We start from the raw sequence: 144,179 nt of genomic DNA on the forward strand, positions 1-144,179 counted from the left end.
TTTGTTTAATTTCTAGACACTGCAGTATTCCATAGGGATAGTAGTGATGGAACTGCAAATGGCTTATTTACTGATCTCTTTTTAATTAAATTATTGAATGTAACTATATTTATTATTCTGGAAACCTGACAAATGCTTTTTTTTCCTTAGGGTATTATATCTCTATATATTCATGAGAAGGAATAGCTTATAATTTCCCTTTCTTTTATTGTACTAGTATCACAAAATAAATGGCAACGTATTATCAGCTTTGCTTAGATATGACTGCATAAGAGGGTAGTGTTTTTTTTTCCCAAATACGTACAGTTTTCTAATGAAGTCCGTGTGACTGGTAGTAGGACTATGGACTACCAAATCAAATCTATACTTAGTTATAGGAATCTTCAAGTTTTTAATTTCACCTTGAATTAATTTTGTAAGCTACAATTTTCTAAGAATTTCTTCATTTTATTGACATTTTCAAATGTATTATCATATTACAAAAAGTAGCCAGGCATGGGGGTGCATGTCTATAGTCCCAACTACACAGGAAGCCAAGGTAGGAGGATTGCTTGAACCAGGGCAGTAGAGACTGCAGTGAGCCATGATTATGCCACTGCACTCCAATCTGGGTAACAGAGGAAAACTCTGCCTCAAATATATATACATATCATATAGTTTATCTTATTATACTCTTACTTTCAGTGTAATATTTTAGAATATTTAATATCTTCCTCTTTTTCATGCCTGACATTGTCTAATTTCTCTTTTTTCCCTTCCTCTCTCTCTTTGAAATTTGACATCATCTGTATGTATTTAGCTGTATTTTTCTAACTTTAAGGCAAGCTCATTAATGTTCAATCTTAATTATTTTCTAATATATACAATGAAAATTCTAAATTTCTAAGAAATAAAGTTTTACAGCCTGCATAGGTATTTCTATGTAGTATTAATTACCAATTATTCCAAATGTTTTTTAATTTCTAAATTATTTTATTTAATCAATATGTATTGAGGTATATACTTTCTGGTTTATCATTTTTATTGTGGTTAAAGAAACCACATCACATAAGATCTACTCTCTTAACAAATTTTAAGTGTACATTACAGTATTAACTACACACAAAATGTTACACAGCAGATCTCTAGAAATGTTCACATCATGCATAACTAAAACCTCATACCCATTAAACAGTACCTTCTCTTTCCCCCTGACCCAGCCACTCACAAACATCCTTCTAGTTTTTGCTTCCGTAAGTTTGACTATTTTGGATACCTCACATAAGTGAAATCATGATATATTTTTTCTTCCATGACTGGTTTATTTCACTTAACATAATGTACTAAAAGTTCATTCATGTTGTCACAAATGGCAAGATTTCACTGTTTCTAAGGTGAAGTAATACTCTATGTATATACTACAATTTACTTACCCATTCATCTATCCATAGATGATTTAGATTGCTTCTGTATCTTGACTACTGTGAATAATGTTACAATGAACCTGGGAATGTAGATTTCTCTATAAGGTTTTGATTTTACTTCTTTTGGATATATACTGAGCATTAGGATTGCTGATGGTCTTTTTAAATTTGGTGGGGAAACTTCATAACATTTTCCATAGTAGTTACACCATTTTACCATTTTACAAACAATGTATAAAGGTTCCAAATCCTCCACATCCTCAACAACACTTGTTATCTTTTGCCTTTTTAAAACAACAGTCATTCTAGCAGGTGTGAGGTGATATCTCATTGTGGCTTTGATTTACAGTTCCCTGATGATTAGTGATGTTTAGTATCTTTTCATATACCTGTTGGCCATTTGTATGCCTTCTTTGGATAAATATCTATTCAAGTCCTTTACCCATAAAAATTGATTTTGTTATTTTTGCTATTGAGTTGTAGTAGTTCTTTACATATTTTAGATATTAGCCTCTTAACAGAAATATGGTTTGTCAATATTTTCTCCCATTCTGTAGGTTACTTCTCCATTCTGTTCATTGTTTCACTATTATAGATCACTTTAGATAGTATGGATATTTTAACAATATTAAGTCTTTGATATATGAACACAAGAGGTCTTTCTACTTACTTGTATCTTTCAAACTTATTTCTTTCATATTATGTAGATTTCACCTCCTTGGTTATGTTTATTTCTAAGAACATTATTATTGTTGATGCTATAATAAATGAATTATTTTCATAATTCATCTTGGAATGTTTGTTGTTAGTACATAAAATTACAACTGATTATTGTATGATGACTTTGTATCTGCAAATTTACTAAATTTGTTTATTAATATACTATAGTTTTCATGAAGTCTTTAGGATTTTCTGCACACAAAAGTATTTAATATGCAAAGAAAATTTTCCTTCTTCCTTTCCTAATTGGATGCATTTTATATCTTTTTCTTGCCTTGTTGCTCTGGCTAGGGTTTCTACCATGAGAATGAAAATAAGTAGTAAGAGTGGACATTCTTGTTTTGTTCTGGATCTTAAAGGAAACTCTTTTAGTTTTTCACCATTGAGTAAAATGCTAGCCGTAGACTTTCATGTACAAACTTTATTATGTGAAGGTAATTTTCTTCTATTCCTGGTTTCTTGTAAGTTTTTAAAATGAAAGATGGTTGAATTTTGTCAAATGCTTGTTCTGCATCTACTGCAATAAATATGTGATTCTTATTCTTTGATCTCTTAATGTGGTGTGTCACATTAATTCATCTATGTACATTGAGCCATCCTTTCAATCCAAGGATAAATTCCACTTGGTCATGGTGAATGATACTTTAATAATGCTGTTGAATATAATTTGCTAATATATTCTTCAGTATTTTTGAATTTGTTATCAGGGCTTGTAGTTGTTTGGTTTTTGGCTTTTTTTTTTTTTAATGTTTGAGTGAATTTATTAGAGAAGTCATCTAGACCTGACCTTTTCTTTGTTAGAAGTTTCTGATTTTTAAATAAAACTCCTTACTACTCATAGGTCTATTCATATTTCCTATTTCTTTATAATTCAGTCCTGGAAGTTTACATGTTTATAAGAATTTGTCAATTTCTTTTATTGAATTCATTGGTATATAATAGCTCATAATTATCTATTATCTTTTTATTTCTGTGACATCACTTGTAATGTCTACTCTTTCTTCTGATTTAATTTACTTTAATTTTCTCTCTTTTTTCCTTAATCTAACTAAAAGCTTAACAATTCTGTTGATCTTTTCAAAAAAACCAACTCTTCATTTCATTGATTTTTTTTTTCTATCGTTTTTCTGTTTTCTATTTTTTTTTCTGCCCTAATATTTGTTAACTGCTTTTGCTAACTTTAGGCTTGGCATATTTTTCTTTTTCTAATTTCTCCAGCTAGTTTGTTTATATAAGATCATTCTTCTTTTTTAATATAGGTGTTTGTCAGTATGAACTTCCTTTTTTATTACTGATTTTGCTACATTCCACAAGTTTGGTATCTTGTGTTGTTGTTTTGGCTTGTCTCAAGAGATTTTTTATTTACCCATTGATTATTCAAGAGTGTGTTTAATTTCCACATATTTGTGAATTTTCTAGGTTTTTTCCTCTTATTAATTTCTAGAGCCTGGCACTAATTCCTGGTTTTGAAATCCCCTACAATTATTGTATTGCTATCTACTTTTCCTCTCAGTCTTTCAGTGTTTGCTTTCTTTATTTGGATATCTGATATTGGGTGGATATGTATTTAAAATTATCCTATCTTCTTGGTGAAGTTATACTTTCAATATTAAGCAATGCTATTCTATATCCCTGTTAAAAGTTGTTGATTTAACATCATTATGTCTGATATAAGTATTGTCACCTTTGCTTTCTTTTAGTTACCGTTTACAAAGGATATCTTCTTCCTTCCTTTTACTCTTAGCCTATATATGTCTTTAAATCTAAACTAGTCTCTTAGAAACATAGTTGGCCCTGCTTTTTAATCCATTCAGCCTCCCTATATCTTTTGAATGGGCATTATAATCTATTTACATTTGAAGTAATTATTGATAGGGAAGAATTTGCCATTGCCACTTTGTTAATTGTTTTCTGTCTGTCCTGTGGCTTCATAGCCTCTCTTTTCTCTCTTGCTATCTTTTTTCGTGTTTCATTGATTATTTTTGCAGTTACATGTTTGGATTCCTTTCTATTTTTTCTTTTGTATGTCTTCTATTGATATTTTCTTTGTAGCAACTACAGGGCTTATATAAAATATCTTAAAGTTATAGCATTTTATCTTGAACTGATAACTTTAATTACATACAAAACCTCTACCCTTTTGCTTCCTTTATCCACACTTTACATTATTTATGTCACAAATTGCATTCTTTTATATTGTGTACCTATTAATATATTTTACATAGTTTTTTAATACTTTTGTAAGTTTTATACTGAAACTAATTGCGATTTATGCTTGACCATTATTGCATACTGTATTTCTCTATATGTTTACCTTTACCTGAAAGCTTCATACTTTTCTATGCTTTTGTGTTGCCATGTAGCATTCTTTTGAGTCAACTTGAAGAACTGCTTTTAGCTTTTCTTGTAAGGAAGGTCTAGTGGTAATGAACTCCTTCAGCTTTTGTTTACCTGGGAAAGTCCATTTCTCTTTCATTTTTTAAGGAAAATTTTATTGGTTGTAGCATTCGTGTTTCACAGTGGTTTTTATTTTACTTCTTGGAGTGTATCATTCTACTGCCTTCTGACTTGCAAGGATTTTTGCTAAGAAATCCATCTACAGTCTTTTAAAGATTCCTTTGTATGTGCCATGCCAACTTTCCATTCCCTGCTTTCAAAATTTTCCTTGTCTTTGACATTTGACAATTTAATTTTAATGTGGACTTCTGTGGGTTTATCTCATTTGGAATCTTTTGATCTTTTGAATATGGATGTCCATTTCCTTCCATAGATGTAGGAAGTTTTCAATCACTAATTCTTTAAATAAGTTTTCTGGTCTTTTCTCTCTCATCTGTTTCCGGGACTTCTATAATATGTATTTGGGTTCACTAATGGTGTCCCATAAATCCTTCCTGCTTTTCTCATTTTCATTCTATTTTCTTCTTTTTGCTCCTGTAACTAGATAATTTCCAACAACTCATTGCTGAGTTTACTAATTCTTTCTTTGGCTTGATCAAGTCTCACGTTGAACCCTTCCAGTGAATTTTTTAACTTAGTCATTGTTTTCTTCAGCTACAAAATTTATTTTGGCAGTTCTTTTATATTTTGTATTTTTTGGTTGAAATACTTATTTTAGTCACACATTATTTTCCTGAGCTCATTGAGCATTTCTATGATGATTATTTTTAATTATTTGTTCAGGCACTTCATGTACCTCCATATCTTTAGAATCTGTTCTTCAGATTTATTTTGTTCCTTTGTCAGGGCCATTTTGTCTGTTTTCCTGATCTTTGATACTTTGTGGTGATATCTATGCATCTGAAAGAATAACCACCTCTCCAAGTCTTTACTGACTGGCATCATCAAAACTTTTCTATGGATGTGTCTGGTTTTGACTTATACATGTGAATTCCTAAAATTAGAAGGATTTGCCTTTTTTGTTTTGTTTTGTTTTGTTTTTTCCTCTGTTAATAATCTCTCAATCCCTCTGTGATCTATCTGCTGTACTGTACCTCCTCTGGAGAGGCAGCACATTGTTGAACTATTTCTGTTGTTGCTGTTCTCTGTGCCCACCAGGCATCTAGCCGTAGCCAGCTCCAACCAGAATTTTGGGACAGGCAAGATTAAAAGCATCCACCTGAAAGACTAGACAGTAAATAGATGTTCGGTTTTCTCTTTCCCTCCCAGGTAGATACTGGGGGACTACGAGATTTCCTGATCAAGTCCCATAGAACCAGGACAGGGACTCTGACAGTGAATGCATACTATTCCAAACTGTTGACTTTGTTCAAAGTGGCCCCCAGACACATAGAATATTCCCAGCCCTGTGAGACGTGTTCCTAGACAAGTGATTCTGAAGCCAGTCTCCTGGGCATCCTTTCAAAAAGCCGGAATATTAGATGGAATTTCCAACTATTTTCTTCTCCAGAAAGAAGCCTGGATTTCAGAAATTTCACTCACTGATTCTGGGCTGAGTTGGGAATGGGGCTACGGTGTACTCGTCAAAACAATTACTTTTTTTTTTTTTTTTTTTTTTTTTACTATGCAGCACCTGGTTTGGGGCCATTTCCTGTCAAACTCTAAGACAAGACAGAAACCATTCTTCTTTTGGGCAGCCCTTTGAAAAGTCAGAATGTTAGAGGAATGGTTCAGTCCTCTCCTTCCTTCTCTAGGGAGAAGTTGTGATTTAGAGGTTTTCTCCCAATTGTGTAATGATGCGCCAGGGAAAAATACTAAATAGGAAGGATGCCATAGATTTTTCCAGTGGTTTCAATGAAGCTGGATTCATGTTCACGTGGGGTACAGAATCCTCTCTCTGTCTTTGGAATTTTCACTAAGGAAATTTGTCTACACATTGTTGAATCAGTGTACTCAAAGTGGGGAAGAAGGATTTGAGACTTCCTATTTTTCGATCTTCCTGATGTCCCTCAACTTCATTTTTCTACTCTTATATTCTTAATTATTTGAGAATATTCTAGTTATTTGTTTTGTACTTTATTTCTACTTTAATTTCATTGTATTCAGAGAAAAAACTGTGCATGATTTTAATTATTTCAAATTTGATTGCATTTGCTTAATGGCCAACCAACATCATACTATTTTAAAAACAGATTTTTTTTTTTTTAAAAAGGAAACAAATTAAAATTCTTGGGAAGAAAGTTTTATATATGTCTGTTATTTAATTTTGGTAATCATATAGTTCAGATATTTTACAAATTTTAAATATTTTTATATTTTAATTATTTTATTAACAACTAGGAGGATATTACAACTTGTACAATATGATTTAATTTTCTTACCTATTTGTAGGATTGTTATATTTTACTGTAAATATTTGAATGTTATGTTCAGGGGCACATAGAAGTTTAAAATTTTTATATCTCTCACAACTTTTTTTGGTTATTTCCAACTCTTCTATTCAGTGACTAGGCAGGCTTCTGCTTAGTCTTGTAAGGAAGGTGGGAGTGGTAGTGATTTAATTCTGGTTCATTCTTATCCTGAATTTGAAATGAATTGTGGATAAACATTAATATAACATTGAATTCTATTATCTTATTTTCAAGTCCGTAAAAATCTCATTTAAATTTCACAACTTGATTTTATCTAGGTAAAACCTTACTTTGAGGATATTGGTTACATCTCAAGATTTTTACTTTTTGTTCTGTTTTGTCCTGCTATTTGTCTTTCAGATCTTTGATTTTTTGAAACTATGTTTTCATATATTTTCCAGAATTTTGTTGTCTAACAGGAAGATACTTCTATGTAATCTAGTCAACATTTACGAAAAATAATAATTTATGTTTTCTATAACTTTTTTAAAGAATTTGATGCTGTTGTTTAAATGTTCTTACTATAAGGTCCTTTTGTCAATTAGCTCCAGTTATACTGTTTGTCTTGCTAATTTTTCATGTACCCCACACTTTCTTCACCATATGATTTGACACGTGTCTGGAAATTTTTTTCTCTCCTAGTTACATAACTAAATCCCATTATCCTGCAGCTTGAATTTTAACCTTAGGGAAACTTTCTCTGTTCTAAGGAAGGCTAAATCTCCCTTTTATGCACTTAAATTATTATCTCTCTTTTATGGTATTTATCACAGCTACACTTTTACATTAATATATTTGTCCGCAAGGAAAGTAATATGCAGGCAGGCCTGTGTCTGATTTTGCTCACTTCGTTATCATCAGATCTTATCACAATGCCAGTATCTATGCCCCCAAAAATACGTATGAAATAAATGACTGAAATAAATGAATCAATAAAAAATGGGAATGTATAAATATTTACTTCAGGTATGCAGTTTAAAGACTGGCCACTTAATATTTTTACATAATCCATGTTTCTTTTCATTTTTTTCTTTTCTATTACAAGAAATAATTCAAGAGAGTCAGTAAGTATCAAGCCTCTGTGATGATAGCATGCCTTTTATGATGACTTTTCTAAAATTGTCTATAAAGAGAACAAAACAGAAGGCTGTTTCTTTGAAACATAAAATACAAAACAAATTTTAAAAAACTTCTCCTTAGTATAATCTTGAAACATTGGAGAACTAACATATAAGCAACTTCAAGATTAAATAATGGGCCATAATTACAAATACAAATAAGATTTTTAAATATTGAAAATAAGATACATTAATTTAAGAACATATAAAATGTCAAATTGACTCATAATTATAAAGAAACGTACATAAACTCTAACAAAGGACATGCTAAAATGATATTGAAATCTCTACCTCCCAAAATACAACAGGTTAAACGTTTTGTAAAGCATTTTTTGCTACATCTTTGAGGAACAGAAAATCTCAACTTTCCCAGAACATACAAACTTTTTCAGGACACAGTAAATCCTGGGACGTAATCTAACTCATTTTGTATGTCTAGCGTAATCCTGATATGAAAACAAAATTGAACAAAAACAGTCCAAGTAAAGCACTGGCCATTCTCATTTTCTGAACCGAGATGTAAGAATCCATAATAAAATTATAGCAAATTAAATTTAGCAATGTCTAAAAAATATACTACATCAAAAACAAGGATAGTTTATCATATAATGCTAGGAGGGGTCAATATAAGAAAATGCATTGTTAAATATATAATCTAATATACCAATATATTCAAGTAGAAAAATATACATTTCTGTCAATATGTTAAAAAATTGATAAAATTCCACATAAATTTGAGAACTTCTAGGAGACTTGAAAGGATTTTTTCTTTTGAGTAAGAATTATCTGTTGAATCTAATAGCAAAACAAAATATTTCATGACAAAAATCAGTGGCATTTCAATTAAACTTAGGAAAAAATTAGGCTTACGTGCTTGACTGTTACTGCTCTACATTGTAGAGTCCTTTATAAACTAATAGGAAAAAGAAAATAAATAACAGGTATGAAGACTTCTAAGAGTAGGGTCTAAAAGGGTCAAAATAATTTTTTTGTAGTTACGGTAATTGGATCATTTAAATACTAAAAAAATCCAAAGTGTTAGGCATATGATTTAGTTCATAAATATTGTTAAAAAGCTAGATCAATATTCCACAAGCAATAGTTTTCCTAAACACTAACAAAAATAATGAGCAAAATCTCATGAAAGATAATAAATATGGTTGATTTATGCTGAATTGATTTAGATAAGCTGGATTTTGTTTCCAAATTTTCACTTATACTTATCCAGGTTAGTGTGGTGTTACAGACAGTTTCCATTTAGTTTGGAAAGCAGAAGTGTAACAGCTGCCATATTCTATTTACATAAACATAGCCTACAATTCAGCTATTCCCATCCCAGGTATCTAACTGATGGAAGCAGATATACATGCTTATCTAAAGGTATGTTCAAAAATATTCATAACACCGTTATTCATCCTTGCCCTCAACTAGAAACAATTCAAATGGAATCAACCATATATTGGGAACATAAATTGGGGTATATTTATACAATGCAATACTACGTAGCAAAAAGAGTGAATGAGCTGCAACTATGGTATGTAAAGTCAGAACACTGGTTACACTGGAAAGTTAATGACCAGAGGGGTCACAAAGACTTCAGGGGTTGTATCTGTTTTATAACTTAGATTATGGTTACATAAGTGTGTTCGCTTTGTGAAATTCATCAATTTGTACTCTTATATTCTGTGTTTTTTTACTCTTTTCTATGTAAATTACATTTCAATAAAAAGTTCACTTTAAAAAAAAAAAAACGCAGCTCTTTTGGATTTATCCATTATTCATCTCTTTTTCTCAAACTCCGTATCTAAAACGTAATCAAATCCTATTGACTCTGCCTTCAAATTATGTTCAGAATCCAGCCAATTCCCATCACCTCTGCAACTACCGCTTTAATCTAAGTTACCATCATTTGTCAGTTTTTTACATGGATTCTTGTAATGCCTTCTAACCGCAAATATTTTTCCTACTGCTTTACTTTGTTCCTTTTCAGTCTATTCTCAACATAAATGCCAGAATAATCATTTTGATAAACAAGTCAGATCTTGTTACTGTTGCTTAAAACCATCTGTGATGCTTAATTTTAGGTGTCCACTTGGTTGGGCCATGGTGCCGAGGTATTTGGTCAAACATTAGTCTGGACATTTCTGTGCGGGTGTTTTTTGGATGAGATTAACATTTAAATTGGTGGACACTGAGTAAGGCAGATTGCTCTACATAACGTGGGTGGACTTCATCCAATCTGTTGAAGGCCTTAATAGAATAAATATTGACAACCCCCAAACAAGAAGGAATTCTGCCAGCAAACTGTCTTTGAACTGCTACAACTCTCCCTGAGTCTCCAGCCTGCCTGCCAATCCCAGCAGATTTTGGACTTGCCAAGCCTCAATAATTGTATGAGCCAGTTTCTTAAAGTAAATGTCTTTATATACACAGGCATACCGCTTTTTATTGTGTTTCACTTTATTAGACTTTACAGATACTGCATTTTCTTGCAAATTGAAAGTTTATGGTGACCCTGCTTTGAGCAAGTCTATTGCATCATTTTTTCAATGGCATGTGCTCACTTCCTGTCATTGTGTCAGCACTCTTTAGCAATAAATTATTTTTTAATTAAGGTATGTACTTCTTTAGACATAATGCAATTGCACACTTAATAGACTACAATAGAGTGTATACATAGCTTTTATATGCACTGGGAAACTAAAACAGATCTGTGACTTGGTTTATTGCAATGGTCTGGAATCAAACACACAGTATTTCTGAGGTACACCTGTATAAACATCCGGTTAGTTCTGCATTTCTAGAGAACCCCGATTAACACACTGCCCAATGGCTCATCATCACATTTGCTGCAATATAGGCTTCTAATAACCCTTAAATTTTTACATAATCTGCTGACCATTAATTACCTCTCTGATTCCATCTCTAACCACTTTCTCTAACACTCTTCTCTCCAGTTACACTGACCACCTTGCTGTTTCTTGAACACATCTGAAAGTCCTTAACTCGGGGTTTTTACACTTTTATTTCTGGCTAGAGTACTTGTTCCAGGTTTCTGCGTGGCTTATGTTCCTTAAAAATCTTTGTTCAACCTAGTCACACCTAGACTACTCTTTTTGAGTTTATAATGACTCTTACCACTTGCTATCTGCACTCCCTGCTTTTCACACTTTCTCATATTCTTTATTTATTGGTGTGTTGTTTATTGTCTGTCTTCCTTTCTGGAAGGTAATAACTATGGGGGCAGGATTTTTTTTTACTAATTTTTTTTCCTACTATAGCTTTAGTTCCTGTGACAATGCCTGTTACATAGTAGTTGCTAAATAAATATGTGATGAATGGATGAATGAATGAACAAAAAAAATTAATACAGAGTTTTTAGCATAACAAGTCATTAGCTAAACTAGACTTCAGTTTATGATATGTTTTAAATTTGAGGATGAGATGAGTGAAGTTTCTTTATATTTGTCTATCTACTTTAATACTCCTCCCTACCACCCTCACCCCCAATAATTTAAAATAACTGTATTTAATTTAATTTTCTTGTTTAGTAATTTATTATTTATTTTTCTTAAAATCTTTAAATATGTACAATTTTACGTGTATGTACTCTCAGTTTTCTTAAGCATATTTTCTAATCCTTCTCTTATTTTCTATTCATTGCAAATTTTAAGCCTTCACATTGTTTCCTGAGAAATAGGAGACTATCTTACTCCCATACAGCCCCCAGGAAGTATAGTGATTTCTAAACTAATAAGGAGACTATTAGATCATATGTTGGTAACTGCTTGTGATCTCAAAATGTCTTTAATGTCAACAGCAAAGCTACTGATGGGTATCTCCTTAGTCAAAGATTTATCTGCATAGTAAAATTCAGCAAGCCATGTTCCAAAGTGGACATTATAATTATTTAAAATATGTATAAAAGATCAATTTGGGAAATACTTTAAGATGATTTGAAAATAAAATATTTTCATCATTTATCATTTACTGTACAAGTGTTCATTTTAAATTTGTAGATAAACTGAAACACTTGGAAAATTATTGTCAACCCTCACTGTTTAATTTTTTTTTTTGAGACGGAGTCTTGCTCTGTCGCCCAGGCTGGAGTGCAGTGGCCGGATCTCAACTCACTGCAAGCTCCGCCTCCCGGGTTTATGCCATTCTCCTGCCTTAGCCTCCCGGAGTAGCTGGGACTACAGGCGCCGCCACCTCGCCCGGCTAGTTTTTTGTAATTTTTAGTAGAGACGGGTTTCACCGTATTAGCCAGGATGGTCTCGATCTCCTGACCTCGTGATCCGCCCGTCTCGGCCTCCCAAAGTGCTGGGATTACAGGCTTGAGCCACCGCGCCTGGCCAACCCTCAGTGTTTAAACAGATGAGTCTTACCTGAATTAAAAATGGACACATTTTGCAACAGATAACAATGAATTTGTACCACATAATTTCTTAGGTTCCTGAGGCAGTCCTGAGAGGTAAATATACATGTTGCTGCACGAATAATGAAAATAGGCTGATATGAAAATTCTGCTCCGCCAGTTCCTCAGGGATACAAAATGTCTTGCATATTTCTACTCCACTAACTCTTGGCATTATATTTACCTTCATGAAAGATTGAGCTCCAAGGCTAGTATTTAGAGTCTAAAGAAAGGGAGTAGGGCGTAGATGGGAAGAGACAAGACACAGGGAATGCATTAGTTATGTGCTAAGGAATATTGAAAGAAACTGCTGGATGACAATTTGCTTAAAGATTTACCTCCAAAATACTAGACCCAAATCAAGTCTGATATCTTCATACGATGCATATTCCTCTCTATAGGTCCAGAGTTTAGATATTTAAATGGTACATACATTAACAATTTGACTTTCTCTAATCCCCCAAATATAGTGGTTGAGTAAAAACAGGAAGATATACAATAGAAATTCCCATTCAGAAGAAATCACATTAACAGCTCAGCAATTTTTGGTTCATGGCACTGACAAAAACTTAGCTAGGTAAGAACTGAGAAGACCTCGTTTATTACGTGGAGTGCATGCCATGATTATTTCAGCAGGCAGCCTTTGGTTCTGCTCTCAGGGAAATTTCCTTTTTCTTTGTTCTCACACTTCCGTGGCTCCAGGCTCTTCTCACAGTGGACTTCAGAGTTTTGTAGCTTGCCTCACATCAGATAATGTTGCTGACTCAGATAGCACTGACTTTATTCTGAATTCTCTAAGTGAGTATAAGCTGTATTATTTAACATAGTGGTATCTATGTCTGTCATTTCAGTCAACCCAATGTTACTATTGACACTTTGTTTTAATGGTTGTATAGTATGTTCTTATAAATAACATATAACTATTTGTACATTTGCAAATGATTGACCAGGTTGATTATTATATGGATTCTGCCCATTTTCCTCTGTGGTTGTATATCCGATTATCCAGAAAAACTTTACATGGAGTGGGAATATGGTTGGTGATGAGCATCCTAGGAACATTTATTAAGAGACTCAAGAGCCCAGAGATGTATTATGTGCCTGAGAAATATTCAGTTAGAACATCATTTTACACAATTATTAGGATAGTTTATTATATTTGAATTTTAGATAACTTTTGTTGAATTTACTCATATATATATGATATTTCATTTACTTTACCCAATCTCAGTTTTTTTGTATTTTTATCCTTCTTACATCAATAACAATGGGACAATTAGGCTAGATCTGAAATAAATAAAAAATAAAGACTTTTTTTAACCATTTAAAAGTTATATTGTGACCTGATCAGATAATGTGAAAAACAAAAAGACTGCACCAAAATAAGCTTGGAATGGAAAGGTGGTAAAACCTTCCTAATTTTTGTTTTGAGAGAATGTTCCACAACTTGAACCACTAATTGTTAAAATACAGTGTTTAGAAAATGTTGACGTCTGTTGTATTTATGGAAAATGTATATTGACTCATGATTAGTTATTCAAATAACATTCCATAGTTGTTCCAAAACATAAATTGTGAACAATAAAGCTTTCCTGCTTCACTAACTTTTTAAAAGGCTGAATTTATTCTCTTTATATAAACTTTCTTTAAGTCTCTGCAGTATTTATATGTAGCATTTTAACTGTATGAATCAAAATATGTTACCCATATATAGTCTATTCATCATAATAAATTAGTCTGTCCTTTCTTTACATTAACAACCTCACAACTGCAATTAAGATTCATAAGAATAAAAAAATTGTTAGATTTTTAAAACACTGGATACTGAGCCAGTGTAATGATCCAAGCATTTGAAAAAAATTATGGGTAAAATCATTTTGTTGCAATTTTAAGTGAATTTATATTTTAAATGAATTATTAGAAAGGAAAGGTGCATATGTCTTAAACAATATAATTGACTTTTAATGCAGAAATCTTTATAAGGCTATGGATGTGGTTAACACTAACTGCAACTTAAAATGGCCTCTAAAGTTAGAAGCTATAAAATGGAGGTGGAATAAAAATCCAACTATTAAGATGTTAGCAGATTAAAATTTTGCAAGATGTGATTGTAATTTTAAAGTTCTTAATAAGTTTTACTACACTGCAGTCTATGTGGCTTCTTAGATAGGCTTTTAATACAGACACATCATAATTTTTAATAATTAAATATAACGTGATTTTTGTAAGAGAAAAATAAAAATTATTTTAAGTTTATAGATTATTTCCATTGGACCAAAAAGTATGTTGCCTCATTCTGTGCTAACTTTTTGTACTGAAAGATTAGTGTGTTACTTGGATAAACAGACCATTAACTGGATTTTATGTTTACTTTGTTGAGATAAATTTTAGAAGATAGATATTACAATATTTACAAAGATTCTCCACTTCTTTATTGCAATATGTATACTTAAAATAGCATATTTAGTTTAAAAATTACATTTATATTATTTCATTTTTTATTACTGTTTTTATTTAAAGAGATAGGGCCTACAATATTGGTCAGGCGGCTCTTGAACCCCTGGCCTCAAGTGATGCTCTGGGCTCAGACTTTAAGTGCTGGGATTACAAGTGTGAGTCACTGCACCTGGCCCCATTTATATTATTTTGCTAGCCTTTTATTCTTCCTGTTTTGCTTATTAGATTGATCAGATTAATTTTTTGCCTATTGCAGATTATTTCTAAACCAAATGGCAATATTTATTCTAAAATAACTTTTCAATATGCTGTGATATATAATAGTTATAGCACAAATTTGATAAAACTAAATTTGCATATTATCCCATGTTTTGAGCATCAATAAAACATTTCAAAATTTCTTTTCATACCAGAGAGATCAATAAGCTTAAATTTTGTATTAAAGCAAGTTTCATTTCAGTTATCAAGTTTTGCTTAAATGAAGAGTGCTTTTCACTAACCTCTATGAGAATATGAAAACATTTGGCTGCAATTAAGAAACTAAAGTTTTAAAAACTATGTGTTGCTTAATATTGTTATTATATTGTCCTCAAGATTTAATTAACTAAAATATTGCATTTTTGTAACCTTAATATTGTTATTATATTGTCCTCAATATTTAACTAAAATATTGCATTTTTGTAACTTATTTTGAGCATCAGTAGTTATGTACTTTCTGTGACAAAAATATCAGAGGTCAATGTCTTAGCTCAGCCTAATTTAAGATAAAGTTAAAACAAAGACCCATTTATCTTTTTCTCTTTTTTTTTTTTTGAGACGGAGTCTTGTCTTGCTCTGTCACCCAGGCTAAATTGCAGTGGCATGATCTCGGTTCACTATAACCTCCGCTTCCCAGGTTCAAGCAATTCTCCTGCCCCAGCCTCTCCAGTAGTTGGGCCCACAACACATGCCACCATCCCCTGCTATTTCTTTCTTTTTTTTTTGTATTTTTAATAGAGACAAAGTTTCACCATGTTGGCCAGGCTGGTTTTGAACTTCCGACCTCAAGTGATCTGTCCACCTCACCTCTCAAAGTGCTGGGATTACAGGCGTGAGCCAAAGTCCCTGGCCAAAAGACCCATTTTTCTATAGTACCAAGTACATCAGTAGAGTTTGAATAAATGTGGTATTGTATAGACTTCAGTTGCAACTGTATAACACAAAATAAAATATAAGAAACCATATGCTGTGTTTCTATTTTATTTAATTATCAAGATGAATTCATTTATTCTTCAGACATGCTATTTTTATTACCCAGCACTGTGATGAATTCTGGTGTTTGGGAGAGTGTCAGTGTACAAAGAAGCATCACAAAACATACCATGGACGGTCCAGTTGCACTGCCCACATGCAAGTGCATGTATAAAGCACTCAATACTAACCTGAGTTACCTAAATGAAAAAACTAACAAACACTCATGAAAGATACCTTATGGCAGAGATACGTTCAATGCAGGATGTTTTACAAGCCATGTGTTCACATGAAGGAAAGAAATTAATATAAGAAAAATCATACATTTGTTTATTTAACATTTGGTATTTTTTGTTGCTCTATATTCTTGGTCACCAGACAGAGAATATACGTTCCTTTTATTTTTCTTCTGTTATCTGCTTTGTTTATTGCTATCCTACACTGCATGCACTCATCTTTCAGCCTTTCTTCTGTGTCTTTCCTCTACCTTAGTACATCAATGTTCTCTACACTAGGAACAACCACGAAACTTTGAGGAGACTGTTTAAAAAGGTTACACATGATGAGTTCTGGCTGGAAGTGTCCCAAAGAACCTCTAAGGAGTTTAGTTTTCATAGGCATGATGCAACAGGCTTGCTCAATCAAAGTAAGAGGAGATACAAAAGAAGAAAATAGTAAAATCTGCAAATAGATGAGAAATCAAGGCCCCACCACTCATTGAAAACTTTCCCATTGCTCAATTCCCACCTATGAGTGAGAACATGCGGTGTTTGGTTTTTGTCCTTGGGATAGTTTGCTGAGAATGATGGTTTCCAGCTGCATCCATGTCCCTACAAAGGACATGAACTCATCCTTTTTGATGGCTGTGTATTATTCCATGGTGTATATGTGCCACATTTTCTTAATCCAGTCTATCACTGATGGACATTGGGTTGGTTCCAAGTCTTTGCTGTTGTGAATAGTGCCACAATAAACATACGTGTGCATGTGTCTTTACAGCAGTATATATATGTAACAAACCTGCACGTTGTGCACATGTACCTTAGAACTTAAGGTATAATAAAAAAAAATTAAGAAAAAAACTTTCCACAGTGAATCATTGGTTTGCACTTGTTGGCTAGTGAATAAAGGATGATTTTATAAAATAGCAATTAAAATAAATAGATAATTAAAATAATATTATATTATTTTCATTAATATTGACTTATCGGTTAATATTAATATTGACTCGGTTAAAATTAATATTGACTTATGGCTGTCATTGTCTGGAGAGATATAATCTAGAGGAGGATCTACAAAGGAAGTTAAAATGGTTGAAAACGTGTGAATAAAGATATACTTGTAGAAAGGAAATGATAGGCATTGGTGTGAAACAAGAAAATAACATAAACCTATAGAGGATGTGGATGGAACAATGGCATTAGCAAGAATAAAACAAGAAAAAATAAGATAAATCTATGTATGTTAGAGCACTTCTTTGAGAACTAGCAAACAGGAAACCATTAAATTCATCCTTTTGTCCTCTGTGTGATGAATATTACTTTATTATTTGAGACTGCTGTTTCCATAGCCAAAAAATTAGTATGCAACATAATTATCTGGATATGACCTAATAATGTCAAAAGAAATTTTTCTCTTACATCAGGTTATAATTCTGGTTTCTACAATTGTATATTTCATCACATAAGAATTTAGCACAGGAAAAGTTGAAATTGGTGCATTTACATAGGGCAATACTGTAGTGTAGCTCTAATTTCCAAACTTGACATAATTATTGGAGTTCTCCTTTCCTAAAGATACTGAAATGTTTGCATTTCAAGAAAATCAAGAAGATAGCATGCTAAGTTATTTTAGTTACTTCACTAAACTACCAAGGCTTGGAAGTGACACCAGTGACACTGTGCTCAGCCAGGTTAAAAAAAAGGTACTTGTGAGCTGGGCACAATGGCTCATGCCAGTAATCCCAGCACTTTGGGAGGCCGAAGCGGGCAGATCCCGAGGTCAAGAGATTGAGACCATCCTGACCAACACGGTGAAACCCCGTCTCTACTAAAAATACAAAAATTGGGTGTGGTGGTGCACGCCTGTAGTCTCAGCTACTTGGGAGGCTGAGGCAGGAGAATCACTTGAACCAGGGAGGTGGAGGTTACAGTGGGCTGAGATCATGCCACTGTACTCCAGCTTGGCGACAGAGGGAGACTGCATCTGTAAGAAAAAAAATAAAAAGTACTTGTGTAAGTGAAATTCAGAATTTTAGCTATTACAGAAAGCGTCTTTTCATAAATTAACTTTCTATTATTCTCCTAGCCCCACGAGTGTTAGCATAATATTTTGTGGTACTTAATGTCAAAAAGAAGATGCTGATAAGAAATAGTTTCTTGTTAGCTTCCAAACGTCACCTAATAATAGCAATCAATCTCAAAACTAAAGGTACTAAACCTTTTTCCTGGACAGACAGTAGAATGAAAATGCCTCTGGTTAAAATAGTATGACTTTATATTTAGTTAATTAATGACCATGGAAATGGACTTGGTAAACCAATTTAAACAGAGCAGTTTATCATGAATCAAGGTGAAAAGATTAAGGAAGCTCTAGAAAGAAGCAGTGTGTTAAATATTCATAGGAAACCCAGCTTTTTAAAAAAATTAAAAATTTTAATAGTTAAATATAGTTCCAAGATAGGAGGCTTATTTTATTTTACAAATTTTAAGACATAAATTCATATTTAATATCCAAATTTAATTGTCATTTAATTTTATTTTTTGAAGTTCCAAATTGCATAGTCAATAGCAGTGTAGAATACATTATCAACTACTTTTTCTATTTTAAAGGTATTGGCTCAATCTAGCAAAATTTTCTCTATGTTATCATAATTCTGGATATCTGAAAAAGTTACTTTAAAAATATTAGTTGAAAAGTCTACATTTTAGTTTGTCTTTGTCCATTATATTAGTAATTTATCTCTCTAATAGGTAAAAAATTAATTCTGTAGAATTTTTCCATCTTTCATTTTTGAAAGAAAATTGTAATATGTCATAAGCAGCCTTAGCAATTCCCCATGTAAAGCTTCCTAACCACTAAACTTCTACATAACTGAAGAATATGATGAATAAATTATTTTAGGTAATTTTGGTAGTTTTTTTTGGAAAACTAATTCTGTACGTGTATTAAGAAATATCTTTCATTCTTAAGTTTAATAGTATTAAAGGCCTTGTGAAACAAGACATATTTTGTTTCTTATTCCTTGACATATGAGATATGTGAATTCTACGCCACAAAGTGAGTGAATAAACAATTGTCTTCAAACAACAAGGATGAGCCAAATGGAAGCAAATAAATATTAATAGTACAATTTCTATAATTCCCTTCATGTTAGCCCTTCTATTACTCAAATATATTACTTTGGATATACATAATTGAGAACCATTGGCTCAAAAAACTATTTATCCAGGAGGAAAAAGAAAATATCTTCTCTACCTCTTTCAAACTACTGAAGAACTGTGATTTAATTTTACTTTACCACAAGAGTTTTTCTTACATGTCCTATCCTAAAGCAAATACTGAAGAATGAAGCAAAATAGACTACTTAATTTCATTTATAAAGTTGTCAGGTACGTATTGTTTCTCCATATAAAAATATGTTTTGATTTCATTCTGAAAGGTTAAAATGAGAGAAAACCATATTTTGTAAGTCAGAGAACCAGTTGAACATCAAATCATCTACATTCTCCTACACTCACTGGATAAATCTTTTTTAAATAAATGATAAAACATTCAAATTTTGCCTTTCAAGTAATGACACCTAAGGAGGGCCATGTAAGTACAATTTTCCAAAAGTTTCTAGAAAAAGTTGAACAACTGCACAATATTCCATTCTCAAAACAATCATGAATATTCATGATAATATATTCATTTTAACTTTTTGGCACAGGGTGAATATTTCTGAATTAGTATGCCTGATAGAGTACAGCACATTACTGGAAGTTGAAATGAATGCTGGACTCCTTTAACCTTTATAAAATCTGTTTTTGAGTTTTTGCCTATTTCTTTTCCTCTCATCACAGCAGCCAAAGCCATAAACTCAATGAAAACAATGAGAAAATTAAGTCAGCAAATACAAAACGTCATGAGAAATGATTGCCAGGAAGAGTAATAAGAATTTTCCAAAACTCTATTGAACTATATTCCCAGGATACCAAGTGAAGACGAGCAACCATAATATATAATTGCTTTCATATACAATGAATGATCTGAAATTTATAAATTTTTCTTCAACTGGTATGAAGAAATTAAGTATTTGACCGGGCAGGTAAATTGTAGAACTTTTTATAAGAAGTATGAATGTAAGAATGAGGGAAATAAAGAATGAGGGAAAAGAGAAAGACAATTTGTTTTACTTTTTAAAAGATCTACATCCTTTCCGTTGAGGTTTATTGAAACAACCATTATCAAGTTCAAATTAGAAAAGCTTAATATGACTAATGAGTACACATAACAAATAACTATTGAGTACTTTCCTAAAAGATATCAACTTAGGAAGTAAAAGACTAACTATACTTTTTAAAGCTTCGTTATATTTGGAGTTTGCTAAAGTGGTTTTTAAACTATCTTGAAAATAAATAGAAACAATTTGTCATTCTTTCTTTGTCTTACAGGGTATGTGTTTACCTTTAAAAGACCAGGAAAACAAAGAGGGTTATCAACATAAAGGAAGATTTTTTCTCTATTAAAAACCAAAATCATCATGATTTATTTCAAGATTTGTCTTTTATTCTTTGCATATTTCTTATTTTTAAGGGCTGTATATACATAATCATTTTATGTTTAAGGAAATAAATGGTAAGAAGGATGGTCAATTTGAACAGCTTTATTTATGAACTAGGAAAAGCCAACATCCTAATGTGTCACCTTTATTTTCTCCCTTGAATGTAACAGACTTACAGTATTCCAGGTGCGCTGGGTCTCAGCACCACTTACCCTGTTAAAGTAGCACACTGGCAAAAAGCTGTGGTGTTCCACTTTTCAACGAGTTCCTGAAATCCTTGGTTTACTTCTATATTGGTCAGGTTCTCCACAGACACAGAACCAACAGGCTGTGTATATATATAGAAATAAATTTATCTTTATGGAATTGGGTCACATAGTTATGGTATCTGATAAGTCCCAAATCAGTAGTGTGAGCCATCAGCCTGGAGTCCCAAGGAAGAGCCAGTGTAGCAGTTTAAGTCTGCAGGTTGTCAGAATAGTATAATTTTTTTTTTGTTCAGGGGAAGTCAGTTCTTTTGTACATTAAGGCTTTCAACTGATTGGATGAGGCCTGTGTACAATATGTAGAACAATTTACTTTAATCACAGTCCACTGCTTTACGTGTCAATCTCACGAAAACATTCAGAATAATGCTTGAACAATTATCTGGGCACCATGGCCCAGCCGAGTTTGGATCTAAGATTAATCATCACACCTTCCCACAGAATTGCAAAATATAAAATGTTGCACAACCTAATCATTCTCTCTCTTAAACATATACACAGTTGCTAGAATTAAGGAGAATTGAAGAGGACTGATACAGTGGTGAAATGAGGATATCTGCAAACTTTTCCTATATAAAAGCAATGAAAATACTGGCAAAAATGATCAAAATTGACTTTTTTTTTTTTGGAGACAGAATTTTACTCTTGTTGCCCAGCTGGAGTGCAACGGCAATATCTTAGCTCACTGCAACCTCCACCTCTGGGGTTCAAGCAATTCTCCTGCCTCAGCCTCCCGAGTAGCTGGGATTACAGGTGCCCTCCTCTAAGCTCGGATAAATTTTGTATTTTTAGTAGAGAAGTCTATTTTTAGTAGACTCCGTGTTGGTCAGGCTGGTCTCAAACTCCTGACCTCAGGTGATCTACCCACCTCAGCCTCCCAAAGGACAGGGATTACAGGCATGAGCCACCATGCCCAGCCCAAAATTGACTTTTTTAGAATGATAATAAGAAAAAGATTTGCAAAAAAAATTTAAAAACAATAATATGAAGAAAACATTGCTGAACTTTGGTAAGAACACTGGGCTTTAGAATTTTAACTCAGCCTACTCCAACCGCCTTCTGTTTCCTCCAGCTCCAAGTAGCCTTGCAAAGCAGCCACTCCACATTATAGTACATGTGAAAACCAGCAGACTTGCAGCCATCAGAGAAGGCCGACTGTGGATGGAATTCCTCACTAAAGCCCCATCCCAGTTGTGCTGTCACCATCTGATGTACTTTGTAGCTTACTAGAAAAGCCTCATTCTCAGAGTGATGTTGTTTTTTGATTGACATGGAACTCATTTGATGGATAAAGGCTTATGCCCAGAGAGATTTTCAAAAATAATTAGCTACAAGTTTAATAAGGCTGCAATATCGGCTGGGACAAACAAAAGCTTGACCAAAAATATAAAACGAAAACTTGTATAATAGTTTCCTAGGAATGTTGTAACAAAGTATCACAAATTTTGTAGCTTGAAATAACAAAAATTTACTCTATTACGGCTTTGGAGGCAAGAAGTCTGAAATCAAATTGTTGCCTGGGCTATGTTCCCTCTGAAGAAATACAGAGGAATCTTTTCTTGCCTCTTTTAGCTTCTGGTCATTGCTAACATTCCCTAGCATTCCTTGGCTTGAGATTTCACTGCAGTTTCTGTCTCCATCTTCATCACATGATTGTTTTTCTTCTCTATGTGTCTGTGTCTCACATGGCCTTCTTATAAGCACAGCAAACATTAAATTTAGCATCCACCCTAATCCCATAAAGTCCACCCTAATTCTTTTTTTTTTTTTTTAACAGAGTCTCACTCTGTCCCCAAGGTTGGAGTGCGATGGCACAATCTCGGCTCCCTGCAACCTCTGCCTTCCAGGTTCTAGCGATTTTCCTGCCTCAGCCTCCTGAGCAGGTGGGCTTACAGGTGCCTGCCACCATGTCCAGCTAATTTTTGTTTTTTTAGTAGAGACAGAGTTTCACCATGTTGGTCAGGCTGGTCTGGAACTCCTGACCTCAGGTGATCCAACCGCCTAAGTCTCTCAAAGTGCTAGGATTACAGGCGTGAGCCACTGCACCCAGCCCCTTCATTTTAAATTAACTAATTACATCTACAAGTATTCTGTTTCTGTGGGGAAAAGAAAGAGAGATCAGCCTGTTACTGTGTCTATATAGAAAGAAGTAGACATAAGAGACTCCATTTTGTCCTGTATTTGAGATGCTGTTAATCTGTGACCCTACCCCAACCTTGTCCTTGCAAGAGACATGTGCTGCAGTGACCCAAGGTTTAATGGATTTTGGGCTGTGCAGGATGTGTCTTTGTTAAACAAGTGCCTGAAGGCAGCTTGCTGGTTAAAAGTCATCACCATTCTCTTAATTTCAACTACCCAGGGACACGTACACGGCCAAAGGTCACAGGGACCTCTGCCTAGGAAAGCTAGATATTGTAAAGCTAGATATTGTCCAAGGTTTCTCCCCATGTGAAAGGCTGAAGTAATGCTAAGAGGTTTATGGAGATGTTTGCATATGCATCTCAAGGCACAGCATTTTCCTTTAAACTTATTCATGTCACAGAGATTTTTGTTCATATGTCTTACTGCCGATTTCCTCCCTACAATGATCCTATTGTCCTGCCACTCCCTTATCCTTAAGATGGTAAAGATAATTATCAATAAATACTAAGGGAACTCAGAGACCGGTGCCGGCGTGGGTCCTCTGTAAGCTGAGCGCCGGTCCCCTGGGCCCCCGCTTTTCTTTCTCTATACTTTGTGTCTTATTTCTTTTCTCAAGTCTCTCGTTCCACCTAACGAGAAACACCCACAGGTGTGGAGGGGCAGGCCACCCCTTCATCTGGTGCCCAACGTGGAAGCTTTTCTCTAAGGTGAAGGTACGCTGGAGCGTGGTCATTGAGGACAAGTCGACGAGAGACTCCCGAGTACGTCTACAGTCAGCCTTGCGGTAAGCTTGTGCGCTCGGAAGAACCTAGGGTAACAATGGGGCAAACTAAAAGTAAATATGCCTCTTATCGCAGCTTTATTAAAATTCTCTTAAAAAGAAGGGGAGTTAAAGTCTCTACCAAAAATCTAATTACGCTATTTCAAACAATAGAGCAGTTTTGTCCATGGTTTCCGGAACAGGGTCAAAGGAGCCGGGCACATTCCTCAGCCCCGGGCTCAAAACAAACAAGCCCAGTACAAACACATCCCATCCTCCCATCCCACCACATATCGCCATATATCTCTCAAACTTCCTGAGCCCAGTACAAACACCACCTGGAAAGTCTCCGATAAGGAGACAGCCGTTCAAAGTTTTACTGAAAGCGCGGGAACCAAAAGAATTCCTTTGTTCCCCTGTAACTTTCGGGCTATAAAAAAGCAAGCACTCGCATTGTTCGGGGCCCTCTTGTATGCTGTGGAATGGAGGGACCAGGTTCGAACTTGTAGTAAAGATCCTTGCCGCTTGGCTTTGACTCTGGTCTCTGGTGGTCTTCTTTGGGGAACAAACGGTCTGGGTATAACAAGGGAACTTTAGATCTAAAAGACTGGGAAAAAATTGGCAAAGAATTAAAACAAGCAAGCAGGGAAGGTAAAATCATTCCACTCACAGTATGGAATGATTGGGTCATTATTAAAGTAGCTTTAGAACCATTGCAAACAGAAGAAGATAGCGTTCCAATTTCTGATGTCCCTAAAAGCTGTGCAGTAGATTGTGAAAAAGAGGCAGGGATAGAATCTCGGAAAGGAAAGGAAAGTTCACACTGTAAATGTATATCAGAGCCGGTAATGGCTCGGTCAACGCAAAATGTTGACAATAATCAATTACAGGAGGTAGTATATCCTGAAACGTTAAAATTAGAGGAAAAAGATCCAGAATTAGCAGAGCCATCAGAGTCTAAACCACGATGGCCAACTCCTCTTCCAGCAGCTCAGATGCCTGTAACTTTACAACCTCAAATGCAGGTTAAACAAGTACAAACTCCAAAAGAAGATCAAATAGAAAAAGATAGAGTCTTGTCATGGCAATGACAATCCAAATGCAGTGACCACAATATCAGCCGGTAGAAGATAAGACCCAGCCGCCAGTAGCCTATCAATACTGGCCGCCAGCCGAACTGCAGTATCGGCTGCCCCCAGAAAATCCGTGTGGACAGCCAGGAACATTTCCAGTGCCACAGGGCAGGGCGCCATATCCTCAGCCGCCCACCATGAGACTTAATCCTACAGCACCACCTAGCACAGAGGGTAGTGCGTTACATAAAATTATTGATGAGGCAAGAAAACAAGGAGATATTGAGGTGTGGCAATTCCCAGTAATATTAGAAGCAAGACCACCTGGAGAAGGGGCCCAAGAGGGAGAGCTTCCCGTAGCTGAAGCCAGATATAAGTCTTTTTCTATAAAAATGCTAAAAGAAATGAAAGAGGGAGTAAAACAGTATGGACCCAACTCTCCTTACATGAGAACATTATTAGATTCCATTGCTCATGGACATAGACTCATTCCTTATGATTGGGAGATTCTGGCAAAATCCTCACTCTCACCCTCTCAATTTTTACAATTTAAGACTTTGTGGATTGATGGGGCACAAGTACAGGTCCGAAAAAATAGGACTGCCAATCCTCCAATTAACATAGATGCAGATCAACTATTAGGAATAGGACAAAATGGAGTCTCTTATGTCTACTTCTTTCTATATAGACGCAGTAACAGGCTGATCTCTCTTTCTTTTCCCCACAGTTTCCAGATAAGGTCACATTCTAAGGTTCCAGATGACATAAATTTGGGGAAGATGATACTCACTCCAGTACAATTTGTAAACAAGAATCCCAAGGGGTTGTGAAAAAAATATGACATATTCTTGGGGATCAGGAAAGCTGCGTGCATATGTAGGACTGTGTGCAGTTCACAGAAGAACTAAACAGACAACAATATCTCACCTCTGGTTGGCCTTCAGGTCCAGTGCAAGCAGGCAGTAAAGGCTAAGGCAGATTTATAAAATGTCTAAGCGTTGAAGACATGCCCCAAACCACACATGGAGCTCCTCTGCCAAGTGTACAAGACTTAGTGGTTCAAGGCCTTCAAGGAAATATCTGTCCAATAATTAGATGGCCACTAGGTTAACTGAGCAGAGATTTCAATTGCTGCATACTACAGAAAATACATATTTTACAAGAGTAGCCCAAGAGAGCCACTATGCAGAAGAGAGAAACAGCAACAATATATTAAAACTAACAAAGTAAAAATAAAACAGCAACAACAACAAATGTCAGAGAGGAGAGAAAATTTTGATTTGCTGAGTCCAGTTTTTGGCTGGGTGCGGTGGCTCGTGCCTGTAATCCCAGCACTTTGGGAGGCCAAGGCAGGCAGATCACAAGGTCAGGAGATCAAGACCAGCCTAGCCAATATGGTGAAACCCTGTCTCTACTAAAAATACAAAAATTGGCTGGGTGTAGTGGCAGGTGCCTATAGTCCCATATTCTGGGGAGGCTGAGGCAGGAGAATCGCTTGAACTCGTGAGGTATAGGTTGCAGTGAGCCAAGATCGTACCACTGCACTCCAGCCTGGATGACAGAGCGAGACTCCATCTCAAAAAAACAAAACAAAACAAAACAAACAACTGTCCAGTTTTCAATAACAACAACAAATATAAAAATGAGGCATACAAACAAACAGGAAAATGTGACCTACACAAGGGAACAAAAGCAGTCAATAGAAACTGTTCTTTAGGAGGTTGGATACTTGACCTATTCTACGAAGATTTAGAATCAGCTGTTATATATTATAAATACGTTCAAAGAACTAAAAGAAAATCATGCATTCAAAATTAATGATATTATTAGAAAAGTGTCTTACCATATAGAGATATTAATAAAGTAATACAAATTATTTTTAAAAGAAGTAAATAAATACTTGTAGTTAAAAATTAAAATAACTGAAATAAAATATTTGCTTGTGGGGCTCAATTAAAAATTTGAAACAACAGAAGAAACAATCTGGGTACTTGCTTGATAGGAAAATTGGGATGGTCTACTCTGAGGAACAGAATGAAAATAGAACAAAGAAAAGATAGCAGAGCCTCAGCGACCTGTAGGACACCATCAAGTGGACCAACATACACATCATGATGTTCAAAAAAGAGATGAAAGAGAAAAAGGCAGAAAGAGTCTTTGAAGAAATAATGGCTGAAAATTGGTAAGATTTGGTTAAAAACTTAATCTACAGAATCCAGAAGCTCGATATAAATCAAGTAGGATGAACTCAAGTTGATCCACTCCTAGACACACCATAGTCCAACTGTCAAAAGAGAAAACACAAAGGCAACAAATATTCATACAAAAAGGGCCACAATATGATTAATATCTGACTTTATTTATTTATTTATTTATTTATTTATTTATTGAGACAATGTCTTTCTCTGCTGCCCATACTGGAGTGCAGTGACGTTATCTCGGCTCACTGCAACCTCCACCCAACCCACCTCTTCACCTCCCACATCCCCACACTGGGTCTAATCAATTCTTATGCCTCAGCCACCTAAGTAGCTTGGATTATAGGTGCACACCAACACACCTGACTAATTTTTGTATTTTTAGTAGAGATGGGGTTTTGCCATGTTGGCCAGGCAGGTCGCATACTGCCCTCATGTGATAGTCCCACTTCAGACTCCAAAAGTACTGGGATTACAGGCGTGAGCCACCGTGCCTGGCCCTGACTTTTCATCTACAGTAATAGAGGCCAGAAGGGAGAGGAGTAACATATTTAAAGTGGTGAAAGAAAAAGACTGTCAATGAAGATTTCTACATGTAGTAAAATTATCCTCAAACATAAAAAATAAATTTAAAAACAAAAGATATCCAGATTTTTTAAAAAAAGAAGCAAAACTCTTTATCTGCATGTTGCATGTTCGTGTATGTAGAAAATGCTACAGATTCCATGAACAACTATTAGAATAAAAAAATAAGTGCAGTAAGGTTTCATGAATACAAGATGAATATACAACAATGGATCGCATTTCTGTACACAAGCAAGGCACAATTCAAAAACGAAATTAAGAAAATAAGTCCCTTTAGAATAGCATGGAAAAGGATGAACTACTTAATAATTTAGCAAAACAGGTGCAAAATGTATGGTCGGAAGATTACAGAATATTGTTGAAAGAATTTAAGATCTAAATAAATGCAAAGGCATCTCATTTTTTTGGATGGAAGATTCAATATTGTTAAGATGGTAACATTTGCCAGATTGATTGATGTATTCAATGAAACTCCTATCAAAACCCCATGACCTTCGTGCGTTCATGCTGCTATAACAAAATACCTGTGACTGGGTAGCTTTTAAAGAACAGAAATGTATTTCCTCATAGTTCCAGGGACTGGGAAGTCTGAGATCAAGGCACTGACAGGGTTGTTGTCTAGTGAAGGTCCAGCCTCTCTGCTCCCAAATAGGGTATCTTGTTGCTGAGACTTCTAGATGGGAGGAAAGCTGTGTTATCACATGGTGGGAGTTGGAAGGGTATAAGCTAGTTTCCTCTGGCCCATTTATAAGGCACTAACTCACTGAGGAGGGTGGGACCCTCATGACTTAATTACTTCCCAAAATGTCCCACCTCTAATACCACCACAATAAAGACTGGGTTGCAACATAAATTTTGGAGGGGACACCTTCAAGCCATAAGATTCTAAGCTTGATGCTCCAAAAGTTATGTCATCTCACATACAAAATACATTAATTACATCCCACCAGTCCCAGAAGTCTTAAATTGTTCCAGCACCAACTCAAAAATCTAAAAAGTCCAGAGCCCAATCTAAATCAGATATGGGTGACACTCCAGGAAGGATTTATCCTGACGCAAATTTCTCTGCAGCCATAAGTCTGTGAAATAGAACAATTCATGTGCTCCCAAAATATAATGATGGAATTGACATAGGATATACATTTCTATTTCCAAAATAAGAAATAGAAAAGGAGAAAGGAATAATAGGTTCTGACCAAATCTAAAATCTAAGAGGAAAAACATTAAACTTGAGGTTTTAAGGTTTGAGAATTATCTTCTTCAATGCCCTGTCTCACATTTGAGGCACACACCGGGGTGGGAGTTGCACCCCAAAATGCTCTGGATGGCCCAGCCCCCATGGCTTGGTTGGGCGTAACCCATACTGCAACTCTCCCAGGTTGGATTCTGATGTCGGCAACTCTCCCAGTCTGGCATGGTATGCTGGTAGCTCTACACTTCTGAGATCTCAAGTGTAGACTTGTTCCCAAGGTCCCACTGGGCATTTCTCTTGTAGCGGGTGGCTACATCAACTCTATCCTTGTGGCAGTTTTCTAACTGAGAAGTCAATTTTTCTGAGGCATCCTTTGAAGTCTAGGTAGAGGTAGCCATATCTCAACAGCCTGTGTACCATGCATGCCTCCTGAGTTAGCATCAAGTGGGTTCCACCAAGACTTACACTCTTTGCCTTCCAGAGGGGCAGCCCAAACTGCAGCTAGGGATGTATGAAGCACAGATGGGGTGTTCGAGGAGTGCTGCACAAGAATGTGGAGAGAAGAGACTTGAAGAAGCACAAGGCAGTGAATGCTGAAGTTCCATGGACACCCTGGGTCCCTCTTTTGAAACTATTCTATACTCAAGGCCCTTGCACTGTGAGCCGGTGATGAGAGGAGAGGCACTGATAATCTCTGAAAACCTTTCAAGGTCATTCCTTCATTGCTTTGATGAATAGGATCTGGCTTCTTTTGTGTATACTGGTCTCCTTATCAAATGGTCACCTGGCCTCACCCTTGATATTCTCTCCCAAACATACCTTTTTATTCTTTACATGTCCAGGCTGAGAAATTTTCAAATACATTTTCAAATATGTACTTGAAATTTATAAATAATTTCCCTTTAATTATAAATTTTTGTCTTAAAATAATGTCTTATTTCTGAAATTTTACTATAAGCAATCAAGGAAGCCATGCCATCTCCTTCAACATTTTGACTAGGTATTGCTTCTGCCAGATATCCTAGTTATTGCTCTGGAATTCTACCTTCCACAAAGCCCTAAGGCATGAACAAGATTCAGGATAGTTCTTTGCCTCTTTGTGACGAGGATGGCCTTCCCTTTAGTTTCCAATAAAATATTTTTTCATTTCCATCTAAGGCCTCATAACAACCTTTACTATCCATATTACTGCCAGCATTCTGATCACAGCCACTAAGATAATTTCTAAGATTTCTGCACCAATTGCAGTTCTCTTCTTTTGAGCTCTCACCAAACTCACCCTTAATGCTCTATTTATGGCAATCTAAGCTTTTTTTTAGCATACACTTCCAAAAATTTCCAGCATTTATCCTTTACCCAGTTATAAAACTGCTTCGACAATTTTAGGTATTTTTTAAAGCTACATTTCCATTTCTTGGCACCATTTTTTTCTATGACTCTGCAAAAACTTGTACATGAACATCAACACCAACATTATTTATCGTAGCCAAAAAGTGAAAACAGCTCAAATGTCTATCAATTTATCAGCAGATAAAAATGTGCCATATTCATATAGTGGAATATTATTTGGCAATAAAAATACATGATGTATAAAACATTTGATTTCAATGAACCTCAAAGCAAACTAAGTTAAAGGAATCTGTCACAAAAACCACATATTACATAAGTCGATATATATGCAATGTGAAGGATAGGTGGCTCGATACATATAGAAAGTAGATTTGTGATTTTTTTGGGCTTGTGAGCAGGGTGAGAGGAAGTAAGAGTACATGCTAATATATACAAGACTTCTTTTTGAAATGATGTGATTAATTCTAAAGTTAGATTATAGTGACAATTATACAATTCCATATATCTACTAATTATTTAATTGTACACTTTAAAGGAATAAATATTATTTTATATAAATTATGTATCAATAGACTACTAAAAATTATTAATATGTTCTAGGTAGTACTCTCCCACTATACAAGAACCCTAGAAGCATTGTCTTTAATTGTTACAACCATCTTGCAAGTTTTATTGTCTCCAAGTAAGAGATGATCAAATGCAAACAAAAGAACAATAACAGCAACAGAAATACATAGATATTTAGTGTGTCCTTTAAAACCAGAGAGCTAGCACAGTAGAGGGAAAGATTGGAAGAAAATTCTCCCTGGCTCCAAAACAGTTTGAATTCTAAGGCATTGCCTCACCAGGGTAATAGTGGGTTTTGAGCTAATGCATGTAAAACAAAGACCTTTGTATAAGAGGACTTGAAAAAGTGTGTAGAAAATGAGATTAAAAAAATAAAATAAAAACTCTAAATTTTACTTTTCAACATAAGCTCCATCAAGTTCAGGAAACTTTGTGAGGAATAACACTTGCCATTTAGTCCATCCTTAAAGAGCTGAGGGGTCTGGGAATTTAACCATGCCAATGCAGTTGGGTTTATTGTTATTGTTTCCATTATTCATTAAAGAAAAATGAATGCCCTTTAAAGATTTTTAAAGATTTGGAAACAAAAAGAAGTCAGAAGGAATCAAATCAGGACTGGAAGGTGGAGGTCTAATGATTTTCCACTGAAACTCTCAAAAAATTGTTCTTATTTCAGAAATTAGCAGGAGCATTGTTGTGGTGGAGAGCAACTTGCTGGTGAAGTTTTTCTAAGCATTTTTCTGCAAAACTTTGGCTAACTTTCTCAAAGAACTCTCATAGTAATAAACAGATATTATTGTGCTTTGATCATCCAGAAAGTCAACAAGCAAAATGTCTTAAGTAACCCGAAACACTGTTGCCATGACCTTGGCTCTTGAACAGCCTGCTTTTGCTTTTACCAGACTATCCTTACTTCTTGGTAGCCATTGTTTTGATTAGGTTTTAACCCCAGGATTGTACTAGTAAAGCCGTGTTTTGTTTACTATTACAATTCTTTAAAGAAATGCTTCCGGATCTTGATCTCACTTGTTTAAAATTTTTATTGAAAAATCTTCTCTTATTTTCAGCTGACACGGAAGCAATGGTTTTGACACCCATTGATTAAAAAAAAAGCTCAACTTTAATTTTTCATTTAGACTTGTGCAAGCTAAACCAACTGAGATATGATGGTGGTTATTGTTTCTGCTGTTAATCATTGGTCCTTTTCAATTAGGGCATAGACAAGATTAATTTTTTCCTTGCAAATTGCTGTGAATTGTCTGTGGCTGAAGGCTTCATCTTTAACAACATCCCATCTCTTCTTAAAATAGTTATCCATTTGTAAACTGCTGATTTCTTTAGAAGCATTGTCTTCACAAACTTTGCAAACCATTAATGACTTTACTGCTCTTCCACTGAAGTTTCATTCTATATTTGGTGTTTGTTCTTGCTTCAATTTTAGCAGAATTCATATGGCTCTGATTGGAGCTCTTTTCAAACTGATGTCTTATTCTTAGTTCCTTAAACTAGATTCTGTTCAGACATGTTATAATGAGTTGGTATGAGTTTATTGTGGTGCAAAACTTTTTGAAATCTACGTGTACATAGGTTTTCCAAAATACGCATTGTCTACGACTTTTTGAATATCCCTTGTGTACCACAAACTCCCAAGCACATGAAGGTATTATTTCTAAGAAGCATCACTAAGAGAACAAATTTTTTATATCTTATAAAAGTTACCTTATATTATACAGTGCTATGCTAGAGAATATGGGATACAAAATTTTTCGCTTGAAGAGTCACATTTCCTTAAGTCAGTAAAAGTGATATGGTTACATAAAAACTATGTATGCCACCATTACACACACACACACACACACACACACACACACACACACACACACACGCACTACATAGAAGAGGCATATAACTAATAAAGCTGCAAAAGTATAGAAAAAGCAAGAAGTAAATCCCTCCTAAATTTTATATTTTACAGAATTTGTAATATATATTTTTTCTAAATAAATTATTAACTTTAGTAAAGTCTGTTAAAATACCCCAGAAACAATTATAGTCTCTCTCTGAGTAATTTTTATAACAATATGTTTTCTAACTGTAAAACCATTCACTTTTTGTCTTATTTAATTTCGTCAATGTTTTGTAGTTTTCAGTATACAAGTCTCACATCTCCTTGGTTAGATTTATTCAAAATTATTTTATTCATTTTGGTGCTATTGAAAGTTGGATTGCTTACTTGATTTTCATTCCAGGTTTCTTATTGTTAGTGTGCAGAAATAAAACCATTTTTTTATTTGTTATCTTTGAATCCTACTGCCTTGCTGAATTTATTAGTTGTAATGTATGCAGGCATGTGTGTGTTTGTAATCTTTGCTGTTTTCTCCATATAAGATCACATCATCTGCAAACAGAGATAATTTTATATTGTCCCTTCCAATTTGTATGTCTTTTATTTGTTTTTCTTCCCTAAATACTCTGGCCAAGATTTCCAGTACAGTACTATGTTGAACAGAGTTGGTGAAAGTGGATGTCTTAGTTTGTTTTCTGTTGCTCTAACAGAATACCATACGCTAGGTAATTTATCTTCTAAGTATGTGCGCTAACTGATTGGGCAACTGGTGCCACTCACTAGGTACTTTATAAAGAAAAGAAGTTTATTTGGCTGAGAAGTCCAAGATAAAAGGGCTGCATCTTGAGGGACCTTCATGCAGCATTTTCCCATGGTAAAAGTCAAAGGGCAAGCAAACATGTGAGACAGAGAAGGGAAATTGGGCCAAACTAATTTTTTTTTTTTTTAAATCAGAAGCCCATTCACCAATAAATAACTCCTTTTCATGATAAGGACATTAATCCACTCATAAGGGCAGACCCCTCACAACCTAATCACCTATTAAAAGTCCTGCCTCTTAACACTGCCACAATGTGAATTAAATTTCTACTTGAGTTTTGAAGGAGACATTCAAAACATAGCATTGGGCATCTATATCTTGTTCATGATCTCAGCAGAGAAATTGGAAGTTGGTTCCTCAAAATGGTTAACAAAACTGGCAAATCATTATCTAGATTGAGTAAGAAAGGAAAATAGAAGACTCAAATTACTAAAATCAGATGAACATAAGTGTACACATGTCTTTATGATGGAATAATTCATATTCCTTTGGATATATACCCAATAATGGGATTGCTGGATTGAATGGTAATTCTATTTAAGTTCTTTGAGAAATCACCAAACTGCTTTCCACAATGACTTAGCTAATTTACACTCCCACCAGCAGTGTATAAGTATTTTCTCTTCTCTGCAACCTTTCTAGCATCTGGTATTATTTGAATTTTTAATTGTAGTCATTCTGACTAGTGTAAGATGGTGTCTCATTGTTGATTTTGATTTGTATTTCTCCAATGATTAGTGATGTTGAACATTCCTTCATATGCTTATCAGCTGCATTTATGTCTTCTTTTGAAAAGTGTCTATTCATGTCATGTAACCACTTTTCAATGTTTTGTTTGTTTTGTTTTTTTGCTTGTGAATTTAAGTTTTTATAGATTCTGGATATTAGAACCTTGTTGGATGTATAGTTTGCAAATATTTTCTCCCATTTTGTAGGTTGTCTGTTTACTCTGCTGATAGTTTCTGTAACATGTATCTTTTAAATCTATTGAGACATAACTTGTGGCCTAACATATGGTCTATCCTGAGAAATGTCTCCTGCACTTGAAAAGAATGTATAATTCTGTTGTTGTTGGGTAGAGTGCTCTATGTACGTACATTAGATCTAGTTGGCTTATTGTGTTGTTCAAGTCCTCTATTTCTGTTCTGTTCTTTTTTTTTTGAGATGGAGTTTCATTCTTGTCACCCAGGCTGGAGTGCAATGTTCAGTCTCGGCTAACTGCAACCTCTATCTCCCAGGTTCAAGTGATTCTCCTGCCTCAGCCTCCTGAGTAGCCAGGATTACAGGTGCCCGCCACCGCGCCCAGTTAATTTTTGTATTTTTAGTAGAGACAGGGTTTTACCATGTTGGCCAGGCTGACCTTAGGTGATCTGCCCACCTCGGCCTCCCAAAAAGCTGGATTACAGGCATGAGCCACCTTGCCTGGCCAAGTGCTTTATTTCTTAACTTATCTTCTGTCTGACTGTTCAATTCATTACTGAAAATGAGATAGTCAAGTCTCCAGCTATTATTATAGAGCCATCTTTCCATTCAAATGTAAATTTTTACTTTGATATAATTTGGAAGTCTGTTATTAAGCGTGTGAATATTTATAATTGTTATATCTTCTTGTATTGAAGCTTGTTAAACATGTAATATCTCTTATTTGTCTCTTTTTTGATTTAAAATTTATTTTGCCTAAAATAAATGTAGTTACTGCTGCTCTATTTTAGTTACTATTTGCATAGAATAGTGAAATGGTTTGGCTATGTCCCCACCCAAATCTCATGTTGCATTGTAGTTCCCATAATACCCAGGTGTTGCGGGAGGAGCCCAGTGTGAAGTAGTTGAATCATGGGGGTGATTATCCCCATGCTGCTCTTCTCATGATAGTGAGTTCTCAAGAGATCCGATGGTTTTGTAAGAAGCTTTTCCCTTTTTGATCTGCACTTCTCTTTCCCACTGCCATGTGAAGCAGGACATTTTTGCTTCCCCTTATGCCACGGTTGTAAGGTTCCTGAGGACTCTCTAGCCATGCATAACTGTGAGTCAATTAAACCTCTTTCCTTTAAAAATTTCCCAGTCTCAGGTATGTTTTTATTAGCAGAATGAGAATGGACTAATACAAATAGTTTTTTCCATCCTTTCATTTTTGACCTATTTTGCATCTTTGGATCTCCAATTAGTCTTTTGTACAAAAAAAAAAAAAAAAAAAACAGTTGGATAATTTTTTTATTCCATTCTGTCAATCTTTGTCTTTTGGTCGGATGGTTTAATCCATTCACATTTAAAGTAATTACTGATGAGAAGAAGCTTAATTCTGTCATTTTATATATGTTTTCTATATGCCTTCTACCTTTTTATCCCTCATTTCCTGCATTACCCTTTTATGTTTGGTTGATTTTTTTGTAATGAAATATTTTAATTTCCATCTCATTTACTTCTGTGTATATTCTAAACCTATTTTCTTGTGCTTACTGTGAGAATTATATTCAGCATTCTGAAGTTATTACACTCCTATTTGACTTCATACTAACTTAACTTTTATAACATACAAAGACATTCCCTAACAAACAAAAGTTCAGGAAATTCCTTACCGCTAGAACTGCTCTGCAAACAATGCTAAAGGAAGACTTTCACGTTGAAGTAAAAGGACACTAGATAGTAACTCAAAGTTGTATAAGGAAATAACAATTTCAGTAAAGGTAAATATATGGGCACTTATAAAAGCTAGTATTATTGTAACAGCAGTTTGTAACTCTACTTTTACTTTACTTGATTTAAAAAACTGATGCCTTTAAAGAAAACAATTATTAGTTTATTTTTGGGAGGTACAATATATAAAGACATAGTTTTGTGACGTCAATAACTGAAAGAATATACCTGTAATAAGTTTTTGATACAGTTAAATTTGTTTAGTGTGCTCAGCATTCCATCTTGTGATCTTCACACATTCTGAGATTTAATTTTGTATATATTACATTTTACATATTGTCATCTACAATTTAATAGGATTGCAACATTTATAAACTCATGCATCAACCAACTTAATACTATGAAAAAGAGCTTCATCATTCTAAAAGGCTTATATGTGGACACTTTGAAGCCAACTCTTCCCTTCTTCCCAACCCTTGACGACACTGAACTGGTTTCTATCCCTATGGTGTTGCTTTTTCCAGCAGACTATATACATTAGATCACACAATATAAAGCTTTGGGGGTTTGGCTTTTTTCACAAAACAAGCTGAATTTTAAAATCATTCCATGTTGTGTTTGAATCCATATGTTATTATTTTGTTTGTTCAATAATAACATATAAATTGAATCATACAGTATGCAAACTTTAAAACTAGCTCCTTTCAATAAGCAAAATGTATTTGAGATCCACCTAAGTTAGTGTTTGTATCAATATTTATTTTTGGTGTTTAGTATTATTCCATTTCAGGGATGCAACATATACCAGTGTTGAAGTACTTTGTCATTGCTACCAATTAATATGCGAATGAAGTTCATACACAGAATTTTGCACTAACATGTTATCAATCCACATTACTAAATATCTAAGAGTGAGATTGCTGAGTTATTGAAAGTGCAAGTTTAATTTTATATGAAACTGCCAAGTTTTCTTGTTCCATTTTCCATTTGCATTAGCAATTAATGAACATTCCTCTTGACTTTTATCCACGCTAGCATTTAGTGTTATCAGTTTTGTGGATTTCAGCCATTCAAATAAATATGTAGTGATATCATATTATAAATTTAATTTAAATTTCCTAATAATAGATGATGTTGACACTCTTTGTATGAGCTTATTTTCCAACTGTATATCTTCTTTGGTGAAGTATCATTTCAAATATTTTGCTTACTTATTAAATGACTATCTGATTTCTCAATATTTGTTAGAATTTTTCTTTATATATTCTGAAAAAATTCTTTTTTTTTTTATATATATATATTTTTTAAATTTATTTATTATTATTATACTTTAAGTTGTAGGGTACATGTGCATAACGTGCAGGTTTGTTACATATGTATACTTGTGCCATGTTGCTGTGCTGCACCCATCAACTCGTCATTTACATCAGGTATAACTCCCAGTGCAATCCCTCCCCCCTCCCCCCTCCCCATGATAGGCCCCGGTGTGTGATGTTCCCCTTCCTGAGTCCGAGTGATCTCATTGTTCAGTTCCCACCTATGAGTGAGAACATGCGGTGTTTGGTTTTCTGTTCTTGTGATAGTTTGCTAAGAATGATGGATTCCAGCTGCATCCAAGTCCCTACAAAGGACTCAAACTCATCCTTTTTTATGGCTGCATAGTATTCCATGGTGTATATGTGCCACATTTTCTTAATCCAGTCTGTCACTGATGGACATTTGGGTTGATTCCAAGTCTTTGCTACTGTGAATAGTGCTGCAATAAACATACGTGTGCATGTGTCTTTATAGCAGCATAATTTATAATCCTTTGGGTATATACCCAGTAATGGGATGGCTGGGTCATATGGTACATCTAGTTCTAGATCCTTGAGGAATCGCCATACTGTTTTCCATAATGGTTGAACTAGTTTACAATCCCACCAACAGTGTAAAAGTGTTCCTATTTCTCCACATCCTCTCCAGCACCTGTTGTTTCCTGACTTTTTAATGATTGCCATTCTAACTGGTGTGAGATGGTATCTCATTGTGGTTTTGATTTGCATTTCTCTGATGGCCAGTGATGATGAGCATTTTTTCATGTGTCTGTTGGCTGTATGAATGTCTTCTTTTGAGAAATGTCTGTTCATATCCTTTGCCCACTTTTTGATGGGGTTGTTTGTTTTTTTCTTGTAAATTTGTTGGAGTTCTTTGTAGGTTCTGGATATTAGCCCTTTGTCAGATGAGTAGATTGCAAAAATGTTCTCCCATTCTGTAGGTTGCCTGTTCACTCTGATGGTAGTTTCTTTTGCTGTGCAGAAGCTCTTTAGTTTAATGAGATCCCATTTGTCAATTTTGGCTTTTGCTGCCGTTGCTTTTGGTGTTTTAGACATGAAGTCTTTGCCCATGCCTATGTCCTGAATGGTACTACCTAGGTTTTCCTCTAGGATTTTTATGGTATTAGGTCTAACATTTAAGTCTCTAATCCATCTTGAATTAATTTTCGTATAAGGAGTAAGGAAAGGATCCAGTTTCAGCTTTCTACTTATGGCTAGCCAATTTTCCCAGCACCATTTATTAAATAGGGAATCCTTTCCCCATTTCTTGTTTCTCTCAGGTTTGTCAAAGATCAGATGGCTGTAGATGTGTGGTATTATTTCTGAGGACTCGGTTCTGTTCCATTGGTCTATATCTCTGTTTTGGTACCAGTACCATGCTGTTTTGGTTACTGTAGCCTTGTAGTATAGTTTGAAGTCAGGTAGCGTGATGCCTCCAGCTTTGTTCTTTTGACTTAGGATTGTCTTGGAGATGCGGGCTCTTTTTTGGTTCCATATGAACTTTAAAGCAGTTTTTTCCAATTCTGTGAAGAAACTCATTGGTAGCTTGATGGGGATGGCATTGAATCTATAAATTACCTTGGGCAGTATGGCCATTTTCACGATATTGATTCTTCCTATCCATGAGCATGGTATGTTCTTCCATTTGTTTGTGTCCTCTTTGATTTCACTGAGCAGTGGTTTGTAGTTCTCCTTGAAGAGGTCCTTTACATCCCTTGTAAGTTGGATTCCTAGGTATTTGATCCTCTTTGAAGCAATTGTGAATGGAAGTTCATTCCTGATTTGGCTCTCTGTTTGTCTGTTACTGGTGTATAAGAATGCTTGTGATTTTTGCACATTAATTTTGTATCCTGAGACTTTGCTGAAGTTGCTTATCAGCTTAAGGAGATTTTGGGCTGAGACAATGGGGTTTTCTAAATATACAATCATGTCATCTGCAAACAGGGACAATTTGACTTCTTCTTTTCCTAACTGAATACCCTTGATTTCTTTCTCTTGCCTGATTGCCCTAGCCAGAACTTCCAACACTATGTTGAATAGGAGTGGTGAGAGAGGGCATCCCTGTCTTGTGCCAGTTTTCAAAGGGAATTTCTGAAAAAATTCTTTACCATAAATGTGATAGCAAATATATCAGGATCAATACTTCGCATCCTTTAATCCAGTCAAGTTGACACTCAGTATTAACCATCACAAGTCTACCCCTTGTTAACTTGAACCCATACACATCACCTGAGATCATACATAATTTTCAATTAAAGCCAATAATAAGGTCATAATTACAGCTAATGTAGTGTAACTGTCCTTTGTACAACTGGAAATGCACCAATCCCCAACCCAAATACTATTACGTAAATGTAACAACACTTAAATGCTGATATGAAGTCAATAAATTTTATGTCACATGATAAAGGCAAAGGAAATAAACTGAAGATATTTTCTTAGTACAAGTGTATACATGCGCAACAAAAGAAGGAGGACCTTTTGTAGTCCTGTCTGGATTGGGCTGTTGTAGTTCCCCATTGACCTTAATCACAGGGCATGGTAATACTAAGAGATGCCCTAATGGATCTCCTGTATTCCATGCATACTCCTCCTTACCTCCGTTATGGTGTAGCAGCCTGATTTCATCTTGATTGTCCAGGTCAATCACCCCAGCTAACACTGCAACTCTCTTCTTAGCCTGTAGGAGGAACCCAAAGTGTCCAAGTGGCAATCTTAACTTCCAGTTTAATGGAATTGTTGTGTCTCCTGGTGGCAGACTTCCTCCCTCTTGAACTAAGACTTCTAGGCCAGCAAAACATAATATCACAGGAAGAGGAAGCAAAAATTTTGCTAGTGGATCACTAGGGGTGATGATGAGTGGTGCCACTTCCACTTCTACCCCTTCATTTCTGGACCCGTGAATCCTGGCTATGGGAGAAACAGTACCATAAACTGGACGCTGATTCAGAGCATACACAGCCTTCTGGAGAACTTTGCTCCAGTCCTGCAAAGTATTGTCACCTAGGTGACATTGTAATTGTGGCTTCAAAAGGGCATACTACCATTCTATCAATCCAGCTCCTTCAGGATGATGGGAAACATGGTAAAACCAGTGAATTGTATGAGCATGAGCCCACTGCCACACTTCTTTAGCCATAAAGTGAGTGCCTTGGTTAGAGGCAATGTTGTGTAGAATGGCATGATGGTGCATGAGACATTCTATGAGTCTATTGATGGTGTTCTTGGCAGAAGCATTGTGTGCAGAGTAGGCAAACCCATATCCAGAGTAAGTGTCTATTCCAGTGAAGACAAACCTCTGCCATTTCTGTGATGGAAGAGGTCCAGTATAATCAACCTGCCACCAGGTAGCTGACTGATCACCCCAAGGAATGGTATCATATCAAGTGCTCAGTGTTGGTCTCTGCTGCTGGCAAATTGGGCACTCAGCAGTGGCTGTAGCCAGGTCAGCCTTGGTGAGTGGAAGTCCATGTTGCTGAGTCCATGCATAACCTCCATCCCTGCCACCATGGCCACTTTGTTCATGGGCTCATTGAGTGATGACGGGGTGACTAGGGAAAGAGGCTGAGTGGTGGCCGCAGAACTGGTCGCCCTATCCACTTCATTATTAAAATCCTCCTCTGCCGAGGTCACCCGTTGGTGAACACTCACATGGGATACAAATATATTCACAGTTTTTGACCACTCAGAGAGGCCCATCCACATATCTCTTCCCCAAATTTCATTGTCACCAATTTTCTAATCATGATTCTTCCAATTCCCTGACCATCCAGCCAAATCATCTGCTAGAGCCCATGAATCAGTATATAATCACATATCTGGCCATTTATCCCTCAAAAGTGCACCACCATGTTCACTACTTGAAGTTCTGCCCACTGGGAAGATTTCCCTTCACTATTGTCCTTCAGGGATATCCTAGAAAGGGGCAGTAGTGCTGCAGTTGTCCACTTATGGGTGGTGACTGCATATCGCGCAGAACCATCTGTGAACCAGGCCCTAGTCTTCTCTTCCTCTGTCAACTGATCATAGGGAACTCACCATGAGGCCATCGGTGCAAGCTGGGGGAGAGAAGGCAGGGTGGCAGGAGTGGAGACCATGGGCATTGAAGCCTCTTCCTCTTGTAACTTACTCGTGCCTTTAGGACTTACTTGAGCCCTATCACGTATATACCACATCCATTTGATGATGGAATGCTGCTGTGTATGAGCCACTTTATGGCTAATGGGGCAGAAAGCACCCAGTTCATGACGGGCAATTCAGGTCGTATGGTGACTTGATGACCCATGGTCAAACATTCAGTTTCCACCAAAGCCCAGTAACAGGCCAAGAGCTGTCTCTCAAAAGGAAGGTAGTTATCTGAAAAAGATGGCAGGGCCTTACTCCAACACTTTAGAGGCATCTGCTATGATTCACCTATGGGGGCTGTCAAAGGCTCCAAACAGCATACCCGTCTGCCACTGACACCTCGAGCACTATTGGATCTACTGGGTCATATGGTCCAAGTGGCAGAGCAGCTTGCACAGCAGCCTGGACCTGTTGCAGAGCCTTCTCCTCTTCTGGACCTCACTCAAATCTGGCAGCCTTCGGGTTACTTGATAAATGGGCCAATGTAACACACCCAAATGAGGAATGTGTTGCTTCCAAAATCCAAATAGACCCACTAGGCGTTCTGCCTCTTTCCTGGTTGTAGGAGGGGCCTAATGCAGCAACTTATCCTTCACCTTATAAGGAATATCTCAACAGGCCCCACGCCACTGGACCCCTAGAAATTTTACTTAGGTAGAAGTTCCCTGAATTTTAGTCAGATTTATTTCCCATCCTCTGGCACACAAATGTCTCACCAATAAGTCCAGTGTGTTTACTACTTCTTGCTCACTGAATCCAATCAGTATAATGTCATCAATGTAATGGACCAGTGTGAAATCTTGTGGAATCAAAAAGCGATCAAGGCCTCTCTGAATAAGATTATGACACAAAGCCAGAGAGTGATCCAATTTAATTGCCCTTAGCCAACATATGTATATGTGTATATATGTATATACGTACACACATATATATACATATACATACAAATATGTAGATATGTGTATACACATGTATGCATATATGCATGCATGCATGTATACATATGTATATACACATACATGCATATGCACATATGTATATACACATATACACATATACATATACATGCATGTGCACATATGTATATACACATATACATATATACATATCTACACACATACGCATGTATACATGTGTATATGTATGTATGTGTATATATGTGTATATATCTGTGTGCATGCATATTACACGTGTACATATGTATATCTATATATACATGCATATACAAAAATATGTACATATATACATATAATATGTATGTATGTATACTATACATACCTATTAATGATTTTTCATTTTCCTTTTACTATTTCCCCTAATGGTTAATTATTTAACATTTCTGTGGTTGCTAGTGGTATTAAACATTTTTTACATGTCCATTTGTCATCAGTATATTCTCCTTAGTAAAGAACATGTCTTGTGCCACATTAGAACATATGTTAATGTAAAATTTTGTTTATTTAAATCGTCCTTGCTTTCGTTCCTATAATTACAAGATCAATACAAATATGTCTACTTCAAACTGAAGATCACTGTTTATGTTAATAAATGATATTCAGTTGACAGATAATACTCTTTACAAACATAGATCTGATTTTTGATTCATGGACTAATTTGGGTATTGAGTGTTTCTACCATTTCCAGGAGAGGATATTCAGTATGGCAGGTATGTAAGCTACACATGTGAACAAACAGAAGGTAAGGCTGGGTCATAATTTTGATATTATGAAATTTTTCCATTATGTTCTATTGCTATATATATTAAAAGATATTAGATGTCATATATTGCTATATCAACCTAAAGTGCAATCATTATTATTGTTCATAACTCTCCATCTTTACCAAGGTATAATTTGACCTCTTAGCAGTGTTCAATTTATATGCCAGATCTAAGATCAAATTAAATATAGATCTTCCAGGGGCTTGATATATTGCTGGAAGATATCTAAAGCTCCTTATAGTCTCATTTGTATATAAAACATTATTATTTTTTTTAATAATCATGTGACATGTGACTTTTGTGGTATGTTCTTTAAAAATGTCTGCAAGCTTTTTATAAGTTAATTATTCCTTCTGAAAAACTCACCTTGTAATATGTTCAGTGCCATTGACTTTATTACTGGACGGTTAATTCCTTCTTAAATAACAGACATTCTCTTTTAACTTTTTCTTAAGATAACACATTAGCATGGAATACCTTTCATTATGTTTGGATAATGGTGTAAATTGGAGGTTTATTTTTGTTGTTCAAGTCATCAAATAGCATTTATTATGGCACCAATTTTACCCAGCTCTGTTCTAGGCAGCAAAATGAATGAGAGTGTTACTGCCATGAAAATTTTTTCACTTTCTCAAGGCTGAAGACATTATGAAAGCTTGGGATGTTGAATTACAAATTCTCAACTTTTATAAGATGAAAAGACTGCCTAAAGATGTGTCTTGTCAACCAAAAAGCTAAGGGCTTTTGTGGTGAATTTTTTTTTTTTTTTTTTTTTTGCGACTCGCTCAGTCGCCCAGGCTGGAGTGCAGTGGCGGGATCTCGGTTCACCGCAAGCTCTGCTTGCCGGGTTCACGCCATTCTCCTGTCTCAGCCTCCCGAGTAGCTGGGACTACAGGCGCCCAGAACCATGCCCGGCTAATATTTTTGTATTTTTAGTAGAGATGGGTTTTCACCGTGTTAGCCAGGATGGTCTCGATCTCCTGACCTCGCGATCTGCCTGTCTCAGACTCCCATAGTGCTGGGTTTACAGGCATGAGTCACCGCGCCCGGCCAAGAATTTTTTCAATAATCATCATTTACGAAATCAAGGCAGAAATAAGTAAGTTATTTGAAACCAATGAGAACAAAGACACAATGTACCAGAATCTCTGGGACACAGCTAACACAGTGTTTAGAGGGAAATTTTTAGCACTAAATGCCCACAGGAGAAAGTGGGAAAGATCTGACATCAACACCCTAACATCACAATTAAAAGAACTAAAGAAGCAAGAACAAACAAATTCAAAAGCTAGCAGAAGAAAACAAATAACTAAGATCAGAGAAGAACTGAAGGAGATAGAGACAGGAAAAACCCTTCAAAAAAATCAGTGAATCCATTTTGCTTTTTAATGTCTGTGCTCATAAATGTTAAAGTCTGTGAGTAATTAGTTCAATATACATACACCAAGAATAAAGACAGATGATAAACCTGACACATTGACACAGACTTATAGATTTTAGTGTTTCTAAATGTTTCCCATGAACCAGGAAAAAACTTAAACATGTGCAATTTTTTTGCTATATGTTAATTTTTATGGAGAAAAATTGCTATATGTGCAATTTTTTTGTTATATGTTAATTTTTACACCAGCTACCTTCTGATGTACTTACAAGTTTAATTTGCATAATTAAAAACAAGAAAACACACAAAGAAAAACTCTTCCACTCCCCCAAAATTGTTATGAGATTAAAATTTCTTAAATTTTATTTGTGGTCATGTATGTATATATACCATATTACCAAAACTGTAAGGAAGAACACTTTAAGTGTGTGTGTGTGTGTGTGTGTGTGTGTGTGTTTCAAGATAATCTAAAAAAAGACAATGCTAGGACTTTGGTAGCACTATGGGTAGCATTTCAGATTATCACTTAGTAGAGTAAGAATGCATCATCCTGCCTAAGAGCTTTGACAAGAGCTGTCTCAGTACTGGCAGAAAAGGACATTGGTAACCAAGATATATCATTTACAATGTGGCCTTCTTATGACTCCTGTCAAGTTACAGCATAATCTGAAGAAAATAAACAACACTTAAGGTTGCAATGACCTTCTAAGGGCTTGTTTTTAAGAGCAGAGGGTAGATGGCACAACACCATGAGTAACTGAATATGATTGTACTGAAGCAAATTTGATAGAACGTCATTTTCTTTAAACTCTGCTTGTGAGTTCAACGTCTAACATGAGATTATTTAATATTTCTGCAGACTAAAATATGTCTGCTACAATGTCTAAATTTTTTTCTGATTTAATTTTCTGCATAAACTTGATAAAAACATATGTGCATGATACCTATTAAAATGTCTGCCTCAATATGATAGAGATACAATGAATAACAATATAATAAACTTATTATATGTTATGTTTCTCATAAATTGAAACAAAGAACAATGCTCATCAATGTATGAAGAGAACTAATGTGGAAGATGTTTGATGTCAAACCAGAAGACAGTACAATGATTTGTAGTGACCTTAACAAACCGGGTGACTTTTAGAGGATTTAAAATGGCTAACTAGGAATAGCAGCACTCTAGAGAAAACTGACAGTTTATTTCAAACAGCAGTGAGAGCTTCTAGTCAAGACAGTGGAAACAAAATGGACAGAATATATTTTCTTGAAAATCTTGGAAATAAAAACAAGGGGTCTGAAAAGATAGCATATGAAATAAACAATAGTCTAGTAGACAATTCTGAAGAGAATATTGATTACTAGAATTTAGAAATGAGGATCCACCACAGAACACAACAGAGATAAACATATGACAAGTACTGAAAGTTGAAAGATCGGAAGAACAAACTGAGAAGTTTCCATTTTGTCTAAGAAGAGTTTCAGGAGAAACAACCATAGATAGCCGAGGAAAGAAAATATTCAGAGATAAAGCTTACAATTTTTCAAGAATTGAAGAAAATTTTAAATATCAATATTGAAAACATATTGACTGAACTTGATTTAAAACAAAACAAACAAAATTCGTATTTAGACAAATGTTAGTTAATGAAGACTCTGCAGTGTGTACATTAAAATCTAACAATCTAGCCCTTACTTCCTGTAACCTATGCCCTCTGTGTCATTTTATGTACACACCTTAATTATTCATGTCTCTATGCTTAATGTTATGTGCGTGATTTTTTTCTAATATACATGGATCTTTACTTTTACTTTTGGAAATCCTTTCTAACCTTCCACTGTATTTAAAATACCTTGTCATCTCAAAAAATACTGTTTTTCCTGCTGTAATAACCTCCAGCTTCTTCTCTGCATATATATTTTAAATTTCTTTTTATACTACTTGCTTATTATACAAAGAAACATGACTTATTTGTGCTTACATCCTCCATATTTTTCTCTAGTAGCCTGTCCTTAGTAGATCCTTAATAAGCATTCTGTGAATAAAGGCCTAAATAAATGAACACAGATTAAGATCTTCAATTATTTCCAGCTATCAATAGGCCCTTATTTAAAAGTTTGCTTTAGTAGAAGGCTTAATATTTTAGTGCTTTAGTATAAAACACAGTTGGATCTCATGAGTTGTAGTAAAATTTTCTTAGTTATAAGAAATGGAAGCATCTTCCACAAAGATGCTTTTATTTAGTGGATATGAGATAAATAAGGGTTAATGAATAAGTTTCTTTTACTCTAGGCAAGTTGTATACAGGAAAGATCATTCAATTATCTCTTACTATATGAGTAATGTGAAGAGATTTCCATTGAAATACAACAAAAAAGAGTGAAAGAATAATGAATTCAAGTGAGTTGTTTCAATAGCATATTTCCTGATACTAGAGATTGATTTAAAAATTAAAATTTAAACAAGATCTATCAATACAAATTTGGAAAATGTCTGAAAACCATGTGTCTCAAATCGTGCTAGTGGGACACTTTCAGATCTTGAGCAAGCTTCTTTCAAGCTATAAGTATAGTACTCTATGGTTTTATTTTGAAGTTCAGTCCCTTTCTCTTTTGTTCATTCCATCCAGTTGGATCAATTTCTCATTTCTCAATTAATATTTTAAATTGTTTTACTACTCCATTGTGAATCAGCTTTTACTTAGCTATTTTATTCTCTTTTCTGTATCTGTTTTAAAGAATAACCCCTAAAGGCAGTTTGAAAGATGTAATAGAGTAACAATTATAGAAGAAAACAAGTATGCAAATGGATGAGTGAATGAATGAATGGATGGATTCTGTCCAGAAAGGCTGATATGCAGAATATTGTGAAATGAATATTCTAAGTATCAGGATCTTCTATAAACACTACAGGACAGGCAAAGACTTGCTTTTCAGTTGATTATATTTTCATACATATATTTGAATTAATGGTGTACTGTGTTGCATATGCAGATTAGAAAAACAACAATACTTGGCTGATAAAAATTACATTGTAACTATCAACTTCAGTTAATTAAAAATGAGAATTTTTAATACATATTTTTAATAAACCCACATATAAATCCCAAAGAACTCTGCAGAAAGAGTAAGAAATATTAAGAAATATTTGAATCGAAAAGAAAGCAAATGCTTAAATTTTGACAAAGGTAATGGGTATAAGAAGTAGACCACTTTTAACTCAAAGCTATGCTAGAGAATACTATTATAGTATCCGACTGTCTGAGCCATCACATCCTAATTAGATCATGTCTCTGTAATATTGACAACTTTGAATCTCCCAGATAAATATCTTAAGAGAAAAAGATGACTAACAGAAACTTAATTTAAAATCTCAGTCTTTTCTAGTAACCCAGAAGATATTCTGATAACATTGCAATTATCTTCAATAATCTTAGGTAATGGCTGTATGATATGGGGAATGTCCTGTATATCCATTCCTTCTGAGAAACAATTGTGGTTACAGTTGGCATTTTTGAGTATAAGTGCTGCTTCTATAATAGCAACTCCCCTGAAAAGTTTGGCAATAAGTAAGATTAATGACTGAGAACCACAAAACTATGTTGGAATCACTGTTATTTATGAAACATCAGGAACATCCATCTCTGTCTTCTCATTCTGAGAATTACATAATGGAAAGAACACAGAATTGGAAGTCGGTTGGTCAAGGTCACAATTTAGACTCTGCCTCAAACTGGTTGTGTGACCTTGAGCATCTTTCATAAATCTAAGGTTTACCTATGTTACAGCAATATGAGTGGATTACATTAGATTGACACTGAAACCTCTTCTAGTCCAGTTGTAAAAGTTTGTAAATCTGAAACATTTGTCAGCATATAAGAAACATATGTACTGTGAATTGAGAGAAACTCCTGCTACCATTTTACAAATAATTAAACATTTGATTTTAATCTATGAATTTTGAACTTTCTGCATTTCTCCTCTCATTTATACCATTGCAGGCTTATTTCTAATGTCAACTTTATAATCTAAATTTTAATATCTGACAACTTAGAAACCAACTATTTGGCATGCAATTGTTTGCTTAAAAGATCTAAAGATAAATACTTTGCAGATAATATGAATAGCCAAGATTTCCAAATGTTCTGTGTTTTCTAATATGTTAAATCACTTTTAGATCTGATGTGCTATTTCATTATACAAAGAAAATTTAGTAGAAATAACCAACCAATTAAATGTTGCTTCATAAAATGGCCCATGGATACTAGAAATACTAAAATATACAAATTTCTATACAATACAATAGAATTACTTGTTAGAACATATTGAAAAATCTAAATGTGAGCTTAAACCAATGGCAATAAACATAACTGTGGGTATTAATGCATTTAGTGTTGCTAAATACATGAGGCTGGGAAATTTATAAAGAAAACAGGTTTATTTATCTCACAATTCTAGTGACTGGAAAGTCCAAGAACATGACACCAGTATCTGCTTGGCTTTTTATGAGGGCCATGTGCTGCTACAAGACATAGCAGGAAAATGGAAAGGTGAGGGGTGTGAGCAAAGAGAGGTCACAAAAAGGAGGAGGAAATATTTCTTTTATAACCCACTCTCCCAGTAACAAATCCATTCTGGCAAGAGGGAGAACACACTTATTTCCAATGAGATAGCATTACTTCATTCGTATGGGAATTGCCTACATGACACAAACAACTCCCACTAGGCTACCCATCCCAACATGGTTACAGTGGCAATTAAATCTCAATGTGAGTATTGGCAGGGACAAACCACATTCAAACTATAGCAACTGTGACAATCTCAAGCTGATTTAGTTCCCAGGAGAAATATTAGATTTCCTATAATCTCTGATTATAGAAGCCAGGAAAAGAGGAAGTGAATAGTAGAAAATAGAGGATGTCCAGGTACCATATATAGTTAATTTTGTGTTAGCTTGACTGGACCACAGGACCCACAGATTTGGTTAAACATTTTTTCTAGGTGTCTCTATGAGGGTATTTCTGGATGAGATTAACATATGAATTAATAGACTGAGGTAAAGCAGATTTCTATCCCCAGTGTGGGTGGGTCTCATTCAGTTCTTTTAAGGCCAGAGTAAAATTTAAAATGATGTCAGAAAGACTTTTCTCTCTCTCTGCCTTACTGTCCTGGACCTGAGATATTGATCACTTCCAACATGGACTAGGAATGGAACTATACCACTGACTACCCTGTATCTGGATTCTTCAGCTTCCATAATTATATGACCAATTCCTTATAATACACACACAGGCACATGCACACATTCTATAAGTTTTGTTCCTCTGGAGAATCTTTACTGAGGCACTCTATATCTGATGGGTTAGCCACCATTGGCCAAGGAACAGCCTATCTCTGGAACAGGAAAACTAAAAATGGACAATGTATTGTTTCTTGAGGAATCATTGTTGTCTTAAGCATAGGTATCTAAACCATTATGCAACTTGTAATAATACAATACACATATATCTATTTGCCCCTCACACACATAGTGCGGACTCACCAGGAATGAAATCATGTCTAGCAGTAAATGAAACAGAGTTATTCTATATGAATTATTATAATAGAAGTTAATATTTACTTGAATATTTACCATGCGTGAGGCTCTAAGCTAAACATTTTTACAATTATCATATTTGATTCTGCAAAATTCCTACAATTACTACTATCATAATCTGCATCTTGCAGATGAGGCAACTAAAATTTAGAGAGGATAAGTAATGTCCATTTCATATCTGAGAAATAATATTCTTGGTCTTAAATTAAGTCTTGATAACTTTAAAGCAATTCTTTTAATCTAATGTATATAGACAGAATGATACATAAATTTTGATTATTGGACTGAAACAGTGGCAGAGTGACCCAAGAGAACAAGACTTCTAGAATCACAGGATGTGCTGTTTACTACTTTTTATTCAACAAGCAACTCATATTAGTCTTCAGTTGAGTAACATCTTGAATGTTTTAATCTCTATAAAGCTCTTGTAGGGCATAAATCATGAGTCCTTCGCTTTATTCCCCATAGGGGCTACCACAGCTAGGAGGACAGAATGCTTTGGCTGTTCCATTGATAATTTTTTAAATTTACAATATTTGATATACAAGTATTCACATATTATACACTTTTAAGTTTAGTTATGTGAAAATCCAAATGAAGTATATGAACACATTGATTATACAAATAGCAATTTTCAAAATAACTTTTTTTAAGATTATGGTACAGGACAGATAGTAAAATATTTTTTCCTCCCATTTTTGTTCCTAAACAACCTTTATTTACAATTCAAATATTTCCTACCTCTTACTTGCTCTTCCCTACACTGCCTATAAACAGCAAAATAGAAAAATAAATAAATCACTTAGAGGAAAACAAGAGACAAAGGGGAAATGATGTTTACCATTTACCATTAAGAAAAAATTATAAAAATAAAACCTTCCCCAAAAAAGTGGTTTGAGAAGCCATTTCCTTTCCAATCTCAAAAATTATTCATAAATAATGTTCATTATCATCATGTGATTATCTAATAGTAAATACATTTAGGTGACTCTAATTTCCATTGATAAGGAATGATCTATATTCACATTTCTGTAACTTAGTTCATCTTCTCATCAATTCTAATAATTGAAGAGATATTTCCTCATTAAGTGATGCATATGACCAGCTTCATGAACTTTACTCTTCTTATAATTATTATGTTTCTCTCCACAAAAATAAAAAGTAGAATATATTCCATTGTCTGTAAGAGTAAAGTTGTAAAAGAATTTAAGGAAATAACTTTGGTAGTAATACATAAGCCTCTTGCTTCCAAATGGCAAGGGAGCTATGGGAGAATTGGAGAGGTGTTGTCATTTGAACAGTAAACACTGTAATTGTTTTTCCTGTGGGAATGGAAAGTATAATATATATGATGTGCATTTGCTAGCAATTTTCCCTTGGAAATTTAAACTTATCTTATTTGGATAAATATATTGTCCAGAATTTTAGCAGTGACATTACTTGGATTACTCTGTTCATAAAAACTATTAGCTAACAGATAACCTCAAAAACTGAGAAACATGACTTTACATAAAGTGTTAGTTATGAGGAAATGTATCACTTTTCAACAATTTTTTAAAAACTGCATAGATATTTCCCCATAAAATAAATGTTTAAGTAACTAAAGTAATTTTGATATATTTCTAATTATTCATCCCTAATGATTAAATTGTCCTCTTTGGGGAGAGGTGGAATCCATCTTTTTAAATTCATTATAAAAACTATGTGCTTTATAATTTATATAAACCTAAAATTTTAAAATTATACAAGCCCCTATTACTTAGGACCAGTAATATAAGATTTTTTTTAACTTTTATATTAAGTTCAGGAGGTACGTGTGTAGGTTTGTTATATAGGTAAACCCATGTCATTGAGGTTTGTTGTACAGATTATTTTGTCACCTCTGTAGTAAGCCTAGTACCAATTAGTTATCTTTCTTGATCCTCTCCCTCTTTCCACCTTCCACCTTCCACCCTCTGATAGATCCCAGTGTCTGTTGTTCCCCTTTATATGTCTACGTGTCCTGAACATTTTGCTTCCACTTAATAGTGAGAACAGGCTGTGTTTGGTTTTGCATTAGTTTGCTAAGGATAATAACCCCAGTGCCATCCATGTCCCTGCAAAGGACATGATTTCATTTTTTATGGCTGCATAATATTCCATGGTGTATATATATCACATTTTCTTTATCCACTACACCATTGATGGGCATTTAGGTTGATTCCATGTCTTTGCTATTGTAAGTAGTGCTGAGATGAACATACACATTGCATGTGTCTTTATAATAGAATGATTTATATTCCTTTGGGTATATACTCAGTAATGAGATTACTGGGTAGTTTTATTTTTAGGTCTTCAAGGAATTGCCAAACTATTTTCTACAATAATTGAACTAATTTACACTCCTATCAACAGTTTTTAAGTGTTCCTTTTTCTCTGCAACCTCACTAGCACCTGTTATTTTTGACTTTTTAATAGTAGCCATTTTTACTGGTGTGAGATGGTTTCTCATTGTGGTTTTGATTTGTATTTCTCTAAAGATCAGTGTTGGTCAGCTTTTTAAAATATGCTTATTGTATGACTTCTTTTGAAAACTATCTGTTAATGTCCTCTGCCCACCTTTTAATGGGGTTGTTTGGTTTTCTTGTGAATTTATTTAAGTTTCTTGTAGATGTTGGATATTAGATCTTTGTCAGATGCATAGTTTGCAAAAATTTTCTCCCATTCTGTAGGCTTTCTGTTTAATAGTTTCTTTTGCTATGTAGAAGCTCTTTAGTTTAATTAGATCTATTTGTCAATTTTTGTTTTAGTTGCAATTCCTTTTGGTGTTTTTATCATGAAATATTTGCCTGCTCCTGTGCCAAGAATGGTTTTGTCTAGGTAGTCTTTCAGAGATTACATAATTATGATTTACATTTAAGTCTTTAATCAATCTTGAGTTGATTTTTGTATATGGTGTAAGGAAAGGGGTTAAGTATATGGTGTAAGGAAAGGGGTCAATCTTCTGCATATAGCTAGCCAGTTATCTCAGCACCATTTATAGAGTAGAGAGTCCTTTCCCCATTGCTTGTTTTTGTCAGCTTTGTCAAAGGTCAGATGGTTGTAGTTGTGGGGTCTTATTTCTGGGCTTTCTATTCTTTTCCATTTGTCTGTGTGTCTGTTTTTGTACCAGTACCAGGCTGTTTTGGTTACTTTAACCATGTGGTATAGTTTGAAGTTAGGTAGCATGAAGCGTCCAACTTTGTTCTTTTTGCTTAGGATTACATTGGTTATTTGAGCTTTTTTTGTTTGTTTCATATGAATTTTAAAATAGGTTTTTTCTTGCTCTGCAAAGAATGTCTTTGATAATTTATTAAAAATAACATTGAATCTATGCATTGCTTTGGATTAGTATGGCCATTTTAATTATGTTGATTCTTCCTATCCATGAGCACAGAATATTTTCCACTTGCTTGTTTCTTTGATTTCTTTGGGCAGTGTTTTGCGGCTCTCCTTGAAGGGATCTTTCACCTCCATGGTTATTTAGCTGTATTCCTAGGTATTTTATTTTCTTTGTGGCAATTCTGAATGGGATTGTGTTCCTGATTTTGCTCTTGGCTTGTCTATTGTTGGTGTGTAGGAATGCTAGGGATTTTTGTGCATTTATTTTGTATCCTGAGACTTTGCTGAAGTTGTTTATCAGTTTAAGGAGCTTTTGGGCCAAGACTATGGTGGTTTCTAGATATCAGATCATGTTGTCTGCAAACAGGGTTAGTTTGTCTTCCACTCTTCCTATTTGAATGTCCTTTATTTCTTTCATTTGCCTGATTACTCTGGTCAGGACTTCCAATATTATGTTGAATAGCAGTGGAGAGAGATGACATCCTTATATTGTGCTGGTTTTCAAAGGGGAATGCCTCCAACTTTTGCCCATTCAATATGATGTTGGCTGTGGGTTTGTCAAAGACGGCTCTTATTATTTTGAGGTATGTTCCTTCAATACCTAGTTTGTTGACAGTTTTGCTTTTATTTTGTGTTGTTTTTGGTTTTTGGACATAGAGTCTCACTCTGTTGCCCAGCCTAGAGTACAGTGGTGAGATCTTGGCTAATTGCAACCTCCGCTTCCTGGGTTCAAGTGATTCTTATGCCTTAGTCTCCTGAGTAGCCGAGACTACTGGTGCACGCCACCATGGACAGTTGTTGTTGTTATTTTTATTATTATTATTATTATCACTGTATTTTCAGTAGAGATGGGGTTTCACCATGTTGCTCAGGGTGGTCTCTAACTCCCGGACTTAAGTGGCCCATCCACTTCAGCCTTCCAAAGTGCTGGGATCACAGGTGTTAGCCCCTGCACCCGGCCAGTTTGTTGGGAGTTCTTAACTTGAAGGCATGTTGAATTTTACCGAAAACCTTTTCTACATCTATTGAGATAATCATGTGGCTTTTGTCTTTAGTTCTATTTATTTATGTGATAAATTGCATTCATTGATTTGAGTATGTTCAATTAATCTTGCATCCCAGGGATAAAGCCTACTTGATTATAGTGAATAAGTTTTTTGATGTGCTGCTGGATTCAGTTTGCCAGCATTTTGTTGAGGATTTTTGCATCAATGTTCATCAAGGATATTGGCCTAAAGGTTTCTTTGTATGTGTGTGTCTCTGCCAGGTTTTCATATCATGATGATACTGGCCTCATAGAATGAGTTGGGGAGAAGGCCCTCCTCCTCAGTTTTTTGGAATAATATTAGTAGCAATGGTACAAGCTCTTTTGTGTACATCTGGTAGAATTTGGCTGTGAATCCATCTGGTCCTAGGCTTTTTTTTTTTTTTTTTTTGGTTGGTAGGGTATTTATTACTGGTTCAATTTCAGAGCTATTATTGGTCTGTTTAGAGATTAAATTTCTTCTTAATTCAGTCTTGGGAGGGTGTATGTCTCCAGAAGTTTATAAAAATATGGAACACTTCATGAATTTGCATGTCATCCTTGTGCAGGGGGCATGCTAATCTTCTCTGCGTCTTTCTGATTTTATTATATGTGCTGCCAAAGTGAGCACGAGCAGATTTCAAAAGATAACGACATATTAATTATTAGTGTACATTTGTTGGCTCAAGAAACTGTTATTCCAATCTTAGAGGTGTCCTATTTAAAGTTCATATATAAAATATAATCTGAAGCATCTTAAAATCATCTGGCTACTTTAAAAATTAATTTAAAATATCTGTCCTAATTACCAGAGCAGTAGAAATAGGCATATATTAAGTGGTTAATATCTACTTGATGGATTATGTTATTTTGGGATAAAAATTATGTTGTTTTAAATGAGCTAGGCCGCTGGTAGTAAACTGCATACCTATTTTGTTTTGCTAGTCTTTTTTCATTATGCACTTTAATTTTTGCTTAACAATGGTGAAGAAAGCAATAAATTACTTGTCAGCAAATGATGTTAACAAGTGGTACTGAGACACATGAAATTATGAAATAAATATAAAATGATGTATTATAAAAATATTTATGTTTTATTTCTACGCTGGTGAAAGTTTGTAGAATGATTAACATTTATTTCTTAGCATGTTTTGTTTACAACTTTTTGCTGCATTGTATTAGAAACATACAATGTCTTTTAATTTTACTGTTTGTTGTTAATAAGAGGTTCTCAAATGTATATGCCTCAAAGCAATATAATTTTGATTTTTGTTCAAGTATATTTCCTTCACAGACTGACAGATACCTCTACTCATTGTAGTTGGTAACAAACCCAAGCAGATGGAGAATCCGCCATGTAAACTATATCCCTCTCTATGTCAGTCTCACAGAGGCAATTACATATTATTGGAAACAATATACAGAATTTATTTACCAGAATTACATGGAACCAGCACATACTTACAAAGGAGCCAGAAAATGCAATTCTACCCTTATTCCTGGAAGATATACAGGTGAAATTATTTTGGGGGCATCAAAATGGCTACTACATTGTTCATTATATTTTTGTTGTGATAGCAATTTATATGTATTGTAAGTTAGCATAGTGTAGTGATTACAAGTATATATTCTAGAGCTTGAATACTGGATTTTAAATTGTGGCTCTGCCATTTAACTAGCTGTAAGTTCAACTAACTGTTTTTTAGTTTTCTCATCTGGGTATTTTGATATTTCTATAAAGCATTATTTTGACTATTAAATATGGTAATAGGATTAAAACACTTAGAACGTTGCCTTGCAAGGAGACTCCTATAATTTTAGGAAATTTATCATAAATCCTACAAATTTAAGATTCACAGTTGGATTAGATCTAATATTTAAATATACTTAGTGTGCAGAGTTAAGTAAATGGTCTTTCCCTTGAATGTTTGCGCATCTAGAGATTCAAATAAAGATCTGAGGGGAAAATGTTCAATTGTGATCTTGTAGGGGATCAGTCTTACATAGGCAAATGTAGCCTGACTAACCTTCTACTGCTGACAGGGATAAGGGAAAGTAGGAAAGAAAAGTTCAGACTCTGGCTCAGTAGCAAGGCTGCTTCCACAGCTTTTGGCAGGGGACTGAAATGAATGAGAGGTGAGGACTTCATTTTTTATTGCAAAGGTTGTAGGTAGTTTTCTGGTTCTGTCATGAAAGAAATACTTAAAGCAGTAACAGGATAAATTCTGCTTAGCAATAACGAGGAAGAGTCTGTTATTGCATTTACATGGTTGATAAAGAGAATATTCATAAAATTATCACAGGGTGTTGGTATTGGTCTACTTTGGGAAATGCTGTAAGCCTATAACATTTTCTTAAGTATGCTCTTGGTGAGGACATATTCGTCATCTTGTAGGAAATTTGATTTCTTATCAAAATTAATGGCTGAATCATAATCTGTATGATTAAATATGGTAGTACCATTACAAAAGTAAGCGCAACTATGAAATAATGGTACTAAAGTTCTATGGTTCATAGAACAATACAGTAGGCATTTCTTTAAACAAGTTTCTAAAAGTTTTATAGATAAGCAGAATAAATCCCTAACCTTATCTCTAAAAGGGAGCAATTTTTGAAGATACAGATACAATAAAATGACAGCATTTTTCTTAAAATATAACATGCCTATGTAATTCTATAGGTTCATATATCAATTGTATATTTATTAACTAAATTATGATTTACAGAAGAATACTAAAGGGACTGAATATCTTGATTTGGCATAATAAACCCACACGGTTTTTTAAATTCACGATATGTATTGTGTAAACAGGTTTTACTGGGGAAAAATCACATAGTGTAAAGAGAAGGCACATGATTACTTGTTATTTTATGTCTATGACCAGGTCATCTGAAGAAGTTCTTACTGTTTATTTGTAACTAGCTTCTTTGGCAAGCTACAAGCCTTCTTAGCACTGACACTGATCTTTTATTCTTCACTGCCTCCAAACATTTAAATAGGATAGTATTGATAACAACAACAATAAAAACAGCCCAAGGAAGATTAAAAAAATCAAATCAAATGATTCATTGTGGTGCTTAATAAGGGCTCCTATGAGCACTCTATTTCAGGTGAATGGATCCCCTGCTCCTTCTTCTAGTTCCTGGAATAAACCCGTGTCTGTTCTATGTTGCTGGACATGTAGATGTTTAGAGTTTAGAGTCCCAGTAAGGGGAACTATTTCTTACTATTGATTTTTCTCATTCAGCTTCCTTATAATGCAGGTATTGGAAATGACTTATGCATATGTATCAAACAGAACAAGGTTTAGACACCAGGACATTGGGGTAAAATGTCAGCTATGCATGAAAATTTGAGGGGCTTGGATAAAGTCGAGGTTCAATATAATAATCTTACATGAAATTAAGATCAGGTGTGTAAGCAAAGAGTCTTCCACTGCCCACATACAACCCAGTCTTCTAAAAAGGTGATGTCAGGTGTAAACTCTCCCCTTGGATTTTTAGAGAAAGAAAAATTACCAATCTCCAGCCAACTGATTGCTATGTAACCTAACTTCCAGGGTTTCTTTAGAACCATCAGGCTTGTCTCTATTCATACATTTCAAAACCCTGTCTATATAATCCCAAAACATCAGATATAGCTGAAAGAATAGTCAATCAGCATGATCCTGGAAACCCCAAGCTATGGTTAGGCTTCCAGGTTCATCAAAATGGGTCTTTAAAAAAAAATCAATAGGAAAAATAACTGTTGTGTGGACCACAGTTTTCTTATGACTTATATAAAACTCTTTATACTACATGTATTATGGAATTTAGAGAACTTTTTAAAAATGTTTTAGAAACAATACACTGCATATGCATGTACTATGTAACATCACAGTGGGATCTGGGGCAATGCCCCATAATCAAATACAATGATATTTGTGTAGCAAAATATATGAATATTTAACTACTTCAACTACTAAGGACGTATCAGTTGAGATCAGGTTTGCCATGAATGTCAAAAAAATTTTGTTTTAAAGTTTTTTTAATTTTTAATTAAATTTAATGAATTATGGATTCGAATTGCAGTTTTATTCTACAAGCCAAAAATAAGGAACATTCAGATACATTAACCTTAACTATAAGTGCTCACACAATTCCCAATTTCATATCGTAAGGATCACATGAATGACTATTTTAAATGATTGGGCTCTTTTTTTTTTTTTTTTTTTTTTTTTTAATATCAATACCGGCCAATTTGGTGACATTTAGAAGGTGCCAAGAGTAAAAGATCAAGGTCAATGCAAACATGTGCTCACAACAGTCAAATAAATTGGTCACAAAATGTACAGCAAGAACTTCTTGTTCAGTGGACTGAGTCAAAGATACTAAATACAGAAATATGGACCAAATGTTTAGTTCTAAATATTAATACTTAAACAATCCAAGCAGTTGTTTGCATTTGATTATTTTTGAACATTCAGAATGAATTTTTCATTTTCATCTGACTATCTAGTAGGATCAAAAAAAAATGGGTAAATACATGCATAGAGAAAAAAGTGAAGAATGCTTATTATAAACATGTATGTATATATGTATGCATGCATATATGTATTTAAAATGGTATTAATATCACTTGAAATTAATGAAATAAAATTAGAGAATGATTAATTTCAAGATCATGTTTAAAATCTGAACATAAATGAGGAGGAAATAAAATTTAACTCCATAAAGCATGATCCTTCTCTTTTATTTATTTATTTATTTATTTATGTACTCATTCATATATTAATTTAGCCAAGTAATATTTAATGAATGCTGGGGTTATAAAAATTAACATAATATAAAAACTGGATGGATCTGAATTGCTCACAATCTTCAAGTCCTGAGCTACCCTTGCCTCTTCTCTATTGGCAAAGTGTACTTTCAATTAGTGAAATCATGGATGTCTTTAAATTTTGAGAGTAGGTTCTCTGTGGCTGGAAAAATATTTTCGATTTTGACCCTAGTTGTAAAACTCAAGTAGTGTATCTGTGGCTTCACTTCCCTTTTCTCAGCAGTCTCCTTCCATTTACCTTGCATATAACATAGGAATTTGTCATTACTGTACTCACACAATAATACAGTATGTGGCATATCAGTCCGTTTTCACACTGCTACTGAGAACTACCTGATACTGGGTGACTTTTGAAGAAAAGAGGTTTAATTGACTCAGAGATCCACAGGCTTAACCTGAAGCATGACTGGGAGGCCTCAGGAAACTTACAATCATGGCAGAAGGTGAAGTAGAAACAAGGCATATCTTACATGGTGGCAGGAGAATGAGAGCAAAGAGAAGTGCCACACTTTTAAACTATTAGATCCCATGAGAACTCACTCACTATCAGGAGAACAGCATGGGGAAAACTGCCACCATGTTCCAATCACCTCCCGTCATGTCCCTCCCTTGACATGTGGTGATTATTACAATTCAAGGCGAAATTTGGGTGGGACTGAACCACATCATGTAGTGAAAGAAATATGTATGTTTAAAGAAGCTCTTGGAGAAACTTAATTAAGTCTTTACTTTTATTCTTATCTCCTTCTGTACCATTTGACTACCACATAGATTCTAAGGAAGAATCTGTCCTTTGATGGGCAAAGACATTTAAGCTTAGGAGCTAATTACCTTCTGCCAGTTAACAGATTTATTTTAAATTCCTTTGGAAATGGCAGAAAAAGTTAAACAGGAGGTTTTGAAGTTAACTAGGGCTTCAGTGTTGAAGTTCCTTAATGTTTTGTGCTAACACATTAACTTTTTTTTGATGGTATAGGTTGCTTTAAATCACTTACTTAAGAGTTTATTTGTCATTCTATTCTCCAGGAAGCCATTTCTGGAGAATTTGAAGAGACTGTAATTTCATATTTCTTACAATGTATCAACTTTGAGTTGATTTTCTTTCTGCAGAAAGTAAAATAATTGAAGCACAACAGTACAATGCCAATGTCAATAGGAATATCAACATTATTTTGATTAAACTGGCTAAGAAAACCATTTTTTAAGTGATTTTAAATAATAATTTGTGAGAAACAAGAAATATGCATATAAGATATGGCTAAAGTAATTAGAATGTCATCCTGTCTAAATTAATGGCATATACTAAATATACTAGGACACTTCCTCTGAGTAGCTATCAGTTCTTGTCATTGATCCCCCACCCCCACGGGACTTTTCCAGTGAGGAAACAAAAGTACCTGTGAATACCTGGTATTGACCTGCACATCCTCAATTTTATTTGGCCCCATCTCTGTCCCAGAGGCACAACTTTGTAGAGATGATTGAGCTTGCGTTTTGAAATACGAAGCTCTTAAAAATTATAGGAACTTGACTCCTTTGTTTATGATTTTCATAACATGTGTCTTCCCTGTTGTAAAATACAAATAAAAATTTGTAAATGTGTTGCATATTCAGTGTTTCAAGTATTGGTTCAACCAAGAGATATAATTCACAAAAAGAACCAAAGAGAAATTCTGTTACTGGAAGAATGCAATACATGAAATTAAAAAACACAAGAAAGAATGTCAATACCAGAATTTATCAAACAGAAGAAAGAATCTTTAAACTCAAAGGCAGGTCATTTAGACATATCCAATCAGGGGAGGGAAATAAAGAATGCAAAGGAATGAGGAAAGCCTACAGGATGTATGAAAAAAATTTTAAAAAGCTAACACTTACATCATAGAAGTTAGAGAAGGAGAAGAGAGAGAAAGGGACAGGAAGCTTATTTAAGGAAATAAAAGTTGAAATCTTCCCAAATCTGGGGGAAGACATGAACATCCAAGTACTTCACATCTCAAGTCTCCCATCCCAGGTTCAACCCAAAGAAGACTCTACCAAGGCATATTTAAATTAAACTGTAAAAATCAAAGACAAAGAGAGAATCTTGAAATAAACAAGAGAAAAAGTTTTCTCACATACAAAGAAATCTATGTGAGTTTATCTAGAGATTTTTTTGGCAGAAACTTTACATGCCAGAAAAAAAGTGAAATGATATAGTCAAAGTGTTGAAAGAAAGGATCTGCCCACTAAAAGTATTTACGTGGAAAATCTGCTCTTCAGAAATAAAAAGGGCAGTTAAATACTTCCCCAGACAAAAGCTGAGGGAATTCATCACTTCTAGATCTGCCTCACAAAAATGCTATAGAAAGTTGTTCAAACTGAAACTAAGATGAGCAAAGTAGTAGCATGAAAGTATATACAATTATAAAACTCACTGTTAAAATTACTATATAGTCAATCTTAGAATACTCTAAAACTGTAATGCTGGTGTGTAAATCCCTTGTCTCTCTAGTATAAAGCTCACCGTTAAAATTAATATATAATCAATCTTAGAATACTCTTGATACTGTAATGCTGGTGTGTAAATCTCTTATCTGTCTAGTATAATGGTTAAAAGATGAAACTATTAAAACTGACTATAGCTATAACAATTTGTTAAGAAATACACAATATTAAAAGATGTAAATTTTGACATAAAACATAAAATGAAAGGGGAAGTAAAAGTGAAGATTTTGTATATGATCAAATTTGTTAGCAGATTAAAATAAACTGTTATAAGAAGTTTTATGTAAGCCTAATGGTAAACAGAAAGAAAACATCTATAGTAGATGAATAAAAGATAACGAGAGAAAAAGAACCAGAGACTATACAAAACAGCTAAAACAAAAACTGTTAAAGTGACAATAGTAAGTCCTTACCTAGAAAGTATTTCCATGAATGTGAATGCATTAAAATTTTCAACCAAAGACATGGAGTGGATGGATAAATTTTAAAAACCTAACAATATGCTGCATACAAGAAAATTACTTCATCTTTAAGGACTGAAAATGAAAGGATAGAGAATGGTTGTGAAAACCAAAAGAAAGCACGTGTATTTATACTTGTAACAGACAAAATAGACTTTGAATTGAAAACTTTAAAAGGAGAAAAAAAGGTCATTATATAATGATAAAGGGGTCAATTTACAAGAGAATATAACAATTATAAATATATATTATCTCAAATTGGAGGACCTAAATGTATGAAGAAATATTAATGGATGTAAAAGGAAAGATAGATTATAATACAATAATAGCAGAAATCTTCAATGCCCCACTTTCAACAGTGGATAGATCATCCATACAGAAAATCAGTAAAGAAATATTGAACTTGAAGTACACTTTCAAACAAATGCACACAAGATACCAAAACTTATGAGATACAGTGAAAGCAGTTCTAAGAGGGAAATTTATGGCAATAAATACACATGTTAAGAAGGAAGAAAGATCTCAAATGAACAACACAACATTATAGCTCAAAAAACAAGGGGAAAAAAAGAACAAACTTAGCTCAAAGTTAGGAGAAGGAAAGAGATAATAAAGATTATAATATTAGAGCAGAAATAAATGAAATTGAGAAAAAAAGTAGAATAGAAAAGATCAATGAAACTAAGAGTTGGCTTTTGGAAAAGAACAAAATTGACAAACTACTAATTAGGCTAACTATAAAAAAGAAAAATCTCAAGTAAATAAACGAAAAATTGAAAGAAGATACATTAAAACTGATGCCAGAGTAATACAAACTATCATGAGACTGCTATGAACAATTATATACCAACAAACTGAATAACTTAGAAAAAACGGATAAATTCCTAGGCAAATAGAACCTTCCAAGATTGAATCATGAAGAAATAGAAAATACTAAGAGACCAAGAACAAGTAAGAAGATTGCATCCGGAATAAAAAGTCTCCTATCAAAGAAAAACCTAAGACCTAATGACTTCACTGCAGAATTCTACCTAACATTGAAAGAAAAAACAATGTCTGTGCCTCCCTAACTCTGCCAAAATTGTCAAGAGGAGAAAACAATTCCAGACATGTTTTACAATGCCAGTACTTCCCTTATACAAAAACTAAACAAGATCACAAGAAAAGAAAATTACAGGCCAATATCCCTGATGAGCACAGATGCAAAAGTTCTCAACAAAAAATCAGCATACTGAATGTACAGTACATTAAAATGATCATATGTCATGATCAAGGGGGATTTATCCCTAAATGTAAGGATAGTTCAACATATACAGATCAATAACTGAGAAACACTATACTAACAGAATAAGGGAAAAATATCATATGATCATCTTAAAAGTTACATAAAAGTCATTTGACAAAATTCAACACACTTTCATGGCAGATAACAAAATTGTTAAGCTAAGTGTTTGTTAATGGGTGAATGGATACAGAAAACATAGTATGCATGCATATACAATGGGATATTCAGCCTTAATAAAGAAGGAAATCCTGCTATTTGTGACAACATGGATGAATCTGAAAGATAACCTGCTAAGCGAAATAAGCTAGACACAGAAAAGCAAATACTGTGTGATCTAACATATATGTGGGATCTAAAAAAGTTAAACTCATAGAAGCAGAGAGTAAAAGGGTGGTTACCAGGGATCAGGTGTAGAGGAAATGGGGAAAAGTTGCTCAAAAGGTACAAGCTTGTGGTTATTAGATGAATAAGTTATGGACACCTGAGGCCTCATCATATAATGCACAGTTGGAATTTGCTAAGAGAGTACATATTAAGTATTCTCACCACACACACTCACATAGGTAACTATCTGAAAGGATGGGTATATTACTTAGCTTGATTGTGGTAAACATTTTACCATGTGTACATATATGAAAACATCAAGTTATACACCTTGAATATACACAATAGTTTTGGTCAATTATACTTCAAAAAGCTGGAGAAGGAAAGAAAGAATAAAGGAAGGAAGAAAGGAAAGAAGGAATGGAGTACCTTAGAGACATGAGAAACATATTAAGTTTTTGATATTAAACAAATTTTTAATATTTGGGTTATAGATATAAACAAAGTTTACACTTAGTCATACCATAGCAGTACCAGTATATACTGAGTCATACTAGTGGTAGTTGTAATAGTAATAAATTTAGCATTTATTCCTGTAAATCCTATCAACCTCATCTGTATTATCTATATCAAAAAAGAACTAAGCAAATATTGCTAGCTTTTCATTAATATCAGCAATGTATTGATTGTGTCCACTTGCTTACACTTAACATAATTGTTCACTTTTTTCTTCTTTTTTCCATTCTTATCTAAACTGAATTTAGAAAATCCTGGTGTGGTAGAAGTGCCAGCATTATTTTTTTCTACTGCCAAAGAAAAGCATATGAATGCCAGTGACTGGTCTGAGATCATGACACTGTATAAGAGAAACGTGCTTTGTAGAGTTTGTTGTGTCATCTTGAAAAATTCAATTAACCTCCCAAATTTTATTCTCTCTCTTTCTCTGACTCTCACTCTCATATATAAAATAATATTTAAGACTAGATGACATTTAATGTCAATATTTGCATCTCAACATTTGCACTCTGTTTTAATGACAAAACCATCAACACAGGTTTCCTAATGTATTAAAGTTTTAATATTTAATTGACAGTCTGGTAATAAATATAATGATAACAGTATCCTAACAAGTATGTGTTTGTGTGGTATTTTGAAATCTTAGATGTTTCTAAGGATTTCAAATATGGATTATATTAGTTACTCTATTTGATGCAAATATAATTCCACAATCTCTTTTTTTAAAGTTGAAACCTAAAAATTGTGACTAGGCAAACTGAAGATTTAGTAAGCATGGCATGGCTGAGAAGCACTCCACCCTAGCCCTGATATATTTTCTCATGATCACCAAGAAAGCCCATTTTCATCTCGAGTTACATGGAAATGCATAGTTCTCACCCTTACTGCATCCACGGGGCCTAGAGACTCTTCGCAAACACTCTAAAACTGTTCTCCTTTCCTCCTTTATGTTTTGTTCAGCCTCTTGTACTTTACAACTCTCAAGAAGCAGTATTTTTTTTGGCAGAAAGCTGTGTGAGTGATAACCCAAGTGAGCAGTGTCATCTACCTGAAGGATGACACTGGAAATTGCATGATTTGTAATAGAAGAAATTGTCACATTCTGAATGGTGTTTCATTATGAGTTTGAGCCAGAGTATATCTTCACACAAACTGTTCTTACACCGTCCCCAAATTATCTTGCCTCATGAAATTCAAGTTATGAATGTTCATGCAGGTTTTGCTCAAAAGGGCAACTTGTGTTTTAATTAATGTTCTTAAAAGGTCTTAAAGGTGAAAAATGCTATAAATTATTGGAGGTAATTTGATGAGTTCTAGATTAATGTCATTTATTAAAGATTTTACTTAAGTTTCAGCCAGTGTTTAGCATTTGCTTAACGTTAAATATAGATAGATTACTTCAATCTAATTCATAAAATATAAACTTATAAAATAAGCTTTATAAAATACTAAGGTTTTATTATTTTCAATATGAAAAATTTCTCAGGATGATTTGAAAAGCAAGTTCTTTTTTTTTTTACTTGTAGTGGTGAAGGCATTTGTATATGATTAACCATTTGACAAAGAGTCTAAGGCAAGGAGAATTTTACTGCTGAAATATTAACTTTGTAAAACAATTAAAATTTTTAAGTGAATTAGATATGAATACATTTTAGAGTCTGTTTATTTTGAAACAAGAAGTACATATTTTTTTCTAGGAAAAGAAGTGTAATAGGACAAATTGATTTTAGGCAATCTATCAGTTCTCTGATGTCCTCTGACTACCTTTATCTACACGTGAAGAACTTGTTGTAAAGGTCTCTTCTGGTTATTAAATTACAATTTTATTTTTTTAAATAATAATTCTAAGATCCTCAAATCATGTATAGGTTATGGATGGACAAAAACTTGTGTCTTGTTTGAAGTTTATGAAAATTTGGTGAAAACTGCTGATTGTTTTCATATTTTCCATAATATTATAGCATAATTTTTAATTTTAATTGTCTTTAATCATATAATTTGTTTTATGTTAATATTTTCATAATTCCAAAGTCTAAAAACAGCACTTATATTCGGTCACATTTCCCTGAAAGTAGGTATTTATATTAGGGTAGGGTTAAGCACCTATCTAGCATAACATTTTCTTTTTTTTTAATTTTTTTTGAGACGGTTTTACTCTATCACTCAGACTGCTGTGCAGTGGCACAATCATGACTCACTGCAACCTCTGCCTCCCAGGCTCAAGAGATCCTCCTGCCTCAGTCAACATTTTAATTATTTTGTTTATTTTTTCCATATTTTTAGTTATTTTCTTATTGTGTGCTGTAAGGCTTTAAATATAAATTTATTCATCAAAATTCGACTTCAGCTTAATACCAACTTAATTCTGGTAAATAAACAGGCATTGTGGTATCAGAAAATGTTAAGTTTCTTTTTCTCATCTTCAAGGTACAATCTTGGGAAGTTTTAGGCTTCCTTCTGTTCTTTTCTTTTTCTTGTTTCATTTTTATCAACTTTAGCTAATCAGCCAAAAGAAACGAAGGATACATAGAGCCAATTCTCCAACGACTAGAATTATTATTTTAAAATGTCATGGATAACTTTGACCTCTCATAATGAATTACAGTTCAGCTGCTCTTACATAGATCGGTGTTTCTATAGATATTCAGGTATTAGGGCTTCAACATTCCTACCCTTCTCTCTTTATTTTCCCCAAACAACATTCCCATTATGTTTCAGTAAGGGGAGGTCATTCTCGCAAATTACACCATTGGCACTACGTAGGTTGGAAGGTTCCACAACCATCCTCATATTTGGTGATTTGCTAGAAGGAAGAATCAGGAAGACTTAAAGGCAGTTGTACTCATGGCTGTGGATTGGTACCAAGAAATGATATACGACAGAAACAGCAAGGGCAAAAAGACAGCTGGCAAAGAGTGTGGAGGCACGCCATCACAGACTTCCCATACTGTCCTTGAAGAGGCCACACACAGCGCTCTCCTTCTTCTATCAGTGAAACAAACACCATTCCTAGACAGAAAGTATAACTGAGACTCAGACTCCATGGTTTTACTGGGGGTTGGTTACATAGACATAACTATCAAAATGTAAGATTTCCAGAAGGAAAGCAGATGTTCACCATAAATCGCATTGTCTGTGCAGCACAGACAGTGTGATACAGCAACCTTATCAATACTTAGAACATCCCAAAGCCAAGTTTCTGGAAGCCAGCCAGGGACTTTATTTTCTCCTCCCCTCTAAAGCTCAGGCCTGCTATTCAAACGCTCCTGCACACCCTTGCATGCTGCCATCACTGAATTCCACCCACTGTCAGATATCAATTTCAGTGTTTAATGCATGTTGTCCCATTAAATTTTCCCTCGAATTTATTAAGGTTATTAATTCCTTCCACTTTTCTGGTAAGCAAAGTTGCAAAGTGGAGAGAAAACTGATTTCAAAAGATCGTACAACAAGGAAGGGGTAGCAAAATTTGACTTCAAGGCCTCAATTTTAATCATCACAATGTACTCACATGGTACATCTTCAGAATAAATTTACTGAATGAGTGAATGCCAAGTGAATTGAGACTGACGGTACCATCTTATTTTCCATTATTTTATACAAATAGAGTCCTGTATTCTTACTGTAACTCAGAATTAAATAAAGCAAAAATTATTCCCATTAGGCAGAAGAAGAAAATTAAGAGCCAAAATGTACAGAGATATACAACTGTTTATTACCACTTATAATTTAAATACTCTTTCTGGCAAGGTCCACTCTTTCTACACCAGCAAATATGCATGTGCTGTTAGAACTGTTACTCTAATTAAAATGCCCAACCACTGTTGGAAATAGGAAAACTGCTTGCAATTTTGGAGAGTATGAGAGCTCAGAAGATGAAATGTAAATCACAATCACTTTTAGAAGACAGGTCAACTGAAGTAGGAAATCTTCTCTACATTCTGTTTTTCGGGGGTGACTATTAACCCAGCACACAGTATTCAGGTCACATATCACTTCAAGGCAGAAACACTAGCTCAGTAACATGTGGCAAGCTTGAACCTCGCAGTGGTTCTCACAGAATGAATTACTTCAGTCAGTACTCATTTTAATTTTTTCATTGTAATACTAAAGGCTGGCATTTGTGCATAAAAATATATAGAGAAACAACCATATCGGAGGTTAATCCAACAATTAGTTTAATTTGACAAGAGCTGAGCCATTGAGAAAATATGCTGTACAAATAATTTTCTTTGCAATCCTTGAAATAATCACAAATATTTCTTCCCAAAAGAAGGCTGGCTAAGAATGTAAAACAAAGAGTATGCTTTTACAGAAACTTTACTTTTTAGAAAATACTAGTATAAATTTTCTTTATAATATAAATATCTGTATTTCTTCCCGAGGTTAGCAGATTATTATAGTTAGTACAGATTTTACTGTTTATTATTAGTCACTTAAACTAAAAATAAAATTCCAAATTAACACACTAAAGATATGCTAAGACCCTACTATCAATTAATTTAAAAGCTTTCTAAGTGTTTTCGAGTGTAACTAGGGTTGAGAACTATTAAGTTAGAGGTTGCCCATTCTGTGTTTATGGAACATTTTTAGTTAACAACTGTAATACATATCTTGGTCAATGATTATCAAATGTGCATTTTCTGTAGCTACATGACAGTCCATATAAAACAAAATATAATTTTGAAGACTACAATGCATGCTTTTGTAAAGAAGTCTTTAAATATGTAACTCTAACATAACATGATATTTTACTTAGAGATGATGATGATGATTATTATTATTATTTTGGAGATAGGGTCTCACTCTGTCACCCAGGCTGGAGTGCAGTGGCACAATCATAACTCATTTCAGCCTCAAACTTCTGAGCTTAAGCAATCCTCCCACCTCAGCCTCCCATGTAGCAGGGACTACAGGTGCATGCCACCACAGCTAGCTATTTTTTTTTTTTTTGAGACGGGGTTTTGCCATGCTGTCCAGGTGGGTTTTGAGCTCCTTGGCTCAAGTGATTCTCCTGCCTGACCTCCCAAAGTACTGGAATTACAGGAGTGAGCCACCGTGCCTGACCTCACATAGAAAATTTAGAAGACAGGTTTCCAATTCCTATACAGAGTAATAAAAATACGCTTGTTGACAAACATACTATTTTCAATTTCAATGGTAATTTTTCTTAGAGTAGGCAGAAAAAAATAACTAAGGTTATGAAATCAGCTAAGAGATCTATTTGTTCATCACAAAGTTCTAAAAGGTGGGTCTTTGTCTTTGTAGTTGTTACTTTATTAGTTAAAACTTTTGTATGCAAATTCTTTGTCTTACAATGTCCTTTACAAGTTATTTCTTATCTCTAGTTCCTGAGGCAGCCATTCCTTTCATGATTCCATAACTTAGAACTGTTTTATCTTCCTGGAAATCTCCTTGACTATCCTTATTCATCTATTAAAATTCAATTCAAGTTGGGGTCCAAGCATCTCAAAGATTTTACTCCATCCTTTATAATCAGGAGTAAAGGTCATATCTCTGGGCAAGAAAATATATTTCAATGTATCATACTTTGCCTGATTACAAGTTCATCTAATTTACTGCTTTGTGATCTCCTCCTAGGATAGCAGTCAAACCTTATTCATTTTTATATCGTATAAAGCTAGTCTGGTAATGAATCTCTTAGATTTAATAGACAATACTTGGATAATTTTATACTTAGTTGCTTTTTTGCAAAGAGATTGAATTTCAAGTTTCTGAAGTTTCACATTTGTGAGTCCTGGAAATATTTGCTTAGTTGAGTGAGTCCACACACTAAGCAGTACATTAGAATTACCTTTTTGATGTAGGACTCTGTGCTCAGAAAGTTTGAGTTAGTAGGTTAACCAGGGACAAGGACTGGTAATGTGCACTTTAAAACAGCTATCTGGCAATTCTAATGCATGATCCTAGGATTGCCAGGCCTTCAGAGACAGTGGCTTTTAATAATGCTCATATGAAAACCACCAATTAATTCATATAATCTTTCTTTTTATTTATTGATTCAATATATACTAATCCAGTCTGGTACCTGCAAGGTACTAGGGGTGTATCAGTGAACAAAAGCAGCCCTGGAGTTTACCTTCGGAGAGATGACAGTCTTATGGTGATGACAGACTTCAAAAGATCATATCAATAAACATGTAATAATGATAGGGAGTGATAAGTGCTATAAAAGAAAATACAAGGGAACTGGCCTCAGTTTTCAAGAAGCAAGAAATGCTTTAATGAGAAACGACATTTAACATGGGACCACACAAAAATAAATAGAAGCTAACTAGGTGAAGAAGATAAAAGAAGCAGATAGGTGATTTTTAAAAAGCGTTTTGGATAGAGGGAAATTCATCTAGACTTTGAGGTAGCAAGACTAAGCATGCCACTTCGAGAAATCAAGAGACACTGTGACGGGATTGATAGAGATCTTTGTAAGGTAAATTTAGAGTGTGTATAAGAGTAGAGGTGGGACTCACTGAGGCTTTGAAGTCAGGTAAGGGATTTTGATTATTATTCTAAAAAGAATGGGAAGGTCTCAAGCAAGAGACTCAGATGATCAGATCTGAATTTTGGAAAGAACACTGGCTGCTGTGTGAAAACTCAGTAGGATTGGGGTGGAGAGTGTGTGTGCTGGGGAGAAAAGTGGGAGAAGGCAGACCAGGCAGAAGTTTAACAAGGGAAATAAAAGAAATAATGATATCTTAGACTATAGTGGCAGCCAGGGATGAAGAGAAGAAGGCATAGTCAAGACACATTGAAAATTAATAGCTGCTTTTGAGTCTCTCAAAAAGAAACTTGTTTTCTGACTTCTTCTAAACGAGATAACTGGTTTGTTTCATATAGTAGAGGGTTGAAGATACAAGATTGTTGCATGTTAATAGTGCATAATAGGACATTACACTTTTAGAAGAGGAAATATATTGAAATAAAAAACAAAAGCGCTTTCAATTCAAATGACTCATGTCCCAGCTCTGAAAACCCCATTGATCTGTCCCCTGAGTAAATCTCCTAAGCACTCTGCTCCTTAATCAATGGTAAGGAAAATGGGGACAGCCCTCAGAAAATGCAAGTGCTGATATAGTTTTATAGAATGATACTACTTCTCATTTTTTACAGCAATAGTCATGGGTACTATTTGATTGTGACTTAAACACTTGACTCTCCAAATCTTAATACTCAAAGACAATTTCCAGAAATCCACTTGATATGTTATACAACATCAATCAGATCTTCATTTGTTTTTATTTTTTGACTTTTATCTTCAGTTCAGGGGTATATTTGAAGGTTTGTTACGTAGGTAAACTGTGTCATAGGGCTTGTTATACAGATGATTTAATCACCCAGATATTAAGCATAGTACCCATTAGTTATTTTTCCTAATCCTCTCCCTTTCAGACAACATCTTTGCCACATTTTCTCATTCATTTTTCTGACATATGTTAAAGGTAAACTTTGTAGCCTCTTCCTCCCCTGAAAACAAACTCCTCCACCTAATATTAGGTTTAATGATAAGTGATAGCGATATAATTACCTCTCTATTTAGTTAAATTATAGATGATAAGAAGTAAGTATTCAAATGACAGTTTTATGTAATGAAAGTGCACATTTCATTTCATGTGCTATCATAGTACTTAACTTTTTGGAAAAGGTTGATAAGGATAAATGCTAAGACAGAAGTGTTTTCCATAGGGATTTCCAGCCTCTCCAACAATTAACCAATTATTCTTAACTTAAAATAATTAAGTCACTCATATATATTGACTCAATAATTAAGTCAATTCATATATATATTGACTGCCTTTGCAGCACATATAAGCACAGTGCCCTAAAGGACAATGTAAGCCTGTTATTGAAGAAAATGTTATCAGCAAAGATTTGATAGAGAAAGTAGCATTTAAAGTAATACTGGAAGGAGTATATTACATTCCTAGGCTGGCCTTGACAAGGTATTAAAAACTGGATGGCTTAAAATAACAGAAATTTATTGTCTCAGGGTTCTGGAAGTTAGAATTCCAAAATCACGGTGTTGGCAGGGCCATGCTGTCTCTCTGAGCATCACTTCTTACCTCTTCTATCTTCTGATGTTTGCTAACAATCCTTGGCTTGTGAATGAATCCATGCCTCCAGTCACATGGCCATTTTCTCCCTATGTCTCTTCACATCGTCTGCCAGCTCTGTGTGTTTACATGTATCTGTTAACAAATCTCCCCTTTTTATCAGGACAGTAGTCATATTGGATCAGGATCCACCTTACTGGCCTCATTTAAACCTGATTGTTTCTATAAAGACTCTATTTCCAAATTATTCACATTCCACAATACTAAGAGTAGGACTTCACCACATCTTTGTGGGAGACCAGAAGTCAACTCATTCAACCAGAATTCAACACTGGCTAACTAAGCTAATGATAGTAGAGCAGGAGCAAGAGAATTAGAGTTAAATGAGCTAACTGTATCATTACTGCCTTGAAATTTACCCTGAAAATAAGAGTAAAATGTGGCTTATCAACAGGAGAATTTTATAGCCTTCGTAATGGTATCACTAACTGTTCTGAACGCTTTATAGGAGAGACAGGAAGGGTTTCAGCTAATGATATTGAAAAGTGAGACACAGGAATATTTCTAGTACCCACAGTTGGGGACTTCTTTATCTCTCTTCTTTCTTCCCCTCTCCTGCTGTCGGCTGCCTCTCTGAGTCACTATTCTGTCACTTGATATAGGGGTTTATGAATTTTTCAGTCTAAAAGCCCATTCCCTAGGCAGAAATTCTCAGTGTTTTCAGTGAGATACCCCAGAACAGAACATGACCATTTGCAACACGCTATTGGGCATTCTTCTCTAGCTTAAATTCCTGTTCTTTCTTTTTCTCAAGTGGTTATTAGAGGGCATGGGAGTAAAAGTGAGTGTGTGTGTGTGTGTGTGTGTGTTTTTAAAGATGTCTTTGATACAAAGCATATATTATTACATTTATCCTAAAAGTGAATTACTGAAATATGAGGACTTGGATGATCACTGTTTATCCATGTTTTGACAAGTGTCTTAACTTTTGGAATCTCAGTCACCAGTCTTAAAAACACCTGGCAATTTCTTACAAATCTTCCACTCATTTATTCCTAAAGCCACCAAGTCAACTTATATTTAATGCTTGACATATACTCGGCATTGCACTAGGTGACGAAAATACAAACATGAGGAAGCCACTGGCCTTGCTTTTAAGCAGTTTCTAGTCCATACATAAGCTCTCAGGGGAGCATGAAGTTAACGGTCATTCTATCTTGATGACGCTGACCTCACCCAGTAAGACGCACAAACAGAAATGTCGGGAAAATGGAAGCAATGTTAAAAATGGTCAAGAAGTGTAAAAAGAAACTAAAGTAAATTTGCTTTGTATCTTATCTGTAGACAAATTGTGTTTCTAGGCATTTTCCTTACTATCTGGTCCAGTACCTTCTATCAAGAAATACATTTACATTTTTTTATTTGAATTAAAAACACACCTTAAACTCCTATTTTTCTCAGATCTGTGAAGCTGATTCTAAGAATATAAGGCTGCATGGCAATTATGGGCTCTGGACTTTAATTTGAAAGAATTTTTTAATTATAAGAGATGTGGAGAGTGTGGGCAGGGAAGAATTTGTTACCAGAAGTGGATCTTTGGGGTTCTTAGGCACAGGGGTTAGAAAGCTGTAAAGAGCTAATGCATGGGCCAGTAAATTAGGAAGTTTAAGGGACAAAGGTGGAGAAAAAAGATTTTCAGAGTCATCAAAAGATATTCTGATTAATGAAACATAATAGTAGATGAAACATTTTAAGGCTGAGAGAATATGTGGTGATCCAGATAACCATAGCCAAACCCACTCAGTCCACAGATACTCAGTGACACAATGAACTTCCTGGTTCATTTTAACTATGATAAAAGTGGCAGCTGAAGTCCAGTGCTTGTGAGCGTCCAGCAATGTTACTGCCAAGGTTATTATCAGTTTTGCATGTAGAAAAACAGCATCCCTTCAAAATATCTTCCTTGAGAGATGGGACCCAAACAATTATATAATTATTACTTTGGGCAAAATGATAAATGAAATAAATAACAGAAAACGTATGAGGACAATAAACTGTGTAACTTCAGCCCACTGTAGTTGTCTGCTGCTCTTTTCTGAGGATGGAAGAGAGAAAGTCAGAAAAATTAAATTTGCTGTGTTTCTAGTTAAGTTGGCAACCATGAATGTGTCTAATGCTTCAGATACCCACTGAGAAGGTTTTAAGTATCTGCCATTGGCTCAGGCCTGGAAACACTATGCCCCTCTCTCTACTGATAAGACGCATAAAAATTTGTTAGCGAAACACAAGCAGCAGCATGTTACTTAATGATTCTGATGATAAAAATAGTGCCTGCAAAGTGTGAGAGTTGGCATGAGCAAAGGATTGTTTAAGTCAAAGGTTCAAAGCTGGATTTTTCTTTTCCTCGAAATTGCATTCTTCATGGAATCCAAGAGATTTTTGGAAAAGGACAATCAAAGAAAAGGAACATTGAGGAAGATAAAGAGCTACAACCTCTAAAGAAATACTAAGGAGCTATTACACAAAGGAAAAACTAATAGTTTATATGTCCAAAGACAGAAATTGATGGTTTGGGGAGTAATGGTATTAAATAGTTCCCTGAGGGGTATATTTACTATGACTTTGTTTGGTATTTTAATATTTTTTCATGGAATTGAATTTCGAGACAAAATAATCCAGTTTTGAACCTCTGACTTAGACAACTCATTCCTTTGCACCCAACATTTGACCTTTGTGATCAAAGCTAATAGGAGAATCTGTCTCATGCTCTCCTACTCTCCGAATCTCTATTCCTCTGGCTATCCTTTCTCTTCCCCTTTGGTTCTTCATAACTGTCCACATCTCCCAGCCATTAAAAAGTGCCAGGATTCTTTTTACATATTGAAGCGTTCTTTGTCCCTCTTTTCTGCCTGTTTTTACTACCACGTAGAGGAGAAAGGAAAATTTGAGTCCTAAAATTAAGGGAAAGAAAACAAAGTAATAAACTTTAGCCCCTGATTACCATTTATTTGTTGTTGTTGTAGTTTTTCCAAAGAAGAAAACAGAAATAAACAAGACAAAACTACATCATACTGAATGGTTAATTGCTTTCCAGGTGCTCTTAGGAAATACACTTAACAGATCTGTATACCTCTTGCTAAGGAAATGGTGAACTTACTACCCAAAAGAGCAAGTGACCATAATCCTGGCTATATTACGATGTCATAATTCATATTTTGCTAATTAAACCATGGAAGAGACATTTCCATTTGTCTCTTTCCAATCCCTGTATTTCAGCAGAGGCAAAGGTATTCTTAGCACACATATATAACTAACCTAATTCCAAGACCATAAGACCATCATTTACATTTCAGTCTGAGTCCATTTTTAGTATTTTCCTTAGTTGTCTAGAAAAGAAGACTAGCTATTATGAAATGAATGGTACTTTTAAATAATCTGTTCAGGGATACAGATATCATTCATGAAGGATTACATATCTCTCTACAAACGCCATTTGTGCTATGTAGACTGGGAGGGGGTATTTTCATGGTTGGCATTTTATTCATTTATTTGAATGAATACAAAGAAACCTGACCTTTAGCTCTTTCACTGTCCTCTTAATCAAGATATTATTAATGGGTTTCCCTGAACCCTAAAGGCCAGAAGGAAATACTTAAAATACACTGTTATTAGACCCAATCCAAATGTGATTTACATGCGCAAGGATCAGTGTTTGCATTAAAATTTCCTGTATGGTATAGACCTTCTCAACGGTAAAAGGTCCTTAAACCTTCCCCACCAAATTTTAGAAAACATTATGTTTATGTTGGCCCCTCCACAAAAATCTTTTGCTCTGAACTATAACAAATTGTTCACCTGACATAACATCATTTTATCTCTTAGAACTGCATCTGAATATCTATCTTAATAAAGGCTTATTAAAGTTTTTCTATGTGGAAGAATTGAATATTATAAAGTTTATTAGTTTTCAATCAATTGGTCTTTTCCTAGAAAGTAGAATACAGATTTCTGGTGAGTTTAGCAATTTACTCTATGGTTTTCTACCCATAAAGAAATAAGTTATGATAGCATACAGACAACCAAGATAAATCTCTCATTGATGATGGCGGATTTATAACAAGCCTTTGTAAATTGAATATTCATGTTACAAAAAGTTCTCTTAAACATGAATGATATACAATAACATCATAATTCATTTTTCTTCTTTTACTTCTGTTCACTACAACTCTGATGTATTTATTTCTTATCCTTTCACTTTTATATGCCTGATTTACAATTTCTTAAAATGGAAGATATACTTTAATATGCAATAAGGTGTGTGCACATTACATGTATATGTATGTGATTATATCACTGTAATCAGAGTAACTGATTAGATTTTGACAGGAGCATAGCAAATATAACATTTTCTCTTAGGAATAAAACACTTCAATTTTCACAAATCCTGAATGAGTAAATAACTGGTATAAAAGCTCACATGACATAAGTATAAATCTTAAATGGTAAGGAGGAAGGTGGTTCTCTGCAGCATTTCAGAACTAAAAATATATTTTTGTTATTCTCTGTTGTATTTATCTTTCAACCCTTTTATGAGAGACGGGACAATCAAATTGGTTTAGAAACACCTAAAGGAATGTTAGAAAATATTCTGATTTATTGATCTATTTTGTGATGAATATTTGAACCAGACAGTATTTGTAAACTGGGAAATTTCATATAATCTGAATTTCCAGATTTTCTTAAAAAATCAGAAGATGGCAACATCGAACCCATATTCTTTATAGTGAATGACTAGATGGTCCTTAGTAGCAGAATTTTTCAATAAAAAGGTGAAAACCTTTCCCTAACTTAAACATTTCACATGGCTACAAAAGCCAGGATGGTAAAGAAAATAAATGAAGTCAGCAAGACACAACACGTTAGGGTGCTCACAGGCTGCAACGAATTCACGTTGTGTCTCACAGGAAGCACCTGCTACTCTCCACTAACCAAGCGTTTACTACAAAGGAATGCTATCTCAATAGTGCCACATCTTCCTATTTTCCAAGAAAATCTGGAAGCTCAGATCATTATCTTAACTCTCCCAGTTTCCAAGAGCTGTTTGGATCACATGTTGGCTGATTAGATCTAGTACGAAGACCATGCTTGCGACCACTAAGGAAGATTGTTTTAAAAAACATGTGTATTATGGAGAATTTCGAATACATATAAAAGTGAACAGAATAGTGTGAGGAGCTTTCTTGTGCTCTACGGACATCAGTCTATGGTTAGCTGTGACCTATCCACACACCATTCACTTCTCCTATCCTGTAGTATTTAGAAGCTAATTCCAAACATGATATTGTATCATTTATAAATATTTTCAAGCATATTAAACTCACTTTTAGAAAAACAACATGGTAATACGTTTTAGCCAAAAGAAGAAACTTTCTACCAAGTTACATACATAAAACTGGTCCACCAATGTTTTATCTGATAAATCACCAAAGTTAAAAACTTAGAGAGCATTGAAAACTACTCAAAAACTAAGTATAGTTTTTAAAAAGCAGACAACAATTATATGGTTGGTCTTTTGGATTCCTGCCTTATTCTGCCATCTCCTACCAGTGAGAATGAAATGGAGTATGTGATCATTTTGGTATCATCTTGGGTAGACCTTGTGAAAAAACTTTATCTTTGTGGTTTCAAATTCTAGCTTATTTGTAACAGTTGTCAGAGAATTATAATGTAAGTTGTAGTGTCCTATTAATCTCTAGATGAGCAAGAACAGAACTCATGATTGAAAGAAAGCATCTGTTCATATCTTGCTGACAAAATAATATTAAGAACTCTTACTCAGCTGATAGCTAGTGCATGCAAAAGGGTTTATCCCCGTTGCAATTTCTTTGCTCCTGATTCACACTGCATAAATCCAACATAAGGGTTTTGAATGTGATCAATAGTTTTAATGAATACTTTTCTAAATTCTATTGTTTATAAAGTTATCCTATTGTTTATAAAGAGTTAATGAAGCTTGACTATAAGCCACTCACTTATTTCCAACTCATAGGGTAAAATACTAGCTATTTGTGCATAAACTTTCCACTTCTTTAAAAAAAATCAGTTACATTAGGTACAAATTTATTTTTACCTAAAATGGAGAAAAAGTAGCTATCCTCAGAGATCCCATTAGAAATTTCATTTGAGTAAAAGTAGCAGAGGACAATTATTTGCTACTCTGAATAATTGTTTAAGAACATGTATCTTATTCTGCAAGAGATTTTACATTTTAGACTGCTTTGCCCCAAAAGCTACCATTAAATAAAAAATACAATGATTTTCTAAAAAAGAAGGAATTTCACATAATTACAATGTGTGTATTCATAGGACATCAATATTATAATGATTTTGTCTGGTTCTATGCAGCAATTTGAAAATGAAGCTACAATAATCATCCCTTTTTCCTTCATTTTTAGATTCAACTGAAGTGTTGAACTTCATTAACCTTGTTGGAAACTTAGAAATATGATAAAACTGCTTTGAATGTTCCCTTTAACCTATGATTTTGATGGAACTGAAATTCAAAGCAAAATGGAATTGAAACTAGACAACACATACATTGGTGGAATTAAGAATGTAGTGCAATTTCATGCCACGGTGACTTTATCACACTCGCCATAGCACAGGGGTAATAGTCTTGGGAAGAAGAGCAAGTGTAATCACATAGCTTCCATTTAATTACATTTATATAAGTAACCAAAACTTTATGTCATTTTTGATAGTTGATACCTGGATACTCAGTATTTCTTTCCAGTAGGAGGCAAGCATATCAGTAGCCCATCCATTGCACCTCTTGGGTTTGTTAAGTAAAAGTGGGGAATACAGGATAACTTGCACTGTTGTTTGGGTAGCTGGCCTTTCCAGTCACTACTATTCCCACCAAAGCTTCAACATGCACCTGCCAATCATCCTAATGAGAGACACCTGGTCATTTAATTGAGCGACTCTAGAATCTTTACGGACATAAGCTGCATTCCCAATAAGACCAAGGATTTTAGGCAGGAAAGCATCATAACTACATATTGGTATATGGCAATAGGAGGCTGAATGGCAGGCAAGTAAATAAAATAATAGGAACTTCTTTATGCAGCTACAAAGAAACTGTCTTTCCAGACTATTTTCCCTGCTCATTTGCCTTAACTTTGCTGAGAATGATAGTTGCCGGTTTAAATAGAAATGAGAGGGAGGACTGCTGGAAGAAGAAACTTTTTTCTCTTTTAAAATCAATCTTGATTTGAATAAAGGAAGAAAACATGGATTCAGACTGTTGACAACTGGATACTACACCAGTGGTATTTGACAGATGAGAATCTGATTAACAGTCTTATAGAAAAAAGTAATGTCATAAAATGGATTAATATATTAAAATATTAGGGAAATGATTTATTTACCACAAAACAATTTATATGGTTCTTCACATAAATTTTTTAGTTATATCAAATACATATGACAGTTATAAAATATTTACCATTTTTGCTACTTCAACTGATTTTTACTTCCTCAACATGCAGTAAATATATGTTTTCAATTAGATTATTCCAGAAAATTGAATCGACTATCCATATTAACGATGCAGATTTATGATAAAATTATCATATGAAAATATTTTACTAGGTAATAAATGAAGAATAATACTTTGCTCATCAATGAAATGAAATTATCTCCGGGTTGAATGACAGAGTTTCAGAGCCTAGAACAGCAATACAAAAAGAAAAGAAAAACTTCCCCAAGCTGAATCAGAGAGGAATTCAAGGTGTGCAGAATTTAATTATGCTCATTAGAAATAGGCCAAGAGGCAAAACTTTATTCTCATGAGAAGCCTGATAATGCTTTTAATGATCACGAGCGTATTTGGCTGTTCCACGTCATCTGTGAAAAGAACTTCTTTCCTAGAACAATGACCTCTGTGCAGAAGCATGTGCTAACACACAATGGTTTTGTTTAACAAGTCTGATCATTTTTCTTGACCATGTTTTATCCACAGATTGACCGGGCCTGGTCCTCCTGTCACACAAGAGTTCATGATCAGGGCAGGATAAAACATGTATTATTTTCTGTGTGTTTTCAAATCAACAATTTCAATCAGACTAATACTTAAGAGACAGCCTGAACCAATAAAATACACACCACTGACTCTAATCCCCACTGTCTTTCTAAAGTATAAAACTCTGGACAGGATAAAGAGAAGCTTTCATTTTGTTAATTTAATGAATCTATATTTATTATTCATATATTCCCAGACTCTGAACTGCTTTTTAAGGAAAAGAGTTTAAATTGTGTCTGTGACCAAAGGGAATAAAACAAGAGGTATTATGAATAAAGAGTAGAGAGGAGTAAACGTTTGAGGGCTACAGGAGACTTGCACTCTTTGCTTTCTTACGAAGGTATTTTATTTGAATTATTGCTCACCATCGATCATTTATTCTATCCAAGGAAAGGCTGAAAGTTCATGTTTTTCTGCTTCATTGTGTCCAGAGATTAGAGGTGTCTTCAAAATAGCTCAAGGATTTTTCCTTTTCATCATCTCTAATGCATGCTATTGTCAAATGTTTATGGAGTTTTTGTTTTGTTTTTAATAACTTTTGGAAGAATTTATACAGGTGGATAACAAAATCTCTATACTCTTACAGTGTTTTAAAAGCTGCTTCTTTTTTGTTGTTTTCCTTAAGCATGGGTTATTTCAAATAGCTCTTGGTAAAATTTCATTGAAATAATTTCTGTAGATTAAATATAGATAAGTAATGCCAATAAATGTTCATTGAGCCCATGCAAATTGTTCATATGATATTGTGTATCATATTTTTCAACTGTAATAAATATAAAAACTATTTATTATCTTTGATCACTGGGAATTTAGCATTTTTAAAATTATGTTAATTTTCTGGATATACACGTGGTTCTTATTTATTCCATCTTTATTTTACATCATTGAGTTTTCCCCTTCACTGCTGATCACGTCCTTAAACTCAAGATCAGCAAAGACATCATAATTTCATTTCAGAAAAGTAAAACTAATGTTGGAGTTTGGAACAGCAAATAAATATTTATGGAAAAAAATTTAATCATTTATTATTTCAAACTATGAGAAAATAAGCATTTTATGTTTTCTAATGCCTCATATATCTTTGAATAATAGTTACCAAATGTGCAGCTACTACTGGAAGATAGGATGAAAATGTTTTAGTGAAACATTTCTAAAGAGGCCTTGAAAAGTCTCTGTTTGGCCGGGCGCGGTGGCTCACTCCTGTTATCTCAGCACTTTGGGAGGCCGAGGCGGACGGATCACGAGGTTAGGAGTTTGAGACCAGCCTGATCAATGTAGTGAAAACCCATCTCTACTAAAAATACAAAAAGTAACCGGGTGTGGTGCCGCGGGCCAGAAGTAATTCCAGTTACTCGTAGTTCCAGCTACTCGGGGGCTCAGGCCGGAGAACTGCTTGAACCCGGGAGATGGAGGTTGCAGTGAGCTGAAATCACGCCACTGCACTCCAGACTGGGCAACAGAGCAAGACTACGTCTCAAAAAACAAAACAAAAAAAAGGCTCTGTTAATCTGCTTCATACAATTGTAAAATCAGGCTAAATAACTCAGGATAAAGTGTGATATTTTATTTTTGTGATAGTTTCTGTGAAGATTTCAAAACCTTTCACAGTAAGTACTTTACCTGCCTGACATGTCTGTCTTTCTTACCTCCTGTATGAATTTAGCTCACAATTAAAGCCTATTTTTCTTTTTCAAAAACTATGGTGAGGCCTGGCGCAGTGGCTCACGCCTATAATCCTAGCACTTTGGGAGGCCGAGGTGAGCTCAGGAGTTTGACACCAGTCTGGGCAAGGTGGCAAAACCCCGTCTCTACTAAAAATACAAAAAATCAGCCGGGTGTGGTATAGTGCGCACCTGTAATCTCAGCTACTTGGGTGGCTGAGGCAGGAGAATCGCTTGAGCCCGGGAGGCAGAAGTAAGTTGCGGTGAGCAGAGATCTAGCCATTGCACTCCAGCCTGGGGGACAGAGTGAGACTCTGTCAAAACAAAACAAAACAAAACAAAACAAACAAACAAAAAACACGGTGGTGAACAGCTGTTCCCTTTTTTCTCATAATCACCTTACATATTCTAGTATTTCACTATCGTTATCCACCCTTTTAGAGTTACTTTCTGGCATTACATTTTTATTCTATTTTTTGGAACAGAATAAGGAACAGAATGAGGAACAACTGTTCGTACCTTATTCTTAATACCTATAAAACATTGGTGCTAGCACACCCTTCTTTTGCAGCCCTTTTTCCTTTTTCTGTCTTTCACTGTCACATATTCTAGCCCTACCAGGCACAGGTCAATGAATGGTCGTTCCTTTTTGCATTTAACAAATGTTGAGAAATGACTACTCTATACCAGTCACTAAACTAATCATATGAAATATGCTCAGTCCCACAGCCTAGTGGGAAAGGCAGAATAAAACTAACACAGATGCAACGGGTCAAATGATGATAAAGTGTGCAGGAAACAGTTAATTCAGCTTATCTGATGTGGCTCACCTCTTTTCCGTCTTTGGAAGGGCTTGGTTTTATAGTCAGCCCTGAAAATTTCACCTTTGAAAACTCCCCTGTGTTACTAATAGATAAGGTTATTTTATGTTTATGGCACTTAAGCATACTGTACCAACTTGTCTAGCTAATTTGTGGAAATACGATATATTGTGGACACCTGCTTTCCTTCTAAGTCTGGAGTTTCAGTAATGATGGCTTTCACACAGACGGTATGTCCCTGTGTGAGCAATTTGGGCCATAATCCTTAAAGACACACTCCTCAATGCCATAATCCCAAATGTTGGAATCCCCAAAGATCAAAATTCCTAATTTAAAATCTCAAAGGTATAAACCTGGAAAATTATTTTTAAAATTTAAAGGCATTTATTTGCCTTTTTAAAGAGTATTTATTTGAGAAATATATAGAAACACTACAGAACACTTTGTTACTTTATACCATAAAATAGGCAATAATAATATACATATTTTTTCAAGCATAAACACTAGATATACTAGCAATAGTTGCATGGGTATAACAGTCATGCATTCATAAAGAAATAAATCAAAAAGTAAAAGATGTGAATGCATATCACTGGGGTTGGTAATTGTGTGCACATAGCTTTATAAGTGTGGTCATCTGAAATATCGTGTCAAACAAACTAAGTCTTTGACAAGATGGATCAAAACACATGATGGATAACTACTGCGGTTGCTCAAAGAGCTGAGAGCTCAAGAAATTTTATCTTTCACAAGTGCCAATGCACAAAAAGAAGATCATTTACTGAAGAAGTTTGAACGTATACATGCACAATGCCTACACACAAAGTTAATGTTGTCATAATACACTTTGGTGGAATCATAGTTACAAGAAAATGCATAAACTGAATTAGAATTCTGTAAAAGTCTTTACATAATTTATACCTCCAGTTTTTGAAATGATGCAAAGAGGAAATTCATAGCATAGCAAATTATAAAAAATAATGCTGACACTTTAAATAGTGAAACAAACAAACAAGCACACAACCAAAACAAATCTAAAAAGTAAATTTGACATGTAAAAATATATTACAGAAATAGTTTATGGGCAATTGCATGGAGGTAGTCCATAAGAGCTCACCAACTTTGCATGATTAATAACTAAATTTTGAAGTCTTGCTTTGCAATGAATAAGTGCTTTGTTTTAGAGGGGCCACAGGGGTGGCTCTCCTAGGAAAAATACATTCACATTTATTTTCTGCATGGTTCCACTCTTTATGAAATTCTTCTATGATTCAATATATACTGACATAAGCATTCCCTATTAAATTTTCTCATCGTGTGTGCCATGCTTCTATGTTGTTTTGGTATGCAGAAACCCCTTCCACATGCACTCATATACAGACACAAATCTGGCAGAAACAATACTGGTGATTGAACAGAAATAACATCGTGTAAGTATCTTCTTATCTTAACCATGTGCATAATAAGTTTCAAATCAGTCAATAACTTCCCTGACTTCTTCAGGCAAATGTGGCTTTATTTCATTAAAAGCTTTTAGAATTTCATTAGCCATAAGAAATGTCAATGCAGACAAATGAGGCATTTTTAAACTGAAGTTTTCACTGTTGCTCTACTGAGTGCCAACCCACTCATCTGAATTTTCTGCCCGATGCAAATAAAGGCAATAATAAAATAATAGTTCCACCTAGCATGATGCAACTAAAATGATGCATGTATCCTGCATACAACAAAAAGTGTACTAGTTCCTTCTCGAGAATTTGGCTTCTGGGATTTTAATATTCAAGATTTTAATATTTTAAGATTGTGATTTTCAGGATTTTTAGACATTAGGAAAGTAGGATTTTAAACTCTCAGGATTTCAGCATTTGGGATTACAATGTTCAGGATTTTGTCTTTTGAAATTATGATCCCAGCTGGGCATGGTGGCTAATGCCTGTAATCCCAGCACTTTGGGAGGCCGAGGTGGGTGGATCACAAGGTCAGGAGTTCGAGACCAGCCTGACCAACATGGTGAAATCTCGTCTGTACTAAAAATAAAATTAAAAAAAAATTATCTGGGTGTGGTGGTGCACGCCTGTAATCCTAGCTACTCTGGAGGCTGAGGCAAGTGAATTGCTTGAACCCAGGAGGTGAAGGTTGCAGTGATCTGAGATCACACCATTGCACTCCAGCCTGGGCGACAGAGAAAGACTCTGTCTCAGAAAAAAAAAAAAAGAAAAAAAAGGAAAAAGAAAGAAAGAAATTATGATCCCAACTGCTATGAGACCAACCTTCTGTATAAAATACGAACTCTGAACTAAAGCTAGGTTCCCTGGGCAGAAGCACTTTATATGTTTTGTTACAGTTTGCTGCTGGAATAATTGGCATGTCCTTTGCAACCCCTGATGGGAAAGTACTTTGGAACCCTACATCTAATCTGACTCCAACTGATTCATTTTCCCATTGTTGATCCTTCTCTGTAATCTCTTTTTTAATGTGGTAAGTACAATCCTGTGAATACCTACTTCTAATTTGAACCCTTTTAGCAAATCACTGAATGAAGAGTCGGTCATGGAACCCTCTCCGAACATAACAGTAAATAAAAAAGATAAGCAGAGTAAAGGACCGAGGAATGACAGCAATATGCTATTATTTTTGACAGGGTTTTTAGGAAGAGTCGCTCTAATAATGCCAGTAGAGTCCTGATTAAATGACCCATCAAGTTAGGCAATCCGTGGCGGAAGAATGTTCCAGCTAGAGACAACAGCAAGTGCAAAGACCACAGAATATTTACAAGTGTTGTGTTTCCAGTGTGACTAGAGCTTCAGAAGTGAGGTGAAGAGATATATGATAGAGTTTAAATAGATAGTCCAGGCACAGACCATGTTTAATGTCAAAGGAATTAAATGTAAACTTACAGTATCTTACTTCTCAATGCTTAAGACATCAACAAATATATTTAAATGATTTATGTTGCAAAAGGTAGACAATATATTGGCACATGAAACTTTTCTTGCTAAATGAATCTGAAAAATGTCTCTCATTAAGGAACATTGTATTCAGATCTTATGAACCTTAAAAATAAGGGAAATGAAGTTTTTCTCTAGGTGTTAAATGAATAAGATCTATATATTATGAATAAGATTAATGATCAGTAGGACAAATTAAAAGATTATCTAAATATGTGACTATAGATTTTGAAAAGAAACAAAACCTGAAGTAAAATTTATCTGAGAATAATTTCAAGGATGTTAAGTGGATGCACTATTTGAGAATTTACAGAGTATTTGATTAATTGAACTAGAGTACAACATAAAATCATCTTAGGCCAAGGGTGGGAACATTCGTTTTGTAGCAAATGAGGTGCAACATGTGCCTGTGACCAGGGAACCAAATGATCCTATTAAATAGCACACCACCCAGAAGCTGCCAATTAGTGCAATGGAACGGACTTTGGAAGGTTCTTGTGAAGCGTCAACTTGGAGATGACACGACACAGCATGGGACGCTATTCTTCAGATGCCGTATGGCATCAGAAAGCCAGTCTCTGGTAGATATATGCTTATTTCCAGGGCTTTCTAGAGCCATAGGACTGATACTTGGCCCCCAAAAGAATAAAATATAACCATCGGTGATTTATAATGATCTGTTTTCAATCTGAAAGTCCCCTGAAGCCACCTGATAGGATTTGGCTGTGACCCCACCCAAATCTCATCTTGAACTGTAATAATCTCCACGTGGGATTATTACATGTGGGGTGGGGCCAGGTGGAGATAATCGAATCATGGGGACGGTTTCCCCCATAGTGTTCTCCTAGCAGTAAATAAGTCTCAAGTGATCTGATGGTTTTATAAAGGGGAGTTGCCCTGTAAAAGCTCTCTTACCTGCTGCCATGTAGGACATCCCTTTGTTCTTCCTTTGTTTTCCACCATGATTGTGAGACCTCCCCAGCCATGTGGAACTGTGAGTCCATTAAACCTCACTTTCTAATAAATTACTCAGTCTTAGATATGTCTTTATTAGTAGCATAAGAACTTACTACTACATCACTCTGTACTAACTTGTTTATATTACTTATTGAAAATGCACTAAATGGTGGTTTGCACCTGTTTAAACATGTTACACAGAACAAAGTGTATAAAAACCCTCAGTAAACTTATACCTTAGCTTACCTGAGAGCAATATAACTGCTTGGTTCATAATCTGAAGGTAAAGTACATTCTGTGCAAATAACACAGTTTGCTGTGTCTGGAAGTTTTTTGACCTGTTTCCCTGTATTTTCTTTTTCATGCTGTGTCATTTCCTTTTCCAATACTAAAGCCTGTATGACTATACTTTGTGGATTCTCGGCAATTATTCAACCTTGTATAATTTCTGCACATTCCAAGTTAACAACCATGTTATAATGCTGTGTCCACATAATGAAATGCATGGTCTGAAATCCAAGAGGTAGAACTCAGTGGTCTGCTTACTTATAATGAGACTTCAACAAGTAGAAATTACTTTTTAGTTCAGTAATTTAATAAATTTAATTGAGGGTATATTAACAACAGGTTGACATACAATGTCATGTGATGCCTATATTGTGAACAAAGGCACACTGCTTTGCCCTTGTCAACTGACAAACTAATGAAGGTAGACATTAAATAACATAAAATATTTTGGAACCATTCTCAATGCCACAAGGACATTATATTTATTGTTTATTTATACTCATTTGTATTACCAAGAATCAAATGAAATGAATTTTTAATCTTTTCTAAGCCAAATACATAATGTGTATATGACATGTATTCATATAATTTAATACATATCATTATGAAGTTTGAAGTGCATGATATTTAGGTTTCAAATTATTTCTATAAATGGTTAATAGTACTAAAGAATGTTATTAAAGAAGTAACAATAAAACTGCTGCAATGATTTTTTTTAGTTTAATGCTCTTTTCAAAGTCATCTTCAGAAGCAGAAAACACCATAGATGTTGATGGAAAACATGAATTTAATCAAGAAATAAAATATCTGTATATTTTAAAAGGCATTAAATATGCTCAAACAAGCAGCTTCTGCATAGCTTTAATCTCTTCTTTAAAGAAAGTTTATGACTATAATACAAATCAAATTTATTTTTATATGAGCAATTTTAAAAGAGAATGAAGGAGACTCTGTGCTGACCTTTGGAACAATATGGCTTCTATTCTTTACTTAGGCTTCTCTGGTTTTATTTCTTGCTAAGTGACTCGGTAATACAAAGACAACAGAGCAATTTATTATTTTTATTATACAACATTTCATATTACATAGAGATATTGTCATCGAAAAAATTGGCTTCTGCCTCCAGATGCAATAACAAAATGACAGCTTTTATGATAAACTTGGTACTCACCAAGCTCCTCAGTCTGTTCTTCTAGTCCTTGGGTCACTGGTGCCCTGAAAACTACACAATTATATTCATTAGCAATAGTTCTTGTTTATTAGATATTTCTGTTTCTGGCTTTATTCTAATCTCCTTGTCAGTCATAATTGCCAACAATTTACTGAGACAAATCATAGCCTGTCATACTCTTTGGAACCATATATTATGACACTCTTTGCATTAATTCAAAAATCTGATTCCAACTGCTCAATTGTATGAATAAATTATAGTGGAAGTCCAAAATGCTTATGGCCACTGGAAGTCTCTCATTTAATATTCAACCTGTCATTTGCATTATTTTAACTTAAAATACAAGATAGTCCCCTGGCATATTTGCTGGAATTATGTATAAAGCAATTTAGAAATCATGTGATAGGTTCAAGAAACTTTAAAAAAAAATCCCTAGCTTAACTGAAACATAATAAATCTACCCTCTCATTACTTCATTTTCGATGTGGACACATTGTTTTATGACAGCATTGTAAAAGTGAAATGTCTGCAATATGTTTTAAAAGTGCAACAATTGAGAAAGCGGAGGTAATTAGGAAGCTTACTAGGGATTTAAAGGAGTATTGTAATGACCTTCGCCATCCCCAAAGTAATTAAAGACAGAGGAAAAATAATTGAGGTTGATTTGCTTTCAATAAGTGAGTAGTTCCTGATTTGAAAGATTATAGATACTTTTATACTTCCACAATGCAAAACTTTCTCAAAAAGTAAATTACCTTGAGAAGATGCTTAAAAGGCACATACTTATTTTGTGAGGTTGCCTTAACATCCACCTAATTCTAGTTATTCAAATACTTCACATTTATCTAAATGTTATTTGATTGAATTCCAAATCACTCAATATCTTACATATTATTTTTCATAGGTTTGTATTTCACATTGTTCTATTTTTCCAAAGATTAATGGTTATTATTGACTCACTGACATATGCCATGCTTTCTGTTGTTAGCTACCACTTTAAAAAGAGGAATGCTTGTGATTTTTGCACATTGATTTTGTATCCTGAGACTTTACTGAAGTTTCTCATCAGTTTAAGGAGTTTTGGGGCTGACACGATGGAGTTTTTCTAAATATAAAATCATGTCATCTGCAAATAGAGACAACCTAACTTTCTCTCTATTTGAATATCCTTTATTTCTTTCTCTTGCTTGATTGCCCTGTTCAGAACTTCCAATACAATGTTGAATAGGATTGGTGAGAGAGGATATCCTTGTCTTGTACCGGTTTTCAAAGGGAATGCTTTCAGCTTTAACCCATTCAATATGATATTCGCTGTGGGTTTGTCATAAATAGCTATTATTTTGAGGTATGTTATATCAGTACCTAGTTTGTTGAGAGTTTTTAACATGAAGGAATTTTGAATTTTTTCAAAGGCATTCTCTACATCTATTGAGATAATCATGTAGTTTTTGTCTTTGATTCTGTTTATATGATGGATTATGTTTATTCATTTGTGTATATTGAAAATATACACCTTGCATCCCAGGGATGAAGTGGACTTGATCGTGGTGGGTAAGTGTTTTGATCTAATGCTTGATTCGGTTTATCTGTATTTTACTGAGGATTTTTCGCATTAATGTTCATCAGGGTTATTGGCCTGAAGTTTCCTTTATTCTTGTGCTCTTCCCGGTTTTTGTACCAGGATGATGCTGGCTTTATAAAATGAGCTAAGGAAGAGTCCCTCTTTTTCAATTGTTTGGAGTAGTTTCAGAAAGAATAGTACCAGTTCTTCTTTGTATTTCTGGTAGATTTCAGCTGTGAATCTGTCTGGTCCTGGCCTTTTTTTTGGTGGTGGGATATTAATTACTGCCTCAATTTCAGAGCTTGTTATTGGTCTATTCAGGGATTCAACTCCTTCCTGGTTTAGTCTTGGTAGGGTGTATGTGTCCAGGAATTTGTCCATTTCTTCTGGATTTTCTCGTTTATTTGTGCAGAGGTGTTTATACGATTCTCTGACGGTAGTTTGTATTTCTGTGGGGTCAGTGGTGATATCTCCTTTATCATTTTTTATTGTGTCTATTGGATTCTTCTCTCTTATACTTTATTAGTCTAGCTAGCTGTCTATCTATTTTGTTAATTTTTTAGAAAAAAAAGCAGCTCCTGGATTTGCTGATTTTTTTTAAGGGTTTAGTTTTGTGTCCCTATCTCCTTCAATTGTTCTCTGATCTTAGTTATTTCTTGTCCTCTGCTAGCTTTTGGATTAGTTTGCTCTTGCCTTTCTAGCACTTTTAATTGTGATGTGAGGGTGTCGATTTGAGATCTTTCTAGGTTTCTGATGTGGGCATTTAATGCTATAAATTTCCTTCTTAACACTCTTTTAGCTGTATCCCAGATATCCTGGTTTGCTGTCTCTTCTCATTTGTTGCAAAGAGCTTGTTAATTTCTGCCTTAATTTCATTATTTACCCAGTAGTCATTTAGGGGCATGTTGTTCAATTTCCATGAAATTGTGTGGTTTTGAGTGAGCTTCTTAATCCTGAGTTCTAATTTGATTGCACTGTGGTCTGAAAGACTCTTTGTTATGATTTGAGTTCTTTCGAATTTGCTGAGGAGTGTTTTACTTCCAATTATGTGGTCGATTTTAGAATAAGTGCCATGTAGCACTGAGAACAATGTTTATTCTGTTAATTTGAGGTAGAGGGTTTTGTAGACGTCTGCTTGGTCCACTTCATCCAGAGCTGAGTTCAAGTTCTGAATACCCTTGTTAAATTTCTGTCTCATTGATCTGTGTAATACTGAGAGTAGAGTGTTAAAGTCTCTCACTATTCTTGTATGAGAATCTAAATCTCTTTGTCGGTCTCTAAGTACTTCTTTTATGAATCTGGGTGCTGCTGTATTGGGTGCATATATATTTATAATACTTAGCTATTCTTGTTTAATTGTTCCCTTTATCATTATGTAATGCACTTCTTTGTCATTTTAGATTTTTTTTGGCTTAAAATCTGTTTCTTTATAGACTAGGATTGTGACCCCTGTTTTGTTTTTTTTTGTTTTGTTTTGTTTTTGCTTTCCATTTGCTTGGTAAATTTTCCTCCATCCCTTTATTTTGAGCCTGTGTGTGTCTTTGGAAGTAAGATGAGCCTCTGAATACAGCACACCGATGGGTCCTGACTCATCCAATTTGCCAGTCTGTGTCTTTCAATTGGGGCATTTAGCCCATTTACGTGTATGGTTAGTATTGTTATGTGTGAATTTGATCATCATCATGATGCTATTTGGTTATTTTGCACACTAGTTGATGCAGTTTTTTGTTATGTCATTGGTCTTTTATTTTGGTGTGTTTTTGTAGTGACTGGTAGTGGTTTTTCCTTTCCATATTCAGCGCTTCTTTCAGGAGCTCCTGCAGGACAGTCCTGGTGGTAACGAAATCTCTCAGCATTTGCTTGTCTGAAGAGGATTTTATTCCTCCTTCACTTACAAAGCTTAGTTTGATTGGATATCAAAATCAGTGTTGAAAAGTATTTTCTTTAAGAATGTTGAATATTGTCCCCCAATGTCTTCTGGCTTGTAGAGTTTCTGCTGAGAGATCTGCTGTTAGTCTGATGGGCTTCCCTTTGTAGGTTACTTGGCCTTTCTCTCTGGCTGCCCTTAACAGATTTTCCTTAATTTTGACCTTGGGGAATCTAAAGATTATGTCTCTTGGGGTTGATTATCCCATGCAGTATCTTAATGGTGTTCTCTGTATTTCCTGAATTTGCATGATAGCCTGTCTTGCTAGGTTGGGGAAGTTCTCCTGGATAATATCCTGAAGTGTGTTTTCCAGCTTGTTTCCATTCTCCTTGTCTCCTTCTGGTACTCCAATCAATCATAGGCTCAGTCTTTTTATGAATTCCTATATTTCTTGGAGGCTTTGTTCATTCCTTTTTATTCTTTTTTTTTTCTATTTTTGTCTGCATATCTTATTTCAGTAAGGTGGTCTTCAAACTGATAGCCTTTCTTCAGCTTCACGAAGTTCTCATGCTGTGTTTTTCAACTCCATCAGGTCCTTTATGTTCCTCTCTAAATTGGTTATTCTAGTTAGCATTTCCTCTAACTTTTTATCAAGGTTCTTAGCTTCTTTGCGTTGGGTTAGAACATCCTCCTTTAGCTCATCATAGTTTTTTATTACCCATCTTGTGAAGGCTACTTCTGTCCATTCATCCATCTGATCCTCCGTCCAGTTCTGCGGCCTTGATGGAAAGACGTAGTGATCATTTGCAGGAGAAAAGGCACTCTGGCCTTTTGGGTTTTCAGCATTTTTTTCACTGATTCTTTCTCATTTTCATGAGTTTATCTAGTTTTGGTCTTTGAAACTGCTAACCCTTCAATGGGGTTTTGTGAGGGCCTTTTTGTTGTTGTTCTTGTTGATGCTATTGTTGTTGTTTTCTATTTGTTTTTTCTTTCAGTACTCAGGTCCCTATTCTGTAGAGCTGCTGCAGTTGGCTGGGGGTTCACTCCAGACCCTATTCATCTGAATCACTCCCATGCCAAGAAATGTCCCTCAAGGAGGCTACAGAGCAGCAAAGATGGGTGCCTGCTCCTTCTTTTGGGACCTCTGACCTCAAGGAGCACCAACCTGATGCCAGTAGGATCACTCCTGTATAGGGTATCTGACAACCCCTGTTGGAGGGTCTCATCCAGTTGGGTGGCACCAGGAGCAGAATCTGTTTGTCCCTTGATGGAGAGGGTATGATTCACTTGAGCAAAACCCACTCCTCTAGGCTTCTCATATTTCTCAAAACTACCAGGAGGAGAGGCTAAGTCTGCTTGTCCACAGAGACTGCGGCCACCCCTCCCACTAAGGGCTTAGGCCTTGGAAGATTAGAATTCTGTCCCTGAGACTCTAGCTGGCATTATTGGAGATCCTGCAGGGAAGCAGGGTCCCCTGAGAAAGGATAGGTCAGGGTTAGGCCTGAATAGGCACTCTGACCGCAGACTGCCACAGCCAGTGTGTGGGGCTGTGGGAACAAATCTTGGGACCAAGTCAGCCAGTCTTCCCGGCTCCAGCAGGGGAAAAGCTCAGCCTGGAGCTATAGAAATGGGTGCCACGCTTCCCCCACCCTTGGAGCTTAGCGTGTTAGGGAGTTGTGAGTCCCAGTGCTGGCTGCTGCCCCTCCCCCAAGGAGCTCAAACAGCTTAGACAGCAGCAGCAGGTGCTGGTCGCCCCTCCCCCGGGAGTTCAGTAGGCTTAAGCAGATTTCAGCTGAGAAGCTGTAAGAATCTGCGCATTCCGGAGTTGGGACACTAGGACCGAGTGGCATGGGTTCTCTAGTGGGATCTTCTGATCCATGGGTTGCAAAATTCCGCGGAAAAAGCAGTTTCCTTAGCTGGGTAGCATGGTCACTCACTGTCTCCCTTGACTGGGGGAAGCGGGTTCCCCTTCCCTGTGTTACTCTCAGGTGGTCTACCTCAACACACTGTTCTTCCTCCTCTCTGTGGGTCACACCAACTTTCTAGTCAATTTTAGTGAGAACCTGGATACCTTGGTTGCCCGTGATGGAGTCACACGTTTATTATGCTTTTTTTCCTATGGGAGCCTCCAAACACTGCAGCTTCTACTTAGCCATCTTGGCCCTGTCCCTCAAATTGTCGCTGCATCACTGAGGGTACACGAAGGTGTCCTCAGAGTCTTCTCCAACCCCTCCTCTCAAGGCCAAGCACTGCTGATCTATCAATCTGTCTCAGGAAGGACCTTTGGGCAGACTGGCTCTTATGTGTTTAATATAATAATATACATTATATTTAAATTATATATAAAATATAATTGATATTTCTTATTATAGATAAAATACATTCAAATTCATATAAATTAAATTTTTTAATTTTAAATTAAAAATTATGATCTTATTTGCTTACTCTGTCTTTTTTTAATCTAATTATAGTCCTTAACATTACAAATACAGTAGTTGTTGAAGTTTAATGGGTTAAAATACACATTTGCTAGGCCCCACCCTGGATTTTCTGGCTCAGTATCATCTGATAATTTGATTTAAAACAAACTTCCAAGTGAAGGTGATGCTGCTGGCTCAGGTGTCATACTTTGCAAACTAGAATTATAGAGTTTTCTAAAGTGTTTACTAGTAAGAATTGTGCAGTGTATCTGGCACAGATTATAATTTATTGCTTACAGAGTCTTGGGCTAGTTAATCAACCTGTCTTGTTCTGTCTTAATTTCTTCAGGCTGCTATAACAAAATATTTTAGACTGGGTAATTTATAAACAACAGAAATGTATTGCTCACAGTTCTGGAGGCTGGAAAGTCCAAGGTTATGACATGGTATATTTGGTGTCTGATGAGGGTTCACTCTCTGCTCCAGAGACAGTGCCTTGTGGCTGCACCAGGAAGGGCCAGGTAGAAGAAACTCCCTTGGGCCTCTTTTAAAGAAACACTAATCCCATTTATGAAAGCAGAGCTCTCATGCATTACCTAATTGTTTCCCAAAGGCCCCCAACTCTTAACTGCATTTCTTTGGGGATTAAATCTCAACTGATACAATTTTTTGGGGGGAGAACCTGTTCATATCATAGCATTCCAGTATCTTTATTTATATACTTCTGGTGGGTAGGGTAATATTAGTATCTCTACATAAGGCTCTTGTAAGGTTAAAAAAAATAAAGATAATTATTGAACAGATAATGATATAGATCAGAATGTTGCACACAAAAATTGCTCAATTAATGGAAGCTTTGAAATTGTATTTATTTTTCAATTATACACACTAAGAGATACCTGACAAGAGAAGGAAATAAAGGGTATTCAAATAGGAATACCCTATTTGAATTTATCTTTGTTTGCAGACAACATGATACTATATCTAGAAAACACTATTGTTTCAGCCCCAAAAGCTTCTTAATTTGATAAGCAACTTTAGCAAAGTCTCAGGATACAAAATCGATGTATAAAAATCACTAGCATTCCTATACACTAACAACAGACAAGCTGAGAGCCAAATCATGAATAAACTTCCATTCACAATTGCCACAAAAGGATACCTAGGAATACTGCCAACAAGGGAAGTGAAGACCTCTTCAAGAACTACAAACCACTGCTCAAATACATCAGAGATGACACAAACAAAAGGAAAAACATTCCATGCTCATAGATGGGAAGAATCAATATTGTAAAACTGGGATTACTTCCCAAAGCAATTTGTAGATTCCATGTCATTCTATTAAACTACCATTGACATTATTCACAGAATTAGAAAAAAACTATTTTAAAATTCATATGGCATCAAAAAAGAACCTAAATAGCAAAGGCAATCCTAGGCAAAAAGAAGAAAGCTGGAGACATCAGGATTCCTGACTTCATATTATACTATGCGGATACAGTAACTGGTACAAGAACAGACACATAGACCAATGGAACAAAATAGAGAGCCCAGAAGTAAATCTGCACACCTACCACCATCTGATCTTTTACAAACCTGACAAAAACAAGCAATGAGGAAAGGATTCCCTATTTAATAAATGGTGCTGGGAGAACTGGCTAGCCACATGCAGAAAACTGAAACTGGTCCATTTCCTTACACCATATATAAAATCAACTCAAGATGGATTAAACACTTAAATGTAAAACTGAAAACTATAAAAACCCTAGAAGAAAACCTAGATAGTACCATTCAGGACATAGGCATTGACAAAGATTTCATGACAAAGATGCAAAAGCAATTGCAATAAAGGCAAAAATTGACAAATGGAAACTAAAGAGCTCTGTACAGTAAAAGAAACTATCAACAGAGAAAACAGTGTACAGAATGGGAGAAATTTTTTGCAACTTATCCATCTATCTTACAAAGGTCTAAAATTCAGCATCTCTAAGGAACTTATACAAATTTACAAAAAGAGAAAAAACTCATTAAAAAGTGGGCAAATGACATGGACAGACAATTATCAAATGAAGACGGACATGTGGCCAACAAATATAAAAACAAATCTCAACATTACTGATCATTAGAAAAATGCAATTCAAAACCAAAATGAGATACCATCTTACATCAGTCAGAATGTCTATTTTTAAAAGTCAAAAAGTAACAGATGCTGGAAAGGTTGCAGAGAAAATAGAATGCTTATACACCACTGGTGGGAGCGTAAATTAGTTAAACCATTGTGGAAGATAGTGTGGCGATGCCTCAAAGGCCTAGAGGCAAAAATACCATTTAGTCCAGGAATCCCATTACTTGATATAAACCCAAGGGGATATAAATTGTTCTAGGCTAAAGACATATGCATGCATATGTTCATGACAGCACTATTCACAATAGCAAAGACATAGAGTCCACCTAAATGCCCATCAATGATAGACTGGATAAAGAAAATGTGGTGCGTATACACCATGGACTACTATGCAGCCGTAAAAAGGAATGAGATAACGTCATTTTCAGGGAAATGGATGGAACTAGAGGCCATTGTACTTAGTAAAGTAACACAGGAACAGAAAAACAAATACCACAGGTTCTCACTTATAAGTGGGAGCTAAGTAATGAGAACATATGGACACACAGGGGGAACAACACACACTAGGGCCTGTTGGAGGGTGGATGTTGGGAGGAGGGAGAAGTTCAGGAAGAATAGCTAGTGGATGCTGGGCTTAATACCTGGGTAATGAGATGATCTTTGCAGCAAACCACCATAGCACACATTTACCTATGTAACAAACCCACACCCTGCACATGTGCCCTTGAACTTAAAATAAAAATTGGGAATTTAAAAAAAAAAGAAATGCCTGAAGTATTACCAAATATTATTGGAGATAATAACCAGGTAGCATGATTTAGATTTTGCAGTGTTTTTTAAACTTCCTTTCTTGTTCTCCTTACTTTGATTTTTCAGATTTATTTTTAGTTCTATAATTGATGCACAGTAAACTGAATATCATTAAACTGTACACTCTGATAAAATTTAACAGGGGTATACATCACTGAAGTCACCACCACCACCACAGCACCTCTAAAACTTTCTTCTTACCACTTTATAATGGCTCCTTACTGATCTTTTGCTTCTCCACTTCCTATCCACACCGATGCACACTTTCTAGAATTGCGTTTACATTGAGTTATGCATATCTACTCTTTTTGGAATCTTCCTTCATTTATCCAATACAATTATTTTGAGATTTATCCATGTTGTTTATATGTAAATACATAGTTCATTCATTTATACTATTGAATAATATTCCATTGAATGAATATACAACAATTTTTAATCCATCCTCTGATTAATGAACATGTGGGCTGTTTCCAGGTTTTATTATTACAAATAAATCTGCTATGGACATTCATGCTTAAGTCTTTGGGAGGAAGCATACTTTTATTTTTCTTCAATAAGTTCTAAAAGAGGACTGGCTGGATTGTATGACATATGTTTAACATTTTAAATAATTTCCACGTTTTTTTCTCTTATCGTTATAGTATTTCATAGTCCCACCATGCAGTGATGCATGAGGGTTCTAGTTACTCCATAACCTTTTCTACATGCGGCCAGTGTTTTGGATTTTAACCATTCTGTGTGTACTGGTATCTCCTTACAGTTTTAATTTTTATTTCCCTAGTGACAATGTTATGCATGTATTCATGTGCTTATTTTTCATTCATTTTTGGTTGCTTATTGATAGATCAATTGATTTTTTGCTGGTGTATTTTTATGAATATTCTTGAGCTTACCCCCCATCCTTTGTGTTTCAAATTCCAATAAATACATTGCTCCAATCTAGTACTGGTATTTTGCTAATTTCCAAATACTCATTTAAAGTCACTTGTTCCAGTGTTATATTTTCAATGTTCTACTTTGTTTTTTAAATAATATTAAGCATGTATTTTATATTTGCTTTTTAATAGTGCCAATGTTTTCAGTTTTACAAAATTGCTTCATTTGGAGTTGTTTCTGTTGAATTTTGAACATGGTATCACACCTCCTCATAATAAGAGCCCACAATCCTTGAAGATTGATAAGGGAAAAAAAAATTGAGACTGATTTTAACGTATGTTCCTCTAGAATGTTGCAGTTTTCTTCTGCTAGTTGTCTGGCATGCTGTCAACCTGGAAACATGGTTATCGATATCTTCTACATGAAGATTTAAGAATGAGATTGGGATCATGATTTCGGTTTTAAAACTACATGAAGGATAGCCTGTGCCCAAGAATTATGAGAGAATATCCAGCAACAAAACTAAGTTGATCAAGTTACCTTATTATCTTTATTTTTTATTTTTTGGTGACTCTTGTGTTCTAATTCACCTTTTCACTGAACATGTGGTTCTCCATGTTTCTGGCTTTCTGCAAAGTTTATAAATTTCCCAGATTTCTGTCTCCTGCCTTGTATGATTAAATAAAATTAAATATCTGAATTATTGGTCTTCAAGTTTTACTTTTACTTGTATATACATCCTAAAACAACTTTCATAACTTATAAATCTATGATATCTAATTTTTTCAGCCTAAATTTTACATAGTGGCAAAATACATAATCTTCCATGTGTTTTAATATTGAAATTTGAATAGTGAAATAATAAAACTGTTCCACTCTTTTAAATATGTTCAACAGGATCTAAGTGAATCAATACCTGTGATTATCTAAGTGAAATCATAGTTAGCATTCATAAATCTTACATTACTTCCTATGTTGAGCAAGAAGGTTCCATGTATAGCCTCACCTATTGTGAAAAGATTCCACATTCTATTGTGTCAATTAACATTATATCTTATTTGGGGAACGATAACAAGGCCAGAGTCAACAAAAAAGAACACACGGACTCAGATCTACCTATTGTCCCATTGAGAGGACAACATGTTCCGCTGTACATGTTCCATGGGATTGTATATCAGTGGATGGGCAGTGTCTCCTATTTTTCTCCTTTCTTGCAGGGAAAAATGTGAGGTCAGCCTTATCAGTGAAGAGTCACATAGATTACTTGCACATCTGTAAATCTAAGTTTGAATGCCAGGATTTTATGAACATCTGGCATACCAGCTGCTCATTACCTGGAAGTCTTGGAGCCAATAAGAAATTGTAGATCTCTCTAAAGCATTGTAAAAGCCACTGGTCTTGTTGGAAACTTGTTTTTGGTGCACTCTTCCCTTCTGAGGAAAGAAGAAGAAAACAATCCCACTTAGCTCATCATCTAAGCAATGCCACAGGAGTGGGAAATCTTGGATCATTTTTAGTTAAGTTTGTATCTTCCTTCTCAAACTCATATTTGCATGGCATTTCTTATATAGAAATATATTCTATTATACAATTTTTTTACATGAACATTTTTATCGCTCACTGTAACATACTTTTCAATTAAATTATATTTATAAATCAAAATTGATCTTTCAATTCCTATAAAGCTGTCAATGTTAACAAAATTCCCTTGTATTGAATTACTATGCAATTATTAATAGTACACAATTAATTAAAACATGAAAAATAAATTTTACTGGAAATACATTCCTTAATGAGATGGATGGGGCTTTAAAAAATTAATTCATGTACTCACAGATGAATATGATTTATTGCTAGAATAAAGCAATGTTCAAGGGAAATTAACAGCAAATGAAGAGTATATGGACCATGAATAAATTCAATACTTACAAAATGTGAATTAATTATTGTTGTTAAGTTCATTATTTATAGTAGAATCCCCAACATATTCCAACTAGATTAATACAAAATCAATAAATATATGAATTGCATAAATAATTAAGCAACACAATTCGTTGAGTAGGGATAGCAATCAGATTTTCTCCCAAGGAACAGATGGATAAGAATTTTTCAGTGCCCAATAATCTATTGCCAAAGTTTAATAAAAATGTCCCCCTTCTACACCTGAATAAATGCATAAATTAAAGGTATAAATTTGACATGCCAGAAGTAAAAACAAATTATCTTCTATTTGAAATCAGGCAAAGTAAGCAGTTGAGAGTTCTTTGATTACAGAGATTATGCAAATATAATTATTTTGGATTACCCTTTTAAAATATGGGCTTTAAGCTACCAATGACTTTCTTCACAGAATTGGAAAAAACTGCTTTAAAGTTCATACGGAACCAAAAAAGAGCCGGCATTGCCAAGACAATCCTAAGTCAAAAAAACAAAGCTGGAGGCATCACGCTACCTGACTTCAAACTATACTACAAGGCTACAGTAACCAAAACAGCATGGTACTGGTACCAAAACAGAGATATAGACCAATGGAACAGAACAGAGCCCTCTGAAATAATACCACACATCTACAGCCATCTGATCTTTGACAAATCTGAGAAAAACAAGAAATGGGGAAAGGATTCCCTATTTAATAAATGATGCTGGGAAAATTGGCTAGCCATAAGTAGAAAGCCGAAACTGGATCCTTTCCTTACTCCTTATACAAAAATTAATTCAAGATGGAATAGAGAGTTAAATATTACACCTAATACCATAAAAACCCTAGAAGAAAACCTAGGTAATACCATTCAGGGCATAGGCATGGGCAAGGACTTCATGTCTAAAACACCAAAAGCAATGGCAACAAAAGCCAAAATTGACAAATGGGATCTCATTAAACTAAAGAGCTTCTGCACAGCAAAAGAAACTACCATCAGAGTGAACAGGCAACCTACAGAATGGGAGAAAAGTTTTGCAATCTACTCATCAGACAAAGGGCTAATATCCAGAACCTACAAAGAACACAAACAAATTTACAAGAAAAAAACAAACAACCCCATCAAAAAGTGGGCAAAGGATATGAACAGATATTTCTCAAAAGAAGACATGCATATAGCCAACAGATACATGAAAAAATGCTCGTCATCACTGGCCATCAGAGAAATGTAAATGAAAACCACAATGAGATACCATCTCACACCAGTTAGAATGGCGATCATTAAAAAGTCAGGAAACAACAGGTGCTGGAAAGGATGTGGAGAAATAGGAACACTTTTACACTTTTGGTGGGATTGTAAACTGGTTCAACCATTGTGGAAAACAGTATGGCGATTCCTCAAGGATCTAGAACTAGAAATACCATTTGACCCAGCCATCCCATTACTGGGTATATACCCAAAGGATTATAAATCATACTGCTATAAAGACACATGCACACGTATGTTTATTGCGGCACTATTCACAATAGCAAAGACTTGGAATCAACCCAAATGTCCATCAGTGACAGAATGGATTAAGAAAATGTGGTACATATACACCATGGAATACTATGCAGCCATAAAAAAGGATGAGTTCATGTCCTTTGTAGGGACATGGATGCAGCTGGAAACCATCATTCTCAGCAAATCATTGCAAGAACAGAAAACCAAACACCGCATGTTCTCACTCATAGGTGGGAATTGAACAATGAGATTACTTGGACTCGGGAAGGGGAACATCACATACCAGGCCTATTATGAGGAGTGGGGAGAGGGGAGGGATGGCATTGGGAGTTATACCTGATGTAAATGACGAGTTGATGTGTGCTGACGAGTTGACGGGTGCAGCACACAAACATGGCACAAGTATACATATGTAACAAATCTGTACGTTGTGCACCTGTACCCTAGAACTTAAAGTATAACAAAAAAGAAAAGAAAAATATGGGCTTTGGATTGTTTATTTCTTTTTTCTTCTTTATTTTTATTTTTTTTAATATCTCAGAAGTTTTGTTTACACCCTTGGACAATGTAATGCAATACAATTCAGATGAGTTAAATGTTTTTGATGTTCTTTTTTCTTTGTCTGAAAGTGAGAGAAATGTATTGGGAAATGATGGATATATTGAACTTCAGAAAAGTGGGATTTTCACAAAGTCAAAGCAGGAATAGAGGCAGATATTTGATTCAACAAATCTGAGAAAATTATATGGACTTGACCTTGCTGGCACTTACTTTTCATTCAATAACTGAAAGAGTATTTAAATGATATAAGCTTCATACTGTCACAGACCAATTGAACTTTGTAGATCTGATAAGACCTTATATTGGGTAAACAATATCACCCAAAGTTGTGTATATTTGTTTTAGAATCTTGAGGTTAGAGGGAAATGGGACCCATTTATGCTGAATCTGCCCCTGGACAATGGTACCTCTCTGCTTCTGATAAAGTGATATATCCCTACATCGATCAGTTAGGAAAGTACATTCGTGTTTTAAAAACATATGTGTTGGCAGGGGCATAGGTCATGGCATGTTCTCTTCTCCCAATCATTGCGCATCTGATAAGATTCAGGAGCCAACAGCCATTCCTGAGCAATGGAGTGTGTTGATTAAAATGGCATGCTAGAAATACTATGGAAACAGATTGCAGGCTTCATTGAACAATCAGAGATTAAAGTTAGGAAAGTAAATAAGGAATTTGTTATCATGGAGCATGTACTTTGACTAAGAGTAGTCAGTGAGTTTAAAAAGATATTGTGAATAAAATGCATTAAAATTAATCTTGATTTGGCTTTGCCAAACGAAGGAAAATGAGGAGGAAAATCCTAAGATAAAAGACCAAGAAACTACATCTCATAGAATATTCTGTAGGAAAAAAAACAAAAAAGAATAAGGGGCTAGTGAAAGAGATGAGGGGACAACACATTTCAACCATATATAAACTCATTAATAAATTCAAGAAATACTTAATGAATGCCTGTTTCATACCAGACACATATCTCTAGATAGAAGTTAGAGTCATGTTTAGAAAATAAAATGAAAAATATCTTACTTTTACTATGCTTACATCATGGTTGAAGGAACAGATAATCATATATAAGTCAGGTGGTGATGAATATAGCAACATAGGTGAAATTGTGATGAGAAAACACATTATAAGTGTTTAAAAATCTAAGACGGTTTCCTTAAACTCTTCAACTTATTTTAAAATAATTTGGTTTTAAACTCTAGAGCTGGTTTAAAATTGAGGAAGATGAAGGACAATTAAGAATTGTAATGTTTAAATAAATTAACATGTAAAATAAGCCTCCTGACAATGATACCACTTCAGGCTATGGATGAAGCTCTCCATTATATCTGCTTCTTTGGGCCACTAACCTGAGTATTATGTTTTGGAAATTTGTATATTCTCTTTAGCTTGTTCTAGTGTCCTCAATCATCTTGAGCTTGGTGCCTCAAAGAGTTTTGATTTGCATATCCTATCTGTGATCCAGACCATCTTCATTTTCCTTTATATCTCAGCTACAGTGAATTTGCCAATCTAGGGAAAAGTCAGGAAATGCAATTCCCTGCAAATTTTTGCCACTTATATATTTGTAACCTTGGACAAATCCTTTAAACCCTATGAATCTATTTTATCTACCATAAAATGGGGATAATAATATGTAACAACACCTATTGAAATAATTAAATTGGAACCTACATTGTAAAGTGTTCCTGTAAACTGCAAAATTCAATGTAAATAACAAATATTGTTATGTTTTACTATATTACTTCACAGTGACTTGCAAGCTATTTTTAACATTAATGCAATTTTTTTTTTCTTCACCACATCTTCAGTCTCCTGCTTTCTTTTAAATTCTTTAACATTGCAGATTATAGGAGACATAGTAATAACTATATTTATCGATATTTTATATTAACATTTTACTCTAATAACTTCTTTTTAAAAAGTCTGTCTTGTAACAGAAAATTTGAAGTTCCTATTCTCTGCTACCAAACTCCTTCTACCTCAAAGAAATCCAGAAATCTATTCACAGTCACGGACCACTCTCCTTGCATGCATATATGATTTCAAATGCTGCTGAACTGTAAGTGGCTGACTTTGCAGTCTTATTATCTGTGCTAGTTTTAAGTATCTTCTTCACATTCTTTCCACCAAGAGCATATGGCTTTGCATGGTCTATTCAGGAAACACTCATAATTATTCCACTGAGCTCTAGTGACGATGAATGTGTGTGTTATTGGAGATAAATTGTGCAATCTGCAAGGAAAACAAAGATGAGTTTTTGCTTAGATATTTTCACTCATTTTGTGATGGAGGCAGATGCTCCACCCCACACAGAAGTAAGGTATTGCTTCGGGGAGAGGAATGCTAAGAGCATCACATGAGTTGTCTCTTCCTTGTGTGTTTCATGGCTGATTAGCATGTCTTCCACAAACTTTTCTGATGTATGGTTGTAACTATTTTCCATAAAAGGATATAAGAATAAGGTAATGAATGCAAAGTGTTTTTTTTTTTTTTTTTTTTCTAACCCAAAGGAAAAACTAAATTAAGTCTGAAAATTGTGTGGTAGAAAATGTAAGTATTTTAATACCACTTGATTAAATATTAGAGGTTGCTTTTTTTTTGAGTTCTGACAAAAATACATGTTTAGTCAAAGGCAAGAACTCAAGAAATAGCAGCTGACAATAAAAGGGTTTTTTTTGTTTGTTTTCACTTGTCTGTGTTTTTTTCTTTTTAACTTCTCCTTTGCTGATCATTACCCTCAAAACTAATATACAAAATCATAAAAGCCTCTTTCTTCTAAGTTTACAGTGGAATGAAATAGTAGCAAATAGTTCCCAGGAAACTAGAATTACTATTGTCAAAGAAAACCACATGCCCAATTACCAGTATTTCATATATCTGAACACAAGTAAATATGAAGTGTGACCTGTATTCATTTGCTCATCAGAGCTGATAATATACTAGGATTTTATTTTTCATGAGAAAATAGTTCTTTATGAGAAAAAGAAAGTAACAACTTTAATGTGGGTTTACTACTGCCATTGTTGTCCTGGTAAATCTTTATATTTTTCTTTTGAAACAGAAAGAAACCATCATGTCACAAAAGCAAGGACAAACTTTTCTACAAGCTTGAGGTCTGACTCAGTAGAATGCTACACAGTAATAAAAGGTCTATGTACACTGGATCTGCAAGTTCATAAGAAGGAAAAGGGAAAAAAATAAGTATGCCATCTCTTTTGAAAAATATTCTTTGGATCCAAGCAAGTGTCTTCGTAAACCACCAAGAATACATTCAGGAACAATGTAATAATGCCTAATCTTCACAACTTGTTTCAGTTTATAAAAATGACTGCAATCCCATTTTGTTCCTGAAGCTTCCAAAATCCATTAAACTACTTTATTTTAATACTCACCAGCCACCCACCTAAATGATGTCAGTTAATCCCGGTTATAATATGCAGGATAGTTTGAGGGGAGGTAGAGAGAACATTTTGAACTAAATGATATTTTATGTTAAAAGCCTAGTATGATTATCTTTTTATAAGAATCTTGAAATAAGAAAACAAATAATTTTCCTCAGCAAGTCCCTCTACATATTCCTTTATTTTCCTTTTGGATCCCTTTTGCTAGTTCAAAGGAAAGAAAATAGAGTATCTTTGAGGGTGTATAAAGATGATGTAAAGAAAGGAAATAATGATGAGGAAGAAAGAGTGACACATCCACAGAGCTCTTGGCCTTTGCCAGCCAGCATTATTTGTCCAGGGTTCTTGTGGAGGTGTTCAGGCTATTTCTAGGCACCCTCAGGTGACTCCTTGTGGACTGTTGAAGCCCTGCTCTGATAAAGTAATGGTGGTTGTGAGCCACAGGGATGCCATTGCCAATTCCCCTTTCTGGGTTTCATCTTTTACTTTTGACCTTAAAATTAATCCTCAGAGAGCTAATATTTGTATTGACAAATGAAGCATAATGATCCCTGAAAGAGCAGAGTCACTACCAGTTCATTCATTAAGCAGTTGTGCCCTCTCTTTTAAATTAGGAGATTTTCTAATTTCCTAAAAGAACTCACAGATGATTTAACTTTTGTTTGTTTGGTTTTTTCTTTGTTTGTTTGCATACATGCAGAAACAGAAGCCACCTTCAACTCTTGGGTGCAGTGTGCTAGAAGATATTTCTTTGAAACCCAGGGACAATGCATAGAGACATTTTGTATGGTAGAAGAATCAAAGCATAAATGTTCCATTAAAAAACCTACAATAAACATTCTGATTCTACTCTTCTATTTATTTTGAAATATACAATAAATTATTGTTAACTATAGTCCCATTATTTTGCTACTGAACACTCAGTATTATTCCTAACACACAAAAAAATGATAAATGTTTGAGGTGGTGGATATCCCAAGTGCCCTGATTTGACCATGACACATTACACACCTGATCCAAAATTTCACATGTATGCCATAAATAAGCATGATTATTATGTATCCATTAAAATTAGAAAAGAAACCTGCAACAAACACATTTTGTGTGAACAGAAATGTCCCCAAATATGGGGGAAAATGTTTTTTTTTTTTATTTTTTCACTTATGTATCATTGCTCAATTTCTTCCAAAATCGATTTAGGTCAATTTGTAAAAAGACCCAAATGGTGTGGAACATGTCATAAGATGTGTTCCCTAGAAACAGATTCTGAGATGAATATTCATGTGAAAATGATATATTAGAATGTGTTCTCAAGATCAAGCGAGAGGAAAGAAGGGAGATGGATCTTATAAGGCCCCAAAGAGTAAGGCCATTTAAGAGCGTTGTGTCAAGCAAAGTTTAAAAGTGTGTACAGTTGTCTATTCCATGTGTATTCAAACTACTTCTGATTCTTTTTCCTAATGGTGTTAAAAAGAGGACGTATTTGTAGATCAATTTGCTTACTAAGTGCCAGAGGTCATGTTGATCTTTTCTAGTAAAGACACACATCTGAAACAGCAGTGTGGGTAAATGGCCATAGAATGCTTTGGGGAAAGATCAGAGGAATTGCTGCCATATACATTTGCCATTGTGTTATAGTGGCCTTCCTAATGCACATTCACCCTCTCCTTAAATGTATGAACTCTATTTCTTGGAACTACCTAGGGGTTGCTGCCCCTTGTTGGTGTTACAGTAATTTAGTGTCCCTTTTCTTTAATTGTTTATTGCTACCACTTAGCCTCTGCTATTCTGAAACCTTATTATAATCATTATCACTAGGGAGCCCAGTTCCATAAATGCAACCTCTACCATTAACCCTAGTATATAAGAACAGCTCACACTGAACATCTTTGCAATGACCATGCCCTTACCATCAAAGTCTTCTTATAACTTTAGTGAAGGTAGTATCTCCTGAGCCTTATTAGAGAAAAAAGACAACTGAGAGAGGAGATTGAGGTTATGGGGTCTTTCATAATTGATTATTCTAGAATATCCACCTCTCATATGCCACCTTTATCTCCTTCACAACACTCTGATAGGGCATTTCTGGCACAACTCCTTCACTTAATGTGAGTCATCAGTTTTTCCAAGCTTTGAAAAGTCTAATAGCATATTAAGACTAGATGAATAATTTTAATCATGGAGTTGGCGGTTATAGTAGCAGAACTACAAAAAGGGCTAAATTCACAGCCTCAGCAAGTCTCCTATGCAAAAGTCACAGGGAAAAAGTAGGACTCTGAGACTTGAAATAGAACGAATCTGGATAAGTTCACTGAAGAACACTGAACCGTCTTGAACGGCTAGAATAGCTGGCTGTAGGATAACATCATTTCTATTGTGAGAATCATGCAAAAGACTCAATGTGGCAGATGCCTTGAAAGCTGATAACTCCTTTTCTCAAGAGCTGAAATCTGCTCCTCCTGGCTATTAATCTAATAACTAGGTCAAGTTTTGCAAAAGTATGTTGGAAATGATAGGTCTTGCTAAAGGAATAAAGGAATTATTGTTTGAAAGAGCTACAGGTCCTGACATGTGATAGAAAGAATAAGATAATGTCTGAGAATGGCTCTTAAGAGCCATTTAACTTATAGAGATGTAGGGAAATAGGAAAGTGGGCAAGAATGACTGCATTGTCAAAGTCCCACTAAAGTTAACTTTGGCTCAGTTTGAGATAGGACCTTTGGAAACAGTGTAGATTTCATCTCTAAATTATCTTCTCCTACACTATACCCTCAAGTATTGGCTAAAAGCCTAGGAACATGTAAATTTCCAGGCAAATTTGGTTCTCTGTGGGCCAAGGTAAAGTGGTTTCTAGCAGCATGACAAAAATAGTGATTTTTTTTTTTTTAATGAAAGCACCATTGTGCATTGTGCATAAAAATATTGTAGGAATTCAAGGGTCCATGTGCAAAGCACTGAAGAGCACTGACAGTATCTGATACAGAATCATTTTTATTCTGCTTCATGGTTCATGTAGAAAATTACCCTTGCATTCAGAATGAGGTAAATTTCCATTACGTGTTGCAAGGAATGATCATAGGAATAATAAATACACTGTCAATTGGTTCCATAGGTGATATTAATACTTTTTCTCTATTTTCAATAGAATATGCATGTATGCAGTTGTTTTTATGGGTATATATTAAAATTAAGGCACTCCTGATTTAGAAACAAAGTGTCAGTGGTGATTAGGACAAAAGCTAGGTCATGGTATACAAACTTTGCTTTGGAGTAGATGATTGTGTTCTCCAATGTGAAGCCTTATCATACAATTATGGCCACATTAATTCTGTGCATCATCCTACTTAGTAACTGATTTTCTGAGATAACTAGATGAAGAACGAGGGTAGGTAATGCCAGGGGAAGTTTCTTCAGGGGAAATTTTAAAAGGTAAATAAATAATTAAATTAGAAGAAATAAGGGCCTATAGAATAAAAACTACTTCTTATTAAGTATTTAACAAAATACACATTAAGTAGAAAATTAAAATATTCTTTCAATGAGGTATAAACATTTTTGTAAACTTCCTGAAATTTACACCTAATCACTATTCTTTTGATAGGCAATATCATAAGCATACATTTTCTAAAATTACATTATAGGCACATTTTATTTTATTTCCAAATATAAATTTTATTTTGATCAATTTATTTTAGACATAAAATTAACTTAAACTCATGAAAGGACAAAAGGAAAAAAACATGAATGGAATAAAAAGTTATGGTAAACAGAGGAAAGTTGTTAAATTCATAGGAAAACTGAAATGCTCTAGTTATTACGTAAGTAAGAACAGTTAATTTTAAACAACAAATATTGGTACACATTAGATCATTATAAAGCAATTGTATATGTTTCTTCCCTTTGGCCACCTACTTTGGCCAAAGAAATGTGGACAGAGGAAACATTCTACTATTTCTGAACCAGGGCTTTAAGAGATGGTGTATGTCTCCATTCACTCTCTTGTGCTCCTGCCATTTCCCTTCAGAAGAACATGTACTTGGTAGCTTCTGGTCCAAAGAAAACGAAAAGACACAGAGAACAGATCAGAATATCTTTCAACAAGCTCAACTGAGTCTTAAGCTGAAGCATATCTGCCTCAACTGATATACAGACACGCAAATAATTTAAAAAATTAAATGATGATTGTGACAAGCCATTAAGATTTGCATTGGTTTCCTATCTCAATAGAAGATTAACACAATAAACCATTCCCTAAGTCTGAATATTCTACCTTATGTACATCCCAATATGTATTGTAACACTACAAAAATACATAAAGTCTTTCTAGGAGAGGCCTTAGTACCACAAAAGCAAATCTATTAGGGTCAGAAAAATTGGGGTCTCGGTGAAAATAACCCATTGTTTTCCAGTTCTGCCTTGTAAGAATCCAAATAATTACTGGCTTTGAACAACATTCTACATCTCTGAACCCTAAATGAAATACTAGAGAAGATGATCTCTAAAATCCCATTAATTGCAATATTTTGTGATTATTTGCATTATGGTCCTTGATAAGATCTACTATCTGCCTGTGTGACTGATACAAAGTATAAGTTCAAAGACAGGATGCTAACTACAAGAATTCTAGTTCCCTTTCCATTTATGTCATTACCTCAATTTCACTTTAGCTAATCATAAGAGTGTGTGTGTGTGTGTGTGTGTGTGTACATATACATATATATATATATGTATATGTACACACACACACACATATATAATCTCAACGACTCAGTAGTGATTTGTCCCATGCTAAAGACAAGATTGCAATTCAGCAGAATAACTCAGGGAAGTTGGCAAGAGTGAGCAAGTTGCCACTCTATACAAATGTGATTAAATATATAGCTAAGTTATGAAAATTGGGTCTGCTGACATCTGCAGAAGAAATCATATTAAGGATGGGTGGTGCTGATCATGCCACTATGCTAATACAATTTCTGGTGTACTTTCAATTCCTCTGGGGAGTAGACCTGACTAACTAAATGTGTTTGGGATTAAGTGCAAAGATGAACTGTACTTGATTGTGAAGGGCTGTTCTATACTCTGAACACCTTGTGAGTACCCTGCTCCCCAACTCTGTCACCAACAGAATTCAATTTTTATGCCCTTTTCTTCAACTAGGGTATGGCTTGAAGGGTGTCAGAAAGCCTCTTTCTCAAACTATCGCCCTCAGTAGTTAATAAAATATCTCACATGACACCATTAGTTTATTTCTCAACATTTTCTGGACAGATGACATAGTGTATCATTTCATAGCTTTCGTGTATTAGTGGAGACAGAAGTGCGTATTCTCAATATATAGCATATCAGTGAGGATTTTCCTCTTTTATCTTTGTTCCCAAAAATATGATGGTGCCCTAGTGACTACTAAATAAAATAAAATTATTCTAGGTTCCCTTAATGTAAGTTTAACTCCACTTTTCCAGTTTATATCCCATCACCTTCCATATCCAACCATCTCCCTATATTTTTTAATTCTTGATTTGAGTCAGACATAGATATGAGATTATAATTTACATTCTGAAATGCATATATTCTTCTTTTATAAAGAGAGGTGTGTTCAAATGATTCACTTAGAGTAGAGCATATTAGGCAGTATTGTTATCAAGAAAAATAAACCCCAAAGGGAAAAGAAAGTAAAGGGTAATAATTTTCATTAGAGTGATAAGAGAAAAATATTGGAGTAAATGGTATTAGAGTAAAAAAATGAGATTTATGAAGTAGTGAGCCATATGTTTATTCTGGAGTACATTCCAGGGAGAATTAGCTCAAATTGGAAAGGCTCTGAGGTGAGAACCAGCCTTCTGTGTTTGTAATTTGAGATGGAGTGGGCACAAGGTAGAAAGTTTAGAGATTAGGTCAGAGAGATGATGGGCCAGATAACAAAGGACCTTGAAGGACATTGTAAATAATTTCCTTTTGCTCGAAATGAGATGGGAAACCTGGGAGAGTTTTAAACCAGAGAAGGATGTAATCTGACTCAAATTAAGATTGTTCTGGCCATTGTACTAGTAATTGACCTACAAGGGAAAGGGCAGATGGCAGAGAAGTTGGGAGGATATTGCTATTATCCAAGTGAGAGATAATGGTGGCATGGAGAGCAGAGTTATTGATAATTAGTCTTATTCTGCATAGACTTTGAAGCTAAACTCAAAAGTTTTCTGTCCTACTAGATGTAACTTGTAAATAAAGAGAATAGTGAAAGGCAAGAACTTGGCCTAAACAACATGAACAAAATCTCCACTAATTAACATGAAGACAATAAGTACAATAGGCAGGGACGGAGATATCAGGTGCTCAGTTTTGAATAAGTTACATTTGAGATGCCTATTATATCCTCCATATTAAAGTGTAGAATAAGGTCGAAATAAAAGACTATAATTCAGCATAGAAATCTAGGCTACAGCTATGAATTTGTGAGCTGTGACTTCCTAACTGACATTCAAAGCCATAGATTGAATGAGATCACCAAAAGAATGACTATATAGATGAAGCAAAAAGTGTTGACATAAAGACAAAGCTGATGACAAATCAACAAGATTAGGAATAATTAATTACTGCTTAATTTAACAACATGGAAGTCATCAGCAACATTATTAAACAGTTTTGATGCAGTACTGTGGTCCAAAGTCTGATTTTAGTAGGTTGAAAATTAGAGGACTGAGTCTAGAGAAGGCAAGTACACATAAAATATTCTAGGAGTTCTGCTGTAAAAGAAATACATGGACTAAGGCTATTTGAGGTGAGGAGAGAAGATGTGTTTTGTTTCTATTTTTATTAAAGATGGGGCAAATAATATATTTTCATACTAAATCAGGATTATTCATTATAGAGGTAAAAGTTGATAATGCAGGAGAGAGAGGAAAGAAAGGAACAATGTCTTCAAGAGGAAAAAATACATAGGATGTTGTAAATAAGTGAAGAGTTTGGCCATGACTAGCACCACAAACATTTAATTCATAGTGATGAATAAAAAAGCAGAATTTACAAGATGAAATTGAGGTAGACAAGTAGATGTGGTAGTTCCTACAGCAGGTGGGAAATATCTTGTCTGTTATCTCAATACAAGGGCAAACATTTCTAGAAGAGCTAATGGTAATTTGAGATCTGAGGCACGAGTAGGGCATATGCAGTAAGAGGAGAAAGAAAGTAAATGAAATGTAGTCTAATGTTCGGTAGCATTAATGGTCCATGTGGCGTGACTGCTCATGAATTTAGAGTCAGATCAATCAGTATTTCTGTATGTTTCCACCCTCTTGTTTCAACATAATTTTGGTTTTTCCAAGCAAGTACAAGAAAGTGGGAGAGGGACAAGTAAACAATAGAGTAGAAGAGTATGATTATAAGGAATAGCCATGAAATTTAAGCTGGTATAGTAAGGTGAATTAAGAACTGGAGGAAAGTAAGGATAACGACAGGAATCATGATAGGTAGGACTTAGAGAAGGAGAAGGATTGCTGTTGTGGGATTGCAAAAGGGCATGAGATTTAAAAATTTCATCCGCTAGATGAAGAGTGGGAAACATAAATTTAAACTATGAAGAGCTTGCAATTACTGGGAGTGATTATATTTAAAGAGTGACCAAGGAATAATTAGCTGAGTGAAGGTGAAGAAGATGCTTTTTGGAGAAGAAAAGGTTGAAAGACTGAGAATCTGGCATATCAAAATTGTCACTTTGTAGATATTAATCACTAAGAATTACAATAGCAGTTTGAAAGAAGAGAGAGACAGTGAACAGGAGCAAAGAAATGAGGGGGAGTGACTTAGGACTTAAGATCTTAATTGTTGGGGTCCGCGTGTTTCCTAAACAAAGGAATGAACACACAAGACAACACAAGACAAGACAAACATGGCGGCCGCCCCGAATGGCGCGCTCCGCTTTATTTTATACAGTCGTTTGTGGAATGTTGCCAAGTCACAAGACACATCGTTGTTTTTCTGACCTTTCCCTGACTTTCTGGATTTTCAAGATGTTTACATATAAACAGGCCCCCAACGCCCTGCTTCGTTTGCAAGAGCAGGACTTATTGGGAACGCCCGGCTTCGTTTGCAAGAGCAGGACTTGTCGGGAATGCCCTGCTTCGTTTGCAAGAGCAGGACTTATGGGGAACACCCTGTTTGTGAGCACGTAGTCCTCTACATTTCCTCTTTCCTTATTTACAAGTTTGCATTTCTTTTAAAACCATCATTACGTGTTGGGCTCGCTGGGATTCAGTGTTTGCTTTTTGGCACCCTCTCCAGCAGACTGTGAAAAATGACAAAGGCAAGAACAACAATCAATACACTACTAGAAACAGAGGTCAGCAAAGTTTTTACAGGGCTCATAGGGTTCAAAGACATCAAACTTTGTGCAATACCAGTCATCAAATCTGCACCAGTCAGCAACGGTAACTGATTCCAAAATGTTTCAGAAATGTTCTGTGTTAATTCTTGTATTTCTAAGGAAAGATTATTATGACCAATTAAAAGTCTCTTTATCTCAGTCCAATTATGTACAGTGCTGTCAAAAGGAACAGGAGTAATACAAAATTGGGTAGTGTTCCAATCACATTTCAACAAAGCTCGGGTATTCAACACTGTTAGCTGATCTCCTAACCAAGAAACCACTTGTTCCAGATTATCTACTCGTTCAGTCAAATGAGCATCTATGTCTCGTTGCTGCTGCCACAACAAACGTGATTGTTCACGCCATTGTTGCACAAGTTCTGCATTTTGTATATTCTGGTGTAGAGCTAATCCAGCAACAGCGGCAGTGGAAGCAATTGCTACAAGTCCTATCACCGCGGTCACGACGATTCCAACCATTCTCCGACGGGGTGGACAAGATCTTGCATAACCTTATAAATCTGAGTAACCTCAGCAGATTCACTCCAACTACGTGTTAAGTTTACAGGCAGCCAGGTTTCTTTCTGGCTCTTAGTATATATAAATCAGAATGAGACTCATTCCAATTATTATTCCACCAAGTAGTATTTATACAACTTAAGAATGTACAATTGTTTGTACAGTTAACTACCCCTGTATTATTATCCTATTTAAAAATTCCTGTCAACAACAAGTAAGGCTTTCTTACACATGCAATAACATATCTAGAACTATTTCGATGCAAAGATATATGGAAAGGGTTAGCAATATTAGTAAGATTTAAGGACATGTTTCCCGTGAAAGTGAACATTGGTTTACCAGCAGCTAGCAACTTCCAAATATGACCTTGTATTTGTGAGGTATTAGCCAAATGTGGCAAGGGGGTGATAGACCACCATCATGCCAAACAGTAGTTTCATTGCCATCTGCAGAAATGCTGTGATTACCTTATGCCAACGCAGGTTGACATGGCTGAATTTAGTCTGAAAATCTCCATGTCCACTCCAATCTGTAACAAAGTATTTATGACTCTTCCTTTTTACTTCTAACAATAATCGTGGCCCACTACTTCTACATCTAGTCCACTCTAGTTGGGAAACATCTCCGGACACATCAGGGATAGGGCATAAAGATAATGTACTTGGCAGAGTTTCATTAAGTACTGCAGTATGATTATACTTGAAACTTTGAGCCACAACAATCATAGTAAAGGCAGAGATATGACTATTGGTTATAGCAAACAGCCCAAGCCTCATGAGAAAGATGCAGACAATGCGGACTACCTTCAAGACATATAGGTAACCTTTTTTCTTTTAGAGCAGAAAAGCCTATTTTTTTCTGGCATTCCTTTTTAAAATGACCGGGTTTCCCACATTGATAGCATATACCTTGTTTAGAATTGCCTTTTAAAGCCTTAGAAAGTGCCCCAGCAAACAATTGAGCATTGTAAATAGCTCCTCCAACACCTGCACAAGCCCGAATGTATTCATCTAAATCAGCCCCACTAGCTTTTAGAGGACGCAGCAATTTTTGGCACTCAGGATTAGCACTCTCAAAAGCCAGAGTATCCAAAAGAATTTTAGCAGCAGGGCCTGAACCTAGTCTTTAATACAGCATCTTGAAGATGGGCTACAAAATCTGGATATGGCTCTGTGGCTCCTTGTAGGATCTTTACAAAAGATAAAGAAGTTTTACCTGCTATTTCAACCTTAGTCCACGCTTTTAAAAACAAGGCTTTAATCTGAGTGAGAGCAATATCATCTAGGCCTGCCTGAGCATTAAGAGTGGCGTATTGTCCTGAACCCGTAAGCTGCTCTTCAGTAGGTCCTGGGGGATTTCGCGTAGCATTTTTTCTAGCTTGTACTCTTGCTTCCTCCCACCACCAACTTTTTAATTGAAGCCATTGCGAACGAGCAAGGACAGCCTGTCCCAACGTTTCCCAGTCAATAGGAATCATCATATGTTCTGAAGAGAAGGAATCGAGAAGGCCAAGGACAAATGGTGATTGAGGTCCATAATTAAAAATTGCAGCTTTCATTTCTTTCAAAAATTTAAATTGTAGGGCTGTAAAAGTCACATTCTGGCCACCGTTTGGGAACTGAGCATTGGGGCCGAAAGCAGCCCGTGTTATTGGGAATACATCTAATTCCTCGAAATCACCCTTTTCCTTCTATTCCTTCTTTTCTCCTACAGGAGGAAGAGGCACAGAGAAAACCTGACCTGACATAGACAAAGAGGTTGGAGGTGGAGGCAAAGGGAAGTCCTTTACCAAAGGAGCAGAAGGGAAGGTAACAGGGAAGGCTCATGGCGGAGAGATAGGAGAAACAGGAGCAGCGGTATCTTGCAATTTTAACAACTGTTGTAACATCTCTAAAATGTGCTGCAAATCAGAATTTCCTTCAGATGAAGGAGGCATTAGCTCTTTTTCCAATTCCTTGTCCTCAATAACCCGGGCATAAACATGTTCCTCTCTAAGATCATTCCTCTCTAAACCTTCAGATGCCTCACCTCCTGTGGCAGTATCGCCATGCTCCGAGTCAGTTTCAAGTAACTCTAATGCCTGAGTAATGGAATTACACAAAATCCACAAAGTCAGAGGCATCGTTTGCCCCTGCTGATGAGCTCGACGCAGGACTTTAACCACTTGTAACCATTCCTTTCTATTTAACTGCACTTTGGTTTGATATTGAAACCAATAACAATGTTGTTCAACATGGGCAAACAATCACTTCAAAGTCTTATGTTCCTTAACTAACTTCTACTCCTATAGACATCAACAGTCCCTGGAGTAACCGCAAATATTCAGAGGCCAGAGAGGTGGAATTCCCCATAATTTTCCTGTGGGTCCCCCTTTCTTTATTTACCTGCCTGGGGTGTTCCCCCTCCGGTTCCTTGCTCTCGTGGAGCCACGGACCCTGCTCGCTGCGCCAGATGTTGGGGTCCGCGTGTTTCCTAAACAAAGGAATGAACACACAAGACAACACAAGACAAGACAAACATGGCGGCCGCCCCGAATGGCGCGCTCCGCTTTATTTTATACAGTCGTTTGTGGAATGTTGCCAAGTCACAAGACACATCGTTGTTTTTCTGACCTTTCCCTGACTTTCTGGATTTTCAAGATGTTTACATATAAACAGGCCCCCAACGCCCTGCTTCGTTTGCAAGAGCAGGACTTATTGGGAACGCCCGGCTTCGTTTGCAAGAGCAGGACTTGTCGGGAACGCCCTGCTTCGTTTGCAAGAGCAGGACTTATGGGGAACACCCTGTTTGTGAGCACGTAGTCCTCTACATTAATACAACAAAGCAGAGTAGTTTCAGAATAGTCTGATGACATGAAAAAATCTAGGTACAGATGGAAAAGAGCAAAAGGATGGTGGGAAGGAAGCAATAAAGAAAATCAGGAAGGAGATTCACCTGCCTCCAGGCCGAAGGGTGCAAGGTAGAAGAAGAAAACTACCTCTTTTTGGCCGGGCGCGGTGGCTCAAGCCTGTAATCCCAGCACTTTGGGAGGCCGAGATGGGCGGATCACGAGGTCAGGAGATCGAGACCATCCTGGCTAACACGGTGAAACCCCGTCTCTACTAAAAATACAAAAAACTAGCCGGGCGAGGTGGTGGGCGCCTGTAGTCCCAGCTACTCAGGAGGCTGAGGCAGGAGAATGGCGTAAACCCGGGAGGCGGAGCTTGCAGTGAGCTGAGATCCGGCCACTGCACTCCAGCCTGGGCGACAGAGCGAGACTCCGTCTCAAAAAAAAAAAAAAAAAAAAAAAAAAAGAAAACTACCTCTTTTTGAGAGGACTCTAGAGAAAGCAGTGTCCATTGGGAAGAGTCAGGTCTCCCATAAGAGAAATAGGGTAAAGGGATCAAACAGAGAGGAGGTGGTACATATGAGGAGTTTTATGGATAAATGACAGTGATTTCCAGAAAATAAGAAGTAGAGCTTCAAGAGTTGTGAAGAGATAGAGGAAAGGGTCATAAAGGGGATACAGGGAGTCAAACGGGCATTAAAGTCCCCATAGATAATGGAGTGACTGGGAAGATCTTGGTTTGTTCATATGTATATTCACCATAAAATAAGTCTTAATACTTTGTAGTAATTTGTAATAACAGAGGGATTACTGGGTCAAATGGTATTGCTGGTTCTAGATCCTTGAGAAATTGCCATACTGTCTTCCACAATAGTTGAACTAATTTATATTCCTGTCAATGTGTAAAAGCATTCATATTTCTCCATAGCCTTGCCAGCAATCTATTGTTTCCCGACTTTTTAATAATTGCCATTCTGACTGACATGAGATGATGTGTTATTGTGTTTTTGATTTGCATTTCTCTGATGATCAGTGATGTTGAGCTTTTCTTTTCATATGTTCATTTGCCGCATTAATGTTTTCTTTTGAGAAGTGTCTGTTTCTACTGTTCTTATCCTTTGCCCACTTTTTGATGGGGTTGTTTTTTTTTCTCCTGTAAATTTGTTAAAGTTCCTTGTAAATTCTCAATATTAGACCTTTGTCAGATGGGTAGATTGCAAAATTTTCCCTTATTCTGTAGCTTTACTGTTCACTCTGATGATAGTTTCTTTTGCTGTGCAGAAGCTCTTTATTTTGATTAGATACCATTTGTAAATTTTGGCTTTTGTTGCAATAGCTTTTGAAGTTTTTGTCATGAAGTTTTTGCCCATGCCTATGTCCTGAATGGTACTGCCTAGGTCTTCTTTAGAGTTTTTATGGTTTGGGGTTTTACCTGTAAGTCTTTAATCCATCTGGAGTTAATTTTTTATAAGGTGTAAGGAAGAGATCCAGTTTCAGTTTTCCACATTTGGCTACCCAATTTTCCCAGCACCATTTATTAAATAGGCAAGCCTTTCCCCATTGCTTGTTTTTGTCAGGTTTGTCAACCAGATGATGGTAGATGTGTGGTGTTATTGCTGAGGTCTCCGTTCTGCTCCATTGGTCTGTATCTGTTTTGGTGCTAGTGCCGTCCTGTTTTGATTACTGTCATGTTGTATAGTTTGAAGTCAGGTAGTGTGATGCCTACAGCTTTGTTTTCTCTGCTTAAGGTTGTCTTGGCTATACTGAGTCTTCTTTGGTTCCATATGAAATTTATAATAGCTTTTTTTCTAATTCTGTGAAGAATGTCAATTAGTTTTATGGGAACAGTGTTGAATCTATAAATTACTTTTGGCAGTATGGCCAATTTGACGATATTAATTTTTCCTATCCATGAAGATGGAATGTTTTTCCATTTGTTTGTGTCCTCTCTTATTTCCTTGAGCAGTGGTTTGTAGTTTTCCTTGAAGAGTTCCTTCACATCCCTTGTTAGCTGTATATCTAGGTATTTTATTATCTTTGTAGTGATTGTAAATGGGAGTTCATTCACGATTTGGATCTCCTCTTGTCTATTGTTGGTGTAAAGGAGTGCTTGTGGTTTTTGCACATTGATTTTGTATCCTGAGACTTTACTGAAGTTGCTTATCAGTTTAAGGAGTTTTGGGGCTGAGATGATGAGGTTTTCTAAATGTAAAATTATGTCGTCTGCAAACAGAGACAACTTGGCTTCCTCTATTTTCTGTCTCATTGATCTAATACTGACAGTGGGTGTTAAAGTCTCCCACTATTACTTTGTGTCAGTCTAAGTCTCTTTGTATGCCTCTGCGAACTTGTTTTATGAATCTGTGTCCTGCTGTATTGGGTGCATATATATTCAGAACAGTTAGTTCTCCTTATTAAATTATTCCTTTTACTATTATTATTAATGCTCTTCTTTGCCTTTTTTGGTCTTTGTTGTTTTAAAATCTGTTTTGTCAGAGACTAAGATGGCAAACCCTGCTTTTTTTCTTGTTTTTCATTTGCTTGGACTAATGGGTTTTGACTCCTTATCCAATTTACCAGTTTGTGTCTTTTAATCGGGGCATTTAGTCCATTTACACCAAAAGTTTGTATCGTTATATGTGAATTTGATCCTGTCATCATGGTGCTATTTGGCTACTTTGTACACTAGTTGATGTAGTTTCTCCATAGTGTCATTGGTCTTTAAATTTGGCTGTGTTTTTTGCAGTGGCTAGTACCAGTTTTTCCTTTCCATATTTAGTACTTCTTTCAGGAGCTCTTATAGGGCAGGACTGGTGGTAATGAAAACCCTCAGCATTTGCTTGTCTGAAGAGGATTTTATTTCTCCTTCACTTATGAAGCTTAGTTTGGCTGGATATAAAACTCTGGGTTGAAAATTCTTTAAGAATATTGAATATTGACCTTTTTTTTTTAAGCATGTTGAATATTGATCTTCTGGCTTGTACAGTTTCTGCTGAGAGGTCTGCTGTTATTCTTATGAGCTTCCCTTTGTAGGCGACCTGGCCTTCTTTTCTGGCTGTCCTTGACAAGTTTTCTTTCATTTTGACCTTGGGAATCTGATGATATATGTCTTGGGGTTGATCTTCCCATGGTGTATCTTAATGGTGTTCTCTGTATTTCCTGAATTTGTATGTTGGTCTGTCTTGCTAGGTTGAAGAAGTTCTCCTGGACAATATCCTGAAGTGTGTTTTCCAGCTTGTTTCCATTCTCCCTGTCTCCTTCTGGTACACCAGTCACTGGGTTCGGTTTCTTTTGAAGTCCCATATTTCTCAGAAGTTTTGTTTATTCCTTTTCATTCTTTCTTCTCTATTCCTGCCTGCATGTCTTATTTCAGTAAAGGGTTTTCAAACCCTGATATCCTTTCTTTTACTTGGTTGATTTGGCTGTTGATACGTGTATATGCTTCATGAAGTTCTCTTGCTGTGATTTTTAGCTCCATCAGGTCCTTCATGTTCCTCTCTAAACTGGTTATTCTAGTTAGCCATTCCTCTAACTTTTTATCAAGGTTTTTAGCTTCCTTGCATTAGTTGGAACATGCTCCTTTAGCTCATCGTAGTTTTCTATTACCCATCTTATGAAGCCTACTTCTGTCAATTCGTCCAGCTGATTCTCCATCCACTTCTGCACGCTTGATGGAGAGACATTGCAGTCATTTGAAGGAGAAGCGGCACTCTGGCCTTTTGGATTTTCAGTATTTTTTCACTTAATCTTTCTCATCTTAGTGAGTTTGTCTAGTTTTGACCTTTGAGGCTGCAGACCCTTAGATGGTATTTTTGTGGGGGCCTCTTTGCTGTTGTTGTTGATGCTGTTGTTGTCACTTTCTGCTTGTTTTTCTTTCAATAGTGAGGTCCTTTTTCTGTAGGGCTGATGTAGTTTGCTGGGGGTTCACTTCAGACCCTATTTATCTGACTTGCTCCTGGGCCTGGAGCTGTAACTTAAGGAAGCTGGACAGCAGTAAAGATGGGTGTCTGTTCCTTCTTTTGGGACCTCTGACTTCGAGGGACACCAACCCGATGCCAGGAAGATCACTCCTATATGTGGTGTCTGACAACCCCTGTTGGAGCTTCTTACCCAATGGGGAGCAGGACCCATTTAACAAAGTAGTTTGTCCATTGGTGGAGACAGTGTGTTTTGCTTGGGGGAAACCCACTCCTCTGGGTTGCCTGGATTCCTCAAAACTACCAGGAGGAGAGGATAAATCTGCTGGTCCACAGAGACTGCAGCCACCCCTCCCACTAGTGGCTCAGGCCAGGGAGATCCGAATTGTGTCCCCGATCCTTTGGCTGGAGTTTTGGAGTTCCTGCAGGGAAGCCTCACTCACTGAGGAAGGATAGGTCAGGGTTATTCCTGAAAAGGCACTCTGACCATAGACTGCCACAGCAGGTGTGTTAGGCTGTGGGGACAAGTCTTGGAACCAAGGCATCCAGCTTTCCTACCTTCAGCAGGGGAAAAACTCAGCCTGGAGCTATACAAAAGGGTGCCACCCTTCCCCTACCCAGGGAGATGAGCATGTCAGGCAATTGGGAGTCCCAGTGTTGGCTGTTGCCCCTCCCACAAGGAGTTCAAATGACTTAGACAGCAGGCAGCTGCAGCCAGTGCTGGTCACCCCTCCCGCATGGAGTTTGGTAGGTTTAAGCAGATTCCAGATGAGAGGCTGTAAGGATCTGTATGTTCTGTTGTTGAAACTCTAGGTCCCGGTGGCGTGGGTTTGCGAATGGGTTCTTCCAATCCATGTGTTGCACAGTTCCGTGGAAAAAGCACTGTTTCTCCAGCTGGGTACCTGCTCACTCACCGCCTCCTTTGGCCGGGGTAGGAGGTTTCCCTTCCCCGTGTGGCTCTCAGATGGGCCGCTGCACCACACTGCTCTTCCTTCTCTCCGTGGGTCACGCCAGCCTTCTCGTTCATTTTGATGAGAGAACCTGGATACCCTGGTTGCTGGTGAAGGATTCACACACTTATTATGGTTTTCTTCTATGGGAGTCTCCAATTGCTATGCTTTTAGTCAGCCATCTTAGATGCACATTTATTGAATGTGATTATTTACGTACCAATGGACAACTCGTTAAGGAAAAGAGTATGTATATTTTGATGTAAAAAGATTAGAGGTAGATACATATACAAAGTACTGAAAAGGCAAGTCAGTGGGAAACCAGAGGTGACCGCACTGGGACTTTGTGAAATCAAGTGATAAATAAAACCATATGTTACTAAGAAATGGAAAGTAGGAATGTATTGTGAAGCAAAAAGAAAGCGAATAGGACAAAATATTAGGAAAAGGATGTCCAAAAAAACCCTTGACCTTCATCAAAATTTTGTCCTGTTATCCAGAGGAATCAACTTTCTCTAAACCCTTAGACCTGTAAGGTGAAGATCTTTACACTGAATGTAGCTCTACTGAGACTGATTTAGTAATTCATGATGTTCTATTTTAAGAATGAAACATTATATAGCCTCTATTTTTGCGGGCATTTCTTGCATAGAGAAACATTAGATATTTCTTTTCTATACATATTCATGTAATATGTTATAATTAATATAATCTATAACTATCAAAGCAGAATATGTATTAAAAATCACACTTACTGTTAATACTTGCATTTCACACATTCACTATAAACCCTGGGTAAAAGTGTGCATGTGTATGCATTCATTTGTGTGTGTATGTGTATGCATATGTAAAGAAACACATCCAATAATAAACATGATTTTATCTTGGTAGGAAAATTATACATGACTTTTTATCCTTTTCTTTTTTTAGGTAAGGAGCAGAGAACTTCTGAATTTACTACAATGATTTTATTTTTACTATTAAAATCAGGGAAACGAGCTATAAAATTAACATATAATAAAAACTTGAGTTTTACAGACAAGATATTTGTTCTCATGTAGACAGTTCCATAGGATATGACATAATTTAGAGTTAACTGATGTTTTCTAATCTCATGTTTGATTATGAGGATAATATGTAGTGGAAAAGATCACTGTTGAATTATGGAATTTGCTTGTTTACAAATAGGTGTTTTAATTAGTGATGAATGTCAGGAGATTATACATTACTTTCAGACAAAAGTATTTCCAGTATATGAGAGGAGCTATGCAAGTTAAAAAAATATATGAATAAGACAACACTTAGAAACACAAATAGAGTCCTCTTCCCCTCCATTCTGTAAATCATAGAAATGTAGAAACCAGATATAACTTGCAAGATGGACAGGGAGGAAAAGGGAGGATCTGTTGGAATACTCAGATTTTCCTTTCCTTTTAATCTTTCCCTTTAAATATTAATATACCTAAGGAACATCTCCCAATGAAAGAAGAGTAAGCTAAGGTCAGATTTTTATCAAAAAGATGGTAGAGGCCAGTCAGAGTGTCCAAGATGAATAAGATTTTATCATACAAAAGACCTATTCTCCCTATAGCAATATGAAAATTTCTAGTTTTTTGGTGACATGAAAATTCTAACTATATCGCTTAAAGAATGGAACAAAAGAGACTAAAGTTTAATTATACTGTTTTATTTTCCTTGCAGCTGTCTCCCATTAGCTAGTGAGCAGTGGGGAAAGTTCTTTGCAATCTTTGACCCTCCTACCAATATAGTCCTGTGCAATCTGGTAATTACAATGAATTATAGGCCACAGAGTGGTTAAAAAGACACTTTTTTTTCTCTTGCAGAGGCGTATGAGTAACTCTTCAATTTTGGGATCTGAAGCTACCAAAAAGTTCAATATGCATGGTTGTCTTTAGTATAGTAATACACCACTAATAATTGTGATATTTCCTAACTCAATCTCATTATCAGAAGTTGATTTTTGTGGGTAGAAATATTTTCACATGTTCTTGGGCATCAAAAGCATGCAAGGCTCCTGTTTGAAAGTTCCATGACAATGACAATTGTAAGAGCAGGTAACATTTAACAGACATTGTTTAATGAAGTTAACGTATTAACACATTCAATTCTTATAATAAATGTATAAAGTAGGTACCACTATTTACCCTCTTTAAAATGTGAAGAAACTGACACAAAGAAAAGAATATTTCCTCAGGGTTGCAGTTAGGAAGCACTAGCTCAAGGAATTGCACTCAAGTCCTCTAGCTTAGAGTTCATCCTCTTAACCAATATGCTCTACTGCCTCATTGCCTGTGGGGAACTTTATGGAACTATAAAACATTCAGGGGAATAGGGCCATAGTAAAAAGGAGTATAAACAGGTAGAGATAGCACTTACTACACTACTGAACAGCCCATGGGGATCAATAATTTCTTATTGACTGCCTCTTCTCTCATTTAGCTTTAAAAGGAATGTGGCTTTCCACATAGAATATTGTGATTTATCAGATTCTCATCACATACCCATTGCAATGTGATAGAGAAAAGGCGATAGGCTTAGCCCCTGCTATTTAGTTCTAAGTGCCTAAATATTTTGTCTTCCATTGTATCTCTGACCAATGCAGCACTAAGCAGATTCTGGGGTTTTTAGTGAAATATGAAGGAAAGAGAGTTTAGTAGATGCTTTTGGCCACATTCCCCCAATTTTCTGGGACCAATAGGAGACATAAAAGACCTGCTAAACAATTAAGGATATTTAGAATATGCTAAGCTAACAAAAGCTTATACACCTTACACACAATACATGCCTCATAAATTTGCAGAACCAAATGCAAAATGAAATGTTGAGACCTGTTTTTCAAAAAGTATATAGAATTTCCAGATAGTGAAAACAAAGCATCAAAGTAAACATAGGGATCTTCTGAAAACGGGGTGTTATACAGGTTGCACATCCATGAAACTAGTCAGATTCCTCTCAACCTCTCAATGGTAGCTTTCACTATTGTGGAGTGGCAGACCAGCTTTGCTCACTCAACTCTAATGCAACTTTTCCTCAGGTCCTGTTTGTTCCTGCAGTCTAATAACACAAGATTCAGCCTTCTGTCTGTGAAACTGGTATTTCTAAAACTGAAATCACAGAAATGTTCTTCATCCCATCCAAAAATTCTGCACACCAAGCTAGGCTTTGTTCCTACTGGAAGTATACGGATGAAGTGGGCTAGCAGCCTGTTCCTTCTCTATTCTCAGGCCCAACCTGTATAGGAGGTGCTGAAAGAGAGGATAATCCAACCCTTAGCTGATACACCTTCTTACTTTTCCTTTGGCTTCATAAAAATGTGTTTTGCAAATACTGCATAGAAAAATTGTGTTCATTATCCCTTCCTTCATGAAAGACTGAAGGATTGAGATAGCTCTATCTGTGATCTTTCATTCTTCCACCTTGCCAGAAACTACAAAGAAACTGTAAAAGTCAGTTCCAGGAAATGCATTATAAAAGGGAGAAAACTGTATAATCATTTAATATATCTTCATTTTAATCTTTCCTCTGTTTTGCTGTAAAAAGAGAGCTTTCCTAAGTTTTCTTTCTTGGGGCTGTCTATTTCTTAGTCACCTTTTTTATTCTTTTCTCTATTTCTTTTTGACAGCACTTCTGTAGAAAGTTTATCTTTTATTAGCTTTTAGGCCTCCAGTCATCATGCACTGTCAGAATCCTTTGGGGCATGTTGAACTTTTATTCCAGTGTTGTCTCTCGCTCCTGAAGCCTTATCACTATCATTTCTTTGAAAGGCTGTCCCAGTTTAATATCAGAAGGTGAGTCTCTGATAGAACCTTTTAATCACATCAACAGGGAACTCAACGGTTAGTGTTACTATTCAAGTCTCATATTTATGGGCTTAATTAGTATGGTTGGATATACAGCAGAGAAACTTTGGCCATTAAAGAATATTTGTTAATAATTATTTAAATTATTGCCTCCTTTGTAGTAACCTACCTGAATATGCTCATAATTAAATAACTAAACTGCTGCTAAAACAACTTTTAAAAATCCACCTTTGATTATTTGTACATATATGTGTGTATATATGTATATATAGAATATAAATATATATGTATGGAGATTGTTATAACAATTTTTTCATAGCTTCACACCTGATTTCTACTGAGGAGCTAAGCATCAGGAGCGTGTTGTATATTTTCCTTAGTAAATGGGTGCCACTTATATAAGAAAATGCATTGAAAAATCCTACTAAGATTTATCTCTCAGAAATATTATTGTGTGCTTCATGCAGAATTTAAAAATTATTTAAATTAAACAATTAAATAAATAAGTCAAATTAAACATTTATGTTATTACCCTGAGGGCAGTGTTAGATTTTGAGGCTTATTAGCAGGGAAACACACAAACCTGGAAAGATATAAAAAGGTTTATTTTCTTTGTTGGCCTCCAACTAATTGCAGTAAAATAAACTTAGTGTTTTTGCCAGCTTGAACTCTCATGGAAGAGTAAGCAATCCAAACTCCAATCTCTTGATGTGGTCACATATCTATTGCCAAGTTTCTTTTTAAAGTTCCCCAAATAAACATGTATGCCACTTAAGCAATATAAATAAGGGAGAAACTTGTGCCCTCGTGCCATTTTCTCATTAATTCTAGGAAATGACCACAAGACTTCTTACCATTTTTATCCAAAAGATAAAACGACATCTTGTCCCAAATGCCTCAGGTAAAAGTGCCAGGTTTACTTTCATCTTGGACTCTATACTCTTTGAATGAAGATGAGACCAAACAGTGCCCTTTGAGGTGGAAGATGCCTTTCTTCATAATGTCATCCATTAGAGAAAAGTTTCAGAAAAGGTCAACTTTACCCCAGTGAAAAAGAAAATGCTGGCAATTCATGTAAAGCCACTTCTTTCTTCTTAGAAGTTCCCTCATTTCAAAATTTGTTGCAATAATCTTCTCAACAAAAATATATGAAATACCAAGTAATAGTGTAGAGATTATATTCACAATAAAATGCCATGAATTAAAATGTATTTCATTTAAGTTTTGAAGTATGAAGAAGGAGAGCATTAAACAGGGTAGCGATAAAAGCCTCTCACCCATCCAGTCTGCCTCAGTCCAAATTCAGGACAGAAATAGCACACTTAAAGTATTAATTGAAGAGGATGTAATGAAAGAACTATTTACCAAGGTGTGACCAAGAATAAGAGAATCAATAGCATACTACGAAGCACAAAGTAAATAAGAACAGTGAGAAACCATGAGTACCTCTAGGTCCATAAGGGTAAGAAGATGGAATAGAGTTAAACAAAAGCTGTAGCCAAAAGAAAGAGGTCAGATGATAATAGCTCTGAATGCAAGGAAAGAAATACAATCACTGTCAAGCCATAAGCAGCAGACAGGTTGAGGGATAATAAGAACCCAGATGTTCTTTCCTCTCTTCCTGGGATCTGCTAATTGCACCTTCCCTCGACCAGACCAAAGGAGAAGCAAGAATGAAAAGTAGCATTAGAGATTAGTATTTATGGCCTCAAAGGAAGGCATAGAAGGATAGAAAATTGATCTGTAAGAAAATGGAGCAAAACCAGTACACACACACACACACAAACATTATACTTTATCTTCTTTGAGACTGGACCTTGTATCTTAACATACATACTTTTTTCCCCCACATCCTTGACACTTTTTCAATAGAAGCTTAGAAACCGAGGTCTGCCAATATGAGAAGAGTTCGGTTAAAAAAAAAAAATGACGGAAACAGATATGAAAAGTTTAAGCTGTTCTCTCCACTTAAATAAAATCATTACGTTAATAATTACATTATTTTTCCCCTTCACATTGCTGCTATTGAGATGTCCTTTGATAATTATAAACAGACAGTGCCATTTTGATTTTAGCCCTCTGGCATATTAATTATATATTCTTCTTAGAAATATTGACAGAAGTTGGCCCCATACCAAAGAACCAGCCTGGGACTTTCACTTATATTCATTTCGTAATTCCTCGCTATGACACTCATAAAAATGAGCCATTCAACAGATATTTTGTCTTTGTATCCTTGAGTGTTACAGTATAAAATAAGAAACAACTGCACAGATCCCTATGCAGGACAATCCTACGTTGTACAGACCTAAACATAAAAAACAACAACAACAACAACAACAAAAACAAAAAAAACCAAAAAAAACTACTAAATTCCTCTCAGAGATATCAAAGAGAGCATTTCACCTTTATTTATTTTCAATAAGTTTATTGCTGTCTACAGGGCATATAACTGTGTTGTTGGAAATAGGAATGCGATGTGTAATTTCTGTTCTCAAGTTAATTAAAATTATGATAGAATCAAGACAATTGAGTAATCAATATAACACAAAATAACAAATCCTAAAATAGGAACAAAACTCACATTTTGGAGTTCTTACATATCTCACCAGGTCTCTAAGTGATGCTTATTTAGCATTCATTCATTTGAAAAAACATCATATCAATATGCTCCATGGCTTTAGTAAAGAACAGTCTCCATGTACAAAATAAGGAAAATCAAATTGTTAAACCTACTGATAATGCATTGATAAATCAACTTAGGCTTACAAGGTAAGATGAAGAGGAAGAAAGACAATGAGAAGTGCAGCAATACAGAATCCTCTTTCTCTAGGATTGATAAATATTGGTACTATTGTTTAAATGTCAATTAGAGATTGATCTCCAGTGATTTCTTATGTCAATCATTATCTCACATAGAATATGTCTGCTATGTGAAACAACAAAAAATTAACCTTTTTTATTTGTATCTCAAATCCTGACTAATCCAGAATAGCTTTAAAACATAGTTTTTTTAAAAAAATTGTTTCCAGAATGTAGTACATTACAATCAGTAATTTTAATTTTATGATTTTATTTATTATACAGTAAAATTGATTCTTTTTTGGCACAGTTCCAAAATCAGGACACTGAATGGCACTACAACCCCCCAAAATGACCTATATTAGCCATTTATGGCCACAATCTTCCCTTCCTCCTTTACCCACTGATACGTTCCCCATCAATATAATTTTATATATTCTAGAGTGTCATATAAATCAAATGAAATCAAATCACACACAGTATAGACATTTGAGACTGATTTTTTTCAATTAGCGTAAAGCCTTTGAGATTCATCCAAGTTGTTGCATGTTTCAGTAGTTTATTGGAGTAGTGTTTGTGTTATTGTCTCCATTGTTGTTTTTAATTGCTGAGTTGTGTTCTTTTGTATAGACGCACCACATTTGGTTTATTCATTCACCCTTTGAGTGAGACTTTTTGGTTGTTTCCAGTTCAGTGCAATTATGAATGCAGCCGCTATACACTTTTAGGCACAGTTTTTGGGTAAACATAAGTTTGTATTCTTCTAGCGTAAATGGCTAGAAGTGGTATTGCTGGGTCATATAGTAAGTTACGCTTAAGTTACTGCCAAACTCTTTTCCAGAGTGACTGTAACGTTTTGCATTCTAATCATAAACATAGGATAAATCTGTTTGCTCAGCATCATCTTTAGTATTTAGTATGGCTAGAATGTTTAAATTTTATCCTTTCTAATAGATTTGGTTTTAATTTACATTTCCTAATGAATAATGGTGTTGTATAGAAATGTCCTTAGGTCGTCTTTAAATGGTTGGTTGATTTTTGTCCATAAAATAATTTAGGCTGGTGATTTCTTTTCAGGAAGATTTTACAATTATATTTCCATAGTAATTATAGAACTTCTCTTTTATTCTGGTGAGTTTTGATTGCTTGTGCTTTAGAAGGAATGGGTTTAGTTCATTTAAATTGTGAAATGTATGTGCCTAGAGGTATACATATTCAGTCATTGTCCTTCAAATGTCTTTATGATTATTGTGTGCAACAAACATTATACAATAAAAAGTGAAATTTAAATCAAATATGAAGAAAAATGCTTCTTCCATAAATAAACTTAGCTCAAGAAACTTAGCCTTGGAGACTTAGGTGAAGAGATACATTGCTTATCATTAAGTTAAAAACTAAACAATTCATATTTGAACATATCCTTATACAAAAAACATTTTTAATTTGTTGAATTCATTTAACAAATTATGGAAAGAAAACTTAGCATGTTTTTCTAATGTAATTATTCAACTTTTTATATTTTATTAGAATGGTCTTCAGATTTCTAAACATAAAACATTATCAAGTAGGCTAGCTACAGTTCATTCAGGATTTTCTCATACTTATTTTGATAACTTTATAAATTGCCCTTTTGCACTGTTCCTCTCACCTGGCAAAAAGAAGTAAACCCTTACCAGATCTGTATCTTCAGGGTAGTAAAAAGAAAACACCATATAATTATTCTATGAGTTTCTATTGATGTTTTGTGAAAATGCCTTAGATTTCTAGAAAATGATATTCTCCTAGGACCACTGTGGGTATAATGTTGGGTCAACTTAATATCTGTAAAGGAGTTAGCTGACACACAATTTTAGTTCTGTCATAGATCTTTTGAAGAGTGTGAACCAACTGTATTCCTTCTTGTATCAAAATTCTAGATTCTTAAGTAAATTAGTTGATTGTAAATTAAAAAAAAACAAATATAAGTTAGCAGAGCTGTGTTTCATTTTGAATTGCCTTATAAAATAGGATTGGATAAGATTGTTCTATATATATATATAGAAAAAAATTAAGTATTTTTAAGTCTTTAATAGTTGTCAGTTATAGCTAATCCAAAAGTTAGTGCTTTAAACTTGACTTAAAAACATTTAAAACAGATAAAGGGTTTCCAGTATGAATAGCATATTCTAGGATTGGTAGATGAAGCAGGAGGTCATAGAAGATCTTAGGATGTGTGAGAAAAAAGAGACATAAGGAAGCCAGGGTTAACTTTCAACTTTCTGCCTGTCTTTACTTTTAATGAATAGGAAGCATTCAACATTTATATTTTGATAGTTTCAAAGAAGTAATCTGAGTGAAAAGTTCAAAGGATATTTTATTCCTGACATTGTGGTTGTTGAAAAGAGCTTGGTCTCAATAATTTACATATAAATGAATTTCAATACCGGGTCTGTTAGTTTTTTGTGATCTTGGATAAATCTGAGCCTTAGATTATTTAACTAAAAGTGAGTGGAGTCATATTTATTTCCTATGATCATTAATTTGGTTTAAAAAGTGGTTGAAAGCAACAGCACAGAGTTCAGAATGGAGAAAATAATTTTTTAAAAAGCATTAGGTTAATTCACAACACTTGCATTTTGCTTGATGGCTGTAATGAGTACTGTGATAATTTGGATTCAGGCTCACAACTGGCTCATCCTAAAAGAGGCTAGCAATATTCAAAAGGAAAGGAAGTGATTTCCAGAGCAATGAAGCGCAGAGATAGAGAAGCCAGTAAACATTAATCTGACTTGCTAGAGAATTCCAAATTGAACTTGGCACCTTCCACTTCTTAGCTTAACATAGTAGCACAAAGAAAATGGGTATAAAGTCCATATTTTTTTTCTACTATAACATATATACCATATTTACATGCATGAATGAAAGAGTCCCATGAATGCACCAGATTGCAAGATGTTCAAGATATGAAAAGGGCCACAGGTTATGTGCAATCTCTTGTGTTCTATACCTTCCTCTTCCATTAAAGAAAGTTTAATAGTTGTGTGCATGAAAGAAAGTAGGGTTATTATGTGGACCACCTTTATAATACTCTAAGTTTTAAAAAAGTATTAAAATCACCCATATATACAGTTCAATAACTTAACGATAATTATTTTACTTGCTCAAACCCATAATGAAATGTGGTGCCACAGTTAAGTGCCACTACGAAAAAGATAGAAGGCACATTAAAAGTGTTATATAATTTTAAAATATTAAGCTTTTATTATTCATGTCATCATTATTGTTTATTATAGCTTTATAAATAACAGTCTTTTATGGTTGATGGAATTATAACTCTGATTTTTATTACATCTCATTTACCTGAAGCCATTCAGACCACTGACCTACACTACATAGTGAAAAGAGTGGCATCTAGTGACAACTCCTTAAATTATACAGTCAATCAGATGCTGCATTTGTCGTATTAATTGCATTAGTCACTGTCTTTGTATTGTACTTCTAATATTTACAGTTGAATTTCTTAATCTACCACTTCAGATCAAGTTTTAATTCTGGAAAAAATTAAATAAGAAAGCAGACTTCCATTTTGGTGCAGTTTATTTATGAACAACGTGGGTCCTGCCACCTCTGACTATGAGCTCTCAGTGGATTTAGATAATAGTGCTTCCCATAGTGACTATCTCATAACTGAAGAAACAGCCAGTAAAGGTCAAGGAGAACAGCTTCACTGGATCTCTTTTATCCCTCTCATCAACACCATTACAGTGTGCTGAATCAGTTTCAATTTTGTCCTTTCTTAAAAGTCACTGACACAGCAAAGAAACTGACGTTTTGACAAGCATAGCTGACCAGAGCTACCAAACAGAGAAAAAGATACTATTAATATCACTTTTATAGGATGAGAAAAGATACTATTAATATGACTTTTACAGAATGAGAAAATCATAGACAGAATTTTAAATTGTTGTCCAGGAAGATTCTGTCAATCAATTGTTTAACCTATACCATATGTAAACATGAGGGCCTCCTTTTCAAGTGAATCAGTGGTCATGTATTCAATATTCACTCAACAAATATTTACTGAAGCCCACTGTGGGTCAGACACTCTGTGGGACATTATTTCCCTCAGCTGTCTTTGAAGTGAGGATAATTTATTAAGTCAAAGGGTATCCAGGCCATTAGGGAAAAAGAAAAATTCTGCTTTGAATACAAGAAATGAAAAATGCACTTGATAACTTTAAGCCACAGTTTCAATCAATTGCCAGCTTCAGTGCAACAGACATATTCACACCATACATACTACTTCCTTTAGAATTTTAACATTTTGCTACTTTCTTTTTCCACGTATGTGTGTTCCAGAATACGTTTTTAATGACTTCTCTGCTTTTTTCGGGGAAAAGTGATAGCTGCGTACACTTCAGATGTTTTGCTTCAGGGAAATGATGGCTGGCGACTGCTATACTTGGAGGTTGCTTTCACTCAGATCCTGTATATTGTAGGTAGGGAGCTGGACTAAGCATAGTTCTTACCACAGCAATTTTCAGCAAATTGTTCTGCTAAATAGAAATATATTACTTGAAGGCTGGAAAAGTGATGATAAACCTGACCCTTCAGCTGTGCTTTTAAAGGTCATTTTGGTTAAACGTAGGCAAATTGTGGTACAAAGTACCTTTTACTTGCTGTGTCTCACTTATATCTCCCCTCATGCCTCATTATGCTAATGTAATGACTTATTTGACAGAGTAGTTTAATCCATAATCTTGGAAATATATAATGGATTTAATTTTCAAGGTTACATTTTCAGAAAACTATTAATGCCCCCTTCAAAGTCATTGAGACTGAATTATGTTTCAGCAAAACATTAAGTACATTAATGGTACCTTTTAGATTCAAGTAAAGCCAATAGACAATCCAGTTGCAATTATTTAACAGCTTTGAGCTCTGAATTGTTAAACTCATTATGAATTATCCATGCTAACCATTATCCTGAAAAATTAATCCTGTCTGCCACATTCAAACTTCATCAGAGACTGTCACCAAAATAACTGCATTTTTAACTGTCATAGCTTTTCATTGTTCAATGTTCATTAGATAATGATTCTTAAATATTCAGAAAATATTTTTACCTGAATTAAATAGGATTGTTTCCTATTAAAAAGTGGCTTTTCATTTTCAACAGAACACAGGTATCTATATGTACCATCTCCTCCATCAGCATGGATGTGATCAGAACCACTACAATATATGTACATAATATTGAAAAAATCACCAGCACCCGATTGTAGTAATAATGAGTGGGCCTTATAATTAAGTCCTGAAAACTTTGCAGTCTCCATGATTCTCATCAATAATCTGGTCAAAAACTCAGAACAGACACATATCAACTGGGAAAGTTATCTGCTAGTGGTACTGAGAAGACAATCTCAGTGATTCTTAGCCATCAAAGAACCTACTAGAATTATCAATGGGCCCACATTCCTCCCAACACAGATATATGGGTTACTATTGTTATAGTTATCCTGCTGCTCATCCTAGGAAATTAAATACTTGAAATATGTTCAAATATGTAGTTGGTATGAGTGGGGGAATAAACAATATCAGATTTATGTGTGTGTTTGCCAGGACTATTTAAACTCTTGTAGAATTCGTGATACCTTACAAATTTTAGACTCCTTTCATTTAGTACCTTGTCCTCTAAAAGGAAAATATAGGCAGTACTAAATGAAAACATATAGGAAGGTATATAATAATGCCAAGAGGATAAGGAAATATGTATGGAACTCTCCAAAAGAAATAGGCAAGAAATGTGTGTAGGTATGGAAGTATTTGGAGAACAGACCAGTTTTCAAAATAAAGCAGGTATGCAACATTTTTCAAGAGTAGGACTACTGAAAAGAAAACCACAAAGTGAAGCACAGAATCTGAAGGACGGTTGACGACTGCCATCCTGAAGCACATAAGGGCATGGGTAAACATAGTAGGATTAAAATAAAGGTTAAAAGAATGATGAGGGTGATGATATGCCTTAAAAATGATATTCCAAGAAAATGATTTTCTTTGTTTCAGTAAGAACTACACCTCTGCTCACCCAAAACCTTGAGAAAAGGGTTGAAAGTCTTTACGAGAGGTAAGAGGTTGTGTCACAACTTTTGGTAAGGCTGTGTATCATTTATGATCTGTCCTTCTAATTCAAAGAGATATTTCTATCACTTCAAAACTTGAGAAGCTATGATAACTTTTATCTGCTAATTTGATAAGTCCAAGAATTACTAGAATGGCTGGTCTATTATCCTTGGGATGTTGGTCTCCCACACATTTCCAAGATGATTCATAACCATACCTGCATTTCAGCAAGTGGAAAAAGGGAAAACAGAAAGCGAAATGCCATCCTCCCTATTATGGGAAAGAATGGTAAGTTGTAAACATCACTTCCATCCACATCTCATTGGCCACAGCTTAGTTACATCATCACTCTTAGATATAATAGAATCTGAGAAATCTGGTATTTATTGTGGATATCTGTGTGAATGACTAAAATCTTATGCTCCTGAAAATAAAAAGAGAATTTAAAAACAAAACAAAATAAAACAGATAGGTTATGCAATTAAAACATGTGGCACAGGCAGCTACAACAAAGAAGCGGGTAAAAATAAGATCTCAGGCTAGTCTACAAAAGCAAAGAAGGGGAGCATTCAGAAGGTTATTTATAAATGTAGCAAGCAGGGCAATGGAATTACTGATCAAAATTTTTGATGGGAAAACCACCAAAACTAACTCTGGTTATCTAGATGGAAAAGGATTTATTAGAAGGCTTTGTGTAGTTCACAGAACCAACAAAAAGGCTGGAAACAAATGGTCAGGAGATTAAAGAAGGTAGACAGTTTAGTATACAACAGATCATTACTCAGGCACAGTGTAAAGTCACTACCACAAATACCTTCACTACCAAATACAGGTTGCTAGGCTACCAGACTCTCACCTCCATTGCCACTGCTGTATCAGAAACCTCTTACCACACATTTTTTTTCGGTATTCCTCCCAGTAGGATGATACAGTCAGCTGAGCATCTAGATACACTGTACATCTGATTGTGTTTACTGACCGGGTAAGGAGAATCATCAGCCCCCTTTCAGCTTCTTCAGTGTATTTGCATGTAATTCACCACATGCATCATACATACACACAAACATTCACATTTTCTGCAAAGCCAGGAAATAGGAATTTTCCTTCTTTCAGTTTCAATTATTTAATGAAAGACAAAGTACAATACCTGCAGCTCTTACATCAGCAAAAGTTTCTTCATAATTCAGTAGTAAACATTATTTGGTAATATTATTTTAAAATGTCTACAGAATTACAATAAATACATGATTATGCTTCCCCTAGTATTCAATATTTTAAAGCAAATTCAATTTAATGATCCATAAATCTCTTAAATGACTCCCAAATCACATTCTTCAATGCCAATAGGTAAGATGGAGATTTTAAATATATTAAAAACTTTCCTAAAGATTTTCTATTTTATCTAAATAATTTTATACAATTAGGCTAAGCAAAATATGAGAAGGTATAAACACAAAAGTGTAAACAACAAAATCAAATAAACACTAATTTTAAACTATTTCAGGCACATCATGAAACAAATACAAAAATAATGACTTAGGCAAATGCTTCCTTCTGGAATTATTCTGTCAAGTTCCCTAAAGGGAATGATGACTTAACGCTAGAATGAAGGAAAAAAATCAGTGAAGTAGAAAAATGGAGTTCAGCCATTCAGCCAGCTGACAGCATTATGATTAAATTTGGCATGCAGTGATCTAGAAATCAAAACTGCAAACTAGTTAGCACCAAACAAATTTTATAACTTTACAAAGATCAACCTTGAAGACAAGTAAACTCAGGCTTTGATAAATTGACCATATACACTGAAAAGAATAAAAGATGTTTCAACTTAAAAGAAAAAATAGTTTATTTCAATAAGAGTTAAGATGTAGGACAAAACTATAACATAACCCACATATATATTAGTATGTTTGTGTGTATTTGCTGTAGATTTTGGCTTAACTAGAAAATGGAGAAGAAAAATAAAATGTAAATGAGTTCTATGAAATAAAGGAAACACAAGACATACAAGAATAAGAGCTTATTTTATGTTCAGAATGGAAAAAGTTAAAGTTGCAAATACTTAATAAAAAGCAATTAAAATATATAAAACCTATCTCCCAGTGAAGTTAAATCCATTTTCCTTAAGAACAAGGGATCAATGAAGAAAGAAATTAAACGATTCTAAGTTGGAGTGGGAAATTAAGTTACTGAGGTCAGAAAATGAGAATTGGTGATGGATTGGTACTTTCAATACCTTTGGGAAAAAGGATATTAAAACCATATCACTGATCCAGTTTTGTACTTGTGTTATCTAAGACTCCTCAGACGAGTTGATGGGTGCTGATGAGTTGATGGGTGCAGCACACCAACATGGCACAAGTATACATATGTAACAAACCTGCACGTTATGCACATGTACCCTAGAACTTAAAGTATAATAATAATAATAAAAAATAAAGAAAGAAAGAAAGAAAGAAAGAATGTCTAATGAGGCGGAAGTAGGTTTGCCAAAATGTTTTATACAATATATAAACAAATTATTGAAACACGATATTTTTTCTAAAACATTAGTCTGTTTAACTATTAAGTGGGAGAAAATTATCAAAAGGAATGAGAAAGAATTGTTTTTGGACCAGAAGTTAAAGTTAGAAATATTTTAATTTACCTTCAACAACTATATGGCACAGAATCTAAAATAGTAAAAATCCAGTAACCATCTTACTTCCTAATTTTGTTGTAGAAATTAAAATAAAACATCTAAAGCACTGGTCTTGGCACATAAAAATGATCCATAAATATAATAATAATGCAATAACAACAAAACAACAAGAAATAATAACAGCAACACTAAGAACAGTAATAGAAGCTTGAAAATGACAGCTAATATGATGTAATAACTGAGATGTACGAAATGACTTTATGCTCTTGCCTGCCTACTACATATTCCAGAGTTTGTGATTGAGTCAATGAAACCCGTTAACCTTAGACATACTATTTCTTAAATGAGAGCAGGGCAGGAGCTATTCTTGCTGTACCTTGCTTCTTGGCATTAAGACAAGTCCCAGTTAAAGAAAAAGCCACTTACTCTTCATGAATGAAACTTGACTATGTTTATTGTTTATTGTGTTGGCTTCTTTGAGTTACAAGAAATCAAGACTCAGATAGTCAACCTCAACTAATGGAATTTTGTTTAGTGATGCATAAGGAAGATAATATTTCATGGGTATCCCAGGACTGAGACATAGTTTGGAAGCTATCAGATAAGTTGTACTTAAAATATATCTATCACCAATGCTAGGTAAGACTCTATTATCATAAACTGATGGGACTTGAGATTAGATTTTCTGCACAAAATATAGCCCACCGTAACTAGGGTAAGCACATTACGTGTTAACACGTTCATGGTATCATGCTCTCATCACCAGCCTCTACCATGAAGAACAGACCCTTGAGAGATAGAGACATTTGATTATTACCAGCAGATTTAGTAGGGTCCTGACAACTAGGTTTGCAAACCCCTTCTCTCTCAGGGTTAGAACCAAACTTGCTTTCCGTTGTGCAGATAAGGGTGCCTGTATACTACCAGTAATTCCTTTCAACATTATGATCTGATAGAGAATAATTTCAAAGTTAGCTAGCCAAATGAGATTATAGTATTATTATCTATTATGTTAACAACATATAAGCCCAAATTTACTTTCTAAATGTTACACTGAGTTATATTACTTTCTAGGTATTACTAAGAATGAGTCCAAACTGAAGCTTCCTACTGTCATCAGAATTTAATCTTTGAGTCTATAAATCTAAGAAGCCATATGGTGAGCATTAGAGAATTATGTCTATAGTAATGACTAGTATCAATGAATTTCACGTAGTCCAGAATGCCATGTCGTCTTATGCCTTATGCCTTCCTGTATTCTGTTTCCTCTGCCTGGAGTGCACTCTTCCACCCATTCACCCAGAAAATTAGTTACTCTTCAACACTCAATTCTCAACTAAAGCTCCATCTACATTTTGAAACTTCTCTATTCCTCCAGCAAATACAGTGCTTTATTGCCCAGGCTTATATCATATAGATTCATGTAATGAATTAATATGATGATTTGTCCCTCAGTCATGTTCCATGTTGTTGACATAAGGAATCATGCCTTCTAATTTTTCTATACCTCTGAGACAACCACAGAGGTATAGAAAACTCAGCTACAACTAACTCAGAGTAGATACTTTGAGATAAAATAGTGTGTATTGCTCAGGGTGTTCTGTGAAGCCATTTCTATTCCTGATCCAGAGGGGAGACTACTGTACGCATGAAAGATCATTCACCTGTTTATAGTTTCATCTAATAACCAACAAGTAAGATTAATATTAGAACAAGAGTTTTAAAGTTGCATATTTACCATTTTATACCATTAAACTGTAACTTCATTATTAATCCTTTAGTATTTTTGTAAAATCATACACTAAGATCACTTTATGTCTTTTGATGAATTGGTGAGAAAATGAAATTGAATAGGTCAATCAACCAATGGGGATTGAGCACTTGCTTTGTATATGGGATTAGTACATAAAAATTATTGATATGATCTATAATTTCCAACTTTTATGGATATTCAGAGCATCAACATTTGAAAGATTAAATAATGTAAGGGATTAATATTAATATAGTCTAAAATGCAACGTGAAGAATTGGCAACCAAGGAAAACTGCAAAACTTTAAAAATAAGAGTCTAATGGTCTTTCTGTAGAACAATGAGAGGCATAATTTGGTACTTTTCTTATTCTGGTAGACACCTGTATCTTAAAACAGAAAATAGTATATTAGTTTTCAATAAATGAGGAATACTGGCTCAAAGGAAGGTATGGATCACTTTGCAAAAAGAGGACATATTTCATTGTATAAACGAATTGAAATTATACAAACTATACCAAAGGAGAGGTGTGTTTGGAGACTGCACATGCTTCACTTAACAGAATAACAATCAGTTAAGGAAGTAATTTATTTAAAGTACATATTGATGGTACTACCAACAATGGAATCCAACAAGATATCCCAGCCACCCTTGGCCCAGGCATCGGTCACTGGAACCTGGATGCCACATTCCACTCTTGGTATATCATTGACCTTCCAGGTAATTTTAAAGGCAACTCCTTCAGAAAGGTAACTGCATTCAGAAAATCTGAGTAGATCACAACTGAACAACATATCACGGGTTTGAATGCACCCAGGGAGCAAGGCCCTCTGTGTGAGCCAGGTTAGGGTTAGTTGACAGTGGTGCTGATTTTCTATGAGGCTAGAGTAGGTAAATATTCTGGAAATGAACTGATGAAGAAACGTTTGCACAAGAAAGAATATAGGGAGATGAAGACTGGCATGTCCCATCAAGAGAAGGGACACCTGGGAGAAATCTCTTGATGAAGGATTAACCTTCAATTGCCTTCCTCTGTAAGCAGGAATTGTTGTCTGAATGAATCTAGGGTGCAGAAAGGTAAAATTACTTTCCTAACATTGAATGTGATTTCACATCCTAGTAGCCTGATTAAGATCCACACTTTCCTAATCATTTTAATACCTAGCCTTTCCTCTTCAAATTATAAATTTTCCTTATACGTTGTAATTTCTCTTTAAAATTGTACTACTTTTGGCCATGAGGAGATCTTCAACATTCGTTGAAGAGAATTGCCTGAAGAACTATGTGGTAGGGAAAGGGAACCTTAACCAAAGTTTCTTCTCACAAGTACAGAGGTGGCAACAGCTTGGAGAGTACCCAGTACTTAGTTTCCAGTAGTGTACTTTGGAGCAGAAAGGCAGCCCATGAAATATAGGGAGTAATAAGAAGATGACTTAGTTGTTGAAGAAACACTCTGAGATACACAAACTCAAGACAGATCAAATGCTTCATCCCAGAAGGTGAAAAGTAGCTATTCTTTGAAAGAAATCCAAATCTCTGGATTAACAAAATGCACACTAACATTTTTTAAATATAAACCCAACAATTTTTAAATTAAACCTTTAATTCCAAAGATATTTTGCTTGTTTTGTTTTGTTTTTAGAATGAAATAAACAGGCAGCCCTAGTGAAGTGGTTGGTAAACTTGTCCTGCAGTATGCACAATAAATATCTCTATCTCTACCAAATTTAGTCAGTATTCTACAAGGTGATGGTCCATTGTTTAGCCACTCAGAAATTTTGAGAAGTATTAGCTAGAGCTGAAACATAAAATTCTGGCTTCTGTGAAAATAATAACAAAATTTAAACAGCCTTATGGATTTAAAACCTGAATGAAGCAGGTGCCCATCATCAGTAGGTGAATAAATAAATTGTGGGATGTTAACATGAGGAAGTATGCCATAATGAAAATGAGCAAACTGCAACCACATGCAAGAATACAGATGAATCTAACAAACATAATATTGATGGAAAGAAGCCAGACCCAAAGTAGTACATACTATATGACTGCATTTCTATAAAAACAAACCAGACAAATTTAATCTATGGTAATTAGTTAAGATAGTGACTAACTCTGTAGACTAGCATAAATTGTACCTGAAAGAGGACAATAAGAGAATTTGAGGAGTAATATCACGTCTTTGATCTGGGTTGTAGTTATATAAGTATGCTCAATTTGTAAAAACCTATTGATTTGTGCACCAATGATTGTGTGTGTGGGTGTGGTGGGGGCGATGCTTCAATATTTTTGTAAATTCTGTATAAAATACTGAACCCAGATAAAGTGAGTCTCACTGCATATCTCATTTCAAGCAACTCCCCCAAGAAATGAAGGTTTCCTTCTTGGCAAACTTTAAACTGACAATGGAGATGGAGAGGAAAAAAAAATAGAGAGAGGAAGTAAAATAGATATTGCAACAACAAGAAATCTAATTAGCTTTGTGTTTTAACACAATTGGGTGTAATTATCTGTGCCCTCAGATACAGAGCTTTATTCTCTTATCAGGTAACTGACATTTTAAAATGCTAACCTTATATGAAATAAAAAAGTTATAGCTAATTTAAAATTTCTATGCTTTTCTTATTTATTAATAAAGACTTTCTTGGTAAAATAATTCAGGTTCCTTTGAAACTTTTCATTATTTATTCATTTCTAACACCAGAGGAAGTTGATAGTGGTAGTCACACTTTTACTCGGCAGAAACTGAGAAACAAGTACATAAAATGAATCCCTAGTGAGCTAGATTTGAAATAACACATTGTATGTTTCATCTTAATCTGAAAATGTTTCTCCTTATAAGAATATTCACATATTTTGTGGCATGCCTAGCCCAGAGTATATCTGAGCATAATATTTACTGATCTGCTAATCAGGCATGCATGCTATTTTGGTTTCTTTATCCAGTTTGATAGATGGACACAGGCAAATTGAAGGGCATCTATGCACTTGAATGCTTGCTTTCCTCCACTTCAATTGCTCTGCAATTGAAAGTTTTTCAATTAATCGCTTTGCTTTGTTTAAAACAGTTCTTATCTAAAATTACCAAAAGAAAGCAGTAGCAAGAATTTTAGGAAAACCTCTGAACTGGAATTGGAACATTCGATAGAATGAGGCAGCTCAGAGGAGCAGTTATCCTAACTTACTCTTCGGCTACATCGGGTTTCTCAGGGTATTCCTGCTTTTGGATACAAACTCTCCATTCTCTTCTAGATACTGATAATTTTCCATTTTCCGCTCATTATCTCCAGTTTTTTCTTACTTATAGTCTCTGTTCCCTATCAAGGAAACCCTGTGATTTTTATATTAAGATTCTTGATTGCATATAACAAGATCCCACTAAAAACAGTTTAATTTTAAGAGGAGAAGAGATGTTAATGGTATACACAGGTAAGATCTCAAGGGCAAGAATGCAGCAGGTTTTCAAGAAAAGAACCAGGAGTATTTTGCCTTGAGTATTCATCTTTGATTCTCATTGTGTGTTTTCTTTATTCTCTCTCCCTCTCTGTAGTCCAGATTTCTCTGTTCCCTATACTGCATGATGAAATATTTCCACCCAGAGTTCGTAAGCACACCTTCAAAGCCAACCAATATGAAGAACTTGCCTTTCTCTCAGTTCCAATTCCATCTCAGAAGAAAATACGTAATTGCAAATACGATCATAGAAGTAAGACTTTCCAGTGAAGCATGGCTGCTGGAAACACACCCTTGAGGTGGGGTGGGCAATTCCTGGACAGAGGGCCTGAACAGAAAAGCCAGTAGTTGAAGATCAACATGCAATCACTCCAGTGGCTGCAAATCTTTCCCAAGGTGTCCTTAGCTCTGAATCTTTTAGTCTACAACAATTAAATTGGTACTTTCTAGTTCGAATTCCAGAGAGAGTGGATGCTGTTTCAAATCATTTAATTCGCGCAGCCTGCTAGGCAGTGCATCCACTAGCCAGTCTGTGATTTGACAGCCCTGGTGCCAGAGTCTTGAAGCACAGCACATTATTGCTTAGGTGTCAGAGGATAGATTGGAGTCAGATTTTCCCAGAAGGCATGGTAGACATTCTGAAAAACTTTATCTGTCTAGAACCGTAGCATAGTTCTTAAAGGAATGTCAAAGAGAAATATCAGAAATATATTCTTTATATAACAATGTTAACGGAGGTCATGCCGAGGACCATTGTTCCTTTGGTGATGTTCTTTGAAGGCGAAAATAAAATTCTGTGGACAATTATGTTTGGGATAAACTGCAAGGCTAATTCCACTTCTTGAGACTTATAAAATAATATTAGACTATTAAATGCCCTGAGAAGAACCTTCATTTAACCCATTTACTCAAGCTTACTGGTTCATCGTAGCATAGTTACAGCTCTTATTTTGCATATTACAGAAACCAAATATTCAACTTATATTTTGTGGGGAAAAACTGAGGGAAATTGTAACCCAACTTCATATATAAACTAGGAAGTAGGACATTAAAGCTCATAAAAATTCAGAGAATTTTCTCTCTTCTTCGTCTTGTCTCTTTTCCCTGAAAAATTGCTTCACTCTTCCCCACAAGCCTGATTCTGTACTCAATCAGTGTACACGGCAAAAGGTTACTTCATCAACTGATTTTTTTAAATTTCCCTTTCAAAAATACCATTT

At 35.1% G+C, this 144,179-nt stretch overlaps 1 long non-coding RNA gene and 1 other non-coding gene across 9 annotated transcripts; both read right to left on the bottom strand.

The window, feature by feature from the left end:
- Positions 1-17,667: 17,667 nt before the first annotated feature.
- Positions 17,668-117,505, bottom strand: LOC123573050 (uncharacterized). 8 transcript variants are annotated; one of them, XR_006697784.2, is made up of 6 exons: positions 117,084-117,505; positions 99,760-99,858; positions 88,764-88,814; positions 40,266-40,347; positions 28,467-28,615; positions 17,668-18,358 (listed from the first exon to the last, which is right to left on the bottom strand). It is a non-coding gene; the product is annotated as an uncharacterized lncRNA (long non-coding RNA). The 8 variants fall into 8 exon arrangements; XR_012434401.1 differs by lacking the exon at positions 40,266-40,347 and adding an exon at positions 61,100-61,259; XR_012434400.1 differs by lacking the exon at positions 40,266-40,347 and adding an exon at positions 61,090-61,259.
- On the bottom strand, positions 55,398-55,504 carry LOC123573130 (U6 spliceosomal RNA). The gene has a single exon (XR_006697879.1). It is a non-coding gene; the product is annotated as a U6 spliceosomal RNA (small nuclear RNA).
- Positions 117,506-144,179: the final 26,674 nt, after the last annotated feature.

The sequence above is a fragment of the Macaca fascicularis genome, chromosome 4 (assembly GCF_037993035.2).
Source record: "Macaca fascicularis isolate 582-1 chromosome 4, T2T-MFA8v1.1".
Taxonomy (NCBI): Eukaryota; Metazoa; Chordata; class Mammalia; order Primates; family Cercopithecidae; genus Macaca; species Macaca fascicularis.